The sequence below is a fragment of the Watersipora subatra genome, chromosome 2, assembly GCF_963576615.1.
Source record: "Watersipora subatra chromosome 2, tzWatSuba1.1, whole genome shotgun sequence".
NCBI lineage: Eukaryota > Metazoa > Bryozoa > Gymnolaemata > Cheilostomatida > Watersiporidae > Watersipora > Watersipora subatra.
The window spans coordinates 55,139,485-55,273,739 of record NC_088709.1 but is presented as its reverse complement, the minus strand read 5'-3'; the positions used below and the strand labels follow the sequence as shown (position 1 = coordinate 55,273,739).

Here is a 134,255-nt window from a genome sequence, read left to right as displayed (position 1 = left end):
TTTCTAATGGTGACCACTATGACAACGCAGGAATTTCTACCAAGCATTTTAACGGCGACCAAACTTTGTAGATTTTAATCTCGAAACATCCTGGCAGTCCAATCGCCTCAAACATCAACAACAATCACCAATAGTAGAAAAATGTCGATACTTTCTGATAAAAATCTACTAAAATATTGCGTAAGTTCATTATTGCCACATACATACAGTTGCTGAGATGTAACCATGAAGCTTCATTAATTTGTGCATGCATATTTCTGCAAAAGTTAACAGCTTGATAATCTTAGTTTATACATAAATGTATTAATCTAGATATCTATTGAAGAAGGTAACTAGAGATGTTTGCAATGTCGAAGGAGTGACAACTCCTCGACATACCAAAAATAGAGTACATAGTTATCAAAGCTGCATGTAAAGTAATACGTACAATAAATTAATAGAATCAGACTGTTTTATTTTTCTAGATTAGGTTAAAAATGAACATAAACAAAATTTTTGTATAATTTATTAAACAGTACCAGTATTTATTTGTCATTTGCAATTGTTTTTGACGTTTGAGATGATCTGACTGCCAGGATGTTTCAAAATGAAAATCGAAAAAACTTGATCACAGTTGAAATGCTCAAAAGAAAAAAAGATGTTGCCACTAGTTATCGGTTGCGATAGCTGATAGAGTGTTTTTGATTTTAATCTTAAAACATTCTGGCAACCAGATCATCTCAAACATCAAAAACAATAACAAATGATAGACAAATATCGATGCTTTCTGGTAAAATCTACTAAAATGCTGTGCAAGTTCATCTTTAAGTGGGAATTACAAAGTATCTTGGTGTTTAAATGCACTTTATTAAAAAATAAAAATTGACCAGATCTTTTTCTTTCTTGCAAAAAATATCATTTTAGAAACAGAACACACTTATCAATAAACAGGAAAAAAAATCACATCTACATATTCTATTTCTCAAAGTATGTGTGTGGATCTGTCTGTCATTCCAGCTATAGCGCACGCTGATTATTTTATCAATGCGGCCACGCGTTACAATGCCCCTGTTAAGAAATATTTTTCGTAAGGTTCAATTACTATATCTGGGGTCAAGGGCAATTTTTCTAACGTGAACAATTATATCGTCTCCATGGAAAGAGCCGCGACGTTATCTCTCCGTAAGGTCAGACAAAAACAGTACAATATCTCATTTTTACATCTGTACCGGTATCGAGAGGTACAAGTACCGTCATATTCAAAACTGATGAATAGCTTATGGTGGAACAGTAAACTTTTTAGACACACACACTTCTATGAAAGAATTCTTATTAATTCCAAATATTCAGGATTTTTATTTTGTTTTCTCAGGTCCTATTAATTGTATCATTACCAAACCATCTTTTATTGTAATCGTAGCAAAGTCGACTGAATTTAGCTATTACTTGCTAATTATTTCATATTTACATCCAAACCTTTTTATAGTCGTTGTACTTTTTAATATTTGACCTGCACGAAACATTGTTCTCATGATATGTTGTTTAAAAGTTGTTTGAAAACTTTTAAAACCTTTTTAAGTTGTTTTTATTTTCTCTCTTGATTCATTTCAATTACACAAAACACTTTTCTCATAATACGTAGTTAGAAAGTTAGAATGGTAAGCATTGTTATATATGTTAAATACAAATCAATTTTTTGACCGAAGACTTTTTTATTACCAGGGCAATGCGGGGTAGCATAGCTAGTTGATAACAAAATTCAAACTGGTAACATAACAATCACACTAAAACTATATCAACAGCTTCTCCTTCAACTAGACACTAGTCAAGAGAGATACATGCTGAATGAATGATTACAACATTGTTCAAAGAGCAGATAACTCCAGCCTGTCTTGACAAACTTGTTTTTGCGGAGTTGTCCCCTGTCGAGCGGGCGAGCAACACAACAGCTTGTCACAAGATGCACTGCACCTGCCGCATCAGCTGCACTTATAGGGAGTTGTTTTCTTCCGTCTATGCGGCTTAGTTGTGATGTTATATCGGTCGCTCCATTGGTAATCATGGGTAACTGATTACGCGCAAAGATTTATGTAGAAAAAATAAGATTACAACGTTTAACCAAAGACTGTTGGTTGTTTACAACTCATTGGAAAACTTTAGTAAAACTCAAGAATAAAATAAACTGAAAATAAAATCCATAAGAACAAATAAAACTGACTGATACAAAAATAGAAATTAAACTGACAGAGCGCACAAATAACGACATGTTTAGTCGCTGTTGTTGCCTAAGTTTTCAACTTCTACTAAAGTTTACCGCGGAGATTGGTCATTGGTTAAACGTTGCAATCTTTTTTTTTTCTACATAAATTTTTGCGCGAAATCCGTTATGATTGCCAATGGAACGACCGACATAACATCGCAACCAAGCCGCATAGATGGAAGAGAACAACTCCCTATAAGTGCAGCTGATACATAAGGTGCAGTACGTCTTGTGACAAGCTGTTGTTGCTCGCCCGCTCGACGGGGGGAAAACTCCGCAAAAACAACAGTTTGTCAAGACAGGCTAAGATAACTCCTGTTTGTAATTAAGTTGTAGGCATAAAATTTTGGGATGTGCGCAGTTATTGCTGCTGTCATACTGCATTTAAACCATAGTGGCCGCATAAAACTTTTATCGTATTTTCTAGGAAAATCAGACACACTGATTCCGATTTTGTACTCAAAATAAAGATTGATCCGCTAACTTTCAAAGTAAAAACGGCTTTTTAATGCGTATTAATATCGGTCTCAAAAACAACACAATAGGCACAACAAGCTCCACCCATAAATATTTGACGTAACTTAGCTTTTTAGGAATGGAAGTTATTGAAGGTTAATCCAATTTAGAATGATACAGATGGGTGTCTTGAAACTCATTATTATCTAAATGCAGCTTTCAAAATAATCCCAGTCTTTTCTGAAAGGTAAATAAGCTATTTAAAAGTGAGCTCAAAAAAGCGCGATAACAACGCTAGCTTGTGATAAAATAGCGCTTTTTTGAGCTCCTTTTTCTCGGCGTTCAGCTAATATACATCCTGTAACAAGCTACCAGCAATTTTAAATAGTTTATTTACCTTTCATAACAGACTAAGATTATTTTACAGGCTGAATTTAGATAATAATGGGTTTTACGACACCTATCTCTATCATTCTAAATCGGACTAAACATCCCTAACTTCCGTTTCTGAAAAGCTAGGCTACGTCAAATATTTATGGGCGGAGTTTGTTATGCCGATTGTGTTGTTTTCAAGACGCAAATTGAAACGCTTTAAAAACCCTTCATGACTTTGAAAGTTAGTGAACCAATCTTTATTTTGAGTACAAAATCGGAATCCGCGTGTCTGATTTACCTGGACAATACGATAAAAGTTATATGTGGCAGTTATGGTTTAAAGGTGAAAGGCATCATCTGAATGTAGTCAAGTGATACAATACATGAATAGCAAAAACCAAGTATCTTTAATTCTTGTTTGTTCCACTTGCTTATCAGAAAGAAATTTTAGAAAATGACTGATTTTTAATTGTTTGCTTTTTATGTGTACATATACAGAGCCATTAAAGCTAGCTCAATCTTCTTGATCGGTCTTATGCTCCCAAAGCACAATATTGCAGTAGGATGCACTTGTGTGAGCCATTAGCAAATACTTCAGCCGTACCGATTCTAAATAATTAATTACCAGTGTGTTGACCCCAGTATGTTTAACATTATTTTCGGTTCTTACGGCATTGGTAAATTACTACTATGTGCACGCATGAGTCTTTATAGGCCTATTCATTTTGTTAATGTAACATACTGTTGTACAATGTTATTATACTAGCGCTATATCTCGTTCTGTTATCGTCTGTTTGTAATTCTACAAGCAGACCATATAAATGTACAGTAATACTTCAACTTACGAGTGCTCCAACGTACGAGAAACTTGAGATACGAGCCAGCTTTTAAGCAAGTTTTAGCACTAACATACGAGCCATGTTTGAGATACGAGCACGTGAGTCAGTTGCCAAGTATGCCAGAGGTGTTTTATGAGAACAGCATAACTCTGTATTTTTTAACTGCTCAGGTTATACTTTTGTACCGTGTTTTTTTGTGCGATTTTCAGTGCAGAATTAAAAGTACTCTGCGTTGACCGAAAGTTTGCCGGTAAAATGAAAGATAATGCAAAGCAAAAGCGAACAATAACAGTTGATATTAAACGGAAAATTATTGAAAAATATGCAAAATGTGTATGCGTGATTGAGCTAGCTCAGCAATATCACAGAAATACATCCACAATTATCAAACCGAAGGATTATATTCAGGGCATGTAGTTCGCAAAAGGACTGGCCATAGTTTCTAAACGGCGCAGCGATCTTCACGACTGCTGATGGAGAGACTGCTCAGGCATTGGATAAACAATTGGCCGATTACAGTGTAACTGAAACGATGCTATATGGAAAAGGCCGGTGCTATCTAGCAAAACTATAAAAATAGACATTCGGACAAGTTGGCTAGTGGTCGTGCATTAACCTTTTGTGACGACACCCGCGTTCGCCCTAATCGCAACATGTTGAAAGGGAGACAAAAGCAAACGTCTTTATATGGGATTATCTTAAAATGGCCGGCTAGTCGTGAAAGCGAAACAAAGGAGAAATTAGCTCACCAGCGAGAAACTTCAAACTACGAACGCCGAAGAACTTTTAATTACGTTAAGTTAAAAATGAAAGTTTGCTTTTAGGTTTGATTCTACGTTTGTCTTTTAAGACATTGATAAAATCCAAATTTATCAAAGTCAACTGTTGTAATGAAGGTTAATTTATATCTCCCTCTCTGGCAAATGCTAGCGTTAGCTGCTATTGCATGTATTTAATTTTACATTTTAATTAATCACATTTCTTTGCATTATTTTTTAATTGTTGCTTTTTGAAAGCATTTGGTAAATTAGGACAATAACCAACATTTTTTTCTGTTACAATATCTTGTTTTGAGGGTTTCATTTGGATTTTTAGAGTATGGGAACCAATCAATATATATTTAATGGTTCTACATATAAATAAATTGCACCAACATGCGAGTAAATTGACATACGAGCTCAGTCTCGGAACGCATTAAGCTCGTAAATCGAAGTATGACTGTACATTGAAAAGCAGTTACAATGCACAAAAGATGTAGTTGAAAATTTGTTCATGTACATATATATATATACATTTACCACTAAAAAAGCAAAATTAAAACATTGTGCAGAATTCTTTGCAAAGAGTTCCCACGCTGTTGCACCATTTTGAGGATTTTAGAGGGAAAATTTTTGATCTGATCTTATCTACAATTGATAGTCAACCCACTCTAGAGTTTGGCAGCTTTGGCTAGCCTTGAGTAAGTAATGACGGAGTTTACAAGGATCTAATGAGGAAGAAATATGGCAAAATTCAATTTGGATCGTTTTAAGAAAAGTGAAACCAGTAAAAGAAAAAAAGATAACACCGCGCCTGTGAAAACAACAATCAAGATGTTGCGCACAAACTTTCAAGATATTAATTTAGGCGATAAACTGGTACTCGTATTGTTTGGTGTTAAATGGATAAAGGTTACTTGTTTGCTAGTAAGACGCACCCACCGTACCATATAACCGATTGTCACGAGTAGAAGTCTTACTAGTAAGAAGTTAAGAACTAAATAACCACCCACTATAGCAGCAATAAAAATCCGTAGCTCAATCGAAAAGCTAAGTTTACCTTGATATTCGTAAGCAAATAAGGCATTACCATAGCTTACCAATTTTTGGCTATCTCGAGATGTCTGGCACCTAATCCATATCTTATTACTGGATTCAGTCTTTGCAAAAACTCGGCAATCATATTTGCCCAACACGTTTGCGTCTCTACGATGGAATTCGTTATATGGCCGTGTACTAGCAACAAATCCTTACATAGTGTACCGGAAACACCCGGTATGATAGAATACTAGCCCAGATGTCGAACATGCCTTCTTCAGCTTCGGCTGGTTTGGCGAAGCCTTTCACAGACCCTAGAAAGTGAGGTCGAACACTGATCCTACAGCGAGTCGGCGTCAGAGTTTTTGTGAATTTTGTGAATACCCAGTCAAACTTCGTTCTGGTCAGATAAACGATTAAACTGTATCGCAACTATGACAAAAACCTATGCGGTTATACGTCATACATTTCGGCCGTAGATTAGTTTTATGGCATCCTTGTTTTAAAAGCTGTTTTCAGTCTGTCTGATTGCGTAATACCGTGTTATGAGTGGTTATGGAGAAATTATGTTATGCATTTCTAATCCGTATTGGCGCACACAACATTGATGTTGAATTTGCTTTTGGCAGTTTATTATATTTTGCCCATGTTCAGTTTGTGCATTTTTGCTTGGCCTGTGAAAACTGAATTGATTATTACTGTTTCTGGTTGACGTTGATATTGGTTAGCAGGCTAACGGAGGTTGTCTGATCCCTGATCTTCCCAACTCCATAGAATCCCAACTCCAAACGTTCTGCTGTTTTTTGGAGGAAAAATACCACTTTCTCTGCGTCCTGACAAGTGGAAATGACCAGGGAGATAAAACTGTCTTGTTAGTGCACTATGACACTAAGTCAATTTAGAAAATTGCAGCATGGTTACCTATTAAAGATTATGCTTGCTGGTGCATTGTGTTGCTAGTGTAATCTAGAAGATTGCCAACCTAGTCACTTGCTGGCAATGATATTTGCTGGGGCACTGTGAAGCTGATGCAATGCAGACAACTTCTAGTTAGTCGATGTGATGCTTATAGAAAAATCTAGTGAAGGTTGTAGTCTGTTTTGTATTGTGCACAATAATGAATATAGCTATACATGCAGCGGTATTTATGTCTTAGAGAGTGGGCTTTAGAAGGTTCAAGAGGGTAAAGAAGATGGCTAATTATGAGTTACAATGATCTGTAGTTAGCAGCAATCAGGCGCTACCCTCAACACATGATTAGGTATATAATGGCTAGTCCTATTATACATATGTGCCCACAAAAAGAATAATTAAGGGTATGTACAGTTTATTGTTTAAACCAGTCTACATCAAGGTACTAATAGAAACGTTAAGCTGCCGTAAGAAATACTGATATTTACCAGTCAAAGATACTTCTTTATTCTATAAGTCCAACAATGGAAATACACAACTACCAAAACTAATCAACAATATTCATGACAAAAAGTTAAAATAGCTAATTAATGTTACACCTGTACTCGAACGTTCGTTCATGTTTTTTGCTCAGTTCTGTATGGCTGTGAGTCTCAACAGCCCACTGAAAGTTGTGACAGTCCATAGGTAGAGAGGCTCAGCAGTTGAGATGGTGAGGTAGAAAGGGCTCAGTTGATGGAAAATGTGGCTCCATCGACAGGGAAGAGATAGAGGCTCCTCAACAAGCAGAGGGTAGAACATCTAAGCAAGCCCTCAGGAAAGAGAGATACGGAGTCATCGGAGCTGTTCTTTTTCATATTTGTCTAGCATGTGGGAAGTGTAGCCTGTGGGGAGTAAGTTGAATGTTAAAGTTCAATGCTTTCTGTCAGATGGGCAAAGGTATCTTGTTTGTGTAAGTCTCTAACTGATGAACATGTTGACATGAAATGTGGAGCTCGTGACTTAGTACTGGTATGTAGGTCGTGCCTGGCAGAGAACGGCAGTCTTTTATATGTGTAATTATCTGATTCATTCCCTATGTCCCTTTGGTGGTTTTCTGGCAGTGCAATTTGTCTCATTTTCTGTTATGGATTCCTTCCATTTTGGAGTATTTAGTTTGCTTGTTGTGGCATTTTTAGTTATTGTATCTTTTGATATATTGGATGTTACATTGTCTCTGTGTATTGTCTGTATATCTTGCGAGCTAGTTTCACTCCCTGTTTGTTTCTTGTGTTGGTGATAGTTCCATACAACAACCACACACCGACGTCTTCACAGCTAGATGAACTATATGATCTATTCGAGCACCGTTCCAGCCTTAACTTTTTTGGCTGAATGACTTTAATTTTCTAGAATTACTGGAACAATAAGATGAAGCACATAAGATTAAAGCACATAAATTACATAATGTTTTTATTATATATTTCAATACATCCGAGTCTTGGCTTTCGAATGAGCCTATATTCAATACACAAAGAATAATGGAACTATGAAAAACGGGGTGTCAAAAGTACGTCCTGCAAAAAAAACAACACTTGGTTCAGGTACTCAAAATGTGACGTCTTAATTCTCATTTAGCCTTAGGTCGTCGATTCCTTTCGCTGCCATTGAGGCTGTGTTTTTCTGTGACAATCGGTGCTGTTAAACTCGGAGAGCACTAATAATAAACTAAGATTCTAGATAATCAACAATGCCCGCGATCGTGCTAACGCCCGACCAATACAAACACATGTTCTGGGTTAATTAATTAGGCTTCAATAAATGTACTGCCGTTGATAAAGGTAATGAAATCACATCGATTAAATTATGACCTGCGGTTGGTGGCCCTAGGACTAAATGTCAATCGTACTTTCGCGAGATCACGCAGTGCTTGAAATTAATTAGTCTCAGTCAGGCGCCTCAACATCACATTAAAAATAAAGAGCTAGTGCATAATATCATCTGGAAAATATAGTATGGTTCTTGGAGTCTGAGGTACTTATCATAGAAATAATATGTACATGGAGCACTAATGACACTGATTCCTTTGTCATCTTCATTCGTTCTCTGGAGTTGTCCTACCTTTGCCTGCTATTAGCGTCATTATTGTAGTTGATAAATAGGCGGTAAGAGCACACAACAACGAATATGCGAATTGTGACATCACAATTTTCGAGATTATGCCAGTAAACTTTTTCGCGATAAAGCTCTGGAGAAATTCTATAAACATCAACCAATGTCTGTCTCACCATGGCAAACAATAGCTCATTCGAAAGCCAAGACTCTGATGTATTGAAATATACAATAAAAAAATTATGTAATTTATGTGCTTTAAATAGAGATAACAAAAGTTTTTTTTATTTTCATCCCAAGCCTACAACCTATTTCAGCTCGGCGAATACAGCACCTGTGAAAGGAGATATCCTTAATCTCATTCTCTTTAATTTTGACCTGGTACCTATTTTCAAATATGAAGAGTTTGATTTCCCTGGCCATACAGCTCTTGTTTTCAAACTAAAAAATCTTACACATTTGAGTATTGCTAATGTTTTACGCTCTCCAAGATGTATGTATAAATTTAGCGAGGCTAAATAGCCAAAGATAGCAGTATCTACAAAAGAACTACATATAAACCTAGTAAATCTAGTATGTCATCAGACCAATTGTGGAATTCTTTTAAAGGAAACATACTCCAGATAATATTAAACAATGTAATAGTGATCAAATTACGAACCAAAAACTTCTGGCTCTCCTGAAGCGCTAAATCCATTATAGCTGAAACACATGATATTTTTAGATATACAAGCTTTATTCAATAGTGTACAACCAATACTCACTGAAATTCGTTTCAGGTTTAGCTAGGAAGTTGATCAAGAGAGACTATAGAAGGTCTATGTACACTTAAATATTTGGCTCAATTCAATCTTGCGATTCCTACAACTTCTCAAGCTAATTTTTTGTGCTAGGTGAGATTCTACTAATGGTGTTTCTCAACTGTATAAATTTATAACAAACGCAAACATAGCCCAATCATTTGCTCCAATTTTTAAATCAGTTTTTACTATAGATAAAAACCGCATCCTTATTGCTGTTACTTGCTTGACTAGTAATAATGCTCATACTGACATTACTATATTAAATGATAGAGTTAGAAAACTTGTGCGGGAATTGGACCACAGAAAAAAGTCCGGTTCTGACCAGCTCAGTGCGGCCTTTTTAAAGTCACTGACACAGTACATTGTATCAACCTTTCTCTGATTTTTCATATTCGTTGAACACTGGCTGAGTCATGTTAAACTGGAGACAAGCCAATGTGGTCTCTCTAAGTACCTTGCTGTATGAGGATGTGGATGATCATGGTTCTCTGCCACTTTTTATCCCTTGTTCTTTTCAACAATGTTTCTTCTAATACCTGTGCTCTCTCTTACTGGTAGTTGATTGCCATTCATTTGCTTAGTTGTCTTAAGCAGGTCACCCGCTGTCTGCTCCTGCTTTGTTTACTTCCAGTTCTTCCTGTTACCGTCAAGTTCTCTGGATCCTCCTTTCACATTATTTGGCCTAAAACTCCAACTGTCTTTTCCTGATGTTTTTATTAAGTTTCTATCCCTCTCAGTTCTTCTAGATTCTGTAGCCCAATGGGTACCTACCTTATATGGTACCTATTTTGACAAAGGTGACTGTAAGTATCTCTTGTATTACATCTAAAGTAATCGAGCATATATTTGCTCATTTGTTGACGATAATGCTGACTGAGTGCCAGCATTGGTTCTGGAAAAATCATAGCTGTGAGTCACAGTTGATACACATTCTGGTGGACCTGGCACATTTTAACAACTGCGGAAAATAAGTTGGCTTTATTGTACACAATTTTAGTAAAAACTTTGATACAGTTCCTCATGGGGAATCGGTAAATAAATTGCAAACACTAGCTCTCTAATAGAACGCTTCAGAAGTATCTATAAATGACTTTTACTCCTTGCCCACTCTGGTAATGTCAGGCATTTCAGAGGGTTTTGAGCTGAAGCCTTTGCTGTTTCAATTGTATAGTCATGCGCAAAGTTTGGAGCCACCGGCTATAATGTAGCTTTTTAAAAATATATATAACAAGTTGTAATTTGTCTTAAAAGAAAAGAAAATATAAAAACTTGGTACTTTAACGCTCAGAATCTCCTCTATCTATTTTCTTATTTACTGGTCTTTAAAAACAAAACTCTTTCTGTTAAGTTGTTAAGCAGTGTTAAATGTAAATGTTTTTCCATTGAATGATATGGTTTGAGGTTTGAATAAAATCTCAAAGCAATTCATTCTTTTAAGAATGAAATACTTTAAATATAAAAAATGACTGGATTTATTTTAAATTGAAAGAATTTAGCATAATGACTTGAAAGAAAAAATTAACACCAATTAACTTTTGCTGATGTTTCATTATTAAAGAGCAGATCTCAGTAAGCGAGAGTAGTATGCAATTAGGAGGATGAACGCTTTAATTCGCAAACTCACACACCATAACAAAAGGAGTACTTTATAAGATTAAAATGATATGAAAGTTTATTATATTTTAGTTGATTACATTGGGCTTATTAAGTCCTAAAGTTCAAACCTATAAACGATATGGAAATTACCCGGCAGCTCCTTACTTTTATGCATAACTAAAAATTAATTACCTCTCACTGTATATTAGTTGTAAAAATACCAGCATAAAACTTTTTACAGATGATGCAATTGTTCATCCACCAATCACTTGTCAGTCCAACAGCATTACTCTGCAAGATCAATTAAACAATAGAATAGTGTGCCAGTGACTGGCTACCGAACTTCAATATAAGTAAATACACACATTCAAGAACACACACCCACAAACACACTTCGATGCTACCCATAACCCATAATGGTTGCCATGGTTTTAGTGACATATACCTAAGAAGATTGATAGTCACAATCATTAGAACTACATTTTGATTCGAAGTCACCAAGGTCTAACTTCGATCCATTGTTTTCAGATTCGTCCCTAATGTAGTTTACAATCTCACCTAAAGATTTTAAAAGGTTTTGGTGAATGATGAAAATACTCTTTAGGAACACCATATGAAGAATATGCAGCCATTGTTATGGCATATCAAAGTCTGTTTTCCAACCCCTAAGTTTTAAACTTAAAAAGTGGCCCCATCAAAATAATTAATAACAGTAACTTGTTTAACTCTTGTTTAACTCGGTTTCATGCTTCAGTATATCTGAAAAGCAGTCTATTAGAAATGTTGAGGCTAATAGCATTAATGTCGCTTACGCTAATGTTTCAAAGAGAATCTCCGGACAGAGTTCCTTGCCATGTAAAATAAATATTGATTTCAGAATTGCCTTCTAGCATTTTGTTTCAGAATATCTGACAAAACGTCCGTGAGCATGATGAACTACATATTAACCAGTGTGAGGCTGCTGACTATTTTTAATTGCTGCTGCAGTTTAACCACCATTAAAGAGCTTTTCTTAGGATGGATGGGTGCCAAGTATGGACTTAACTAGTATTAGCGTACAGCTCATAGCTGGATATCAGTTTTTTTAGTGTAGCTGTTTATTAGTTTACATTTATTAAATTCCAAAGTATGTGTGATTGTCAGCGTGGTCCTTGTAATGAGGTTTTCAAAATTAGTCAAAAAATGACAACATCATGAATTTTATCATGATAAATGAAGAATTATGGAAATTTTTCTTATTGTTATCATTTCTGGTTGATATCCTTGACACCCTAAAACCTCTTGGCTTTCCAAATAGTCATGAAATAGTCAAGTGGAATTTATCACAGCTTATGGTTTGTGGCAAGGTCAGTTTAGTGCAACGATTAAAATGCCCCACTTACTGGAATTTACAGCTATAGTATACTTACAAAAAGAGATACTTAATTCCTGTAAGCTAGAGATACCTCACTAGTTGAAGGATACATTTATAAGTATTTTCCCTACAAAGATGAACACGTCGTGTAAGCAGAAATGCCACACTTACTGAGGGATACAGTTAGAAGCATGCCTTATACAAAGATGAATATTTCCTATTAGCACAGTAGACTTATGCCACATAGTGAAGTATAGAGTTATAAGTATTCTCCCTACAAAGGGGGAGACGTCCTGTAAGTGCAACCTACAAGGTTTTAAGTCCACACCTAGCAAGATAAACAGCTATATGTACTCCTACCACAAATTGACGTATGTTTTGTGCACATATCTGGCACTCACAGAAGTATACAGTAACAAGATAAGCAATCCTCTAAGCCCTATACAACCATAGAGATGTAACATCTATAAAAAGCAACGTGTTTACCAATTTATTTAAAGGGTTAATTGAGTAGATGCAAAACACAGTTTTTGTGACTATGTCAGATGGTCCATAGCTAATCTCACTCCTACTGTGCTATATTATCACTGTATATTTTTACAACTAGATCTCCTTCCTGTACATTTCATAATTTTAGTATTGTTGTAACCTAATTTGTAGAATGACATGCCTAAACAGCTGGAATGATGAAGTCAGGGAGCACATTTAGCCTACTAAACATGCAAAGTACTATCCTTAAAGTTAGATTGCAATTTCGAAATTGGTCCATGAGTAGCCGTACTTTGACTGTTCTCTCTCTCTTCGCTGCTGGGTTTTTCTTCTACAGAATATCAGTGTATTTTCTGGTAACAGATCTCAGCTATCACACAGGTATCCGAAGATTATAGCTTTCCTTTAGTAAAATGTGGTTCCTTTGGCGTAATCTTTGTTGGATTTTACCCGCACAGGTTATATCAGAATATTTGCTGGCTTTACTATGTCTTTTCAGTATAGTATTAATACTTGATCGCTTAATATTTTGTAATTATAACAAGATATGTGTTAGTTAATTTGTATAGCATATGCTTGTATCCTCTTGTTTTAAAACAAAGTGAATCAGCTTCATAAATGAATAAATTTAGAGAAATACCATTTCAGTTTTGAAACATTTGAGATTTGTTATTCTTTATAGAAATGGTTTAAAATATTGTACATATCGGTTTAATGGCATAATAATAAAGCTGGTGGTGTCATGTAATTCATGACTCAACTAATAATAAGAGTCTAGTTGCTTTACAAAACTGTAGCATTCATTGGCTATAACATGATTTGCCACATTGTTTTTACAGTACGGCTTCTGCAGGCTAGTAGTTTCAAGTTGACTAGGTCATTTGCAATTTGCTGTGTTAGTAATTGTGCAGCCATGTCAGTGATAGTCTGGTATTTGCCAGCAATATAATAGTATGTGTCTGCCCTTAGAGTGGCATGTGTCAACTATAGGGTAGTATGTGTCAGCTATAGATTGGCTTGTGTCAGCTATAGATTGGCAGGTGTCAGCGGTAGAGTGGCATGAGTCAACTAGAGAGTTGAAAGTATCACCTGATAGTGTGACATGTGTCACCTGATAGTGTGACATGTGTCGCCTATCAGTGTGACATGTTTCATCTGCATGTATAGTATGGGCTATACTAGAGACAGCATGGTAATTGTTAATTGCTAAATAGTATGTGTCAGCTCATGTTTAGCAGCCCCTTCAATCACATATATTATACTGTATATGTTACATTGACCAACTCTCGTGCATTAGATGGTAGGCTATGTCGCTCATTACGTCGCCATAGAGTTTGAAGTTAACTGGTTACTCTTTTTGTTGTAATTCCTTATTTAATTATTTAATAACAGTTAAATCAATCAAATTGTCTTAATATTATTTACTGTTTTTCATCTTTTCTCAAGTTCTGTTAAAATTTCCTATTTCACAGAGTGGAGGTCTTGCCCAGCCTGCTATGGCAGTCGTATGTGTTGGAGGATACACGAAAGCTCTGTTCATGGGTGGGTATAGGGTACAAGATTACACATTATTAAGTAGTTTACTATTTACAGTATATAGTATACAGTGTCAATGTACAAGGTTGGATGGGTTAGTTGGTATATAAAAGTAGACAAAATTTGTGAATGTATATAGTGTGTGCAATTAGTAAGTATATAAGAAGATACAATGAGTATGGTAGATAGAATAGAGATAGTGAGTATATCAGAGTACATGACTAGTGAGTGTATCCGAATGTACAGGATTAGTGAGTATGTAAGATTGTACAAGATTAGTGATATATGAAAGTGTACATGATTATTGAGTTTATAAGAGTGTACAAGGTTATTGAGTGTATCAGAGTGTACAAGATTAGTGAGTAGATAAGATTGTATAAAGATTAGTGAGTATATAAGATTGTACAAGATGGGGGAGTGTATAAAAGTGTACGTGATTAGTGACTGTATCAGAATGTACAAGATTATTGAGTGTATCAGAGTGTACAACATCAACGAGTATATAAAAGTGTACAAGATTAGTGAGTGTATCAGAGAGTACAAGATCGATAAGTCTATCATAGTGTACAAGATTAGTGAGTGTATCAGAGAGTCCTTTCCATGTGTTTCTATTTCCAGGAAGGAAGGCTGGCACCATATAAATCACATGACTAACGTAAAGAATGTATACTTCGCCAGACTTGCGGGCGAAGAACTCGTCTTTAAAAAGCTCGCTCATAATGACGAGCTTGCAACCATTGACAGCTACATATGTGGAGGAGGCCTTAGCTTGTGTTCCACGCATTCAGCAAACAATCATAGGTTTTGTCTGTCTGAAGCTCCCTCATTAAACCAACAGTGAGTAAACGCTTTTTCAGGTTCGGCTGTTTGTTTAGATTTGTTAACGCCTTATATTACTTCACAGGATCTTACTTATGGTTTTTCTTTATTGGTTCTCATTTCCAATTCTCATGGTCTGTGTAAGGCGGCGACCTTTGGCTGTGTCAACACTTTTCTAGTTGTTAGGCATTCTTCATGGGAGGTATGACATCAGCAATGCATTTCATGAGGCTCATTACGCAGCTGACAACATTATTTGTTAGCGTGAAATGATGTCATTAGTAGCAATCATTGCTATAGTTGATATCGGCTATTGCGTTCAAGTTAGATCCTTATGAGTCTTTATTCCGTCTGTCTCTTTGCAACTAAAGACGGCATCATCGCACTTTTCCGTCGATCTGAGCGTTTTAACCGCGATCAAGTTGTTTTTATTTTAGTCTTGAAACATCCTGCCAGTCAGATGACCTCAAACATCAAAAACAATCACAAATGATAAAAAATGCCAATACTTTCTGATGAAATATTCTAAAATTCTGTCTAAGTTCATTTGTTAGTTTTGCATCTCAGGCTAAATTTATCCGATAACAAAATAAACATGGTAGTTGTTCCTTGATTGTATCTACTCTCAGTGTTTGTTCAATATCTATAACATTTGAATGTTTTTGCACATTATTCTATTTGTTTAAGGGTCAACTACCAGCATTTTAAAATTTTGTATGTTATACTATTTATAATCATGATATTTCCTTTCTAGCAGAAGAGCAAAAAATCTTTTTTGGCAACAAAAATTCTCTCGATCCAAGCTCCAAGGTGTGACATGTTTTTGACAAAACACAGGCTTATGATACGCTATGTCAATGCCGACGATTAGCCAATTGATGTGTGAATGTGAGACAAAACTGCTTATGGTGGTCGTCATTCTAATACATTTGCCCCAGCTAGTCCATCATGCTACAGGCTTTGTTTGTCCAACATAGCAGATGGTCATAATGCAAAGTTGAAGCTTGGATTTCGCAAATACCACAAAGTCTTTTCCCTATTTATATATCAGCGGCTATAGAATTACACCAATTAGCTTGTTCGTATATCTTGTAGAGTGCGCTAGCAAAATAATCCTCCCTACGTAATATATCAAAAATTAAAAATATTGTCCATAAGAGTTAGATATTCTCGGCAGACATCTGATTTAAACCTATCAACTTAGGCTCTGCTTTCATGTATCAGGATTTGAACAGACAGTTTTTAAATAATATAGTTAAAAAGAATTAGCGATTTTAATATAATTACTTAGCGTAGTAGCTGTTGCTAGTCAAAATTTTGCAAAGATCACGAGTCTTTCCATCCATTTTTATGACTTGAAAATCTTTACTGTAATAAATGCCGTGTCCGGCTGTCTAAAGCCACGCTGAGAGCATTAGGTGAAAAAAGATTGCGCCGCAGGGGTGTTGAACTCAGGTATCCAAGTTCTGCAGCCAAGCGGGACTTCCAGCGTACTAGTGTTGATAAAACCTGCCCTTCGGTCATTGTTGCGTTGTAATATTATTCAAACTCCAATTTTTTTAATGTTATCTGTACTGTTAATTTAAGAAGGCTTTAAATTCTGACTTTAAAGTCTTTAAAACTTTAAAACAGACTTTAAAGTCTGTTAACTTTTGATCGCTGCTACAGCTTTTCTTCTGTATAAACACCAGCTGAAACTACCATGGTTGTGACCATTACGAAAAAATCATAATTGCACATTGATAGTACTAACTGATGCCCAGATGTAAAATGCAATGTATTTGCAGTAAATTTTGTTGCCTTGATGGCTATGCAGTTGCATTAGCAGTGCAGTAACAGTAGTAAGCATGTCACATCCACACAGTATGATTGCATTACATACTTTCACTACAGCACGTAACGTAACGCATGTATACTGTGGTACAACTATATGGTCCAATGCCCATTAATTAGTATGCATGCCGGTGTTGGTATCACCTACTGCACATTTTGCAGTGCTACATGCAGTAGGAGCTTTCGCATTACATTATTCATACGCACAACACATTTCCATGAAAAATCATCGCAAAATCGAGTATTCAGCTGACTTTGACGCAGTCACAACACAATTGCAAGATATTTATGCTGTTCAAACTTGAGTATGAGTCGGCCAACGATATATGTTGAATATGGTTGGCATGAAGATCTATTTTGGTTTTCATATATAATTTTAATGAGAATGCAATGCAAGGATTCAAATTTCATCAGAATGGTGATAATACCGGACTCCATATCTTGAAATGATATGGAAGTTTGAGTGCAAGTTCATGAGCTTGCTAAACATAGCATCTCACAATTGTATATAATGCAGTACAGACGCTTTGGAAGCCATTCGGGCCAGTATTAGTCAACTCTATACTAATGCCTAATTGCAGTACAAATGCAGTTTGAAATTTTGAAGAATGCGCATCCTCAGCATGCATGTAATGCCGTGTTTCAGGTTATGCATTATGAAAGTGAAGGCGCAGTAACTCACAGTTAGCAATTTGCAGTAGGAACGCAGTTGCTGTAGCTGTAAATTGTAACTAAGCATTAGAAAATTGTAATGTAATGCAAAGTTACTGCGTACTGTGCTGCATTGGCGCGGTACATCAACCCCTGGAAACCAAAATACTACCAGAATATCACCACAATTCCAGGGTTGTAACACACCACAACCCTAAAACATACCTGCCTTTCTACGCACACAATCATGTTTTTCAATATTTTGCAGTAGAAGGTTGTTTTGTTGCGGTTAGTTTAGTTATTAGAAATGTGTTGAAGGATATTGTTGTTAGAATCCTTCTACAATCCATTACAAGTACCCACTACTCAGCATCTCGACACTCATGACATCACATCTCCACAGTATTCATTGCATCTCATTTGCATGATGTAATCACATAAGCGTAATCATGACATCACCACTGTGTAATACTGTAGCACATCACTGCAGCGATGGTATCACTTCAGCATTGAAGTTTGAATTGCAGATGCGATGTTCAGAAAGCAGTTCACAAGATAGCTGCTAAACTGACTGGCCCTCTAGTTGTTGAAGACGTGAAAGGATTAGGAGATGCTATGTACTGCCCTTCATCAAGATTGGTTCAGCGCATGATTTTTAGGTGGGGCCTATTTCTCTGCTCGGCTTGATATGTTGGATTCAAGCCATGCCTTATCAATATAATTGATCTGTACCATGTCCACCGTATATGGTAAATCTGTACCTTGTCTATTATATATGTTAAGTATACCTAGTTGTAAAGAGGTGATCAGATTTAAAAATGATGAAACAAAATTATCTAACTCCATTTTTTACCAGAAATTTTATGAATTTTTTTCTATTTTTTTTTGTATCAATAGATCCAATCTTGTTAATCCGTAACAAGCCGTTTACTTTTTACAATAACTTTAACACTCTAAAAGTTTCTTCGAACTGTTGAGTTTACTTGCGCTTATTCCATCTGTTGCTGTACCCTCTAGTGTGCTGTACCTTCCAGTGTGCTGTACCCTCTAGTGTGCTGTACCCTCCAGTGTGCTGTACCCTCCCGTGTGCTGTACCCTCCAGTGTGCTGTACCCTCCAGTGTGCTGTACCCTCCAGTGTGCTGTACCCTCCAGTGCGCTGTCCCCTCTAGTGTGCTGTACCATCCAGTGCGCTGTACCCTCCAGTGCGCTGTACCCTCTAGTGTGCTGTACCCTCCAGTGTGCTGTACCCTCTAGTGTGCTGTACCTTCCAGTGTGCTGTACCCTCTAGTGTGCTGTACCCTCCAGTGTGCTGTACCCTCCAGTGTGCTGTACCCTCCAGTGTGCTGTACCCTCCAGTGCGCTGTCCCCTCTAGTGTGCTGTACCCTCCAGTGCGCTGTACCCTCCAGTGCGCTGTACCCTCTAGTGTGCTGTACCCTCCATTGTGTTTTACGCTCCAGTGTGCTGTACCCTCCAGTGTGCTGTACCCTCCAGTGTGCTGTACCCTCCAGTGTGTTGTACCCTCCAGTGTGCTGTACCCTCCAGTGTGCTGTACCCTCCAGTGTGCTGTACTCTCCAGTGTGCTGTACCCTCCAGTGTGCTGTTAGGTGAAGCCGCAAGTATTGGCCAGTCTCTGACAACACTATGGTGTATGATATTAGATATCAAGAGTTTGGAAAGGAGGTGGCTGATGGTGGTCTATCTAAGGAGGAAAAGATGATGATGCTCTACACTCTGTCAGTGAATCCAGAGCCAATTATACAGCAAGTGAGTGTCATTTACTGCTATGCTGGTTGTACAGTAATACCATTAAAATTGAACATAATGTGTTCTGGAACCGAGTTCGTATGTCAATCCGTTCATATCTCAAATAGAGTTTTTCTGTATAAAGTAAACTATATACAAATTAATTCGTTCTCACTCTGGGAAAAAACAACGCATAAAAATCGGATATTACAATGAAAAACAGGTTTTAATTGTTCTAATTTACTACATACGCTCACAAAGTAACAAGTACTTATCTATCGGTTATGATATATAATAAGATGTGGCAGTATTATGTACAGTACTGAATGGAGTTCATACCGTCGAGACAGACGGTAGCGGCCAATGGCGGTTTGAGAAAGACTTGACTGCAACACTTCAGTACGCTTAACCTTTATAACACAACATAACATAAACCTTAAGTTTAACTTGAATGAGTTTAGCTTATCATTCACCCTCTTAAAATTATATTTTAATCTCACACTAAACTCAATTCTAATTTTTTTTCTCTTGATTTGTTTTCCTCCAGTTTAACTCTTTTTGCCTCGCTTTCACCTTCACTTCAAATTATTTTTGATTCGACGAGAAAGACTGAGTGATGTTGCTCTCATAAGCGGCCTCTTATATACTCCTCCTAGCGACTGCAACGGCAACTGTCTCACATGCTCGCATCTTTAAATTTTACCCTCGATGTTCCTCGTATCTCAAATTTCTCACATGTCGCTACACTTGTATGTCATGGTATTACTGTTTCTAGTTTTGTCAAACCCGCTCCGTATTCCCCATAGCCAAAAGTGTTCCTGAAAGCAACTGGTTCATGTGTTGCAGTTATTTCCATATGATGAAGGATGGCCATTCATCAAATATATTGGAGCCTGTGGGAGGATGATAGCTGAACAAAATGGAGGACTTCCTCTTAGAAATTATTTTGCTGCTGACTGGAAAGTGAGGGTACGTGGAAGCACCAGCTGTCCCAGTTAAACCTTTAATTGGGTATCTATTGTTTTATTAACTTGTAACTAGTACTTGTGACTAGTACTTGTCACTAATACTTGTCACTAGTACTTGCCACTAGCCACTAGTACTTGTCAGGTTATAGGTTTGAACAGCGTAGTATTTTTAAACATATTTCATCCTGTACTCTATTCGAATGCAGTTCACATCAAGGACATCAGGTCTAGTTTTAGCACAGCTGTTTAATTTAGCAATAGTCTAGACTTTCCCTATAACTTGTAGCCAAATTTCGGTGTTTCAAGGTCACTACAATGCACCGTTTTGCTTGCTCAATTTTCATGGTCTAAACTTGCAGCTACATTTCGTAGATCAGTGTGTGGTCTTTGCTAAGGGGAGGGGAGTCCGTTATTGGAATTTAACCATTATATGGATGTGGCCATTATGGCAAAAAGACAAATTTACATGTATATATATATGTATGTAGCTGTTGTATTATTTTTGTAGGTGTAGTTGTAACATCTTCTGGAATATTAGTTGGTAAGACACACTCCTTTTTGTTTTTAAAACCTGTTTAGATTCATTTACGGTGAAATACAAGAAGTTTGAAATTACTAAAATGTTCGTGACTTTATAGAGTTTTTAATAATTTCCTTGCTTAAATTTGTTTTAAATAATTAAATTTGATGTCAGTGTGGTTGAAAGCTTCAGAAAATTTTAACTGGACCATATTCACTATATTAACATGTATCAAGTCTATTAGTTTATTAAGTTAGTTTACTTTTAGTATCAGGTTTGGTGAGCATGCAGTGCAGTGTGAGCCCGGTCTAACACCAACAATCTAAATATAAATAGAAAAATAAATACAAATTACAAAACGTCTAAATACAAAACGTAGATTGTGAGAACTTCTCTAGACATTTAATAAGTTGAGTAGAGTCATATAATTTTGATAAGTATATAAGGTTTGTCTCTGAGGAGTATCCGTGCTTGAGCAGGTGGGGCACTGATCTACGATTAGTTGGTCAGTGGTGCGAATCACACAAGGATTATTGGTGGCATTAGGAAGACCATACAATCACAATTGCTCCTGTATTACTTCAGTTTAAAGTCTGTTGATGAAGCTCAAAAAATTGTCAGGTCGCTTTTTCACACTGGCATCAGACTCTAATCATTCTGTGAGATATGTTATATATGTGGGAGTTGTGTTCCACCAGCTGTGTGCTGTTCACCATATACATGTAGATATGAGCTATTTCATCAAGCACCTCCATTTTCTGTTGTACCCTAAACAAGCAGCTTTACATTTCTCTCCGGTGCTCAAGTTGGATATGTAAGCATTTGTTTTTAGTGTAACACTAAACCTGTAAGATGTTGGTATGTCATATGGCTGCCAGCTCTTATCGTGTAAAGCTATTGTCTCTAGTCGATCCTCTCAACTACATTATATTGAAGGTGAAGGTGAGTATGATATGGTAGGCTAATTAGCAGTATTCCGCTGCATAATGCTACTACTACCTTTTAGGGTCTATGAGGTATATTCTATGGGGGGGGGGTGTGTGTGTGTGTGCGTGCGCGTGTGATGGTTTGTATTGCAGTCACCAAATCAAAGATTGTCAACACTCAATGCTTTTAAGTGTCGTCTTCTCGCACTATCTTTGAGTTTTTCAACCACTTTGAAAATGCCTATGTCATGATTATCTTCAGAATTCATTTACACCACGCTAGGCTTATATATCGGTGCATATATTCTTTTCCCATGTCTTCTCTTTCCGCTTAATTATTTGCAGTTGGCCAGGCAGATATGTAGGTCCTATAGTCTAACATCGCCAACGAGATAGTTCATCGCCATAGTATTCTTTCACTACTAGTTTTACTCTGCAGGTCAAGCTGAGCCTGCAGCTGCTGCATATTGCTGACCTGCTGACGGATAACACGATAGGCTTTAAGATATACTTCAGTGACATCAGTCTTGACAACTATGTGGTTGATGAGAACTTGAAGGTCTCCATAGCTGATGCAGAAAATGTACTTGTTGTAGATGAAATGGAGTTAGAGCGAGGTTGGTGTCTCAGTTGTTGATGTCGTTGATTTTATATGCGTAATTATCTTTTTTTGATAATTTTGTTCTATGTTTTCTTGGCCATAATTAACGTGAAATCATGTGGTCAGCGTGCCAAAGGAGAGTTTTTATCGGCACGTTTACTAGTAAAGTAATAGCTCATACTGTCTGTAGTAAGTGTAAGTGAAATACCTGCTGACTCATCAAATGGAGGTAGGATACTTACCGGCTCATGAAATTTAAGTGAAATACTTATCTGCCCATGAAATGTGGGTGAAATACTTACTTGCTCACAAAATGTGAGTGAAATACTTACCTGCCCATGAAATGTGGGTGAAATACTTGCTCATAAAATGTAAGGGAAATACTTATCTGCCCATGAATTGTGGGTGAAATACTTACTTGCTCATAAAATGTAAGTGAAATACTTACCTGCCCATGAAATGTCGGTGAAATGTATACTTGCTCATAAAATGTAAGTGAAATACTTATCTGCCCATTAATTGTGGGTGAAATACTTACTTGCTCATAAAATGTAAGTGAAATACTTACCTGCTCATGAAATGTAGGTGAAATACTTGCCAGCTCATAAAATGTAAGTGGAATACTTACCTGCCCATGAAATGTATAGAAGTTACTGGTTCATGAAATGCAGGTGAAATACTCACTAATGTGAAATAGGGTAAATTACGTTCTAAATACTTGATATGTTTAACACGAGGATCAGCTTGTATTTAAGAAATTAATTTACAGACTACCACCGACTAAATACAAACCGGTCTGCAGTCATGTTTCTGTAGGAATAATAACTCGTTCAACGGATTTTTTTGAACCGTAGTGATTGTCTGCATAGTTGTTAAGGTATGGATAGCGTTTGGACTTTTCTTGTTACTGCACTTTGTTCTTCTATCATGTAGCTGCCGCACCAGGATTTGACAAACCTCATGTCAGCGAGTTTGATACGTGTGAACCCGGCGCCAACTGCCTGTCCGTAGACATGGATGGGCTCTGCAGCGCCACCACTGCTGACTTCAATTTTTATGCTGTGTGTCGAAGCCTTCTTTCCAGCTATGCTCAGGATGAGGAAGGTAGGGGAGACTACCCTTTCTATTTGTTTAAGTTGTTCAGACCGGCTGGTTCTCGCTCTTACAACTAGCACATTTTTTGTCGGTTGCTTATTAATGCCATTAGAACATCTGTCTGTCTGAAGGTATCAGCGCAGGTAGTAGCAATTTTACTAGATTTGATCAGAAAGTATATGTATTTTTCTATCAGTTGAAATTGTTTATTATGTTTGAAGTGGTCTGACTGCCAAGATGTTTCAAGATTAAAATCCACAAATCTTTAACATGGTTAAAAGGCTCAGATTAAGCAACAATGTGGTTATGACATCTGTGGCTGCAAAGAGGTCGACAAAATAAAGGCCTGTTACTCTTCCTCTTGAACACAATAGCCGATATCACCTATAACGATGATACCAACTAGTGACGCCATTTCACACATATTTTCTTCTGTGCGTTTTAACCGCGATCAAGTTTTGTGATTCCATCATTAAACATACCCACCTATTAAACCTCTGTTGCATGCATATTGGCTATTTAAACTATACTGTACTTCTTTACCTTTTTTCTTTCTCGTCTTTCTATCGGCATTTTCTGATAAGTATAAACAAGTACATTAAAATTTAACTTTTCATCTTGTGTGTGTACACGAGCATGTAAATAAATGTTTGGCTACCACAGAGTACATGGTGGTAGATGTTACATATTTCAATTATTCTTTGTTCACTTACTTGGTACTTCTCTTTTCATTTAATAGTTTTATGTACCATAGGTCTTTTTATAATGCTTCAATTGTGGCAGATATTAGCCTAACATCTGGTACCATTTGTGTCTAAATGGAAGATATCAACCTAACACCGTATACCATTTTTGCATAAAAACAGCGTCGTAGCTAGCGTACTTGTGCAATGTCTATCCATTCACAATTTCTTTAATGGTTTTAAGAAGTATGTTTTTCTTTGTATTTTCATTTAGCTTGTTTAAGCATATTTCTGACAATTTTCATAATTTTTGATGTGCCTTTCTAACTGGTGGTCGTTAAGTGAGAACTATTTGTTATGCGTGAACATATGAGACAGTCTGTCAAAGTTGTAGCGGCATTTCTATTTTAGGAATGAATGGTGGATTACTGCACTCTCTTCCAAGCAGCTATCCTTTGAGCCAGTCTATAAGTTCCTTAGCAGACGAGTGCGCTAAGCCGTCTAAAGGTCGCAGCAGGTATACTATAAAAGATCAATTGATTACAGATCTGGAAAAATTTATTTCATCATTTTAAATGTCCGCTCTATGAACCATAGAGTTATTTGTCTACGAACCTCTTCTCTATTTGTTGGTTTTTATCTATCTGTTGCTCTATGAACCATAGAGTTATTTGTCTACGAACCTCTTCTCTATCTGTTGGTTTTTATCTATCTGCTGCTCTATGAACCATAGAGTTATTTGTCTACGAGCCTCTTCTCTATCTGTTGTTTGTTAAAAATCATCTTTCTTTACAGACGAGTTTTCCATTACAAACTTATAGATTATAAATGTAAGTTTCTTTGTCTCGTACCAAGTAGAATTAAATTTATTTTATTGTTTTTACTAATCTCTCAACATTCCAATTTTGATACATTATTATGTTTATGTTGATATTTAAATAAACATGTAAAATGAGCTGATTATCTCCTCTGTATTTTGATGTAATTTAGAGAAGCGCACTGATCTGATCTCTAGTGATCTAATACTAGGCTACTTCATCAAACACACTTGAAGAAGTCATTGTCATAAAAATAGGTATATTCAAAGGCTTTTACCAAGGCTCAGCTTTACCACAGCAGCCGAAAAAGCAAATCCCTACGTGCTGTTTGGCTCTTACCTTGTGAACTCACTTGCATGGCAGGTACAGTTTACCTTCCTAACAGATGTTGAAGGTGCCGGTTAATATAATATGAACACCATCTAAACAAAATAGATCAATACTCGGTGTTTTATAGCTTATTTAAATATGAGATTTCTTGTCATCACCATTTGTATGAACCTGTGAGGAAGAACACGTTCAGTAACACTTGACTAGTACAGGCTGCTTTCCAAAGAGATATGGGAGAGAAGTTAGTCCGTCTGTCTGGGTTTGAATGTCATTCCAGTCGATTATTCTATTCCATTTACTTTGCTCGTACACAAAACAGGGTGTTATGAGGTTCACTAACGCTTCTTGTTAGAAAAACTGCGTCTGTTGCAGAAAACTTTGTGTGCACTCTGGGGTTTCTTTATAGATTCCAAAATCGAGAGCATTCTTGTCTGTAGATGTCGCATGAAAACAACATGGCTAGCTGCTTAGAGGTGGTGTGAGTTAGATAATAGGGAGAATATGAAATCGAGAGGAATAGTCTGAAATTCTTATTTTGGAGTTGAAAGCGCTGACTGGCCTTTAACTGAGCAAAGATTTCAAAGGACCTTGCAGAGGATTGGAAGTTGCTAAGGAGTCGGACAGAAAATAGACAGATTTAACTAATTTCAGCTAGCTCAGACTTTGCTAAGTTTGAGCAGATGGTGTTGTTGTGTATGCAGGCGCTTCTCACATGTCTTACTCTCGTGTAAGAACTTGGGCTTAGGACACCAGATAGGGTTTGGGAGGCCACACCTGTAATATGGATCTAAAGGATGCCGCTGTCTACTCTGCTTTGGGTGACCAGGGCACATGTACCAAGGCATATGGAGTAGATTTAATCTCCATTCATTGGAGAAACTGATGAGTAGTGACATAACCAGGTAATTACAAACTAATGAATGAAACCATTTTAGAATTACAATTTTACGAAGTTTTGAGAGAAATACCCTTGGTTTCTTTCACAACCTCGCAAGAGTACTATCATCGAACCTAAATTGATTCCATCAACAGGCAGCCGAAAGAGTAATGATGTGTCTAGCAATCAATTTTATTTTATAACTGTATCAGTGCATTTATTAGCCAGGTCACATTGAGTAACAGACTTGGTGCTGGCACCAACTATCAACAGACGCTACCATAAATTTTTAAAAGACACACACTCCCCACTCTCACCCAACCACTCAAGCCAAGCACCTACAAGTTTTTAGGGAAAATAATGCATCTTCTCGCCGTACTCAGCGGTGACAACTTTTGAGTCGCATCAAAAGAAACTTTGTCAACTAGATGTTTATGTATCCTCTACCCCTAGCACTAGAGGTTAAATTAGATGTCTATGTATGCTACACTCCTGGCACTAAAGGTTTAGATGCTTAGGTATTCTATATCTCTGATACTAGCGGTTTACATGTCTATGTATACTATCTCCTTAGTACTAGAGATTTAGATGCCTACATATATATGCTATACCCCTGACATACGTAAGAGGGTTAGATGTTTATGTATACTATCTCCCTAGTACTAGAGGTCTAGATGCCTATGTATGCTATACTCCTGACATTAAAGGTTTAGATGTCCGTGTATGCTATACCCCTGACACTAAAGGTTTAGATGTCCGTGTATGCTATACCCCTGACATTAAAGGTTTAGATGTCCGTGTATGCTATACCCCTGACAGTATAGGTCTAGATGCCTATGTATGCTATACCCCTGACAATATAGGTTTAGACGCTGATGTATGCTATACCCCTGACATTAAAGGTCTAGATGACTATGTATGCTATACCCCTGACAATATAGGTTTAGATGTCTATGAATGCTATACCCCTGACAGTAAAGGTTTAGATGCTGATGTATGCTATACCCCTGACACTAAACTATAGCTTTTCCAGTAATCGATAAATGAAACCTTTACTCAATTCATGCTCCTAAGACATTGTCTTTTAGTGATATTTAAAAGTCAGTAAGTAGCATCAAGCAGCCTTCAAAGGAGCATTGGTGTGATAATCTGCGGATTCGACCACGCATGTAAGAACGTCAGTCACACTCAATCTGGTAGATAAGCAGTTGCTGCTCCCAGTAGGTTGGTACAAACAACATTGAGTCTGATACATCTAGAGAAAAGACAGCGGCGGGTAGGGCAGCGTCAGATAGAGTACTTTCTAGTTTCCCTGGATAAAAGAAAAAAATATGAGTACAGATGTATACTGAACGTTATAAATACCATACTCTAAGTTGAATGATGTATATAATAGTAATCATAGATAGAGTATTATACCATACCTTAGATGATATATATACTAGTAATCATAGGTAGAGTATCATACTGTAACTTAGATGATATACATACTAGTAATCATAGGTAGAGTATCATACTATAACTTAGATGATATACATACTAGTAATCATAGGTACAGTATCATATTATAACTTAGACTATGTACATACTGGTAATCATATGTATAGTATCATACTGTAGCTTACATGGAGATGACATACATACTAGTAATCAAATTTATAATATCATACTATAACTTAGATGACATACATACTAGTTATCATAAGTAGAGAATCATGCTAAGGTCACAACATAGCATTTATAGTATTTATGTCAAAATTAGAATTCACAAGCACATAATGCTATGGATTCTTTCATGAATTCTTTTCATGAATTCTTTCATGGATTCAGTAACTAAAATGGCCTTTACGCGGCCCCAACTGAAGAACAAACTAAAAACTGACAACTAACCTGCTGCAGCGCTGATGACAGAGACACTGTTAGGATTATGTGTCATCTGAAGGATGCATTCTCTCCAGCGGGCAAAGCCTTGAGAAAGTTGACACATTTTGGCTGCCAAATGATCTCACCAGTGGCGACATCCAGTCGGAAGACGTCGTTTGAACTACTGTTAGACACAATAACAGATGAGTTTCCAAATGAGCGTAACACTGTGTGTCCCTGCCCAAGAAGAGGACAGGAGAGCTGACGAAGGATTTGACCATCAAGGGAATATACAATAATCGTTTGATTCCGCGGATTTGAGACAAGAACTTGGTTGGCTACCACAATCAGCATATCGCAATAAGCAGCATGATGGGGATGCTTCCATGTTGTTAGCAGGTCACCCAACAAATTGTAGACAGAAACTGTTAGTGTGTCAGCAAGTGACAAAGTGTAAATCTTGCTTTTACAAGCAGCCAGCGATTGCACCGGACCTGGACAAGTGATGAAAGAATTGTGCAGCTCGTAGTCATCGTCGATTTTAGTGACTGTTTGGTTCTCTAAGCCGACGTATGTATTTCCTTCATAATTACTAATAGAGAGAGGGCAGGATGGTAGCTGGAAAGAGTTGAGAAGTTTGAGGGAAGTAGGGAGAACAGGAAGTGACAGAGTAAGTAGCTCAACAGTCAGGTTTGTTGATGGAACCATCTCCAATATAACTCCTTTATTTGATTCTGTCAAGGACAAATCATGATTAGTAAGCACCCACATAAAATGTACAGTAGTTACCACCTCATCTGAGTCATTTGTGTGATGGACATTGAAGCATTCAAAGAATATTTTATGCTAATAAAGCTAGATTGTGAGAACAATAGACTGACTTCTGTTAAATTATTCACAAGAAGCAGAACCCTTTTCTTAACTTGACAAATTGTTTAGCCCTGCTTTCCCAAAGTTGATTTGAACAGATCTTCCCGGTAGATCCCACCAACAAATGCCAATTGTACGGCACTCAGTAGACTACATTAATTGGCCACACATGTAGATCTTATATTTAGATCTCAACCAGAAGCCACAGTGGGAGGCCACGTGGTAGACTACCCCGGTAGGCCATCCTGGCAGGCTACACCTGTAGATCTTACTTACGAGTCTCACCTGTTGGACATTCCCAGAGGTCTCAGGTGTTGGTCTAGATTTTTGTCTGGTCGGTATAGATTGGCTTTCGGTTACTGTTTCAAAATTGTAACCAGTTACTGTTTTATAACCATAACAACTTACTATTTCGTAATCATAACCAGTAACTGTTTCACAACCATAACCAATAATTGTTTCGTTACTAGTTAGTTTTTGGTTAAGGCTTTTTTAGATGCACATAAATTATCTTCATTGCCAGGACTATTAATGGTCCACGAGATTGCCCCTTGTTTGCGTTATCTAAGCAAAACCTTACACTTTATAAACCTTTGCAAATGCAACGTAACAAGCTGTTTTTCTGTTAGACTATAACATATCAGCATTGGTGTATGACTTAAAAATAAGATTGTTATTAATATACCTCTTTCTTCAAGAGAGAATTCATCAGTGAGACGCAGCCTAGGCAATTCATCTTCAACATGTTTGTCCATCTCTTGCTTGAGACTCTTGAAGTCATTCACTATATCTGCCTGGGCATACAACAGAGTATGCCTGATAACCAAAGAACTGATATTCAGAGAAGTAGCTTAACAAAAACACAGACGTTGCTGTAAACAATCGCTCAAAAACTGAGTATAATATCTGCTTTGATTTGACACACGATCATCGGCAGAAAGATGGCGGTTAGGCGTGTCTGAGCCCATTGAAAATACAACCTCAACAATCAGTGATGTTCCAAGTTGTCTAGAGCACTTCAAGGTGCCCTAAATTTAATACCAACCCTCTTTGCCCATGTGCGGTGTTCAAGTCAATAGATCACTACGGCCCTGAAGCGAATAGAGCTGTGCAGATTAAGTATAAAAGTGGCTAGACAGAGAGTTGTCTCAATACGCATATTATAAAGTGGCTAAGCATACCTCTACATCATTCCATTAAAAAAGACAGTTTTTAAGTAACAAACTAGCATTTAGTATAGTAGTTTTTTTCTCCATTTTAAGTTAGAATCAGCATCTACTCATGGTTAAATAGTGCAAAATAAAATCTGTTGACAATATTTTTTTTCAGTATTAAAAAAATTGCTGTTACTTTTTTTTGTTTCAAAATGGTTGAGATTTTTACAAGTGGCTCAGATTCGATTGTGTTTTAGATTACGAATAGTTAAATCAGAGTACATAAAACCTGGTAATCGAATTTGTGTAGTTTTAGAAAAAACTATTGGAAGTAGCAAAGAGAATAAGTCACAAAAGAACAATGCAGAATTAATAAATATGCCTGATAAAGTTTGTCGTAGGGACAACCTCTGATGAGAAAACGAAAGGCGGAAGAACGTGGCAGTTGATCAAGAAGATATAATATACACCTTTCAGCTACCAAAAATGAAGGGGATCTTTGCTCAATTTTGGAGCATGTGTCTATGTCAGCCATTTTGAAAAACCTCAACAAAAAGATCACATAACCACATGATCTCTAAGTGAATTTATATGAGTTTACTGTAGCAGATATAATAATAATAACAATTTATAGCAGTGTAATATACATTTTTAAAAAATCAGACTTTACTTATAATTTATATCTTTTTTAGAAAAAACCAGTTGAATGCTCAGCATTGCATGGGTATTAAAACAGCTTATAAACAGTTGCAGGTAATGTAGTTACCTACCACTTGCCATTCATCTGGCACATTGCCAATGGCTAATTTGATTAAGCTCGTATCCCTGTTGTTAAACGTACTAATAAGAGCTGTGATAGCAAGCTTTACTGACATGGTGTTGTAATGTAATGCAGGTTTCCTATGCATACTCTTATTGACCTAACGACTCATATTATGCAATAAATCAATCTAGCGAATCTCAATGTGTTAGCATGCCTGAGAAATGGGAGGTTCAGAGAGAAAATCTTCTGCAATACGGATTTTTTATTCCAAGATTTTAATAGCTATAGCTAAACACACGAAATCACAGAAACAAAAACTTTAAGATTTATATATATAACTGCGCCGTATTGATTGGCCTTGTAAATCATTAAATAGGAAAGTGCGTGTTGTCTGGACCTACCCAATTCAGTCTTACTAACGTAGTTAAAAGTTTGGTACTGATAATCAGTAGAAAACTTACAGGTGGTGATCTCTTGAACTTGGACTCAAAGACATGCCTTAGGTTTCTGAACTGAACCCACTGTTTGAGGAGTCTGTCTATAAAGTCCTGTATCTCTATTAAAGAAGCGTGTCTTCTCTTCAAAGTGGTCTTCTCCAGGTCTCCGTAAGTGTTGTTTAGTGAGGAATTCTAAAATACAAAATGTAGACTAAGGGTTTACTTTAGTAACTCAAGTAGATGGCTTGTAACAGCTCCCTCAACTTGTAGATAATAACTCCTACACGCAACTATGTCTAAACTTTGAGTCGTTGACCTGATTTTTTTTTGAATGAATCATAGCGACCATTGCTTCAGTCTCGAGCTCATAGTCGGCGTGGAGCTTTGAGCACTGTTTGAACAACTCTTCATACTCCATCTCTTTTCTCATCATAGTTGTATTGATGTCACAAGCCCACAAATAGTCCACAACAGTTTTAGGCATGAGAACTGAGTGGTTGGAACCTGTAACAATACCAGCCAACAGTGTTGGATGGATAAGATAACCATTTGAACTTAATATTTACAAGAAGAGCTGCGAGTAAAGGTTGGGTCTTACAGTTATCATGACTGATTATAATAAAATAAATTGGTACAGTCGTTAGGGTATTGCTCCGCCAGGCCAAAAGCCGTGAGATCAAATCCCATGCAAGGGAATTTTTTGTCGAACTTACAACTGTGGCTACAGACGGACAGACGGACATGGCTCTTTTTATAGTAAAGACTAACTGAATGCCCGGCATTGCACGAGTAATAGAACAATTACCTAACAAATTTGAGTAACTTACCTAAAAAGGTAGATCTTTACTAAAACAATACCTGCGTTTTGGGCCAGCTTAACGATCGTTACGCGTAACGGTCAGCAGTGCGAGTTATTAACCCTAAGTAACTCTTTAGGTGAGAGTATTTTAACCAATTTAATGACTATTTCTTCATGAATTTATCGTATTCCGTGTACCTTAATGATTAAGTTCGCTGTCTCTAGATCTGGAGATCCCGTGATGAAATCAAGGGCAGTGCAGACTTTTAATTTCTAGATTTTAATTGCTATAACTAAACAGAGGGCTTAACAAAATGACAAACACTGAGATTCATATACATAGATTAGACAAGCTGAGACAATTCTTACAAAGATTTTTAGGTTAGGAAATTCATGACACGTTCATTGAAGACTGGCAAATGAGCATTCAGTGAACTACAGTAGTAGCTTGGTGATCATGAACATATGACAAAAACGAGAGAATTATTGGCTGCAAAACACAAATCAATAAGTATATCTCTCCTACCAAGTTAACTAATGCTATAAAAATCTATATACTAAAAAATATACTCTATTGATGTTTGCAGAGCTTTCATAAAAAGTAGATACGTTACAGATAGATACAGTAGATATGTGATAGGGTAGCGAAATGTACGTTGTACAAAGTGTAAAATACGAGACATGTAAAGAGCCTATTTTTGCCTGTAGCAAATTGCATTATGCTATCTGGTATATGTTGCGAATTTACGAGGATGCAAATCGAAGTCACTGCTGGTAGTGATGAATGCAATGTATTTGTTAGTCACCAATACCACCGTGAAATCTAAAATAAGATTTCACAAGATTACAATATTATAACTAATATAGTATAATAAATAATATAATCACATAATAAATGATGACATCACATGTAAAATATAATACATGATAAATAAAGAAAAGAAATATACAGAGCGTACATATGAAGTGAGAATAATGTATGCAAAGATAATTGCTAAATAAAGGTGCAAAATATTTACCTTTGCTGCTCCAGTAAATTGCATGAACAATATCATGTTGTAGGTAGGTATATAAAGTGAAATATTAAAGCCTACTTAGAAAAATGTAAAATGCGAAGTACAGCTATATGTGGCTTAAAACCTACTGACAGCCAAGACCGAACAAACCGCTGCCAAGAGAGAATATTGAGTCACTTTGGACCCCATTGGTGGACACAGGATTGCCCTATTTCCGCTGACCAATCACTAGCGACAGCACCAACATGACCCCCCAGCAGGCCCGCGAAACGGTTACATAATAATGCACAATTTTCACGCTGAGCGTGCTGACTTTTAATTACTTAAGTAAACAAATGAAGCTAGCTAGTGTAAGAAGGCTAGTGGGAGAATGTTACATTGTCCAAAAACCTTTCTAAACTCACTCCTTTGGCCATTCAAACAAAAACAAAAACTAAACTTAATTTAACTTTCTATTTTAATTATTGTACAGTAACAATCGTATTTTAGGTTTATGTCAACAACTTTTCTCTTTTTTCCTTATCACTTACACTTGGTTCAAGGCCCATGATAACAAAAATTTTATGTTAAGTTAAAAGGAGCACACACTTTCAAGGTCAATTTAAATCTATTTTTAGCACTTTTTCTCAACAGTAAGGATTATGCAGCAAAGAAATAAAGAAAGATATTATAAATGTCAAAAATTAATTAAAAAATATAATAAACACTTTAAATGACTTTTATAAAACAAATGACTTGTAGCATTTAAAATACCTTAGTGTTCTTAACAGGCCATTTGTATGACAGACAACATAATATATTTTACAATTATATGCGTAACTTGTTCTCCATAAACAAGTGAGAGCTAGCAAGTCTTTTCATATTTCTAGGTCAACCATAATAAAAGGTTCACGGCTTGCTCTGCCTACTAATCACACATGTACTTTGAAAAATAGTTAACGGTCCAAGCTTTCCAGACCTACAGTATTCAGTACATACTAGCAATACATGATAACTTTAAGTGATCTTGACTAACATAGTCCGCATTTCTTAGCAATAAGCGGATGATGGTGTCAGGCTTGGTAGCAAAGCTGTGAGTAGTTTGGCCTTTGACTAACTTAATATTTATGAAAACTGAAATAATTCATGAGGACATTACTCCAAATTAAAAATAATTTTTCTGTGTAAATTATGTGCTCAGTATTTACAATAAAAAGCCTTTTAGAATTTTATAATATTATCGTAACATGAATGCCTGCAGTAATTAGTTGTGCTAAATTTAAAGAAAAAAGATATGAGTGAGTAAATTAAGTGAACAGTAGCCTGAGAACTATATGCTCTGATCATGTGACAAACTGCAACATTTACGGCTTACTCTAGCCTTCACTTGGTGTGAAAAATTTCATAAGCTTTAAAAGATTTTTGGCATCGCCTAAAAATTAAATTCTCGATACGCTGCCTTATAACTTTAAAGCCTGGGTCCGAGATTATTTGAGAAACTGTTCTTCCACCTGAATCGACGCCGAGTAAACTTGGCTGTGTAGTTTCATTTTGTTTTTGTCTAAACTTTCATTTTAAGTAAGATTAAAAATTTAGTCAATTCATGCAGAATAGGTTTTCATTATAATTTATAAGTTTTATTTTATTTAAAGTTCTTGAGATCTCTATAAACTACTAAGAGCACTTCTAACCAACCGAAAAGGAAAAAAATGGCTGCTGACAGAACAATAAATTCCAGTGGCACACCAATTGAAACTTTTAACAATAAAGGATCAAGCATAGAAAAAGCTAAAAAGGATTGTCTCAGCAACAAAAGCTTTACACTAAGCCTATCAGCTTTTTAACCCTTTCGTAAGTGAAGCGGCATTAATGTCCTCCGGAGTTTTGAGCAAACAGACATTTATGTCGTTTGGGAAATCCCAAAAGCCGTTATTCGTCAGCCGTTTTGTTATTGGCTATTTTTGTTTAGTTCATCAAATATTCTTTTAACTTTATATTATTAAACATAATCTTATTGTGTTCGCTGCCATAGTCAGTCAAACCTAACAAAAGAACAAAGCTACTATGGTTACTACTACGGCGATCCACTACCACCGAAACATCTTCTATCGCGAACTACTACTACGCCTAAAACTACTATCAAAACGAAAAATGGCAAGTCAAACGAAACGACCGCGTCGAAAAATTGTTTCTAGAACCATCTACGAGGAAGATATTGCTGATTATGTGATTGAAACTGATGAATCTTGTTGAAAAAATGTGAAGTATGTGCTAGCAACCAAGGTGATGGAAACTACAAAGGCACCTGAATTACGACATGGTGCAAGGACTGTGGGGTGGGGTTATGCAGAGGTGACTGCTTCAAGAAATATTACATGTAGTGACTTCTATATGTGTTAGTCACATGTATTTTAAATTTCGTGTAGTTATTCCTGTAAATAAAAAAGTTATGACGTTTTATGTATACCTATGTACAAATTGTTAGTCGTTTTGCAAATAAATTCACTCTGTACACAAAGGTTTAATAAATTAATATACTTGCGAAAGGGTTAAGGCAATATTTCCTGATTTGATATCTGCTTTTTTAGTTCTACAAGCTAGAGGTTTCAAAATGGTATTCAATTCAACAGGAATTGTGCTATTATAAATGCTTTCACAGTCTACGGAATGTTGTTACTACGGTCTAAGATTAGGGGACCTGCTTGTGTATATGAGGTTAACTTTAAAGTGATAAATGAGGTTATAGACTTCAAAGTATTAAATGTGAGAACAGACATCCTCAAACTGCTCTATATAACTTCAAAACTTGCAATAAAGAAACTTATGACAAACTCTATACATTTCAGCGCCTACCATCATTGCAGTCACCTCTTCCAATCATGCATTTATAACAGAAGAGGCGGAGACATTTCAGACATCCCAGGTCAATGGTCTGATCAGCATGCTTATTGCAGTATCTTGTTTCCAGTTCTTTTTGCAATCTGCTTGTATCTTTTACTTTAACAGTTTTGTGAAGATCAGGTGAGCTGGTGTGAGACTGTAGAAAATACAATATTTGATAGATATATCAGCTGCCTTATTGATCTACAGTAAGGTCACATAATGAGCATGGCATCTTTATATTCCACAGCTGAAGAAAACATGAACGAACCAAAGATGCAAACCTTTTATAATATTTAGAAACAAGTTTCAGTAGATTTGATCGGAGACAATAATTGTTATCATGACCTTATGATTATGGGTAAGTACATATTCAGAATGTTTTACTTAGAGGAATTTCCTTGGTCAAAGCATTACATCTGCTATTCAAAAAATGAACGGGTTCAGAAAGATACATTCAAAAGAAGGCATTGTAAAATACGATATATACCATAAAACCTGTATTTGAATGCCAGGTTTATTTGAACGCCATCACTATTTGAGTGTCACTGGAAGAACAATTGGAAATAGAGCGCCACCCTTTAATTGAACGCCTCTTCTATTTGAATATCACTTCTATTTGACCGATACTACTTGACATTTTTAATCTTTCCGAACCCATAATAGCAAGTAATCAGTAGAAAAGTGTCCACAAAACCTTACCAATGATGACTCGATCACATCAATAACTATTCACTCGTTTGTTGTTTTGTTCGCATCGAAGTCCATTTTTTAACTTCAAGTCTTTAGGTTTTTCGGTTCAAAACTTTGGTTGCAACACAATAGAAATAATCAGTAACTGTTAGTACTAGTACTGTTAGCGACGAACAAATAGTAGTTCATTTTCAACGCAGTCCTATTACCTTGACGCATATGGAAAAAAGTTTTTTGCATTTATACTAGAAAAGAGACTGCTACGTATTTTGAGGCTCTTTTGATTACGCTTTGTTTCTCTTTGTTTGTGCTAGAAGCTTCTATTTAAAATGACATCGTGTAAAAGTTTTGTTCTGATACAAAATTGTTTGGATGCTAGTATCAACTAGCTCGGCTGTGCAGATGATGGGTTGAGATCAAAAGACACTGTGGAGGGTATTGAACTGGCAGAAAAACATGAACTGGTCTTAAACAGAAGCAACAATCGAAACTCGACTGGTCGAGCAAATGATGACAGTACTTTTGTTTTAAATGTTAATATTTGTTGTACAATGTTATTTTGTGTTGCTGTATGTATTATAGTTATAGTTTGTTTATGTCCCTTTTTTTTGGATATATATATTAGTAGCATTTGATAAATTATTATTATTATAAAACTTATAAAATTTGCAGGTTTATAGCATATTATTTAATAAAATGATTGCAGTAATCTGAACTCAGCTTACAATAGATTCACTCTTATAACTCCACTTCTATTGTACATAAAAAGCCAGTTTTGGCTGCAAATTAGCAAACATATCAATGAGTACATTGGGTTTTTATGCAACCTTGTTAAATATAGTTATACAATAAAAATATACCTTCAATTTTAAAATGAAATAAAAAGCTTTAAAGCTCCTACAAATTGTAATGCAGGCTATATATAAGATCATCGTAGGTTAAATGTAAGCAGTAGACATCAACTGGTAGAGACATGTGTCAGCTTCTTAGTGTGTATTTATATAAAGGTCTACAACAAGTTGGAAGTAAGTCAGCAAATTTCTTGAGCCCAAAAAAGTTAACATCACACCGCCTCAAGAAGAGCACAAAATATAAGTGACATTCGGTTTGCTCGTGAAAAGGTTAAATTTATCTTCTCAGCATTCTGACGAGGTGTTTGAAAAATACAACGCCATCCATTATTGGAATTTCACTTAGAATAAAGCATCATTTTTAAAAAGGTAAAAAAAATGGAGCGCAATGGTGTTCAAGTAAAGGTTTTATGACAAATCCTTACAAAAGCGGAGTGAATACTTTAGTGGTCATTAGTGCAACATATCAGAGTGCCCCATAGCAATCTCAGACAGGGAACATTTTCTGACAAGGGTTTGATTGGGTTACCTAACTTTTATTTTACTAATTTTAATTCAAGTATTTTGCAGAATGTTAATGCAATAGGTGAAATATCTTTACATTGAGTGAAAAGATTTTTATAAATAGAGCAACTTATGCATGACCATTTATTGCAAATAATAAATGGAACAAAATATTTGCATTAGACGGGTGTTTTCTAGTCATTTAATCTTTATATGAAATATAAAATTGAAAGCTCTTCGCTCTCTTCAAATGATGTTAGAAAGTCTGTCTCATTGTTGTGAATATCCTGACACTTTGCTAACCAGCTAGAAGAATTTAAAATGGTAAGCTAAAACTATTTTCATGTTGTCGCCTATCATTTGCGAATTTTGAAACTATTGTGTGTAGAATTACCTGCTTAACTTCCAATTACACTGACTACATGCACAGCAACACTTCTAAAATAAAAGCCAAGTCTGTAACCACAATAAGAGCATTAGGAGGAAAGATTGCTTTGCTTGTCAATTTAATTTTGGTTTACAGCAAGGCATACTACCAACTGTGCCACTCAATCACCTTGATGAAGTGAGGAATAACTGTGTACATAGTTATTACATATGTCGGTCTTCCACGACACACGCGATTTCTACCGTACTAATACTCCATAATAGTGCAAGAGTGGCCTACCTTCAGGTGCGTTGTGCAAAATGCTCTTGCACACTCCACACAGTAGTCAGACACCTCTTCCTCAGCAATGTCTTTTTCCACGCAGACATAGCACGTTGCGTTTAATGAAGGAAGAGCATCAGGTGGCTGTTCAACTACCTGCCTGAGCCATAGAAAACTTCATGAATTATTTTAATTAGTAAGGAGATGAAGGCTAATATATATGAACAAAAGTTGACAAGCTTACGAATCAAAGTGTGTGATGCTACATGAGGTCTAGTGAAAGGCAGGTGATTTTTTCATTTTCCCATTGAAAGATATATTCATGCATATTTAACTGTGCCGTACGATAAAGAACCTGCTATGAGCAATCGGTTGTCACTGATAGATCAATAAAAACAGGATTCCATAGCCTATATTAATAAACCACACTTTGTCAGTAGGTAGGTGCATGTGCCTTTGTGCGTATGGTACTTGTGAAGTTTTCCAGCTAATGCTATAGTTGTTTTGCATTTACCTTCTCAATGGTAATGTAGTACGCCAGGTAAACATTATAGACCAAAATGAAATTGTTTCCAAACCTTTTTGCAAAACTCTAACACAAGATGTACAAATCTATATTTCTACTCTGATATAAATGAATATGAAATAATATTTAGGCATTGAAACGTGGTTTACAAACCTTTTCCCTAAAACCCCAGTGAAAAAATATATATGAAAACATAATTATATTTACAATTTTTTTTATCAAAAAGTTTTAATACAGCTATTTAATTTTATCTGTTTTTGTAGCCATTTTTAGTCAATCTTTGTAGTATATTTCTAGTTTCAGTTTCTAGTTTATTCTAATGCTAAATATAACACTACTCATTCAGCCCCAACAGCCTTTACAACAGAACAAAGGAGTTTATGAGTTACCTAGGCTAAAAAAAGTATATTTGAGAAAAACCTGTGCCGATCCAACAACTTGCCATCAATAAGCTTCGTATCTGACAACGCTGCCTAACCACGTGACGTACAATAACCTGACAATAACCCAGCATCAGATGTTCATTAGAAAGCCAATATAGTCAATAACATAACATCAGATGTCCGTTAGAAGGCCAATAGTCAATAACATAACATTAGATGTCCGTTAGAGGGCCAATAGTCAATAACATAACATTAGATGTCCGGTAGAGGGCCAATAGTCAATAACATAACATTAGATGTCCGGTAGAGGGCCAATAGTCAATAACATAACATTAGATGTCCGTTAGAGGGCCAATAGTCAATAACATAACATTAGATGTCCGGTAGAGGGCCAATAGTCAATAAAATAACATCATATGTCCGGTAGAGGGCCAATAGTCAATAACCTAACATTAGATGTCCGGTAGAGGGCCAATAGTCAATAAAATAACATTATATTGTGGAGGACCGGGACATGCCTGTGTACTAATTACTGCACTCACATATATATCCGCACTATCATTTAACCGAACCTCTCGAACTTCCCTTATTGCATGCTTGAACTGCCTTTTTATTATTATATAACTGTATCACTGAACTGCCCTTGTATTACTGAACTGCCCTTTTATTATATAACTGAACTGCCCTTGTATTACTGAACTGCCTTTTTATTATATAACTGAACTGCCCTTGTATTACTGAACTGCCTTTTTGTTACATAACCATCATGTTGTATCTGGCAATTCCTTTGTGCTATAAATAGATCAGTAGGCGGAGTTAAACGATAGGCGCTGGCTATATAAGCCAGCGCGGTAGGCAGGCAGAGGTGTGCTTGATTCCACTCATACTTGTGCATACTTGTATTAAAGATATCGATAATAAACTGCTATATACTCATACGAACTGCTTCTATTGACGCCTGCCTGGTTGGCTCACCGATTGTATAAGCAGACTCAGTGCAACCAACAGACGGAACTGCCAGGGTGACTCTAAGAAGGCTAGGAGGCGATCCACGGCCTTGTCTAGACTCGATCAGGTGTGCCATGGCACTAGAGATCAAGTCTTAAGACCAGCCATTAGTGGATCCAGACTAGCCTGGGATAGAGATCCAGAGGCAGGCCGGGGGTTTGGTTTCAGAGCAAGCCTGACTACTAGATTCTTGTCTTGGACTGACTTGACCGCCACAGGCAGGTCAATCAGGCCTCGGACAAGGTCAGCCAGTAGCCCAGGTTGCGACTCCCTTGTTAGGACGTAAAGCTGACTCAGCTACCGGAGTCAGATCCTTTACAATATGTTCATTAGAGGGTCAGTAGTCAATAACATAACATCAGATGTCCGTAAGAGGGCCAATAGTTTGTGCTTACCTGCATGTCAACTGACCACACACCAACATGTAGTTGAGTTCATAGTAAGATGTGAGACACTCCATGCAGTGAACGTGCTCACACGGCAGCACTTTCCCATCTACTATCACATCATTTCTTCGTAAGCAAAATCCACATCCGATATCTTTAACAGGTACTTCCATTGAAAATTTTATCTGCAATAAGACCACTTGTCTTCCATCTCCCTTACCAGTAAAGGACAGTGTGACACAGCGCTATTACTCTTTATTTATAATATGCTATTGTTATTATTTATGTCATATCATAAATATTATTCTTGTTCTGTCATAGCCCTTATTTACATCATCTCACAATAATTTTTTACATTGTTGTGATCATTATTCATGTTATGTGATAGTTATTATTTATATTATTTCATAATCATTGTTCGAGTAATGTTTTAATCATTTTTCATGATAATTATGTCATAATTCATAACCATTGTTAAAATTTGACTTGAAACAAGATTTATATCATGAAAACGGCTGTATGTTAGAATTCCTTATTTTGATAACATATTCGACTATTTGTGTTCAGCTATGTCAGATTTGAACCGTTTTAAGAGAGATTCCAACCTATGGCCGTTTTCGTGATGGTTGCGATTAACTGTTCATTTTTGGCTTTAAAAGTTTGCAAACACATTTCTTCATATTTTGAACCTGCAAACCAGCAGAGTGAAGCGCGGTGAACCTTTTGATACTATAAAGCAGTTTTTGTTCTAAGTCAACCTTTAAAGTCATGTCCGAGTCATTATTTAAATGATGTAGTGGGCTTGCATAGCATTTTAGCAGTGTCATGAATTGGCTGCTGTATATCATGCCCATGTTTGCAAAAGTTCATTTAACCGCAAGTTTGTGAGACAGGCCACATTACGAACATTGTTTTCCTCCATAGAAAAATAGAAAGTAGAGAAGTTTCCTACTCGGAAAGGAGATTGAAAAGTGTTCGCATATAAAACTGTAATTACAGTAGTTATTGAAACATTGAGGGCAGTAACACCGCATGTAAACTGTGGTTTAGCTGGATGTAGGCAACAATCAACAAAAGTGAGCAGCAGAAAAGCATGCTATTGGAAACGGCTGGGATCTTGAGGTGAGTGCTCAAATTCTCAGGTCTCTGGAAGGAGATTCAAACTTGAGTAGACATTACCACTCACCTAGGTAAACAGGAGCAAGAAAACAATCATCTATGTGTATATAAGACCATTCATTAATGATTCAGACCTCACTGCCGGCATGCGCAATGCTGCCGTTCTTCTCAACTAATCTAGGTTATAAAGAGATAACCAGTGAGGTAGAATTAGTGCAACTTCAAAATACATAGCCAAGTCATGTAAATCCTGTAGTCAGTGCCCATGAGTGTAAGACTGACCCACTCTACTCTTATCTTTACACAAATCAGTCTTCCCTAAGCGAGTGCAAGCATGGAATATTTGGCAAACAAACTACTGGTATATCAAACAAACGCGACCAGATCAAAACACTTACAACAGACAGACAATAAAACTACACTTCAGTTATAATTTCTACCATATGATTACATAAAAAAGCAGTTAGATTCACATGCTTCACAACTAGTGATAGATGATAAAATATCTTACCTATCACATATCCAAGTTCACTCAGATTTCACTCTCCTACTTGTGGGCAGCTTTTATCCGCGTTAGTACTCACAGCATGCTAGTCTTGACACACTTCCAGCATAGAAATCATGTTACGCTCAATGAACGTGAGGCATTTGAATGAATCAATCAAACCTTGCTCAACAGCTACTGCTCCTTCTTAATGCGATGAACAGAGTTTGTGATCTTTCATAACTTGGACATACATGTGAGACTGACGCAATAGTAATTCTGACAAATTTTTAAATGAAACTGTCATTTGTCTTTAAAAGCTCATATCCTGTAATCCTGGCTGTAAAAGTTTATTAGCAGAACTGCATGTAGCTTATTTAAAGATGAACTTTCACAAAATTGATTTTTAGTACAGTTTATTTGAAAGTGTCAGAAATTTTCTATTAGTTGTGTTTGCTTTTTATGTTTGGGGGATCTGACTGCCGGAATGTTTCAAGATTAAAATTGATGAAAATTGAGAAAAGTACGCCAGAATAGCTTGGCATGCTTTGACAGGTGCATTAGGCCATCTAATCTAAGCATGTTTTTAGCGAAATGTATAGGCCTACATATTCTAAGCAAAAGGTCTGTATCTCTATCACCATTTTTACTTACAGACTGTTTGTCTCTTTTATTGCTAAGGTTACACCTCAACTGCCTCTTTAATAAAAGGATGCGCCAATAAGAACATTGTTTGATATTTCATTACTTTAGTTAGTTCCTTAAATGTATTCATGTTGAGAGTTTTATATAACGCATTCACTTTAATGTTATATGCAACTAGTACGCATGCCAGTCGTGTGCATTGTGAGAGATCGTCATGAGTAATCGATATATGGAGAATTATTCAGTAAACTGCATAGGCGCATGAGTAGTGTAATGGTAGCACACTTGCTCATTGAAGTGTGTGCTCTAGCTTCAATTACTGTGTGAGGTAGTCTTTTTCCTTAATGCTCTTAGAGTGGCTTTGGACAGAATTAGAGTGGCTTTGGACAGTATTTTTACTCTTATTTTAGTAAAAATTATGGGATTTATTAATCACCAAGTTTTTAACAGTTAGCAGAAAATCCTATTGATATTAGAACAGGGTACATTATAATCATACAAAAATACTTATTTGAAGATCTGACAATTTTGATATAATAAGCAAATGTTAGAGCAGATTTACTTTGTATGTCAGAGTTTGACTGGACAGAGCATCAATTCCTGAAATCTGACGAAACTTATCACATTGCTGGTTTAAAAAGGCGTTCCTGTAGATACGAGAACTGAATAGTCTGAGCCTCTCTCCTGCTGCCCTCTAGTTTTGCTAACAAAATACAGGCTCATAATAGTTTTCCATAACTAACATGTGTTTGGGTGCTGCCACTTTATATTATACCGGATTACAACAATAGCTTTCAGTTTGGTACTTTTTAAGCCAGGTTGTTCAGTCACGCATGGTCCTTTCTGGTGTAGACATTGTTTATCATAGCACTGACTTGAATGTGTTTTTTAATCCTTTTGTTTTACGTGAAGATATTTTCTGAGAGGGTAACACTGTGAGAGTTTTAGGCTGCAAACACTTTAAAGAGACACAGATGGTGGTGTAATTGCACACTGATTATTTTGTAGAAGAACGATGACAGTCGATGTGAGGATTTGAATCCACTCTGGCACACAATAGCTGAGTCATAGAAACCTTGTGAACGGTTTGTTGATTAACACCTCTATGCTTCATTATTGAAAAACATATTTTGTCATTTCAATTGTGGTTTATAGGTTTATTGACTACTCATCACCTAGCAGAAATGTTCAGTGAAACCTATAAATGTTGTAATTGAATTTATTGACAAATTTTATTATCATCTCAAAGGTAACTATTATGTGGACCATTTGTCTCTGTAAGCCAGCAGGTAGAAAATACCTTACAGTTTAAGGGAACAATAGCTTTCTTTGTAGCATGTTTTAAAACTAACTCACTGGTTGTTGTAAAATTTTAAGCTAGCAAGCTTTCAATTTTTTGTATGGCTGAGGGGGTGACAGAACCAATACATCAGTTATAACAGTCTCAAAGGGCAGAACAGGCAGACCAAAGCAATAGCTGTAAAGTCTCACAGGGTATAGACAGAAGCATATACAGCTGGAACAAGTCATAATCTGGCTTGCTCCGAGTTAAAACACCACTGAGGTGTGACGCCGTGCAAGAAAAAATGTCTGCGCATTGTTTTTCAGTTTGTAAGGCAGTTCTTGTCAAAGACATTGTCCCATCGTTATTCATAATCATGACCAAATAGGAATTCCTACTAGCCAGGAGAAATGGGGTAAAGATTGGCGCTGTCTTATTACAAAATAACACAAGTTAAGGTTATCAACACACACCACTTGACATTTACAATCAGAACAACTTCATGCCCTTAACATATCCTTGACCCTTTTAGAATTATACTTGTGGTTCGCCTACAGCAAAATGCCTATTACGAGAGGTTATGCATACAGATCTGATAGCTGAAAACATGAACTCAATATCTATCACCTTTCACACATTTTATTGAGATATCTTCTTTAGACCAAAATGAACATTTAATGACAGAGGGCATATTCTATATATTAGTTGTCATATAGGAGGCGTTACATGGAAGGGAGTCTCGGGGTAGCCATACAAGTACAGCTCATACCTGTAGAAAAACCTGACTCTATCAATCAGTCTCTCTGGCAGTCCTTTCCAGTAACTGGTATATGAGAAGCTACTTTTATGCTTTTCAACTCCTCTGATTGTCTTGTTTCTCACGGTTTCCATTACAACTTGAGGCTGCCTTACTCCATGTTGTTTCAATAGAAAACTTGTTTCATCTATCATGTTCTCCATCAATACTACAGAACATAATGAATATCCAATTGGATTAGAGGGAGAGTTTCCACCATACCCACCCTTGAACAGATTATCATAAGCTAGGTTGGACACTCAATGACTCGAAAAGTTCATTTTATGCTTAGATTGAAAATTCTCAAAGCTTGTATGCAGAGCCTCTTAAAAAGGCAAGATGGTGCTTCCGCACCAAAAAAGTTTCAGTACATTCAGTCTTCCAACCTTCAAAACAGTGTGAAAAAAGAATTTTGCAACAATCAACTTATTTTTTGGTTCAGACAGAAACCAAAAATGAATTTGTTCTCCTCGACTTATTGACGCATTCAAGTGTCAATTAAACATCTCTCGGCTACGTATAAGGCTGAATGAATTAGTCTTTAGAAATCGCGCTGTTCTCATACTTTATCCTATCTAAAAATAAAATTCCATGTTTTTTACAAATAGTTTTATCAATATTAATAGGTTCGATCAGCTAGAAGCAGTTTATTTTTTTATTTAAAAAACTATAATCGCAGTCAAAGCTCTGCAGAGCAATAGACCATTGACTACAACCTACTAAAGAATTTAAATTCAGCCCTAGTGCATCCGGCATTGGTCAGAATTAACAGTTAGTCCTTTGGCTAATAGTTAGTCATCATAAACATATGAAAATAAATGATTGAGTAAAATGTATTTTTCTGTTCCACATTCCTTTTCACAAATGCATAAACTTAGCATCAGAGACACCAATTTTCAGATCACCTCCATTACTGCACCAACTACTGTGTAGTGGTTCACAGTGTTATAGTTGACAAGCAGGTTGACAAGCAATGTTTAAACATCAGTTTTACTTACATTATTATATACTGCTCACTATTATTTGTAACTCACAAGGTCGGTTCACACTATATCGCCCTACGTCGGTGTTTTCTTTTCAGCGTACATCTTGGATTATGTGAACGGTAAACTGATGGCTTTGACGACGCAGCTTTATTACATCGGAAAAGTTTGCAGCTGTCAAGTTTTCTTGATATCTCGTCGAGTATCAATGACCATCTTTTGAATGTGAATCACTTCGGCGATAGTAATTTGCGGTCACGGATAGCGAGATTTATTTATTTTCGTTTATAATAGTTGCCACGGGATTAGTATTTGATTTGAGCAAGCACAAATGAAGAGGATTTTTAGCGAAAAATTAAAAAGAAAGATGAAAACATTACGTCACAGAGTATATTTGCTGGTGCAAATATTTATATATAAATATATAAATTATATTATATATTAAATATTATATATATAAATTATATATATTATATATAAATAAATATAATTTGCTATATACAAACAGGTTTGTGATAGTGTGAACATTATTATTATCAAAAAGTACTGAAGTATTGTGGCACCAATGCCGAGATACAACAATATAGTGTGAGCCAGCCTATACAGAACCGAACAAACAAGAGCTATTTTAGATTAAAAGTAACATCTGTGCCTGGCAATCTGTTCAAGAAGCTATCGATATGATATCTACTGTACTTTCTCCAAAACCCATTTTTATCTAACTTCATAGCCAACAGCTGGCTAGTGCATCCGACAGCTTATAAAACCCTAGAATTTTACACACTAGTGATGCCGCCTGATTTCACTATCATCACAATGCCCATATCTATTGTCAGCAGATCTTCAGCCATTTTCCTGCTATCAGACTGGGTGCAGCCTAGTTCATGTGAGGATGAACTTTTTAGAAACTTAAAATAAAACCTTGTAACAGAATTTGTGTTAGCAGGTTTCGTGGTTATTGAGCAATGTAAGATCTCATAAGGTTCTGAGAGGAGATTATCAATATGATTGGGTAGTTGAAGATATTTTACCACCTGATTTGATGAAATGAGATGTATCTATGTTCATTAGATAGTAATAATGTCCAGTCTCAGTCAGAATATAGCTAGTATTATGATTTGATGAATTGGTCAGTTGAACAAAGCTGCTAGAAAAATTGTTGTTCAGATAAAACAAGTGTTTCATGTCATTTTATGTTTCACTGAATTTGTTTTTCCATGAATTAAGTAAAATACAATAGGAATAAATACGCAAATAAATACCTATGTATCTATAGGGAAAGTCACAGACTCCGCATCTGTTATAGGTCGTGTCTACATGACCATAAAACTCTGTCCATTCCCGTTCCATTGAGCTCACAATGCAGAGCACAAATTTTTTGAAGGTAGGACAGACATGACAACGCTTTCCAAACTTGAGTTGACACTTCCTGCCTGTAACCACAATGAAAAAGTTACAATATGCGTGTCACAATTTTGTGTAAGTTTTCTATAAGTCAAATGTTGATAGATACCGGTCTTCTGTCTCTTTTGGCAAGAAAGGTTACATCTATTCATTGCTAATATAAAGTTTGGCATATCTGTAGCTAACAGCCACAGTTTGGCATGTCTGTAGGTAGTTTTAGTTTAATAGGTGTGTTTCTACTTGTACATGTTAGGGACAATTTGCTCAATTTGTCAATAATAGAGGTAGTTTAACCTGTGTGCTTTTAACAAAAACAAAACAGTTTGGCATGTCAGTAGTTGATTGCATGTGGGCAGGTCTGTAGATTGCTTAGTTTGTAGTTTAGCCTGTAAGCATCTAATGAGAACAGTTTGACATGTCTGTAGCTAACTGCAGGTTGGCTTGTCTGTTACTAAGAAAACTTATAATTTGTGTGTTTAGAGGGAACAGTTTACCACTTTGAAGCCTAACCTTGTAAGAGTTTTTTTCAATCTTTTAAAGATGTCATGTTTTAGATTTGACTGAAGAAACATAATGATTGATGTAAACTAAGGCTGATAGTGTAGACTTCTATGAACAGAAAAACAAATCGTGTTAGTGGAAATCTCTTAATGTTGAAGAAAAGGAAATTTTTAGTTTTGCGTATTTTTTATTTTCATCACAATAAATTTAATCAGTATATATATTAGAAAATGATTTTCTGACGGTACCCATCTATCATTTATTTGTCAGTTAGGAGTGCCATCTATAATATCTGTCGATATCTCCAGAACTAATACTCTAACCAACTTAAAATCTTTGAACTATGCTGAAAACACATAGAACTCAAAGCAATCAAAGTTTGGTAACCTCACATGAATCCGAAGTACAACAAAAACCAATGCTATGTCGGCAACCATTTATCTTTTCTCGGTCGGAAGAGGCCTCCATATTATCACAATATCTCTAAACTAATGGCTCAAAAAACCTAAAACTTTTAAATTATGCTAAAAATATATATTTTGCACAAATCAATCAAGGTTTCATAAATCTAAGTAAACTTAAAGTGCAATAGTGCAAAAAGAACTAGTGTTTTGTCGGTAGCCATTTTAATTTCACATTTGGATAGAAGTGTAATCGGTTATTTTGCTATATCTCAAAAACTGAGAGTTCGGTTGACTTAAAACATTTGAATTACTCTGAAACCTTCTACTACATAAAGCCACCAAATTTTGTGATTTTTTGTTAGCCATAAGTACTGCATGTAAAATCAAAGCAAAACTACGAATTCGAGCTTACTCGTGTGAAGGGTCAGGTGGAAAAACTTATTTCAGAGGTATCTTGGGCCGAAGCTTCGAAGTGTTAATCTGTCGTAAACTGAATTCACACCAGCTGATTTGCAAACAGGGTTTTTTGTGGCCATTATCTGAATAATTTTGTGGAAATTATCAGCCTATTTTTCCCATTCACACCAGAACAAGTTTGGACCAAGAGTGGGCAAATTTGCCATTTTATATTTGCAGGATCAGATAACTTTTGCTGATATATTTTAAGCTTGTCAAGATTTAAATTTTGTTTGAGGTTTTGTCGGAGTTTCTTGTGGCGGTTTTTAGCTAGTTTATCAATTAATTTGACACTGCCCAGCTCATCATTAATAATGAATAACTATAGGGATCTTTTGCTAACATGATCTGCCTCAATTATTATAGCAACAGTATAATAATTGAAGCAGATGCTTCAATTATCATGCCACTGCTGTAGTAATTGAACCAGAGCAATAATTTTGTTTATAGAACCTTTTTGAGATGCTATCAACGGAGTTATTACTTGTCCTTGAAGCTATGACAAAAACTTGCACAAATGTGAAAACAAGGTTTAAATGAAAATGTGTGATTTGCTGTGACAATGATTTCATTGGTTACACAAATTGAAAATTTATCTAGAATCGTCGACTGATTGAGCAACAGTCACATCAAAGCAAAGACTTTTCCAAGTCAACCATAAAGTCATCACCCACCCCTATTCTTTTCACATTTCTCTCTGTAGACACTGACAAGTCTGTCCCATGGACTCCTGGCTATACTGTAGACTGTGTACCCAGGATTCTGCAGATAAACAAAGATGGCTGTTATCTCTTCAGTTATAGCTCTGCTTTTATTGTTTTTGCTTCCAGATAGTAAAGCATGTGTGGCACTCCCAACGACTAAATTTTTACTTATGGGCCAATTAAGCGATTGTGTCTAAGATTTAGTCACAATTGAACTAAAAAATTTTTCTAATAGAATTGTGTACAGAAATTGATCAATTGAGCCATTGAAAGAAAAAAAATTTCTATCTTCTTTAGAATGGCAATGGTAGCATGTAAAATATATGTAACATTGAACTTTAGAGATCAGATTTCCCGTTATGATCAACACATAGTCATTGATACCAGGATGTAATACTTGTTATTTGAGATCACAACTTTTAATTTTTACATGCATGAGGCTGCAGTACAAAAAAAATAGTTCTTTGTTGTCACCTATTTTACCTGTACTAAAGTAAGTCACAACAGGTGTATCAAGTTTTTCTTCAATATATTTTACATATTAAAGAGAAACTTGATTCAAACCGCTATTAAAATTTATGCATTTTCTATGTAATTGGCTGTCTGGTAGGAGTTTACAATATGCAGTAAACTACAAAAATGGTGAGTTCGAACCATGGTGGGGTCGGTAGTATCAAAACAAGCTCAAATCAGTTCATAGTAACAGCTAATAATAGTTAAACCATTTATCCTAAATGCCTTCTAAAATTACTTTTTTGAATAAAAAATGGATGTTATCAATTTTAAAGCATTCAACAATTTCGTTAGGATGCTTTCTAACATTAACATTAAATATAAGCAATAACAATATCATATTAATATATACATACACAGACATATATACGTTTATACATTTACACACATACAGTCATACGGTGTGTAAGGACTACTGTAATTCCAACAGTCTTTGAATATTGTGTACAATAACACCTGCACATCAAATGTGGCTTGCCCGAATTCCGGCAACAGTAAACATGAGCAAGTTGCAAAAAGTGTGTTGTTTGGAATGACTAAAATTTTGAAGCAAGTGCATAAACTTTCAGGTCTCTGGTAGAAAACCCGATCTTGAGTAGACGTTACCACCCATTTGGCTTAACCGGGATGAGCAAGTACGTTTTCATATATGGTATATGGGTCGTGCGAACCGTGAGACATTGAGTTCTAGAGATAACCTTTCCAGTATAGCTGATATATAAACGGTAACAGTGTGTTTGGGTGTTCTTTGGTAAATGCACACTAATTTTCTGTATGAGGCTACATTGCACTTTCATGCACTTTCCATATTCCTAGAAAAGAATTCATGGTTTCTCACATAACGACTTATTTCTACTCACAGCATGGCTAAAATAAACTGGCACTCCCTGAAAGCTTGCTCCAGGCTTGCCCTTTGTACTCGCAGCTTTGGTTAGTGGGCCCCATGCCTTCTTCCAAAAGGTTGAACCCATTTTTGGCATCCAACAGAATGCAAGATGTAGTTTTCCACTTTTTAGCAGCCGCTAAAATGTAATAAGTGAAGAAACTGTGTGTTAGTGTCTTGTTAGTTCTCCTGCGCATCTTATTCTGCCATTGATAAGAGTATACGTATTGAACAGTAGCAAAGAGTCTAGGAATAGAAAATCTCTTTCTAAGATAATCTTAAAAAATAATTAAGATCATTGAAAAATTTCTAATTGAATGCCATTTCCAAGTGACCGACTTTATCGAGGAAGTGTTGAAAAATAGAGCGCCATGGCGTTCGATTAAAGGTTTTACGGTATGTGTCGACTCAAACATAGCATCTCGACATGTCACAATCAGCCAATCTGCAGTAATAAACCGTGCCAATATACCAGTAAATAGAGTGATATGTAGACTATTATAGATGTCAGATATATAGATTGATAGATTCTTATGGTTTGAGTACATACACTTGGGTACAGTGAGGTGTTAGCATTTCCATAAATTTTGGATAAGTGGACAGGCGATTTTAGGGTCGGTGTGGCCTTTGATAAGAACATGCACGGCGATATGTCACTGTAAACCATAGCCCATGATCTTTATACACGGACATACTAGTACTTTGTCACTCTCGAGTGTCGTAGGAGATCATCAGATATGTAGACAAAGCACAAAAATCAAAATACGCACAACTCTTTTGAGATACTGGAAGACAGAGGATTGGCTCAGGTGTAAGAGTCTTGGATTATTATACTTAACAATGTCGTGAAGTAAAATCTAGTATGATGCAATAATTTTTCCAACCTCTATCTGTAGCTACTGATGAACACAGTTTTAGCAGAGATTATGATATTTCAGACAACAATTATAACTGAACGCTTGCTTTATAACAAACACCTTCATTGAAGATTGAAATTTCTTTCATTGTTGATAATTAGCGTGTTGGTCACACAATTATCTGACAGCGGTTTAAAGAAAATAATTCCAAATTTGATATAGACAGGACTAAGTGAATCCTTATCACAGAACTCAGTCTATCACCTACACTTCTTCAAAACGTTGTCACGTGTATCCTTGTGCAACGCATAAGAGAAATCTGAATGAACACTTGCTAATAGCTGTAGGAAGGCTTTTGACCCTTTTACTTTAGGAGTTATTCAACTACCCTGTAATCATATAAGTTGGCACTAAATGCCTCCTTATTACAGCCAAGGTTGTCTCAATGATTGTTTTACAGTTGTCATTTCTTCCTTTTTCACTAATGGCCATTGCTATTTTAACCAAGAGTAGTTTATTAGTGGAATATTTACGTTAAAATTCTTATGGTTCTTTTACCATATAGTCAACTAAAAATTTTCATTAATGTACAAATAGAAAAATCATGGTTGTTCATGTTTCTATTGTAGTCAAGATAGGTATATATGCATGATCAAAACAAGTAAATGAAAAATATGAACTATTATCGTTAGAGCTAAGCAACTAAATATTCATTCAGCTAACTACAACACTTAACGCTATGCGCAAAACATTGTTACAATATCATTTTTATCGGCAGGTATCAAGAAACTGATACAAGTAACTAATATTTGTAATATTTGTACTAACATAATTATAAGCACATTTTTTGTCTGTTTTCTTCTAAGAATTTTAGCTGCATTCAAGTTTTTTCGATTTCAATATTAAAGCATTTTGGCAGTCAGATCAACAAAAGTAGCAAGCAAAACCTAAAATGATAAAAGAATACCTACATGTTTGGGTAAAAAGATTTAAGATTTTACGTGATTAAACCTATGAATGTGTGAGCATCTATACGCTAGCAAATTATGTAAGAGTTCTACATGGACCGGACTACCGAGCAAGTACTAGTATAGACCACCCTGGCAAGTACTAGTATGGACCACCCTAGCAAGTACTATAGTATAGACCACCCTTGCAAGTACTAGTATAGACCACCCTGGCAAGTACTAGTATGGACCACCCTGACAAGTACTAGTATGGACCCCCTAGCAATTGCTAATATGGACCACCCTAGCAAGTACTAGTATGAACCCATCTAGCATTTACTATTATGGACCACCCTAGCATGTACTGGTATGGACCACTCTAGCAATTACTAGTATGGACCACCCTGACAAGTACTAGTATGGACCACCCTAGCAATTACTAGTATGGACCGCCCTAGCAAGTACTAGTATGGATCCCCTTACAAATACTAGTATGAACCACTCTAGCAATTACTAGTATGAACCACCCTAGCAAGAGCAAGTACTAGTATGGACCACCCTAGCAAGCACTAGCAAGGACCACCCTGGCAAGTACTAGTATGGACCTCCCTGGAAAGCACTAGCATATCGTATTACCTTGTGTGTCAGAAGCTTTTTGTTACTCGTATTTTTGCCGTATCTTGAAAGGGAAGCATTAAACATATCAGAATAGAACTCACGGCACCGCTCTCTAAAATGCACAACAAAATGTATATTTAGCAAAATTTGATTAATTATTTTACGAAGAAAAGTTTGGAAGACTAGTCAACTTAATTTGGGAACTAGCAGAAAATAGCTTCTGTGTAGTCCCAATTTAAAATTAACCCACTTGCTATTGTAAAATAATTAAGCTGTCAAGCTTCCAATTTGGGGTGCGGCAGAGGAAGCGATGGAATCAATACATCAGCTATGACACTCTCATGGGGTATAGACAGAGGCATATATACAGCTAGTCTGCCCCTGACAAGAGAAAAGCTAAATAAAGTTCTATAAAAAACCTAGTCCGAGTTAGAATAATTTACAGCACCTAACTCTATCACCACCTCGAACTCTGATTAGCAACATCACTGTGTCTACATTTGAGTTCAAGTGTCTGTAGGCTATAGTAAACCCTTTTTATTTTTGTTAATTTTTTATTTTTGTATGTGATTTTTATACTCCATCTTCTGTTATACAGCGGTATATTATGGTATATAAGAAGTTATCATAGAACTTTTAAACTGTGATAAAAATTAAACTTCAGTAAATTAGCACACTGGCAGTTCTGTGCGGCGTGAGAGATCATCATGTGTAATAACTATCTGAACAATTATTCTTTGATTTAGAAATGTGATTGAGTGGAACTGTGAAAATCTTTGAATCTGAGTACTCGGGTTCGATTCCTAAGCGGTGCAATCCTTTGCTCCAACGCTCTTAGCGTGTCTTCGGGCAGACCGACAGACAAACGAACCGACACAACTCTTATTCTAATAAATATTAGAATATATTCTTATATGAATATTTGCCCCAACATGTGAAGGTTTCAGCATATGAAGTCAATCTTGAAACAAATTAACATAGTATATACATGTAGTAGCTTGACTATATTATATAGTAGTATGTTTACACTAGGGCATGTTGTAAGAGACCTTGCAGTTAAAGTATAGAAAATTTAATCATGTATCTCCATCTACAACCAACTCTAGTCATTAATTAGAGCTGGGTCAAGGAAATTTGATGTAGCCAATAGTTAATATAGGTAATAGCTAATATCACACATTCCTGATACTGGTTGACCATTTTATTTGCATACGATTTGACGAATTAGCTATTAGTTGTTAGCCAAGAACAGATATGCTGAGGATGATATTGCTACAGCCATTGGTTCTTCTGAAATGAATACAACTGATGGTTCTAGCTAGAATTATTATTGTTTGTGATGCTCAAATGAATACCATTGGTGGTTCAAACAGTAATATAATTACCTGGTAAGAAATGGTTGTTGTAAAACGAACACAGTTGGTTGTTTTGAAATGAATGCAATTGGTTATTCCAAAATGAATGTTATTAGTTGTTCTAAAATGAACACAGTTTGTTGCTCTAAAATGAATGCTACTGGTTGGTCTAAACTGAATGCTATTGGTTGTTCTACAATCAATGTTATTGGCTACTTCAGAAATGCTACCACTGCTAATCAACATTATTTTATGCAACAGGCAATAATAATCGACGTACTTACGTGCATTTACACCAGTCATAAGTATTGATAGAATAAATAGGTGAATCATGTGATGATAACTTGAGCTGCCATTTGCTTAAAGATGTAGTTGCGTCAAAAATGAAATTAGGACCCATAAAAGGCTAAAACATCAGCTACAATTTGATGCCATTTTTGTCTTTGTAGACCAACCCTGTTCAGAGATATATGCGTTTGAATGAGGCCCTCTTTTAAAAAGCTCACGTTCCAGCGGGTGGCAATTTCGTGACGTCACAAGCTTGTTATCTGAAACGAAACCACAAGCGATAAATATGAGGTCGATTCGTTAGCCAATCATGCGTGCGAAATTTTTATATAGGCCGTAATAAATGTTATCACTCGTAAAACGCGTTGTCTGTGATCTCGAAGGATCTCCTAAATAGATCTCATTACTCGTAACTGATTCATCGCGTTTCAACAATTACTAAGTTATACATAGTTTTAAAATGGCTTCAAGTTCGAGCGACCGCTACTCAGAGTTATCTGAGCAACTTTTAGTAAAATATTAGAGTAGACAGCCTGTGGCCAAAGCTGACAGGCGTCAGCAGCGTTTTGCTGCAGAAGAAGACAGAATGGAGGTAAATTAATTTAGAGTCTTCTATACTTTAGTAAATGTAATATTTTTTATAGTCATAAATACATATACTAATTAATAAAATGATAATTCTTTGCTATCTCCAATCATCGTTTCATAGCTTATCTGCCGTTTTACCTAGCTGTAATATTTTTTTCGAATTTTCTTTGGTAAATTAGTGTCATGATTACAAATTATTTTCACTCGTAGGAAGTGGGTAAAATCGATTGATCATTGCAAATCTTTAATTTCCAGAACCAAAGCTTCGAATCGTTGGCTTGGCGTACTTGTGCCTTTATTAAATGTTTATTCGTTTTTAAAATTACACTCGCAATCTATTTAACTCCCAATTTGGAAGCTGTCAATAGATACGCTTTAGAATGACATATATTTATTGCATTTTTTTACTGATTACAGAATGTTTATGTCGTCCCACCAGCCGAAGAAGCTTTGTCAGTGTGGAAACTGCCATAAAGTGGAAAGAGAGACTTGAATGCGTGCTGCATAAGCCATGATGTTTTGTTTGAGTTTGTTGCAGTAGATGAATTTGTCTTATTGTATCAGCTAATACTATTTGAGTGGCCACGACTTGATGAATATTTTTAATAAAAGTTTTATGCCGAGATGAAAATATTTTTGCTTGTAAAAATTATATAATAAAATAATATTGTTGAAGATAATGCAAAACATGATTTGCAGAATATTGTAGTGTAGCAAGAAACGAGTACGTAGGTAATAGGCGACATAATGTGGGCGGGGCTTATGGGAGGCTGTATATCGTTTGTATGGGTAGATGCAGAACTGTGCTGATACAAAGACCGCGTTCTACAAAAGTGACTTGACAGAATTACCGTAGACCGGTAGAATTGGTAGTCGGTACCCAAATGTTTACACAACATTTGGAGAAAGTGAGTAGAACAAATTTTCAATTTTCGTTATTTGAAGCCTTTTAAACATTCATAATAATGCATCTGTAGCAGGATTTAAAATTTTATTCTAGCCAACATGAGCAAATACAAAATAAGATATATGCCAATAGAGCCGCGTAAGACTAGACTTTTATCGCAAATAGCCGATGTGAATACGAGAGATAGAGACAGGTTGCCAAACGCGTGACATCATTTTTGGCGAGGCTGGGCACGTTTTTGTGGCCTGAGCGTTTTTACGGCGATCAGATTTTTTCGGTTTTAATCTTCAAATATCTTGACAATGCGATCGCGTAACACAACAAACAACATATCAACTGATAGAGAGAAAAAAATGCTTTCTTTTAAGATCAACTTAAATTTTGACGCAACTACATCTTTAAGAGAGTTACCTATCAAAATTTCCTTCCAGAAGCTTCTGTTAAGCGCATGCCTTTAAACATTAATCAACCAAGTAAAGCACATATTTCACTATTAGTAATAAATAGGGTTATCTTAAACATGGTGCCACAAAAACACTAGACTTACGAATCACACTGTTATACTTTACTAGTATGCTGGCAGCACTGCATATCGGGAGAGATTGGCATGTGTACTACTGTATATATGTGCACAACCTCTCTTGGATAGGGAAAGGAAGACAAGTGATGTAGATAGTAGCATACTAGGTTGGAGATCCAAATATCTCAGTTCGACTTCTGTGCAATGCAATCTTTTTGTCTAACGCTCGCTGCCTGATCTCGGATAGACAGACACGGCTCTTATTATAGTAAAAATCAAATATCACACAAAGCTCTTACTTAATCATATTGAAAATCAACTTGCAGAGCAAAAATTTTGCTAACCCATGACCGCCATCGACAAAGTTTAAGGTTGTCTGCTCATAGGCTGTTTTTCCAAAGAGCATAGATTTCACTGGTTTCTAAGTCATTTTAATTCTGCAGTATTTAAATATTTTATTAGTGTTGTTAAACTAATTTTAAAAAAAAGCTCACCTCACTTTACCAATTCTGTCTTTTAGTAACTGTTCAGTGTCAGACCTCCCCACCCAATCAGGCTGGTAATACTGACACCGGTGTTGTGGTCCAAGAGGCGCTGGACATGCAAACATTTCAGCTAATGGTGCACCTTTAATGAGCTTATCTTGTTCATTTAGCAGGGCTTGCCCAGTATCTACCAAAATGTCAACCAGTGGGTTTAAATCAGCAACATGGCTGCTGATAGTGTCGGGTAAGGTAGTATTCCATACCTGAATTGTTCTCAGAAATGACGGACCTGCAAGTACATGTTTTATCATATTGAAAGCCTACTGAGCATCTGCATTAAGGACATTGAATTATAAAGTGAGTTCAGAAATTTCAATGCTCAATTTATGAAAAATTGATACCATAGAAACTAGGATATAGATGCACGTGTAAGGTAGAGTAGAGGTGACATTGTTCTCAGTGTCTACCACTTCTGGAACTGTCAGATTAACCTGAAGGGATGCATTTCACAACACACCCAGTCTGACAGAGCCAGGCAGCTACTTCACTTGCTCAATGTATGAAGGACAAAGGTGGATCTTTAACGTGCTCACATTGTCAGTGTGGAACACAAGGCCTCTAAGTTATGGCCTAGAACGAAATGACCGAGCAATTTAGTATTGAAAGCTTGCTGAGAGTTTTTTTGTCAGATCAGCATTAGGCAGGACTCGAACCACAAACTCTATGGTTGACAGTTTAGGATGCTACCACTAGGCCACCCTGACACTCTGTTATCTTTACTACTACTAGTGAAGAGGTATGGCATATGAATCATTAGAAACTTGTAGCATATTTTCAAATTCTGACTCATGCCGACACTCACTTTGCGCTCTCCCTACCCTGCAATGTGTGAGAAGGGCTGTTCACCATTACTTCTACATTGTTACACATTCTTACCGTTGCCCCGAAACCATCCCTACAAGTTCATATAGCTCAAATTTTAATATTGTAGTGTTTCCATGCTACCAGTGCAAATAAAAATAGATTTTGTATGCTTTGTCTTCGTAAAATTTCAGCGAGTTTCAACAAAAAACAAATTACTGATTTCAGAAATATTGTAACAGACAGGCAGCGGTGTATTTAAAATGCTTCAACTCCTTTGCAATGTGAACTTCAAAAAATAGAGTCGAAAACAAAGTATATATCCACTTTAATTGCGGTAATAGACGTACTGTAGTTTCGTGTATAAGAATTTGGTTATTCTCTTATACTCTTATTCAAAGCTCTACAAATCAATAATGTGGGCAAGCATGAAATCACACAAAGCGGTGCTGTAATGATCAAACTTCTAGCTAGTTTGCTTGAACGAATAGCTATAATCGTAGCGGCAAACATTTGCCATTGAACTCAAAAGCAGCTTGCCCAACAAATATATGTTATGTCACAAGTTTAAATCCTTTAAAATCCTTTGAATCCTTTAACTTTAAAAGTTAAAGGATGAAGTTAAAGGATTCACTTTAAAAGTTAAAGTGAATCCTTTCACTTTAACTTTAAAAATTAAAGTGAAAGAAGTCAAAGAATTTTAACTTTAACTTTAAAAGTTAAAATGAACCGACCTGTTTCTATGAAATACCTTTGTTATGTACAATCTCTACTACTTGAAAGTAATCAGCGAGACCAATGGATTTGGAGATTATACCAAGTGTTGCACGGCATGTCTTCAGCACGCAACTCTATGAAATCAAAATGAGAATTATAGTTATGTCACAACGGAATGACTGACTTACTCACCAAATGTCGAAGCCTGTGTAGTTTGAGTGAAGGCATCAGGTGTGTGGTTAGAGTATTTCATCCATGTCTCTATCAAGAAAACTTTGCGATGCCATTTTGGGTCTTGTAAAAGCCAAGAGGGAAGAATAACGATTAGGAGTATGGCCAGCGAAAAAAAGACGAAAATCAGCTTGTTCTTCATTGGTCACTCGATCTGAGGCTTGCTTTTAATTGGTCACACAAATTGAAGACTGTTCTTTATTGGTTCGCTTTCACCCCAAAAGGCCACAAAATTTCTGACGAATTAATCATGACCTTTCAACAAGAGGGTGACTGTAAAATATGTTTGTCAGTTGAACATTTCAACATTTTGAGAGACATTTACCAACAATTTGTGGCACAGTTTTATTACGCATTAAATTAAGGGCCTCCTATTTTTACTTATATCTCGTTATTGGCAGCCATTAAAATAAAAGATTGGGAAAGAAAAGAGTCAGCATACACTGAAAAAGGCAGACATTTTTTAGAATAAGTTGAGGCAAGGCGGGTAAGATATTTTGCTATAGAAACTGCAAAGATGGATTTTGCCTTTCTAAATTATCAAAATGCATATATAAGAAGGACAAGCTTAAAAAACAGAGCAAGTGCTCCATTCGCAGCGACTACTTAAAGACTGAATACTCATTTTATACATATATCAAGCTACCTGCAGCTATTGGTAGACTCAAGATGGTACTAACTCATCAAATACTTACTCAAACTCCCAAAGTTTCATGAAAACGGTCGACAATTACAATTGTCACACAGAATGCTTACTTTGGCATAAACCATGTAAAACTAGAGCTACATGTCATGTGCAACCGGAAGAGCAGCACAATCATATGCTTCATATTAGGTTGTTTTTTAAATAATAATAATTATGATAGAATACAAGATAAGTTGTACCAGATATTAGTCCTCATTTTAACCACATGCAACCCAACAATATATTTATCACCTTATATTCAAGTTTGAGCAGCTTTCACATCTTGCAATCATGTTGTAGTTGCTTTAAAGTCAACTGGAGGTTTGGTTCTACGAGGAGCTTTTGCGAAAATGTGCTGTACATGTATGCGCAGTGTAATCCAAAATTTCCTACTACATCTAGCACTGTGAATTGTGCACTAGCAACACTCCCGCTGCATACAGCACTGAACACTGTGCATAGGGTAATACTTCCGCCGCGTCAATATTCTTACTGTTCTTTCGAAAATAGCTGTACTGTATGTATACTGAGTACTGGGCAGCAGTAAAAGTACATAATGCAATCATACTGCATGGCTGTGAGATGCTTACTACTTTTACTGTACTGCTAATGCAACTACACAAATATTCAAACAAAAATTCACTGCTACTGTAATGCATTCTACATTTGAGCTTCAGTGAGCACTTATCAATGAACAGTCAGGGTTTTTCTGCATTGTCTCAATATCCACAATATTAAGCCATTTCTATATCTATCTTAAACGTTATGAGTGACTCTTGCCATAGAATGTTACCCTGATTACTTCATCGGCTAAAGGTCTACTACCTTAGTCATGTCCTAATTGTTATTATATCAATGTTAAACATATTAGTCTGTTTTAGCCAACCAAAGTGGAATGAGCCAACAGAGATGAAGATATCGATAGAGAAGTCACTCTGTCATGACATGTTGACAACAACATATGAACACATAGCATGGCTACATAAGATCTCGTTGAAGTAGCCATAGCACTAATATGAATGCCTATATCACTACTGATAATGTAATATGGAGGTATACTTGCGTGAATCTCTGTTTTCTAGTGGCGTGGCTACACCCACTGTTATGCCAGGAATAATGAATTAGGAACAATGCAGACAATCATATCGATTTATGCCTGTATTTATCTAAGCTTCAATTTGCTGAGATGCGTCGATGAATAAACACTGGTCATATACAGCATCTGACAAAAGGCTTTTCAATAATCATATACATACAAACAGTTTAAGCATTACACTGCCCATAGTTTTACAGCAGATAGCATTACACCCAAATGAAATTTCATGATTTTCTCAAGAGTTGTCATTTGATGACTTTTTAAACATCAACCTTTCACTTTGCCGCTTCATATCATTACCTCCTTCACTATATGCCTGTTGATTATTTGACCCCATGAATAGCTCCTCAAAAACTGGCTTTAACTAAGACTGGGCTATGAAACTAGATTGTTGGTCATGGTAATCAATAATATGCTCACAAAGACAATCATACATAATTGTAAGAAGTCACTACAAGAGATGATAACTCTTTGCAGCTGTGCAGACCATTTTAAAATAAAATTACTACTTTATACGATGTAATACAGTGAATTATCAGTTTTTTTTTTTCTGCCGGCTAATTGATGGCTCTGATATCTGCAAGAATCTAATATATGGCACAAACATCTGTAATAATGTAATGTATGGCAAACATATCAACAATTATCTAATGTATGGCATAGATATCTACAATCATCTGATGTATGGCATACATATCTACAATAATCTAATATATGGCACAGATATCTGCAGAATTGGAGTGATTGATGAAACTAAATACTCAAGAGCGGCTAAAGGTGACTAAAACTTGAATAAAAATTAAAGTAAAGGTGTCGAAATAATTAAATAGCTAGCATGTTATTAATTTTCTACTGCATTAGATAACATCATCCTTACCTTGCATGTTTGGCCAAGTCGTGCCTTGTAGAAGTGTGCCTTTGTCTCTTTGCCCAATTAGTTATATTGCCGGTGACATTATAGCAGGAGCTTTAGCAGCAGCATCAAATATAAGATAAAAGCAGACGTTCCCATGCATAGAGTCTTAACATATGCAGCTCCTGCTAGATTTGCTGATTTTTCAAACATTGCACAGAGCAATGCAGTAAGATAATGCTGAACTTTAAAAGCTGTAAGCTAAGCAATTTTCATAAACCTTTTTGTCAAACTGGGCTAGGGTCAAAGCTCAACATACGACACCTCATTTTACAAACTTTGTGACATTTGGTGTAAGATTTAAACAAATATGGGTTGGCCAACAATGATGTAATTTTAACATATCACATCTAAAACAGCTAACGTCATTACGGTTTTGTAAATAGATATGAAAGCGAAATATAAAAACGTCAACGTAATAACATTAAAAAATACAAAAATTAATGTAATTTAAATCATATCTAGCATGATTAAAGTTAGTTGCACTTGCACCATTGAGCTTTACCATTGACAAGCCTACACTTATGGTATCATTTCTTTTAGGTAGAGTAATGTATAACTATGTTTAATCAGCATTGTTACTTTTTATTGCTTAGTTTTTACATAATATGTAATTAAATTATATTATAATTTAATTAATATTTAATAAATTTAATTCAACATAATTAGAGTCAATAATAATAAGAGCTATATTATAGCTCTTTACATAGTTTTATATGGTGTATTTAATTTGTTGCTATATGTCATGACTACATAAATCTACAATACATTCAGACACTGAAACAAATTGATCAAATCACAATGTATTTTTATAATACTACTTGTGTGAATATAAGATGATATTTAAGTACAGAGCAGACAATATATAGAATAATTTTATATGTGAAAGGTTCACTGTACCCGAAAAGAGTTGCAGTAAATAGTGAGTGAAGTGCAGTAGATCTTTTTTGAGTGATACCATAACAAATTCTTGCGATTTTTTAAGCATTTTTTTAACTTTTTGTCCCACCATAATGTGGTCATTACTTGTGTATAGCCTACTGATACATTAGCAAATCAAATACAGCAGTGGCATATGAATCATATCAAAAATTCCAAACAAGAGTGTCTGAAACTTGAAGTTTAACAGATAAGATATCATAAAAGATAAGAATGATCTACAGATAAAGGGAAAGATGGAGGCAGAGAGTGTTGTACAATATCAGCAGAGTCACTTGGCAGGTCACTGTCAGCAAAACAATTACACCATAGACATTATTCTCAAATGAGCCAGTACATACAGTCTATGATCTCCTTGTATGGGCACTTCAACCTTATTTATACTTTGGTCTAAAAAACATCTTTCCTTAATACCATCTTTACCCACAAGATACACCAAATAAGTAAAATACTAACATAACATCCATGGTCAAGATAGAACATCGTATAGCATACAGGAATTATTTACCGCTAGCAGAACAAAGTATGAATAAATATTCACGATTCGTTGTTTCGATTCTCTGAGTCTTTACTTGATTTTCTTTTACTCCTTTTCTGGCTCAGGCCTAAATTCTCCAGCCTGGCTAACATTATCCTCTTTTTTTGAGCATGTGGTCTCACATCCTGATAAATTTGGAGCACACGTTTTATATTACAATTTAGATGCCAGAAAATTGTAAATATTACATTTTTAAAATTTTTTTGTTTTTTTGATAAATATTTTGATAAATATAAAATATAAATAAATTATATTTTATTTTTATCAGGTAAATGTAAAATATAATGTATTGACATAACGAAGACTATGAGGAAAAGAGCATCATGCAATCAAATAACATGGACTCTTTGGTGATAACAATTCAGCAGTTTACTGAGCAGCAATCCCATTAAAGTTTTGGTGCATAAACTAATGGGTGAGCAGATAAAATTCACTAAGACAGAACTGATGATCATTTATAATGGACTTCATTAAATAATCAGCATCCAGATTTTGATAAAACTCACAAAAATACTAATTCTAATAATTACAAAAGAACTGCTTAATAGTTGATGTCCCTGAAATGGCCTAGAATCATGAGGAATCACATGCTGAACTGATTGTTGATAAGATAATATTTTCTGTGATGACTCACATGTTTCTTTTGCATCATCAAATATTAATCTATTCCCCACTAGAGTAACATACACATAAGAAATAAATATTTTTTAATGGTCTAACTAAACTATTTTATGAAGATGACAAGCATTCAAACAAACTCTAAACAAATTCAGTAATGCCCATTCAACATTTTGAGAACAACCAGGCTGTGTTCGCCTGTTTGTACAGACGTATTTAAAGTCAGCTGCTTTTCTAGATCGGTAATTACGTTGGCACATACTGAAAGATTAGCTAACCACTCTGTAAGGCGCAAAAGTATTATATTGTATGTTGAGTGTTTTATTTAGTTTTGTTATAAGATCACTCTGAAAAATCTTTGTGGTAATACAACAAAGAGATGTAGTAGTGGGAGGAGTTCAAACTCAGCATTACATATAATGTTGCGCTGGGATAAAATGAGCACATATTGTTACATTTTTTCTATATTAATGAGTTTTGAGTCTTGATGAAATTTTGGATTGCTTGAATGATGAGAACGATGCCTGCGATGTATACATCAAACCTCCTGACCATCAAGATGTGACAGATAAAAAATTTGCAGATGAAGAAACGAATTCTTTACCTGAGGTTCATCAGTTATCTGGCCATCAACTTTTGGTGCTAGCAGAAGTCCGATCTCGACAGCATGACAGAAAACATCCATTTACAAACTAAGCTATTGATGACCATATTCAACTGAACATTGATGACAATCCTCCAACTGAACGTGTCCCAAAATAAGGAAATCAAATTAAATGCGCCTTCTTAAAGAATGGTAGAACAAATAAAGACTTCATGCACCCTCATCACTTTTTCTTGAACGCTACAGCAACAAATACTCAATTTTCATTGTAGAACTACTTAAGCCTTTTTTGATGAAACATTTTCCACTGACACAAAAGAACAAATAACTATTTCCTGCCTGGAAAATAGTTGGGCAGATATCAATATATTTGCCAAAAAACTAAGGGTGTTCTTTGCTTGTTTGATTATCTCCTTTGCCCGCCATAGTCTGAAAAACAGCTGTTTTGGTGAAAACAAATTGAAATACAGAATATTGCTGTCAGTAATGCAATGCGTCTTACCAGGTTTGATTCAATTATGAAGCGCTTACACTTCAATGCTGAAAAAAATTTGATAAGAGTGATAAATTTGCCTTTTACCTCTTATTCCACAGCTTAGGGTACAATTCATGGAATACTTTGTCACCAGTTGAAGTATGCCACATGATGACGCTAAGATACAGTACTGTGAGGCTATCAGAAACAAACCAATTCGAGTCGGATACAAGGTTTGGTGTCAGAATGATGCATTTATATTCCCTATCACTTTTAGGGCACACCAAGATACAATTTATCAGGGAAAACTAAAACTGAAAAAAAGACTTGAAAAGTATGCTCAAGCACTACTATATTTGGTTAAAATGTACAGAGTTTGTTTACCACACTTCCACTGCCTAAAGAAATCAACAAAAACTTGTTATAATGTCGCAGAAATTGTGCAAATGGAATCAGATCCAGCTTTCCATAGCCTTATGTTTCCCCGGTGATAGATAAAGAGATAGCGATTATTGGGCCTTACCTACTGCGCAAATGGAATTTTCCAATATAATAACCACAAGATGGGAGGGTAGTAAGCAACATTTGGGTTCTGTCAAACAAGGTCATTGAAGGACATAAAACATATAAAAATCATCATAAAAAATCAATACAGAATATAATAAGTATATTGGTGATACCGACCAGATGGCTCAAATGTCAATATATATCGTATTGGCATTCTATGGAGGAACTGTTAATGGTGCTTGTTTAGTTGATTGCTAAACATTGTGGTTAAAAGTTCCTAGGAATGATATCATCTTAATGGAACTAATGTCATTTAACTAAGCTTCATAGAAGAGGTGAACTATGTCTCATTCGCCTCAATTTCAAGAACTCGCAAGTGTACCTGGCAAGAAAAAACTCGACTCAATTATTTGCGCAAAGAATGCATGATATGACAAAACAGGCCACATGGTGAGATATGTAATCGATAAGAAGCGAGGGACATGCCAAGGATCTCAGCGTTCATATCATACACATACTGACTGTATGAAATGTGACTTTGGACTATGCCTTGACTGTTTTGCTTTGTTTTGTAAAATATAAGCTCACTCATTAAACAACATATTTCCTTTTTGTAAACTATTTTACATCTTCTCTGACTCCTGTGGTCTTTCAAACCAAAGGTTTGATAGACCACAGAAGTCAGAGAAGATGTTCAAGTATTTGAGTCAAAACTATGAGTTTTACAGATCAAGATTTGGATCAAAAAATGTACTTATAAACTTTTAGTCATATCGATATTGTAATTGAACAACCAATTAATCTCATAATAATTACTCAGTGTTTGATAGAGTTAGTTATGTATACATGCTCAATTAGCAAACATGCATCTGGAACGGGAATGTGCTACAACCTGAAAGTTGTTTTAATGATATAGTTTTGTTTAAACTTGCTTTTAACAAGAGACTGTTATCCTTAAAGGAAGGGTCATTCATTTCTGGTTTCCAATTAATGGTGACTTTTAAAATAGGTTTCCCTGTTTTAGATTCTTTTACATCAGCTGAATAACACACTATTACCTGCAAAGCCAGTATATGTTAATGCATCTACAATTGAATGTTACACCTAACACAAACGTTCAAGATGTATCCGCTATTATTTTATATTGCCAATATTTTATACATGCATAAATATATATATATATATAAATATATATATACTCATGCTACAGACAGTACTGTTTCGGCTATTGAAGCCTCATCAGTGCAGCTCAGAGCTTAGGCAAGGGACACAATTCCCATTACCAATGAGAGTTGACTTCCTGCCATGAAACAACTAGGTTGCCTCACAGACTAAGAAATTCAATGTGCTGACACCAGAGTGCTCAAATCACAAAAGTGATGAGCTTTGCACAAAGGCTAATAGTGCCGCACCTCTCACAGAGTGCTCAACCAAACCGAAGTGAAGGAGCATATACTCATTCTACAGACAGTACTGTTTCGGCTATTGAAGCCTCATCCGTGCAGCTCAGAGCTTAGGCAAGGGACACAAATCCCATTACCAATGGGAGTTGACTATAGTAAATGTATATATATATATACATATATATATATATATATATATATATATTTACTTTATTGTATATATATATATTTACTCCTTCAAATGTATATATATACATATATATATATCATACTTAGAACTAAAATCAGAGCGCTCAACATAGTATAGAGCAGTATAAATTAGAAAATTAAATTGTTCACTTGTCTTTTTTTCAGCTACTGACAGTTTCCCGCTAGTGCATTCTTCAGGCTGTAGGCTTCAACTGTTGAAGTCTACAGCCTAAAGAATGCACTAGCAGGAAACTGTCAGTAGCTGAAAAAAAGATAAGTGAACTATTTAATTTTCTAATTTATATATATATACATTTATATTATATACAAGGATTACCAGCGAGGTTGAAGGTGGCAAGTGGTAACTTTAAAATAAAAGCCAGCTAAAGATTCTCCTTCAGTTGTAATTCACGTGCACGCACAACAAATGATGAACATCTGTAAAAAGTGTGTAAAACTCCTAAGAAGACTTTCAACCACTAATGCAAAAGAAAAATTCTTTATTATATGTTGGTGGCCCTGAAAATGGCCGAGGAAGGATTGGAGCAATGGCTAAAACTATGTTAGCAAATTAATCTGGGTTTATGTACACAACCAGGTAATTCAAATTATAACGGAATTTAACTGCTACCAGGGACCAAGGTGCTCACTGAAATAAAATAGGTCAGAATGTGCGCGTCAAAAGAATTGTAAGGCAGTTGCTGCTCTAGGCTTGCAAGCAAAAAAATCCCAAAAAAAGTATAAAATGAAAATTGGTTCGATTGCTTGTTTGTGAGTGGTGTGCTTTCCTTGTTAAATAATGTATTACAAAAATGTAGCCATTTTTTTATACCGTTTATTGAACTGTGCGTAATGCTTGTTCTGTTAACAAATAACTGCCATGTTGACCTAAAAGTTTCAAATACTCATAACTACCAACTATATGTTGAGTTTGCTTCTGCTCACTTAAATAAACAGTTGTTTTTGCATTTGAGGGACTGTCAGAGTTTTGTTTTCATAGTGAGACATACTACGGGACTATAATAAATTTATTCAAATATAACATATCTTGTTTAGTAACTTGGATCAAAAGATTGTGCTAGTATATGCCCAGTCAGCCTATCAGCTGTGATATAGAAAGTATGTATCATTGGCTCTGGCTTGATTTGCCCTGCTTCATGCATAGTCTGTTATCTGCTGTACTATAGAGAGTCAGTAGTGCCGGTTGTTGCAGGAGTGGTGCTCGTATATACAGTTTTCTATAGGCTTTTGTTACATGTTGTAGCTGTATGTTCACGTGCGTAGTCACAGACTTCATGGTATTGCTTTTACCGATGCTATGCACATGCTATTGTTTTGCTTTTGGCCACACCAAATACAAATATAAGAGTCACACAGGCACGGCTTTTGGTTTCCTGCTTGGTGACAAAACATGGCCTCCAAAATACTCTCCGAAAGGTAATGTTGGAAATCCTGTTGGTCAGCCTTTAGATAGTAAGCAGCCATTAACCCAAACACGTTTTATGGTGCCTCGAATTACTTTAATTGATTTTATGTTAACGAAATTGGGTTGCGTTTAAAATAAAGTGATTTAATAAGTTTACGTTGGGGAGTCACTCGGCAAGCAGCCTAAAACCCATTCCCACAAGAATTTTGTTTAGTACTGTGTTGTGTAATGTGTTATTGTGTTTTAGTATTAATTAGATTGTGTATTGTATTTTATTATTGAGTGAGTTGACATTTTTAACTACTACAATAGTGGTATTTGACGCTGGCAGTGAGAATATTATGTTAACAAATTTTAAAACTGGAGTTGGCATAATAGTTTTACTAGTCATATTGGTAGTTTTCTTGTCGAAATTTTAACACTGTCAGTCAGAATGGAAAAGTTTTTATGCCCCGAACCACTGAAGGAAGGTGGTAATTTGCCAGAACAATGGAAGAGGTTCAAGAGAAACTTCGAGTTATTTCTGGTTGCAACAGAGAAGAGTGACTGTGCTGATGCTGTAAAGGTAGCACTGCTTCTCCGAACCATTGGTCCTAGGGGTTTAAACATATATGATTCTTTTTCATGGTCTAGTGAGGCCAGTAAAATGGTCTATAAGCAAGTATGTAAGAAATTCGCAGAGTTTTGTGCTTCCAGGGTTAATACAGTTGCAATGACTCATCAGCTTCTGGCAACCAAACAGGGCAGCATGACTATAGACGAGTTCATTACAGAGCTGCATAGGATTGCTTGAAACTGTGACTTTGGCGCTATATACGATCGCATGGTTCTGCAAGCTTTGATACTTGGTGTAGAAAGTGACAAAATGAAGCGTAGAATGTTCGAGGCACCAAACATCAAACTGAAAGAAGCTCTAGGATTGTGTCGGTCAATTGAAGTGGCAGCAAGAGATCTTAAGGCAATAGAGGTACGGTGGCGGAAGATGTTAATGCATTGAGCTTGTATAAAAGAAATGAGCCAAAGCCCAGGAAAAGCCAGCCAAAACCCTCTGCTTCTGCAGCCAATTGCAATAGGTGTAGTGGAGTACACCCGCCTCGTTCATGTCCAGCCTATGGTCAGAAGTGCCACAAATGTTTGAAGATGAATCACTATGCACGGTGTTGTACGGTTCGCAGTCAGAACTTTCAGGATGGAACTAAGAAGAAGGAATTGGTACATCAAGCGGAACTGATGAATTATTCTACAGATGAAGAATATAGCAACAGTATATCCATCACCATGAAAGATAGGAAACTGTTGTCAACACTGACATTATCATCTCTGCTGTCACCCGGCAAATTGAGTTTCAACTTGATACAGGTGCGACCTGTAACATTCTCACAGTCAATGATTACTGTGCACTAGGCAGTCCTAAGCTACAAAAGACTGATACTACACTCAACATGTATGATCAAACATCTTGCACACCACGTGGATGGTGCCACCTGAAAGTGAATAACCAAGGGGGTAAAGAGATAAAGTTACGTTTTCTCATGGTGGAAAGTCGCCAACATAGTTTACTATCAGGTGTTGCATGCTTGGAAATGGAGCTCTTAAATTTGTCTGAGACAGTGAACTTTGTGTCCGATACAGATATTCAAGGTATGCTGCTTGAGTATGAGGATGTATTCGGTGGTTCGGGTGAGCTGCCAGGAGAATATCGCATTGAGTTGGAGTCGTCAGTAAGGCCAGTGCAGGTTTGCTCACGAAAGGTGCCATTGACAATGAAAGCAGAAGTAAAGAAGGAGATCAGGTCACTTGAGAAACAAGGAATTATTGAAAAAGTTGACAAGCCAACAGCTTAGATTAGTCATATGATTCCTATCAGGAAACCAACAGAGACATTAGGATATGTATTGACCCCAGAATCTAAACCGAGCAATTCTACGCAATCATATTAAAATGCCAACTTTAGAAGACGTACTACTACAGCTGAATGCTGCGACATGTTTTTCTCTCTGTGATGCGAAGAGTGGTTTTCAGCAAGTCAAGTTAGCAGAAGAGTCAACAGATCTCCCCACGTTTTGGACTCCAGAATCACGCTACAAGTATGTTAGAATGCCATTCAGAATTTCTTCGGTCCCTGAAGAGTTCCAAAGAAGGCTAGCAAATGCATTAGAGAGATTAGAAAGAATAGCTGTGGTTGCAGACGACATACTAGTATTTGGAAAAGATCGGCAGGATCATAACATAAATTTCAGGAAGTTACTTGAAAAGGCTAGGATGTCTGGCCTTAAGCTAAACAAAGACAAATGCAAATTTCTTCACTCAGATCTTCCATATATAGGTCATATCCTGACATCCAAGTCTAAAACCGGATCCATGAAAGATAAAGGCTATTCAGAAAATGCAACCACCAATTTCGGCTGAGGCAGTAAAGAGGTTTTTAGGTCATGTGACATATATGGCCAAGTTTATTCTAAACTTATCAGCTGAGGCAGAACCTCTTTGTAGGTTGTTACAGTCAAAGAAAGGTACAAAGTTTGTTTGGGAGTACAGTCAACAAGATGTGTTCACGATGATTAAGAGAAGTTTGACTAATGCTGAGACACTCCAGTTTTTTGACAAAAATGCCCCGATAGTTGTTCAGACTGATGCTTCTACAGCAGGCTTGAGAGCTACGCTACTTCAGGGAGGAAACCCAGTTACTTATATTTCTAGATCTCTGACGGATAGTGAGACAAACTATGCCCCTATCGAGTTGGAAATGTTAGCAGTGGTTTATGCTCTGTCAAGATTGGACCAGTATGCTTTTGGCCACTCGGATGTCACCATTCACACAGATCATAAGCCCTTAGTCCCCATCTTCAAAAAACCAGTATTTAAGGCTCCTCGTCGTATGGAGTCAATGTTACTCTCTCTCTCTAGAGATATGCGGGAGTTAAGCTGGTTGGGAAACCTGGTAAGGAGCAGCTCTCAGCAGACTTCCTTTCTCGAGATAGCTACATGGAGAAGCCTTCCGGGACACCAGAGAGGTTGCATGTCTTTGCTGTGTGTGAGGTTCCCTGTGATATGGCATTGCCAGACCAGATCTATGAAGATCTACAAGTTGCTACAGAACAAGATCAAGAGTTGCAGATGTTGATGAGATGGGTGTTGGAAGGCTGGCCTAATGATCCAAGTGCTGTTCAGGAACCAATGAAAAAGTACTGGTCATTTCGAGACAAGCTAGCAGCAGAAAGAAGACTCATGTTTAAAGGACTGCGTGTATTGGTGCCTAGAGTTCTTTAAAGAAATATGTTAGACAAACTGGTTGCCAGTCACCAGGGAGTGCAGGCCACACTCCGCCGTGCAAGACGGTCTGTGTATTAGAAAGGAATGGCTGAGGAACTTACCAAACATTGTCAAGCATGTTTGGTCTGCTTGAAGATGCACCAAAACAACCCAGAGAAGAATACCACGCCCATAATGTCCCACTCAAGGTATGGAACAAAGTAGGGGTAGATCTGTTTGAACAGCAAGAGAAACATTATGTTATGGCTGTAGACTACATCTCTGATTATTGGGAGCATGAACGTATAAGCAGTCAGGACACTTGTGATGTGATCACAGCACTGAAGAAAATCTTTGTCAGATGGGGTATTCCAGTGCAAGTCCAGAGTGATAACGGTCCTCAGTTTACATCTAAACAGTCTGTTCATTCTGCCAAAGAATGGTGCTTCACTCACACTACAAGCAGCCCGCACCACCCTCAATCTAATGGCAAAATAGAGTCTGCTGTGAAAATAGCCCAAAGAATTCTGAGGAGATGTGCTGACCCAGAGTTAGCATTGCTAGAATACCGTAACACAACAACAGAAAACTTGACCACCAGTCCCATAGAGCGTCTTCACAGCAGGTCAACTCGTTCCACACTTCCTTCTGATGCCAAGATGAGGTTGTCAAGAGCAGAGCAGCTCAGTTTTAAAGAGAAGAGAGCTAAGAGGCAACGAACCAGAACACGGTACAACAAGTCGTCTAAAAATTTGTCACCTTTAAAAATTGGTGAACCAGTGATGTTGCGAGATTGTCGAGCAAACCAGAAAAGCTGGAAAGAGGCTCAAGTGCACAAAACACTTTCATATAGGTCGTATGCAGTAGTGTGTGATGGTGAAATGTTTAGGAGAAATCGACGTGATCTTCGGCCAAGATTACAAGTTCCAGACAACAACCAGCCTGATCCGGTTAGGCAGCCATGGGAGGTTGCAGAGAACATGGCTCTGCAGAACCGCCCTCTCCGAGTTTGTCGAGAACCAGCTTGGCTGAATGACTACGATCAAAGTTAGTCATTAGGATACTGAGATAGTGTTTATCTCTTATAGACTCTATTTTGAGTTATATTACCATGGTTTATTAGGTTTAGTCACTTTAGTTTGGTGCTTTAGCTTTAATGTGATTGGGACATCCTGTATGTTTTTTTTGATTAAGAAAAGAGGGAATGTTACATGTTGTAGCTGTATGTTCATGTGCGTAGTCACAAACTTCATGGTATTGCTTTTACCGGTGCTACGCACGTGCTATTGTTTTGCTTTTGGCCACACCAAATACAAATATAAGAGTCACGCAGGCGCGGCTTTTGGTTTCCTGCTTGGTGACAAAACATGGCCCCAAAATACTGTCCGAAAGGGTAATGTTCGAAATCCTCTTGGTCAGCCTTTAGATAGTAAGCAGCCATTAACCCAAACACGTTTTAGCTTTTATATAGAGATGCTGCATTAACGGCTCCTATACTGGATGAGCAACTGTTGTGGTGGATTTGCCACCACGTAAATAACGTTCTTTTTATAGGGAGTTGTGCCCTATTTTATTTTTATCTTTTTCCAAGTAGCTACGCCCTCGTGGGCTGGCCTTATGTTCCACTAATTTGCATATCTTATAGTATATAAAGGAAGGCATCAGCCTTATTATTTCGTTCTGAAATACATGTTGTTCCATGAACCATCTCTCTCTTCAGTTTTTCTGATAAGGAGAATTACTTGCTTTATCGTAAGTATCTCGGCATTTTGCCTTGTTATATCTGATATCAGCCATGTACAGATAGACGTAAAGAAATTGGCAAGTTATACCACCATACGGCTTACATAACAAACTCCCAGAGTTACGACATCTACAAATCTCATCTTTGGGATTAGTGCCATCACATGACAACCCACTCATTCCACTGTCTGAACACTAAAAACATTACATTGGAAGACTCAAGATTATTGCAAAAAACAGTAATGGAAACCCAGATTAAAATCCTAAAAACGGCATCACAGCCCCAGTCAACGACAACACCCAGACGATAACAACTTTCGTCATGCGGTACGAAGATCCGCGTCTGGTGTCAAGCTACACCAGACAAGGATTAAAACTGAAGATTAAAAGTGATGAAACCCTTGCTGACGGAAATACAACAGGACGTAGCTAGGAAACCCCAAAATTACAAAACCCAGAATTGAAGAATAGAAACTTATAGTTCCACCATTGGGCACTAAGGCTAACTCTCAACCCATATATAAGAACGCGTATTTACCCATATACTTCACTCTTCAATACAAGCTTCTTTACAGCGGTCAGACGTGTCAGCAGAAGAAATGGAAGAGTCAACTTTAGGAGAACAAAAGGGGGTGACTATATTCTAAGTCTCTAGAAATTACTTATATACTTTTATAAGTTTAGTCTAGGGTGCAACTTATTATATATCTTTCTTGTTCTTAAATAAACATAAGGTATTGCGGAACCCTCTTCGCATAACTTAGTGATTCCCATCTCAGAGCATAGTCTTAGATTCTCACATCTAGGAAGGTCCTTTATAAGATCCTGAATACTTAATCAACGAAACATTGGTTAACAGTCATTAATCAGGATTAGGCCTATCTGAGTTTATTATAATAATTTTGCAGTGCATCTGCTCGTGACAATAAAACTGAGCTTACTCCCTAACCGTTGTAAGATTACTTGGTAGGATAATCCAATACTATCAATAATCATCACAACAGCCTCTAAGCGCTGCTCGGTATATTAGGACAAGTCGACATGGCGACCTATACTGGCTGTCGACCTTGCTGTAGATTGTCGATTTGTCGACCGGGGGTCGACCCCTGTCTAGAGACGAGCAATTGTGTTGCCTATAGCGTAAGACGTCTCGTACGCCGCTGTGTGTTGGTGACGCAATCTAACGCAAGGTTGCCCGAGTTGGTGACTTGTTACCTGTAGCATAAGACATTCCATATGCCACTGCGTGTTGGTAACTCGGCCCAACGCAGTGCTACCCGAAGTTAGTGATTGGTTGTCACCTGTAGCGTAAGACGTTTCGTACGCCGCTGCGTGTTGGTGATTCAGTCCAACGCAGTGCTCCCTGAGTTAGGGATTGTTGTAACCTGTAGTGTAAGACGTTTTGTACGCCGCTACGTGTTGGTGGCTCAATCCAACACACTGTGTGGTTAATCATCAAGGGTGAATGGCAACTGTGGCAGATTTGTTACTCCTCATATTATCCAGCTCATTTCAAGTGCATGCTTACTTATATTATCAGTCAACCCCGCGTCATTAACCTTTATATGGTCATTATGCCCTTATATGGGCGAGCTGCAACCTATATAAAGGAAGGCGTAGCCCGCAGTGGGGGCAGTTGTTTTGTAGTCTAGTCAATACAATTATACACACACACTCTCTCTTCATTTCTCGCTTGAGCGGTCAGCAAGAATTAATGCAGGATAGTTGACCAGTATAGGCATCATCGGTCAGCTGGTTGACTACGGGGGTCAGCAGCTAAAGGTGCCCTGACTGGGTCGACCTAATTAGTAGCAGAGAGGTCGACCTAAGCTAATCAGATGACGGACCTTAGGGTTGACGTAGTCTTCTATAATCACATACAGTTATAGGCACGGCAAGCTAATGTAAGCCGACCTGTCGGGTCGCCATTAGGTACACTGGTAGACCAAGACAAAAACCAGTACACAACTATAACAAACCATCAGTTTTTGCTTGAACTGATATGAGGGTTGCCATGATTTTACTTCATATTTTATTGTTTACCCTTTGTGAAATAAATAGTTGTTGGGCATACTAAAAATATCCACTTGACACACTTTAGAGCTGTTTTTTAAAGCTTACGGCTTGCAGTTTTGTAGTTCGTACATAAAATTATAGATTATCGATTGAGACTAAAGAAATTTTCTTCATGCTATCAAGATCATTAAAAAGCAAATAGCCCTACAATGTAGCCTGTACATACGAAAGTTATTCGTTCAAGAAGCAGGATCGTAAGTAGATAGCTTCGGAAATGAAAACGGATGTTACCATATGAATTCCGTAATCCGTTCCAAGCTTTCACAAAACTTGGATAACATTTCTTACATGCATGAATTATAAATACATGCGATTGTTAAAATCTTGAACAAATATGTGTTAAAATAACATCACTAAATAACAAATATAAACAAATCAAAAAAGGAAAAATAATAAAACAACGAATAAAAACTATGAACGAGTTTGTTTACTTTTGGCCGTCTAAACGAAGCTAAAAGAATGAGAAATTGGAAGATCGTAGTAAATAGAAGTACATGTTGTGTTGTTGTCTTGATTTTGTTTGGCTTTACTCTGAGTTTCTAAAATCGTAAAAGATATATTTACCTTGCGATAAACTGAAAAATGTGTTACAGAAAGCACAGAGCTAGAATTGCTAGAAACTCAAGTTGTCCAACCTGACTACTAGATGTGACATGATAACTCCAAATACCACAACGAATACTACGACGAAACACCACGCGTAAAGTGCTAGCAAATGCGAACTACGAAAAGTGCAAAGCGATTAGAACCTAATTGCGGTACGTTACATTATTACCTCAGCGATGGCAAGAGCGAATATCCTTGACACTTTTTGTCTCGGATAAGCTTATTTTTAATGATCAAAAGGGGTGATATCTCAAACGTTCCCGGTTTCTGGTCAGAAAGCAAGGAAAACGTCAATGGTAGGTTAGTCCAATAAGATAATTCTGAAAGATGTATAATTTCTCAATAAAATTATACATATCTTTTATTTTACAAATCAGTATCTGAAGGCTCATCTCACGTCAATAAATGTTCGCTAATCTGAAAAACTTTATTCAGTAAACGTGGCCGAAAAGTGTATTAATGCCTTTCCCGGAGTATGCCCGAATGCAGCAGTAATAAATGCTTTGTATTTATTGGTTCGCCTTTGGCATGTAGACAATAAAAAACAACAGTCTTTTTATTTCAATATCATATTGCTTAGCTCACATGTATTCAGGTACAAATGAGTGTAAGTTTTGTTTCTGTTGCTCCACAGTGCCTGAAAAAAGCAAATTCTTCTTCGATCTCTCGATGTTCGGAAATGATGCTTGAAATTCGAAAGATTATATATTTCGTGCTGGTCTGGTTTCTTCTTTTTGTGTTTCAGCTTATGCTTGATTATCAATATGCCGCAATCTGCTGCTCTCATTGCTCTAGTTTTCATCACTTTCTTTGCGTCTTTCCTTCTGACAACAACTTAATCCAAAAATTTTCAAGGCTTCTTTTCTGGGTTCAACCATGCTTTTTAATGCTGCTTTGTGCCTGAAAATGGATCAGTGATCACAAATTTGTACTCACACTGAGTCAGGCGCATCTCCTCATTTGTGTCACACCTTCCTACCACAATGGCCTGGTACGCTTTCCAATTATCAACATCTGAGCCCATTCTGGCCTGCAGGTCAATGATAAGTCAATTCATTTCTAGCTGTTACTATTTTGAAAGTATCTTTTAGATCATTGTAAACCTTTACTGCTTCAGAGATGGTTAAAATTTGCGATGATTCTTTTGGAGAGGAAGTCATAATGTCATGAAAGTGCCATTGGCAGGTGTAGGTTTATCATCCAAGATAGCTGCTGTTTTGTATGCAATCTTTACCCCAGTTAAGGTGCTAACACACAAAGGAAATTTTGTCGCAGATGTCATGAGGAGCGCAGAGATGTCGCTGCACTTTCCGGCGTATGCCCAAACACATTTGGGCGATGCACCATACATCATCCAATAAAATTCTGTATAACCAGCTTGGCCAGAGTTGTTAATAAAGAACTAGAAATAAATATCGAGCTTTCTAGACAATGATGTAAACAAATTCTGCTTTTGTTTAACCTATCTCGCCTTCACGAATTGCACACTACAAGAAAACAAAAACTATTCTGGGTTCGATAAATACTAATATTTTACCATTCTCAATATGGTCAACCTGTGCAACGATTGACTTCCAAATTTTGGTTTTTAACTGGGTATCTGTGTAATTCTTTTGTGTTGTGTCATACAGGACTGGGTGTGCTTTTATTAAATCTATGAACAGTACAGTGTTCATTTTGATGATGTTTTAATCGTAACAAAATAGCAAAATGTTGTTGTTGTTAGTTGGTCATGAGAAAGTTAGCAGCTAGAGCAGTGCATTCTTGGAAAAAGCAATCAATCAAAATGCAATTTGCATGCAATAAAGCTTTGAATGTGCAAGCCTAGTGTTATCACTCAACATCAACTCGCTGAGTCCAGATTGGCACCACATAGCTCGTTATCGCACCACATAACGCCTAGTGTGTTTGCGCCTTTACTCTTTCCATTGAACTAATAATCTTCTACGCTGTCATTACTCAAACATCTAGTTTTAATAAGTGCTGCTCCATGTGTCATATCTGTTCATTTTACGGGCAGCAGGTGCAGTTTTTCTTTCTGTATGGTTCAAAGCCAACCTACATGTATATATCCACATCAGCGATTTCCATTCTGCAACACAATGCTAGTGCTCTGTCAATCTTTTACCCCTAGTTATTGTATGATCAAATGTGGTGACCAAGGTTTTTCATATTATGTCTAAGCCGAAGTGAGATATTTTCTGTTTGGGATGAATACTGTTTGCTACTCATTTTAAGGTCTTGTTGGATCACGTTGAAGTGAAGAGATCTGTTTACACCTTCTTGCTACACAAAGTTTTTAATAAATAATCCTCAAACTACAAGTAATTTCAAGCATCAGTTTTTTTGCAACTTGCTCAAAAAACCACCACACTTTCAACCAGTCACTTGCTGACATACAGAAAAGTCACTTTGTTTACAAAATGTGAGACTGAGTTCCTTAATGTTCAAACAATGTACATGTATCTATTTTTTGGAGTAGAGGACGTTTTTATACAGTAAGTGAAAGACATTTTAGAGGTGCTGGCACAGGTGGCATTTAGTAGAACTAGCGCAAGGTCTTATCTTTAGCGACAAACTTTGCTCACACATGAAAGTGTTTTACTTTTTTAAATCTACAAATTTTTGAAAGAAATTTATTATTAGAAATTGATAAAAAAGGTGCTAGGGAAAATTGACTTTTATTTGTTTCGGCCACGATTTAGTTTTATTCAATACAAATTGGTGATTCTACATGGAAAACTGCTTAAGCAACGTAGTGTTAACAGATAGTTTTTCTGAATCTTTCAAGTAGCAGCCACAGTCAAAATTTGGTTTTCAACACTTAACTAATTTGTTCCAAAAGGCTTCTCGAATGGATTGTTTAAATTCAGATTTAGTTTCTTCTATTACAAATAATGTAAATTATTAAAATTTGTTCCAAGTCTAAAAAACAATCTTTAAGCATTTATACATTACGCTATAAATTCCATATTAAGAGGACAGGGAATACTCTGAATTTTTTATAAACACTAATTATTAGAGAAGGTTGTATTATTAGAGAAGGCTCTATTATTAGAGAAGGCTCTATTATTAGAGAAGGCTGTATTATTAGAGAAGGCTCTATTATTAGAGAAGGCTCTATTATTAGAGAAGGCTGTATTATTAGAGAAGGCTGTATTATTAGAGAAGGCTGTATTATTAGAGAAGGTTCTATTATTAGAGAAGGCTCTATTATTAGAGAAGGCTCTATTATTGGAGAAGGCTCTATTATTAGAGAAGGCTGTGTTATTAGAGAAGGTTAGGCTAAGGAATGTTATGCCATTTGATAGCAGCTTATACCCAGCGTATTTCATCAGATTTTTGTGTAAAATAAAAACTATAGTAGAAATATATTGTCTTATATTCCAAAAATCAAAAAAGTTAGATAATACACTACAAAAAGTAAAATAGAGTAGGTATTTCATAAAGCATATCAAACATACCTGTATACAACAATTAAACATAGCAAAAAGAGAGCACCAGTGGGCATGTTGTCAGTTTGATGGATTTCGCAGTTCGAAGGAGAGCCCAAGTGCAACTAGCAGCACCATCTTGTTTCCTGTAGTCAGTGCTAGTAATTCGCTTCCATTACCAATAAGTATAAGCCATAGGCGTGTCAATCATACTAATATTACACAGTGATTATGTTCACAGATAAAACAATGAAGTTATTGAATGAAGCCAACCTCGTCTATTTTTCCACCTCTACTTCTCAAACCACAAAAGAAGGCTGGCTTTCAAAACGAGGAGAAATGAATAAAAACTTTCAAAAACGATGGTTTGTGCTCAAGGGAAATCTATTGTTTTACTTTGACAAACCTGGTGACCGTGAACCCAATGGCGTAATAATCCTAGAGGGCTACACGGTGGAGCTAGCTGACATGGCCGTTGAGGGCTACACATTCAAGATACTGTTCAAGGGTGCAAGTAACAGCCGCAAGTACCTTCTTCAAGCTGAGAGTCAAGACGTTATGGTGGAATGGATGAAAGCAATCACATGTGCAAGTTATGACTATATGAAACTGATGGTGGCCGAGCTTAAGTCCCAGCTCGATGACTTGTCCTCCGAGGAACTTGCTAATGAACTGGCCGATTGTAAAGAGCAGGACCCTTCCGTCGATGTTTTCGGACATAAGCCATTCACTGTTCCAGACACGCCAATGATTCAAACACTTGAAATAGGTGGAGCCGACCAAATTCCTCTGCCAACTGAACAGAAGCCCAAGGCTAGGCTGAACCCCTTTGGTTCCAGCGTGTCGAATCCTTTAGACCCTTTTGATCTGGTAAGTTCTTAGCTTTCCATATAAGCTACTTATAAACCTTGTAATTTTTTAAAACGATGCTTGCTGAATTCGTTTAAAAAGTTTCAGGAAATATAAGGATCACCATGTCCATAATCTCAACAATAAGAAAATACCTGTTTTATGCAAGTCATTTGTTAAAGTGTGTAAAACTGTAACGCGTCCACATGTTTATTCTGGTGATTGTTATCGATGACTTTTTAAGCTCATTTTATATCACAAAATACAATAAAATTATTATTATTTATAATTATCATTTATAATATACGTACTAACAATTTGCAACTAAACTAGCAAAAGTAAATAATTTTAGTGTTAGTTGGTTTTTTTAAATGTGTTGCTACAAAAGATTAAATTTTAAATGCAACAAAACTATGTTAAAGCTCCCATTTCTTGTTTCGCTTTGAATGAAATTATTTCTCCCCAAAAGGAGTCACTAGGGCATCTCATAATTATGTTACGAAGGAAAATTTGTTAACCGATAGCCTACATTGTAGTGTTTGAGTATCTGAGTTAATAGTGTCTGTACCTCAGTTTAATTGAATGAATGCTCCAAAATCTCTTCACCTGGGTTTGAGTGATAAAGCCACCACGTTATGAATTTAAAATATCTAAATTTTCTTAAGATTACTATATTATTTTGTCGGCTCATAAAGAATCAGAACGCAGAGTTGTTTGCCAAGGTAATGCTGTTTTTGATGAAGGCTCTTCTCAGATTAGTCTTTTGGCAATTTGTTTTGCTAGCATCCTTGCCTGATAAGGGTTTGTGCCACCTAGAATCAGCAGTGGGAGTTGTTAGCACAATAAAAGTACACAGTATTTATGCACGTTGTGTAGATGTTGGTAACAATTTTTGATGAATAGTGTAGTGAATTGTGGGTAGCAGAAACTAATTTATGTTGGTTTTTATGAAAAGCTGATGCTTAGCAGACTCGTGTCCTCATCTTATCAACTGAAAATCACAGCTTGTAGATCAAGGATTAAGATTCATTAAAAATAATTAATAGGCTTCAGCCAAAAGGAAGTGAAGTTAGTTGAGTTTGTAGAGAGCTGAACAGAAGCAGGGCTTAGCTGACATGTACATTAACCAAAAACCCTGCAAAAGCGAACATTACGGGGGCGCTGTCATTCTCAAACTCCTAATTATTTATGTTTCATTCAGGTGCTATCCCAAGCTGAGCCAGTAGGTGTACACAACTCCGAACAGGCATCTCTAGAAGTGCCTAAAGCTCGGAAAAAGAAGTCTTCTCCGAAACTGTCACGCAAGATGGTTCCTTCACCAAAAAATATCAGAAGAGCTGCAGAATGTCTCGGTAATCAGTTAATATCTATTCAGTTTTTTCAATTCTTCATGTTGGTCCAGTCATTGGACTGCAAATGCCCAGGAGTTTTTTGTGGAAAATATTTTGTGTTGTCTTTCTATTAGAGAGGGTGTTCTGTATCTGTCATTAGGGGTATTCGGTGTCTATCACTGAAGGTGTTCTGTGTCTATCACTGGGGGTGTTTTATGTCTATTACTTGGATGTTCAGTGTCTGTCACTTGGGGTGCTTTGTGTCTATCACTGGGATGTTCAGTGTCTATCACTGGGGTGCTTTGTGTCTATCACTAGGGGTGCTTTGTGTCTATCACTGGGGGTGTTCTGTGTCTATCACTGGGATGTTCAGTGTCTATCACTAGGGGTGTTTTGTATCCATCACCGAGGGTGTTCTGTCTCTATCACTGAGGTTGTTTTCTCTCTTCATCAGTGGAGGCGTTCTGTGTTCGCTAGAAAGAGCGTTTGTTGCCTATCACCATTAATGTTCTGAGTCTATCACTTGGGGTGTGCTATGTTTATTAGTGAGATGTTCTGTGCCTGTCAATGTTGTGTTGTCTCTCTTTATCAGTGGGTAGTTCTGTGTCTATTAGAGGGAGCATTTCGTGTCTAGCACTGGTGTTTTGTTTCTGCAGTATCACTGAGGCTGTTTGGTGGCTATTAAAGTGGCTGATTGATATCTATCGCAGACAGTGTTTTTTGTGTATTAATGATTGTGCGTTGCATTTATTAGGGGCAATGCTCCGGGTCTACTTATTTTGTTCTAGTTATTAACACCTCCAATGGCCTCTTCGGCAGGGACAATTTTTGCTATTGTCACGGGAGTTGTCTGACTTCTTTTATTTAGCCCAAAATTGTTTAAGCAATAAGGGTGTGAACGAGTTGCTCAAGTGGGTGAGGAAACTTGCATGCAATACATTATGGATGTCAGTAGATGAGTCGTACAAATGTTGTCCTAAAATTTATCTCTGCAAGCATGGTTGCTTAAAGGTTGACTCGCAACAAAATTCACATTACAGTTATTTGGTATCGAAAGATTCACTCACCATGTCTTACTCTGTTGTGTTGTAGGAACAAAATATGTGGAAATGTGACTACAAGCTCTCACAAACGAACAGGTAATCGCCGCCATCATGAAACCGCCGTAGATTGGAATCAGTTTATTTCTCTGACGTTGTCAATCCATTTGGTTATTGTTTTGACACGTGATGCTCTCAATTGAATTGAAAGACCTATAAAAGGCTCAATATAAAACTTTTCATAGCACTAGTTTATGACAAACACTTCGGGTTTCACCGAAGAGCCCGTATCAAATGTAGATGCTCTCTACTTTACAGTTTTGTTCCGGTTTGGTCTAATCGTCTAATCGTAATCTGATCATGTGACCCATACTTCCTGCCAAACAGCGCGGATAATTTCTGCAGAATTTTTCGATTATTACAGGTGACCAACAGGCTCGTCATGTTTATCAGACAATGATATATACTACTTCGAGCGAAGGTTAAAAAATTAAATGAATTTTCACGGTAGGTTATAAGATATCAGTGCTGAAAGTTACAGCATTACAATGACGATGAAATTGACGCATTTGGACAATAGACATGGTTTTATTGAATGCGTGAAGTATATTTGTGAAGATATTTCGACGAATGAGATTGCATGAAAGTGTAAACAGAAGCCATCTCATTCAATTATGTCCCATTTGAGCCATTTGGGAAAGAGATTCTAATCTACAGCAGTTTTGTGATGGCGGCGATTAACTGTTCGTTTTTGAGCTTTTAAGAACTTGTAGTCACATTTCCACATATTTTGCACCTACAACACCGCAGAGTAAGACATGGTGAATCTTTTGATACCAAACAACTGTAATGTGAATTCCGTTGCAAGTCAACCTTTAAAAATAGTACTTGATAATCACCTTTGATTTTTACTTTTAAATATGGCTGCTTTTAGAACAACACGCAATGGAGTAATACAAATTTGTTCTACACAAGGTACTGCAATATCACTAAACATATGAACCACACAAGAGACTTTAACCAACTGCTGGATTAGTTAATAATTAATTAATTTTAATTAATTATTTTAATGCTTGTAAAAGCAACTGCCAACCTTCTAATACAACTGGCCTCTCCAAATTTCAAATGCATGTATCGAATCGTGGGTTAAATCAAAATCCCTTTCTACATCAAAACAAAGCCTGCCCCCTCCTACCAACCCATCCATCATTCTTGTAATTTTCTCCTGTATAATATGATTGCAAATGACTAGCAGTAAGCCTGCATTGCTCGAGATATTTTTGGTTTCTAATCTTATAGCCAGCAGGTGGGTGTTTAACAGGCTTGGTCTTAGAAAACAGACATAGCTTTGCAACCAAATATATTTTGGGTGGTCTGGTGGAAGGCACGGAGCGTATGCTTTTGAAGTTTGGACAAAATTGGCCAAAAAATGTGGAAACGCTAAGTATTCACGCAGACACACAGACAGACACACACGCATACACACAATGACTAATTGGGCTTTATTAATATAGATTATTATTTTAGTTATTAACATAGCAGTAATGTTGTGATGACACAACGCAAACATGGAGTTGCTATCAAGTTGCGACTTTAAACGTTTCTTGGTGTTACTCACATGCTATTATGTATCGCAGTCAAGCCTCGACTTGCGATTACCTCTGCATATCAGTTTTTGAAGATAATTTGAACAAGTAGTGGACTCTACCCTCGTAGTATGCTCACTTTATATTTATATGTATTTCATATATATAAATCTCAGCGTTTGTCTATCTGTTATTCGTCTGTCCAGTTACGGCGATAAAGTTTTGGTAAAGGAAAATTTGCTTTACCGAGAATTCGAACTCATGACATTCAAATCACAAGTTCAGCAACAAGCGTGTGTTACCGCCAGGCTAAGTTATTCTTGACATTTTCAACTCTATCCATCCTCATGGTAAATGCAGGTTACAAGCTAAATGGGTATATATACTTGTTGTTGGGAAATATCACTTTTTTGCGTCTTTTTGTTTTGAAATTTTTTTAAAAGCTATTTTAAAATCTATTATTAATTTTTTGTATTTTTTCAATGTGCCGTTTCAATTTCAAATTTACCATTATGCGGTGCCTTCAATTGCCTGCTCTTCATTCTGTGATGTCATTCTATAAGAGCTAAAACTTTTCGTGTGGCCGGTTTTACATTGTGTTATCGTGTGAGTGAATGGTCGTTCTCTATCCGTTCAGTCAGACAAAGTACCCATCCGCTCTACTGATCATTACTTCATTCATTCCATTACTTGCCGATTATTTCACATTTAAACACCTTCACAGTAGCTTTATTTGGTATCTTAATTTATTTGACTTGCACAGAACGTTTTTCTCATGATGAGAAGTTTAAAAGTTAGAATGGTAAATGTTGTATATGTATGTTAAACGAAAATAAATTTTCTGTACAATGACTTTCTCATTACCTCTTTCTCACCTCTTTAGTACTCGAGCAACGCCATGCAATCAACTAATATATATATATATATATTATATAATATTTTAATATAATGTTTAATATATTAAATTTTTGTGAAAATATTTCATAAGTTAAAGTGAAGAAGTTGCGAAAGATTAAATCTAAAACATACCAACATATAAAAATAACCAGGATCTGCTAGCCAAGTTAGTTAAGTTTATGCTAGAGTAAGTTATGTCATGTATCGATGTCATCACTCTAATTTCTGAACCTGTTCTTTAGTCCCCATGTCTCTAGGGTGAGTTATATAAAAGGCTACTTTTTATTGATTATTACTTTGTTAATTTTAATAATTCAGTTTTTTGCGGTTCGTAATTGTGACTCGTCCGTCACGTCCCTCTCTGTGATAATTGAATATATGTGAAATAGAAACTGATAACCTCATATCTTATAAAGTCGTAAGCATTTTCCTCTTTTTCTTAATTTCGTGACATGAATTTGAGGGTCGTGACTGTATAGAAGACATGCAGGGCATCACAAGCACATTGCCCACATTGAAAATTTCACAAAACGTAACAGGAAAACGGCAAACTGCGACAGCTAAATGATGATCTCACTAGGCCAGAGTATGAGATTTATCTATTTAGTGTTTTTTATTTTTGGATTTTTATTCATTTTCATTAATTAAAAAATATATATTTCACCCTGCGTACTGAAGCCATGAAGGGTGAACCACGAAGTAGCAAGGGACCACTACTATGTATAGTATGTTTGTTTAGTGATATATGTAGTTACCAGCAGTATTTGTATTTTAGTGATATGTGTAGTTACCTGCAGTATTTGTATTTTAGTGATATGTGTAGTTACCTGCAGTATTTGTATTTTAGTGATATGTGTAGTTACCTGCAGTTGTTATATTTTAGTGATATATGTAGTTATCTGCAGTATTTGTATTTTAGTGATATGTGTAGTTACCTGCAGTATTTGTATTTTAGTGATATGTGTAGTTACCTGCAGTAGTTATATTTCAGTGCTATGCGTAATTACCTGCAGTATTTATATTTTAAGGAGTTGCACCCATACATTTTTGAGATTTGGTACGAATCAGAGTATTTTTAAATTTTGATATATAAATTTAATGTTTGAACAGATGAACTTTGTATATCAAGGTTTGGCTGTCCAGAGCTGGTTTTGAGCATAATTGGCACCAGGTAATTTGGTGTGAACCATTTTAGCTGTATAACAAGTTTCCTGTCTTCTTTAGGCATAACAACGTTGTCTTATTTTCCATAGCAAAAGGCAAGACGCCATTACACAGCGCTGAAGCTGACACAAGATGCCGGGAGCCAGCACCACCCCTCCGCGTACAGGTATCCAGATTTCTTGAGCTTCACTCTCTCTACGGAGACATAATCCGAGCTATGCTGCCACAGAAACTAGTTGAGGAATCGAGTCCAGCTCTCATAGAATTTTAGTATGCAATGTGACCGAGTATCTCTTTTGGCGTAAGATGTGCTTCTTTTATGTCGAGATTTTCTATTTTTATATTTTTTACCTCTGATCTCTCGGTATCAGGTAATGAATGCTGACTTACTTATTCATTGGAAACTTTTGTGATTGCTCAGCGGAGGAAGCTTGAGCCTTATTTAGATAAAGGACACCGATTTAGACTTGAAATTTTCTAAACTTGAAGGCTAGAGCGCAAGACTAACAAAAAGTACAATGAACAATGTTTGGTACTCTTCAGCAAATTTATATATGAATCCAAAGGTGAACCTGATATGAGTTTTTTCCTATTATTTATTTGATGAAATATTCTCATGACACAAATAAAGTGGATGATTATATTTAGATATGGACACTGATTTATTTTGAAAGCGTGGAAGGTCACTGGTATTGCCATAAAAAGCATGTTCCTTGTTTGGAATACATGGACGTGGCAAAAGACTCATAGACTCACAATGTTATATGAACCGGAAGGTAGGTTGGAGAGATGACCTTTCAGCCATGCAGGTCAGAGATCATCAGTCAACACGGGTTTTCTCCATAAGCCATATCTGATGAGGATTCTCCCAGATAAATGTTTCTTTCCTTAGATTAGATTTTGTAATTTGCGATTCATTTTTCAACTTTGAACTGGATTTCCTGCAATCATCAAGTTTTCCAAAGCCTATAGTGCTATCCTACAGTGTATCTATTGCTTAACTGGGAATTTGAAGTAGATGGCATAGCTACCGATAGCATCTTGCGGTATAGCAAAAACTATACATGTAATTTATTGTTTTGAGCACAATGCATAGGCTACAACAATCGGGAAGTTGAATGCTCATGACAAAAACAAGCTCAAGTACCTAATTTCAACAGATGCCTTTACCATTATATTGTAGCAGCGAAAGTTGGATTCATATTTACTCTTTAAGATTGATGCTCACAATAGTTTAAGTTCAAGAACTATCACTGCCCTCCAAACTTTAACATGAAAAATCACTTCAGCTTGGCAAGCACATGATAGACCAGCTCTAAATGCCAATGACTACTGTGCCAAGCCACCCTTACCCACCGCCACTGTTTTGTTAGATTAGGCTTACCAATATCTACCTAACGCTATTCTGATAGACCAATCCTACCCGCTAAAGGCTGTCATGACACCCCACTTGCCGCTTGGTGCTATGACTGACTACCCCAATGTGCCAATCACTGTTATGACATACCGAACCTACAATGTATCTATCAATCCTTGTTCTGATAGAGTACCTCTACTTGTAAACAGTAATCTAACAAACCACCTGCCACTACTGTTTTGTTAGATTACCAATGCCTGCCAACCCATTCCGGAAGACCAATCCTACCAGTTACAGACTGTCATGATATGCCAACTGCCACTGTTGCTATGATAGACTACACTGACATGTCAAACATTGTTATGATATACCACTCGACCTGCCAAGAACTATTACTATAGATATAGAACTACCCTTGTTTGAAAACTCAAATACTAGGTCAATATTTCTATGTCATTTGTACTTTCTCAAAGCGTGCTATAGTTGTTAATTTGTTAGATGATTTGCGCTCTAAGTTGTTAGGTAAATAAGTTGAAATAGCCTAACACCACTAGGATACAAGAATGACCAGCCATCATCAGCTATAGTCAGACAGACTGAATGTTACTCTAGCGAACTATATGAAGGTTGGCAAATTACCTCAGCTCGAAATGGTTGCCATGTTTGTAATTATGAGTGAATCTTCGGGGTTTCATTTCTAGCCAGCTCTCCTTTGGCAGATACTTCTCATAGTGGATCTCTGCGTGGCCTTTGAAAATATTTAACAGAATTAAACTATGCTTTCATTATGGCGGAATGCTGACCACTACATATTACTTACAGCGACATAATGCTGACAGCAACATCATACTGACAGTGACATCATACTGACAGCGACATCATGCTGATGCCGACATCATACTGACAGCGATATCGTAGTGACAGCTACATCATACTGACAGCAACATTGTAATGACAGTGACATCATACTGACAGTGACATAATACTAACAGCAACATCATACTGACAGTGACATCGTACTGACAGCGACATCATGCTGATGCCGACATCATACTGACAGCGATATCGTACTGACAGTGTCATCATACTGACAGCGACATCATACTGAAAGCAACATCGTACTGACAGCGACATCGTACTGACAGCGACATCGTACTGACAGCGACATCTAAATAGCAACTTTATAATGCTCTGGGTCATATGTAGACATTAATTTGCTGAACTATTTAGGTCGTATAGTTGCTATCTTTTTACTTATCGACTAAATTAAGATAGAATAATAATTCTTTTTAGGTGACTGTTCATTCAGCACAAATATTTCATGCATTTGTACATGTATGCTAGATAGGGTTGAGGCTTTATAGGCCTTTAGATAGTTTTACTAGTAAAAGCAGCAATTACAATGACTTGCATGTATGTATGTTAAATCGGTTCTGATGATGGATACATATTCTCAACTTATCAGTGTCTGATGATAAAGATATATTCTCAACTTACCAACACACTTGGTGTCTGGTGAAGTAAATCTATAAACTTACCAGCACTCTCAGTGTCTGATGCTGAAGAGGTATTCTGTCTTCTCATTAGACGATGTGACTGCCTCCATGATCGTTCATTTCTTGAAGAATCTGGTTTTAGTACACTATCTAAACCCTTATCAGAATCTAATATTCCAATTTTGGGTGGCGCTATAGTTGCACGTACGATCTTTGTAGGTTTTTGGCGTGGAGCGTAGGGCACTTCAAAGGGCTTTCTCCATTCATTTGTTATCTGCAGTACAATTAAGTGTAAACCAGTTAGTTTGCAACGTTGCTCAACAAATAATTGGTACATTGCAAACTAGAGAAGGAGCTTAAGTGTTGTAAAACCTTCAGTTTCAAAGAATATAATGAGAACCTTACACAGATTTGTAGAAGTGCAGGCTGAAATGCCATATGTATAGTTAACAAATACCATTATAACATCATATACTCCTTTCTATACTAAGTACACTTTTGCCCCTTCATGCTAGTTTTTGATGATATCAGATACAACTGCAACAATAATAATATAGTTTTTATAGCAATAGTATAATAAAAATAATGTGTTTTATTATATCTGCAGCATATAATATAACAAGAGATAAAAATGATTGTATTTGTTTTGATTCAACTTTGAATACAAAAATGACTAGTTTTAGTTCTGACCTATGCTAGTAGCTGCACCTGACTATCTATATAAGGTAACAACAGTTATTTTTACCGGAAGCTTCTGGACCTGACTACTGGCTATAGACATTGCAGACTTTTTGCGGGCATTCCCTTTATCCCCCCTAAGCTGAACACCATCATTGTTTCTATTCCTTGCCTTCATCCTATCCTCCATCTCAGTGGTGCCTGCAAAAAGAGTTTTATATTCTTAAACTTTGGTCTCTTAAACAAGACTTGTAACAGTAGTCTTTATGTCTCTATATTTTCAGACAACAACTGCTCAAAATCTTAGACCACAGGCTATAGGACATGCATTTAGACAAAAAAAAGAGTAAGAAGTAACACAAACTTTTTTGAAGTAAAATATTGGCAAATCTCCAAAAAGACCACAAAGTTACTTTTGGTTTTCCGTGGCAATTTTATAAAAAGGGGACCATATCCGTTATTTTGTTACCGATGTCTTCTGCAGCTGGAAAATCAGAGAGATTTCTGCTCGGTGCATAGCTTGATGCTCGGCGGTTGATAGCAGGGTTCCTAAGGCTAGCCTCTTTAAAGGAAGCCGCATCCAGCTGGAGACTGTGACTTCTGCTGTGACTACAAATAAGTGCAGTAGGTACAAGTCATGTTTTACTTTTCCATGACATAACCTTGACATAACCTTATTGAGTAACGTATTTCTTGCTCTTCTCTTCCCGCTCCTTAAAGAATGCTATTAAATTCTGTATGTGGATCTTAGCCAGGTACCAGGATGAAAAATCCAAAGAAATAGCAATCATAGGAAAGTATGTGTAATAATAATTAATAATCCATCGTTCTATGCCCATCTTTAAACTTCAAAGTTGTTCCCTCATGCCATTTTCAGCTACATCTCACAGACATGGTAATCACTCTACCTATAATCTTCGAACAAATCAGTAAAATATTTTCAGCATTGAAACCTAATGCATTGACTATAAAGTAAGCGTTCAAATACCGTAGCCTAAAAACATTAAAAAGAGATAAGGATCTTCAGCTATAGTTTTTACGGATGCGTCGTCGAGAATTTGCTTCCGCACTGTCCGGGCACTCTGTTCACCCACCCTATTTGGCTATTTTGGGTTTGAATGTACCCTAAACCAGGCAAAGTACATTGTAGCTTTTCTGAAACATGAAAGGCATGAGATTGTAATCGAAAGACCTATGCATACTCTGATTGCATACCCCTTACTAGTAGGGTTTCCCAAGGGACGTTCAGTACACCCCCTCAATATCGCTCTATTGTGCTCCACATTTCTAACTGTTTTGTCACTTTAAACTTTCCTGCTTCATTGCTTATTATTTCATTAATGATTTATGCTTGATAGCTCATATTTTCTACCATTGGCGTCAGCGCTGAATATCTGAAAGGCAGGGATATTTTAAATGATTGAATAGTTTTTAATCCAGGGTATTTGCTCGGTGTGTGGTTAAGAGGGCAAACAATTAAAACCTGCCTTTAGCCGTGACAGCCACAACTATTCATGCCATATCAAAGATTAAAGATAAGTACAAGTGAGTGGGAAGTACTGCTGACAAGACCTCACATCAAATACATAAGTAACAACAAGGGAAACTCAGATAGAATTGTAAGACCTTAGAGCATTGAATTAGTAACATTTTTATGTTTTGGTTGCTTTGGGCATTCATATATGCCCAGAAACAAGACACAATATATCACATCTTTCATTGGCTCGCTGCGCAAATATGAACGATACCCTTTTTCATGCCCTTCTAATATTGAGTACACACCTAGAACTTGACCTTGCTGGCTTTCCAGATTGCCAACTCAGGTCATTGATTTTTTCCACTGACTCTTCTTTTATCTGAGATTCTGTGGTTGGCAACTTTCTCTTTTCTTCAGTCTCTGATTGGCTGTTCCTCTCTATTGCTGAGCTTGGTCTGACATAGCTGTAACCTGTTTGATTGGCTGATGGCGACGAATCACTGTCTCCGTATAAAAGATCAAAATGTTTTCTGTAAAGAAGACAGCACTATGTGTAAGAAGTGAATAGCTGGTCTTCACGATTGGCTCAGCATTCAGTCACACTTTCTCATGATGTCAAAGTTTGCCACCTCTCGCAAGTTTAGATCCTCCCAGTGGGCATATTCAGTTATTAATAACCATTTGTTGATTGTGAGATTATTCCATGTGTTGGCAAGGTGAGACAGGCATATAAATATAGGTTAAAAGTCACCCTAGTGTTACGACACAGTTTACACAAAACGCCAACTAATTTTGAATACTCGTAATACGCAAGATGCTTGTAAAATAGCGTATCCATCACAATGATTCATAATACACCGATTAACATTATGTAACACCGCTTATTGCATCTGCTTTATAAAAAATTTGTTGCTGCTCTAGCAAGGAACATGAACGTGACTACATGCTCAAGGCTTTCATTCCATGCAAATGTATTTATTTTTTATTTTTCATTCCGTGCTAAATTTCAAACAAAGAGTATGGATGACCGAAATATTTTTGCTGTCAAGTTTTGATTGTTAATAAAACTGCTGCTTTACAATCTAAAATGCAACAAGACACAACGCATATCTTTTCTTGTATACTTGTTGTAGAACGAATCAGCCGTCTGCTAGTTGGCGAGAGTAACAGAGTAACAGCGAGCGAGTAACAGCTGTCTGCTAGTTAACCAAGAATGTGGTAGAAAAATTATCTGTCAATTGGTATTCTCAGTATAGTTCCCCCACAGGAACGGTTGAGCATGTCATGGTAGCAGCGCTAAGACCTACTAATATGCAGAACCAATGAGCAGACGATAACTGTGTTTTCTTGCTTCAAATGGGTTTGGAGTTGTTGGCTGCTGACAAATTCACACTCTACCATTGCATCATTTCAAAATTTCAAAAATCTGCCCAAGATTTTTTATGTATCATAGCGAATTTGTTCGCACAAATCTATCAAATTGCAATGGCATTGAATGCGTTCGGATTTCACAGTTTTTAAGAGTCGGAGTGGAAGCTACTCCAAAAGCATTCGAAACTCCAAATTCACTCTGTACAGCTCTTATACAGCCGCATTTAAGCATGTGGCATGATTTCTGATGTTACCTTTCACAACCGTGTGTACTACCGTTGTAGCTGATAGGCACTGAAATAGTCCTATGGCCAATGATACAGCGTGACAACTAATCTAATAAAGACATCGGAGTTCATTTTCCAATTATACTAGCAATAAGCCCGGCAGTGCTGGGTTTTATTAATTCTCAAGCAAATCGTATGCAGGCAGATTTTAACAAAAAACTTGTTCTCTCTCAGGAACCTAACGAACCTTTGCAAACAAATATTTTTAGTCGACCTGACGGGCGGCAAGGAGAATATACGTGCGAAGTTTGGACAAAAATCAGCCAAAAATGTGAAAACACAATGTTCATGCAGACTAACAGACAGATGCGCTTACACGTGATTACAAAGTGGGAATTAATAATATAGACAGTCATTGCCTTGCAGCACTGCTCTAAATATTGCAATTTGCACATACAACATTCCATAATATTGGACAATGAAAGCGCGAGTGGAGAGGGGCACAACTAGATGAACATGGTTGAAAGGTAGCACCAGTCTATGACAAAATTCATGCCGGATTGATGCTGGCAGAGAGTCTACCAGATATACTGATACACTGCTAGGGCAAACAGGAGTATGAGCTCATTCAAAAGATACGTTTCGCCGGTGCATCAAGTCTTAAATAAAAATATATACACATATAATAAACTAAAAAACAGCTTATAAACAGTGACAGGTAATGTAGTTGCCTGCTACACGCCATTAGCCTGGCACAGTGTCAATGGCTAATTTGAGTAACCTACTATCTGTATTGCTAAACTTACTAATAAGAGCCGTGAGAGCAAGCTTTAGTGATGTTTCGCAGGCCTGTATTCCCTGGTTGCAAGTTGGGGCGGCTAATGTTAGGCGACTAGTTATGAGCATCTGGGGGTTTGGAGGGGCGATGGTCAGCCCCCCTCAACAGTTTCTTTTATGTAGGGCCTCAACCGGGCATCTCATGTAAAGTTTTAAAAAATTTTATCGGAAAGTATAAACATTTTTTCTATTATTTGAGATTTGTTTGTTTTAGGTGATGTGACTGCCAGGTTGTTTTCAGATTAAAATAGCTAAACTTGACCGCAGTTGAAACGCTAAGAAAAATACATCTTTTTCTTTTGAGCGTTTCAACAAAGATCAATTTTGCCGATTTTATTTTAAGTTCATCCTAAGGTTTCTACGCTTTCGTGGGGCAATTGCCAAGCGAATGTTTGTTAAAACTTGACCTTTTGCAAACCTTTATAAAAGTCGTTAACAAGAATAATTTGCCGATGATGATGATAATAATGACACCCAAGAACTATTAAAGGTTGATGTTTATCTATATGGCTTGGAATAAAGTGATACTCTACAGCGATAAAAACGGTACCCGTAGCCGTTGGACAAATAACTGTTTGAGTTAATGCTGTTGAGGTCGAGTTATCTAAAGCAATTTATCATTGCGTGGGAACGTACCAAACAAATCCGTTCGAGTTAACCGAGTGTTCGTGATAAAATTTTACATTTTATCCGAGGGCGAGTTATCCTAGTTTGAATGTACTTAGCCGCCAAAAATTCCCAACAAGTTGGGGCGGCTCAGCCGGCCAGCCGCCCCAGGGAATACGGGCCTGATGTTTCGTAACGCAGAGTCGCTATGCAAATTTTAACCCACGTAATGACTCATATCGCCTAATGAAGTCATTGCATCTCGTGTAGCTTAATTGGTGAGGTTATTGCCTAGTGAATTGGGAGGTTCCGAGATCAAATTCAACACAAAGTGAATTTTTTAATTCCGAGATTTTAATAGCTATAGCTGGACTCATCGAACAATGGACTTTGAGATTTATATACAAAACAGCCTGAAATTATTAACACATTTATTAGTTTTGAGAGCGCTTTTGTTAGAATCGAGCTTTCGAGGCGACAAAACACTCATTTAGACGAGTGTTGGAGAGAAGGGGTGAACTGTATTAACGGGTAACCAATCAACCAGTTGTTGATCTAGTTCAACTGATCCATGCACGCGAAGAAATCTACTAAAGTTTATTTTCCTCTTAACCTTTGAGTAAGAGCGGAAGATGTATAAAAAGCATGAATACAAACTTGAATGAGCGGTTAAAAAACTCACTATTGTAAACGTGTCAAACTTACTTGGGGCTAGATAGTCTTGCTATCTCTATCCCAAGGCCAGTGTCTGGAGTCTCCATGCTGCATTCAGTTCCTCTGCGACTGTCATCACTGAAGTCTGTGATGAGTCCACTATCCCCACTCATCCTGCTGCTATAGCAATGAGTAAAGCGTACACACCTTGCATTAGCTATTCATACATGCATTAATAAACTATAATCAAAGCCTCATATATTCATCACAAAAGCGAATAGATCAATAGTCTAATGGTGATTCAGTGATTGAATTCTTTTGCTGTTCACCTCTGGTCACATTGATAAGTACCTCATAAAGTTCAGTAAGAGACAAATAGACAGGATCAGTTTTTCCCTTGGAATACAAGATATAATATAAAGACAGGTTAACACCATTTTCTCAAAAAATAAAAAAACAAGAAACAACTTCCCCTAGCCTTCCTACTTTTCAGCTCAGCGCTTTGGGTTTTGCATTGCTGAGTATATATAATGATATGGCTGTCTGTCGTGAGTTGACAATGACTTGCCTCTTAGGCGATGCATGCTTGGGTCGAGCAGCATGTTAGAGAAGAGGTGACCCAGTTTACAGTATCTACCACTTCCGGAACTGTCAGATTAACCTGAAGGGGTGCCTTTGCAACACATCCAGTCTGACAGAGACTGATGGCCATTTCACTCGCCCAATGTGCGAAAAACAGAGGTGGATTTTTAACGTTCCCACATTGTCAGTGTGGTACACGGGGCCTCCAAGTTATGGTCTGTATCTGAAAGACCCAGCAATTTAGGGTTGAAAGCTTGCCGAGAGGTTTTTGTCAGATCGGCATTAAGCAGAGCACATTAAGCAGGACTCGAACCACCAACCCCGTGGTTGATAGTCAAAGGCGCTACCACAAGGCCAGCCTAGTATATATTCCACAGATATATTGAATATTCATTGTATCTATATTTCTCAAAGTTGGTCGTCGTATGTTTATTCGTAGGTTTGATTGTCCAGCTATGGATCTTAAAATAACGATTCCATATCGAAAAAGATTCGATTTCGGACCCTGCCTTTCGCCAGTTCGAAGCCCTACCCACTAAACTACAAAGATTGAATTGCTAGCTTGCCAATATTTCATTATATTAGAGCAAATACCTAACGGCTTTGCGTACGACACGGGTCACAGCTAAATGCAAATAAATACTTTCCAATAGTGCCCCTTACCATAGTATTGCTAATGATAATGATGGAACAACAAAAGGTTTGCCTTCTCATTTTTTGTCTCCTCCCATCAATCGTACTAGTACTGGGAGATATAGAAGGAGCATGGATGTCTAACTAGATGTGGTGTAGATTATACTAACAGATTAACCATAACTGATATGTTAGTCAATGAGCAATTCGACAGGTCCTATCTATGCAGCAGACTTCTGATACTGTTTGACAATACCATACCTTATCATTCTTGAAGGAGTTTCTGCCTGGATTGGCAGCGGAGAACTCAGAGGAAACGGTTATCCACAAAGAGCTGACGACTCTTACTGAAGTATTGATGAGTACAATGCAAACAGTATATCATTGACGGTGTACCTTCAATAAGCATTCTATTGTCATTGATTGTCATTATTGTTAATTAGGGCCAAACTACGGAAGGTTAGCTGGCAGTTCAGTGAGCACCTCTTTATAAGGCACGCATTTGATTTTATTAATGCAAATAAAATATGCGGATGCACAACCACTTGAGCACCTGCAACTACAACAAACCATCTGCTGCAGACCCTTTACTGTTTGCTACTGGCACATGGAATCTCTATATATTTAACCATTTAGACACAAAATAAACTAGAAGAGAAATGGTTGGCCTGCTGTTTCCCCAGACGAAAGCGGCTACACTTTCACGAATGTGCTTTTTTAATAATATTATGTGAAGGGTGTCGAATGACAAAAGCTTACAAATTATTGATTAAGCTGTTACGATGTCGTTGTGGCACAATGAGAGACTAGATAAAATGTATTATTCATGCTCTGCATACAAATGATAATAGATAAGAGACTAAAGCTACATACAGTGTATGGAGAAACCAATAACAACACAGGACTTTGCAGATGCAACAGAGTGACTCGCCTTTATGAGAATGAAAATCATATTCTGGATGTAATGTACCATTTGACTAGCAGTTCTTGGTAACTGCACAGTCTTTCTCTTGACTGAACATCTGCTGACAAAGTGAAGAAACTCGCAACCATATGTTCTGCGGTCATACAATGTTAACACATACTTTGTCTTCAACGCAATGTACAACATGTAAGCAACTTGTAATGGCAACAGCTGTTGAGGAAGTTCCAGCTTTACATGAGACAGCTTGACACGCGTCACTGAGACTGCCATGCAACAAGATAGAAATTTTAGACGATTCTTGGGCACGCAAGTATGGCTCTATCATGAACGGCCATACTAAACAAGGCCTCAAGTAAGCACGTCATTGCTATTTAGATAAAATGGTATTACCAAGACTGTACTCTTTTTTATTCCTGTTCACAGTTGTATGAGTGAATTTTCAAGTGCTGAACGAATGCGATGTAAGAAGTGATGTGGCATTATTATGATAGAAAGAACGATAAATATGACTTGTACATTTCATTAAAATGACTCAAACAAAAGTTAAAAGTGGATCAGTTCATGTAAAATGTGTCCAAAGAGCCATTTAAAAGTTTTGCAGGCTACTCGTTTAACAATGGTACGTGAACTGTCCTCTCATACCTGTCAACTTATTCATAGATATTTGTGCACGGGCCAAAGATTCGCTGAACCAGTCCAGTGCTCCAGCATGGAAATCACAATATGCCTTTTGCATCGATATACTCTCTTTGAAAAAAAACAACTTTAATAATCAACAAAATCACGAAACCAACAAAATTTACTGAATGAAAAATTTTCGTAGAATATTTCAGATTTAATGGACCCTAAACAAATTTTCAGATTTTTCAAAAAATCTGTGAAGATTTTGAAAAATCTACACGGACTTTTCAAAAATTCAAGGGTTTTTTTTTTCGAAAAAAGAAAACAAGTCAGAGGAGAGCATGCCACTCTTCCGAGAATGAGTCTTACATATTTTCGCGGCACCAGTGCTGGGTGCTGTCACCAAAACTCATAAAAGAGCATAAATCGAATTCATCAGCACTGCAAATTAAGGGTGATGTACTGTAAGATATAAAGTATACAGGTCAAACACAGATTTATGAAGTCTATACATTGTATTTACATGTAAATTAGCTGAGGTCTCTTTAGTAAGCATCTGATGACTGTATCTCATGACTGAGTTGTGTTTGCAAATCAGAGAGTTTTTTCTTGAAAACGGAAAGAGCAGAGGCTACGATATTGTCAGGTTTGAGAGAACCACAGGACTCCACATTTATGTAGAACTTGTTTGCCCTGCCAGTCGGGTCGTAAGGCGCCTCGTGCACATCATCTTCAAGCTCTGTAAACTCGCTCTTCGGCCTGAAATGACCCGATAGAGTAGACATCATACAGAGGTCCTCAATAGCGTGTAAACCAACAACTCATAACTATAAGTCAAGGTTATTAGCAACAATTAACAGTGTTTGCAAAAGAAACTAAAAAAACAGATATTAGTACATCACAGAAAATTATCCCACGACCAAACACGAGCGAAGCGATTGGTTTGGGAGATTTATGATAAATGCACATGTGCACACAACTCCCAAAAAATTATCCATTGACGGCCGTCACCAAACCCTTGTAACGAAATCCTATCAACAAATTGAACTATTTTTCAGTAAAGTCGTTGAAGTATAATAATGAGACAAAACGCATATAAACCTGTTTAAATATGTTACCAAGCCTTTGAAAAGTTACTGCAAATTCCTAAAACTAACCCATCTGATCGGATTATACATAAATAGACAGATTTATTTGGCCGAAAATCGTTATTAAAACTTGCTAAGCCTCACTTTTATCAAAGTTAAGACCGAAAATTAAAACGCCGAGCGACAGAGAATAGAACGATTAAGTCGTGCGCATTTCACGAAAAAAATAACGTGCACGTTTCACCAGTCTATAGCATTGTCGAATTGCCGAAGGTTTCTGTATTTAAGTTAGGAGTACTGAAATCGTTCCATTTTTGCCGATTTAAAAGTAACTGACATTTTAAACAATTTGGAGTACTTTGGTATTCTAACTGATGTCCAACGCAGTGTAAGTAAAGAAAATGTTGATGATATTTTTTCTAACGGTTCTTATGAGATTATTACAATAACTAATTATAAGTTTGGAAGACTACAGAACAATGACTACGTAATACAGAATTTCTAAAAATCTATATAAATATCACAACTTCGTGATATTGTTAGCTGTTACGTTTTGAAATGTAAACAAAATTGTGCATTGGTTTTATATTATTACTATGTTAATAATATTGGTTATTCTAATAATATCAGTGCATTTTACTTCTAATATTGGCCAATATTGCATTTCTCCTATTGCAGGGGAGAGATATAAACATATAATCTTTTCCTTTCATTATTGCTATTTGTTGTATATAATAACGCCCACACCCAGTACATTACAGCTACCATTACAGTTATCCTTTTGCACTGCAGTGCCATTTGACTGCTAATATTGCATTTCTCAACCATCAGCACCCTTTCATTTCTTTTCAATATCACTTTGGTCGTGGGCTGTATGACAGTGGAATTTCTAGTGTAAAATTATAGCAATTAGAGTATTCGAATAAAAAACCTGTATTGGCTAGCATTTGCGTTGAGAATTTTCCCATATCATTCACACAACTCGCATAAAATTTACGAACGGCCCACACTATATGGGAGTTTTTCCCAATTCATGGCACAGTCAGGCAACTCTTAATTGGCATGCTAAAGGGGTTGGGGGTCAAAAGTTAAAGCTATACGTAACAACTTAAAGGCTGGTTCAAACTATACTGCCGTACGTCGGTGTCGTCCTTCCGGCGTTGGTCGTCGATTATGTGAACCGTAAATGGATGGTATCGATGAAGCAACGCGGACATGCCAGGAGAGTTTACAGCTGTCAAACTTTCTCGATAGTTTGCCGAGCATCGATGACCGCCTTTCAAATGTGAACCACTTCAGCGATGGTAATCCGCGGTCGCGGATAGCATGATTTATTCATATACGTTTATGATAGTCGCTGCGAGACTAGTTTTTGATTCCCGCATGTGAAAAAAAGAGGTTCCTTCGCGAAAATTAAAAAGATAAATGTCACAGAGTATTTCCTGATGCAAACGCGGATAAGTTTGTGATAGTGCGAACACTGTTATCATCGACGACCACCGAAGTATTGTGACATTAACGCCGATATACGATGATATAGAGTGAACCAGCCTTAACTCTTTTCGCTGCCAAATTAATTTTTTTACCGGAACATAACTACAGTCCACCGGACACGGCTTTGATCGGTTCCAGGGTTAGCATCGCATGGTGAAAAAATCATTATTGGGTATAGAAGCCATAGTAATCATATAATGCAAACGCTCCCTAGTAAAAATCGTCTAAATCTAATATAATTGCTGAACATATTAAAAATTAATAATAAAATAGTATGTTAACCGTTAGTAACTATAACTACCTACAGTAACTTTATTATATTTAGTGATTTTATCGGTAATAATCTGCATTAAAATGTAACGTTACAATGTGCTATGAGTAGTACTGCGTACTGTAGCTTGAACTTACTGTAACTTTGAATTCACTTCAAACAAGTTTAGCTTACTAAACACACACACTTGAAGCTAAGTTTCAGTATGTATATTTTTAACTATTTTACTGAATTTCAATTTTTTGTCACTAAAATTTTTTTACTTATTAGTTTCTATCTTCACTTTCACTATTTAACTTTCAGCAGACCTGCTGAAAACATTTTTTAACTTAATTCAACAAGATAACGTGAACAATTCTGTTTTTACAATCAAGTGGACTTTTGTTAGCAGGTTAAGGGAAGTTGTCTGACCACTGGAGCTTCCGTATGAAAAGATTGCAACTTCAACTTGGCTACCGGTTTTGAAGGGAAAATATTACTGTTTTACACACAAGAATGACTGAACTGAGACAAATCGGTCATCGTGTCTCTTTCAGGCCTTGTGAAAATATTTTTGGCAAACAGCATTTCGGTGTTTTAATTATTTTGATGTACGTAATACGCATACCGACTGCCAAACTTGAAATTGAGAGACAATTTTGTTGAACTCGTAATGTGAAATAAGGTTTGTATGGTAAGGTGAAAAAACATCATGCTTCCCTTTGTAAGGTAAAAAAATCGTATCTCAGAGTTATCGTAACCTGAGGGTAAACAGTACTAACATGTGACAAGGGCGCATATAATTGTCATAACTTATGAACCACAGTCTATAAAATATGTTTTAATACCAACTTACTCAGCACAAATTTTTACATCAACTGATGCCATAAAAGACCACAAATGCATTGCAGAATTAGCGGGGACTATTTTTCGGTCAATTTTGCTAATACTGTGAGAATGTTTTGAGTCAGACGATTTGTCAATATTATTACAACTTACGGCATGATTATTATTGCTAAAATAAAACAATCACTCATTAGTAGAACAATTGTTCAATAAAAAATTATCCGAGGTGCATTGTTTTACAATTAGTGAAACCTCCATAGCTGCAATGCGCCTGAAATGACTGGTCATAGCTAAGAATTGCGAGAAAAATAAAGCTTTTGCAAAATAAAACTGCGCTCAGGATGGTTTGTAATGTAACCAAGTCTGAGTGTAGATACGACAGGCTAATCAATTATCTACCCATTCAGAAACTTTTGTACGAAGCCTCCTAAACCTGCACCATGCAGCTATTGGCCATATTCAAACGCTGTGCCGAGCTGAATGACATGAATCGTGGTAGCGTAAGAGTTAGAAAGCGTTTGTCGGAAATAGTAAATGATGCAGAGAATTTCAAAGCAAAAAGCAAAAGACGACTAGATAGAAAACTGAGCCAATAAAAATTCAAATATCAACGCACGGTGTCTAGAGCAGACAATTGTCCCATACACCTAACAATACAAGGTGGATTACACAAACAAGAGACTTACCATTCAGCAGGAATAGGAAGAGTCGTATGCCGCAGGGCATTGTCGGGGTCATACTCAAATGCAACGCTAGCAGTCGGGTTCCACTTTGCATGCTCCTTGGCAAAACCTTTTCGAGCAAAGGCTCTTAGCTTAACCTCTTGACCTTTACGTAGCTTCACTATGAGTATATCTGTAGGAGACCCGGAGAGAAATGGTCAAGAGCAAACACCAGAGTAGCGAGTAAAGAAAACCTGATCGGCATGTTACGACAACTACAGCAGATGAGAAAGATGATGAGAGTAGAATGCAGAGAAGTACAGTTGTAACTCAGGAGGCACCCACAGAGCAGGACCACGAGAGGAGAATAGTTTTTGGAGAGAGCCCTCTGGCTCACCCTCGAGTTAATGGCTGCTCCATGTTAGAATGAAAAGTGATACACCAACGCTCTGAAATGTGTAAAGAGGTTATGCTGACAGCCGCATGCCATTTTCCTTTGCAAATTGAGTCGACATTATCGACTTAATAACACACCAAAGATTTGGCCCGAGATAATTCCGAGAATAATTTTCTCACCTGATCCTATTCCGAGCAAACTCGGCAGCAAAGTTTCGCTTTATTATTCCATACTTATGGTTTACGTAGAATTACCGATTTTTATTCTCTACGTGAATAATATGTTTAGTATAATAATATGTTTAGTATAATAATATGTTTAGCATAATAATACATTTAGTATAATAATACGTTTAGTATTATAACATGTTTATTATAATAATACGTTTAGTATAATAATACGTTTAGTATAATACGTTTAGTATAATACGTTTAGTATAATAATATGTTTATTATAATAATACGTTTAGTATAATAATACGTTTAGTATAATAATACGTTTAGTATAATAATACGTTTAGTATAATAATACGTTTAGTATAATAATATGTTTAGTATAATAATATGTTTATTATAATAATACGTTTAGTATAATAATATGTTTAGTATAATAATACGTTTAGTATAAAAATACATTTAGTATAATAATACGTTTAGTATTATAACATGTTTATTATAATAATACGTTTAGTATAATAATACGTTTAGTATAATAATACGTTTAGTATAATACGTTTAGTATAATAATATGTTTATTATAATAATACGTTTAGTATAAAAATACGTTTAGTATAATAATACGTTTAGTATAATAACATGTTTAGTATAATAATATGTATAGTATAATAATATGTTTAGTATAATAATATGTTTATTATAATAATACGTTTAGTATAATAATACGTTTAGTATAATAATACGTTTAGTATAATAATACGTTTAGTATAATAATACGTTTAGTATAATAACATGTTTAGTATAATAATATGTATAGTATAATAATATGTTTAGTATAATAATACGTTTATTATAATAATACGTTTAGTATAATAATACGTTTAGTATAATAATACGTTTAGTATAATAATACGTTTAGTATAATAATACGTTTAGTATAATAATACGTTTAGTATAATAATACGTTTAGTATAATAATACGTTTAGTATAATAATATGTTTAGTATAATAATATGTTTAGTATAATAATATGTTTAGTATATTAATATGTTTAGTATAATAATGTTTTCAGAAGAATTCTGAAGTTTCATTGTTAAAGTCAATTGGACCTTCAGTTCTTGAGATAAAGCCAAAATATCGAGGGCACTTCTCAGCGACCATGCTGATAGGACAGTACTATCTAAAGATACACTGATTGAAATTCTTGATAGTGAAGGATATGAAATAAACAAAGCTAGAAACTTCTCAGCAACAAAATATATACGCTAAAACAGTTTGTTTTCTTATTCATAACAAATATACACACTCTATCATACTCGACATACGGCAACCATGGTTTCTTCAGTTACCTCTAAAACATTACTTCTTTGAAAATGTGTGCAAAAAACTATTTACTCTATTTGATTTCTGTTTATTTCATTTCAAATTCAGAGTTTTGAAAATTATTTTCATTTTAAAAGATTTGGACTATTTTGAGTGCTTTCACAGTCAGTGTAAATTGTTAATACTATCTAGGATCAGGGGCACTAGCTTGTATATACACAATGTTAGGCTTCAATGTGTGAAAGATGACGTTACACAACATTTTAGGAGATTTTATCATAAAGTATTAGGACTTTTCTATCATTTGCGATTATTTTTGATGTTTGAGGTGAACTGACTGCCTGAATGTTTCAAGATTAAAATTGCCAATACTTGATCATGGTAAAAACGCAATCACATGAATTACAGCCGGTAAGATTCTGTCAAATAGCGACTCAATCAGGAATTGATTAGTTGGTGCGGCTCTGGGCTTGTCTGTAGTAACACTAGTAATTGGAATAGGTAAAAGGCACTGAGGTAGCGAGTACAAAATGGAGAGAAATACACTCCATTTTCATGACACAGCTCATGCAAGTTTGGAGTTGTGCGACCATTGAGTTACCGTGCAAGAAGTGTTTCACTGATCATTTGCATGTTACATATTAATGAGGGCGTTTTGTACAAAGATAAGGATTTCTATGCCATAAGTTATAACGGCGTAATTGGAACTGCTCAAGCTGAAATAGGAGCGACTGAAATGTGGAAATGCTTAAAATGGAATTTAGCATGCGTAGCATTCTCTTGCTCATCATATGCAAGTGCCATTTCCAACTTTCGAACAAGTGAAACATCCATTAAAATCTGGTGAGTAAGAAAGCCCGCTTGACTTGCAGATTTTTGCAAGTTTCATCATGCAGATGAAACTAACTTCTGGATTATCCGCGCCATAGGAACATAGAGATAAACAAACCTTCTCCATCCTGAAGCCCATCATCCTCCTGTTTGGAGGTGATAGGCATAATTTTGGGGTTGCTTGAGACCAAGTCAGCCGTGGTAACTGCCCGGTTGTCCTGGTCTCCACAGGTCACATCAAGGTTAAATTCTACCGAGCAGTCGGGACAGAACTCATCGCAGTTGCAGTCCTGCATAGACAACACAATGTTCCAACTAAAGGCAGGATGAGAACACATGTATGGCCAGCAATGCTTTAGTATCCCAAGTTAAAGGTGAATTTGTGCCAAAGTTTTAGAATATTTCATCAAAAAATATCGGTATCTTTCCATCATTTGCGATTGTTTTTGATGTCTGAGGTGGTTTGAATTCCGGGATGCTTCAAGATGAAAATCAACAAAACTTGATCACTTGTTGAAATGCTCAGAAGAAAAATGCGTGCAAAATGATGTCACTTGTTGCTATCGCTGCTATGGGCTATCCCGTTCCCGTTGCAACGTTACATGTCTCTATTCTGTCGGTCTCTTTGCAGTCTGCAACTATAGTTGTTGCAATCACACTTTTGCTTAATCAGAGAGGTTTAACCATGATCAAAAAATTTGGTTTTATTCATAGCAAATCATAGCAACTAACAAAAACAATCGCAAATGATAGAGAAATACTGACACTTTCTGATAAAATCTACTGAAATTTTGTGCAAAATCAACTGACTCTTTACTAAAACTATTTCATTATTTTTGGTTTCGAGAGATCTAGCCTCAGGGTCTTCGATCTAGATGCATGAGCAGATAACAGAAACTTGTTAACTAATAGTGGCCTCGTTGAATTTTTCTCTGTGGAATACTGCACAGAGACAGGAAGTTCAATTTCTAAGCCGGATCTATGTACACTACATAGATTTTCCATCATGTGGTATGCATGACAGGGCTCTTGCGGATGACTTGCCCGCATAGGGTGCTGAGATACAGGCATGCCGTTTGAATCTAGTGACCATTATGAAACACTTATAAAATAACTAGCGGAATGCCCGGCGTTGCACGGGTATTACAGAACAGCTTAAAACAATAGCAGGTAATGTAGTTGCCTGCCACTTGCCATTAGCCTGGCGCAATGCCAATGGCTAATTTGAGCAAGCTAGTGACTAATTAGAGCTGTGAGAGCAAGCTTTAGTAATGTTGCGCGTTAATGTAATATTATGCCTATTTTAATCTAGATAACCAATTATATCGCCCAATGAATCCCATGATTCTCGCGTAGCTCAACGGTTTACCATATCGTCTGGGGAATGGGAGGTTCCGAGATCAAATCCAGCATGAAATGGATATTTCATTACTAAATTTTAATAGCTGTAGCTGGACAAACCGAACAACACGCAGACAAAGATTTATATATACGGATTACGGTAACTTTTGAGATATTTAAAGGACATGAGGACAGCGAGTTTCGTGTTACACATATTAACTGGACAGTAGATATATGAATGGCCATATGCATCATGAATGTTAACTATTCATAATCTAACCTTCTGTGAACAACAGAGATAAGGTCAGACCTGAACTTACACTCACCTAAACATAAGAATTTTTTGACAACGAAATAAATTTTAACAAATGTTTGGCTTGACATATGTAGGAACTTCCAACGCACAATTTTTCACACACTACAATTTGCTATGTCAGTATACATTTAAGCAGTTCTCCTTCACATAGTGGTGAAAATACAAAAAAAAAACAATGCATTCAATACCAACAATTCGATGAGATCAAATACCTAACCACAATGTAACAATCTGACCACAATGTAATAACCTAACCACAACGTAACAACCTGACCACAATGCAACAACCTAACCACAATGCCACAAACTAACCCCTATGTTGTAACCTGACAGGCATGTGGCGACATAACACCAAAGTATGAACCTAATCATAATGTAACATTCTCTGACATTCCTTTTTGCATACGTGGCTCACTTTCAAAATGTGCTTGAAATCGCTAGCGTTAGTTAGAATTTATTGGGTACTATGAAGGCCTGTCAGCCAAGATGATGTGACTAGGAAATGTAGAACCCAGTTACTCTGGAAGACATACTATAAACAAATTATTTAAATAAAAATTAATATTGTAAAACATTTGTGGGAAGTTCATAGCTAAGAACGATTACTTGCAGTGGCTGTGAATAAATACATACGGATTTGATATTACTAGTATCTCCAAATATTTTTACTTCAGGTAAAATGATAAACTCACAACATTTGATTCCTAATTTCAGGTCATTGTATAAGATTACAACATATAACCATAAAAAGCCACATGGTATAGCAAAGGTAACAATGGATAGCGTACTATATTTCCAATCACTGCGTGTGCTTAGCTGAATTCAACCAATTTGGACGAATGAATATCGGCTAAAGCCAAGAGCAGTTCACTATAGTGTCATTCCAACCAAGTTACCTACCCTGAAAATATATTCTAGAAACACAAATGTGTATCGATTCCACTTACCCTAAAGTATGCCATCTTGTCGACAACCTCATCACAAGTCAAAGGAATTAGTCCGACTCTGTGTGCAAGAAAGTCATCTTGTAGAACAGAGGAATTGGCTGATATCTGCACCCAATCAATCGCTAAAACCATCAAATATAATTTTTACTGCTGCCTTCACGATATACTACACTTGAATCTTTTGCTACCAAATCAGTTCTCTTAGTGCAGTGGTTCCCAACTGGCGGTCCATGGACCCCTAGGGGTCCACAGGAGGTTTTAAAGGGGTCCACAGGCTGGTGCCAGTATTGGTTTTTTTAGCTAGTTATTTACAGCTATTTCTGTTTTATAGTAGTTGGATCAATGATATAAAACCCTAAAAGGATAGGCAACGGCTATCATATGGGCGGGGTTTAATGATTGAGCACTGTCGGAATTGTGCTATCCTGGGTTTTGAGGCTAATGCAATTCCCGCGGTGGGGTTGCGTTGTCTTGTTAGGTTTTTGGGTCCAGACTTTTATCACCTATGTGCATCAATCACTGGATAATACCTGATTTCCCGCTAGTAGTATAAAACAGCAAAACCTGTAACCGGCCAACACATAATTCTCTCTCTCCCTCTTCAATTTCAGCGATATCCATGGCAAATAAAACATTTCAATTTACAATGCATTGTTATAAACACCATATATTATGATGTTTATAAAGGGGTCCGTGACTTTTAGATAAGGAGCTCAGAGGTACATGGCTCCAAAATAGTTGGGAACCACTGTCTTAGTGTGACAATTACAAAGTCGGTAAAACCTAATATTTGAAAAGGGCGCGCATAAATAGTCATAACCTTTGAAACACACTGTCTATAAAAATGTTTTAATTATCAAATTAATCAGCATAAAATCTTACATCTTCTGACGCCATAAAAAGCCACAATTGTGTTGCTGAATGAGCTCAGACACTTTTTGGGTCATTTTCGCTGCAGCCATGAGCACATCCCTGATCGGATGATTTATCAATATTATTACAGCTTATGGCATTATTATTCCTGCTAAAAATAAAAAATTATCACTCTCAGTAGTACTATTATTCAATAAAAATCAGCAAAAGTCCATTGATCTACAATTAGTAGAACATTCATGGTTGTAATGAGTCTGACACGACTGGTCATCGCTAAAAATAAATTGTGATAATAAACAAAGTATTTGCAAAGCGAAGCTATACTCACAAGGAGTTGCAAACATACTTTCTATTGGATCGATGCACACAGAAACAATCTTCCTTTCGTTATGTACAGATACGATAGGCGAATTATTAACTAAAGACTAATCAGAAAAACTGTGTCAAGCCTATAATAGGCCATACCCAAACACTTTGCCGTTCGCAACACTGCTAATTAGGTTGTCGTGACGAAAGAGTTGAGTTAACCAATATTTTATTTTGGTCAAGTATATATCTTTAGGCTATAACTCAATGATTCTCTCTATATAGAATTGAACGTTTTGGCATAAGCCTGCTCTATACGATGTGACTGCTTTCATCACGCAACTTGTGTTCATCGAGGAAAAGCTGAGAAAATCCTCATGAGAACACAACTGCATAACTATGTGCACTGTGTCATGACCAGTACAAGACAATTGGTCTAGTGACGCATGGTCTAATACTGATTAGTACAAAACCAACTCGTCTAAAACCAACTCGTTTAATGGTGCGGTTGACAAACGACAACTTTGGCCTAATGCTAATTGGTATAAATATAGATTTGTCCAATTCTCGTGCCAATTTTTTTAATCTAGCCACCACTATTTTCCCTATTATCACCTAAATCCGAAAAACTTTGGGCATGGCACCGGCAATTGGAGATACTGGTAGGCTTTGAACATGCTCAAATTTTTCAGCTAATTATTAAATTACATAAACAACAAAAAAGTGAATTGTATTTTGATAATTCAAAGTGTTTTTTTTGTAAACAAAAGTTACCTGAATTTACATTTAATCTAATAAAACTTCTGTTATTTTAACTTGTGTGTACTAAATACAAGTCTCTGATTGAGTTTTCGTACACCCATTACCATCAATGTCTTTACATCAACTTTGACTAATCGTCATTCAACCAAATAGTATATTGCATGAATCGGTTTTAAGCTACATGTATTTGGACAAATTGGTCTATCAAACCAATTGGATGTATACCAATCGTACTAAATCCGTCCCGGCAGATAGCTAATATTGATAGATGACAAAGCATTTTTGAAGAAATGATATAAAAGTTTAACAGCCACACACCTTACCTAGTGTGATGTGTAACGGTATGTTTGCTTGTTACAAAGTTTCTCAGAGAATGTCACATAATACTCCCAGATGACAATGAAAATACTTTTTATTCAATAGTAAAATAAAATCTATTTAAAAAATGGTTTTGACACTGAAACCAGAATCACCATTGCCTTACCTACTGTAGGCACTTCAGCAATACACACTCTCCTGATCCCATTTGCGACACTGCAACAGAAACAGATACATAATTTTTACTATGAGAGCCGTGTCTATTTCTAGTCACAGCTTGTTGTTGTGAAAAAAGATTGCATCACACAGGATTTGAACTCCGACATTCAGCTTAGTAGCTATCCACACCACCATTTTGCTAATAAATATAGTTACTTCATACATCAGTCAGGAGGTCTACAGAAACAGTAGTAATAGCAGTGTGGATCAATGATCTTACTGTGTGCTTCTATATAAAGTATGGTTTTTTCATATTGAATTTTTTTATGTTTGTTTGTACTACGTTTTGTAATTAGTTGGCCAGTACTTCAAGCATTCCATTGTGATACTGCTAGAGTTGAAAAAAATCATGATTTTTTTGAAAAAAATCGGAGGTTTTTTTTATTTAAATCGAATTTTTTTTTGAAAACATCAACTACCAGCTTTCTTTCATAACCGCTAACATAATATTATTTTATTTTGTTGAAGTGTGCAACATGAAAACATTGGCATCATAACAAAACAATTTTGCATCCCTTTAATTTATTAAAAATTGTTTTTATTTTAACTTTGACCAAGTTATGCAGCTCATATTCACAGTAGACCCTCTATAAGTCCCATTTTTTGAGGGTCAGCCTTTGAGATGGGAAAGTTCTGAAGAAAATAAATAAAACATGATATTTTAGGATGATTTAAATGAATAATGTAATAATAATAAAACATAAAAAATAAAAAAAATTATCAAACCTTTTTAGGATGATTTAAAGCATCCTGAAAAAATGTTTGATAATTTTTTTGATTTTATAAAGATGTGTTAAAATGAAGATGATTTAAATCAAATGATTTAAATCAAATGATTTAAATCAATGATTTAAATCATTTGAGTTTAATCGGCTAACCCTGGCCCCCTGTACTGCACTAGTGATTCATCAATAGACAGTTTGTATTAAAACTGAATCTCTGAACTGGTGTGACTGGATCTTGGAGAGAGATTTGATCAGCATCAGCGCAATGTTAGATACTATATACAGTAATCCCTCTAATGCACCTGAGTTAGTCACTAGTTAGTTATCTATTCAACTACTAGATGAATGCCCAACATTGCACGGATGTAAAAAAGTTTTTGCAAAGAAAATTTAATTTTAATTTAACATATACAACACATACCATTCTAACTTTTGAATGAAGGTGTTTGTATATTTCTATGTGTGCTATAAGTTTAATTAGGCTTATGCTATATATACGTAATATGTATATTATAGTTTAGCGATATATCGAAATGTCGATTCGCGCGGATGTTAATGTCATATCGACATGGCCATGTAATACTAAGCTTATATCGATATAAAGCATAATATTTTTAGCCAATTTCTTTATATTGCCCACTATTATATAATAAACCACTATTTATAATTAAATAATACATTTCATAATTGACTACAGTTTATGCACGATTTAATGCTTGTGGTGTCAAAACTAATTAGATGGACATTTAGAAGTGCTATTACCACTACACATTAATCGTAGAACAAGAAAGTCGTCGAATGTGACAAAGTTTTTCATCGAGGTTCGAATTTTCATCACAAATTTTTTTCGTAATGATTGAAAGTTGTAGTTGGATTTCTAGTTTGTTGTAGTCATTTGTGTTTAGCCGCAGTTTGTTTTTGTGTTTTTAGTTTAGAGTAGTTTTTTTCATTTCAAAAAAGTTTTTTCTAACATTTGGTTTCACTACAACACAGTCTTCATTTATTTCACTGCAAAACCTAACATCGTTTATCAGTTTTTAGTAATTAGAAATCCAAATATTGTATCAAATATCGATATTTATTGCGTATCGTATTGAAATGCAGAAAATTCATATTGCACAGCTATAATGTGTATAGCATAAACTTTATTAAATATAAATATGTTTTCTGCGACTAGTTCACGCGTGCTCGCTGAATGCTGTTTATTTTAACCAATAAAGATTGGCAGGTATAATGATATGCCATAGTTTGGCCAATAAGCCGTGTGGCATAGTGGATAGAACGCCTGTCTGCAGAATCAAGGTTCCTAAATTCAATTCCGGTGCAAAGCGGTTTGTTCATTCCTAAAAGTTTATCGCTATAACTGGGAATACGAATGACAAAAACTTAGATTTATATGGATTAAAGATTAATTAACTAGTTAATAGTCTGCTAACTATAAACTAGTTTTTCGCTTTGAGTAAATGAATGAAGAGAGGCTATATGAGACTAAACGATCTTAGCAAAAGTGAGCGTGCTGAAACAAAATCTTAGGCTACACATCGATAAACAGGGTTTCCTATGCTATGCATTTCTTTTAACTAAAACCAGTCTAATAAACTCTGTCTAATAGCATTCACCAAACAAACTGTCATTGAGATTTGCTTACTCATTTTAAATTCAATGAAGATATGAATAAGTTAAATCCATACACAGGTCTGTGCTAAGCTATACAATAAACAACTTATGCAAATTACTTTAGTAATCGCTTGCTATGAACCTACAACTAGCACGACTTGAGAAAATTTATAGGCCTATAGGCTATTCCACTAAGTTACTAAAGTTGGTAAACTGTAGGCCCAATAAACAGAGAAAGAGAAAAAAATTGATGGGTGCAAAAGACATGGAAAACATCTATTATCGGTTTGAAACATCACCAAGGTTATCCATAGTGACTTGGAAAAAATCTATCCAACTTCAAATACCTAACTGTAGCGAAGTAGCACTAGAGTGTTACTGAGGTGAATCAAAAACAGGCTAGTAAATGAGAAACTTTGAAGGCATAACCTTACACAGTTGATTGTATAATTGGGCATATAACATGGTGGATTCATGTTTATACCAAAAGAATAGTCGACATTAAAGACAAAGCATTGTTTTATGAACCAATCCTATAGTCTTTATACAATGAATTATGTCCACGTTGCCGCCTGGTTAATACTCACCATACGCTGGCATGCTGCCACATAGGCCTACATGTAACTGATAAACTCAGAGATAATGACTGAGAGTTAATGATAAAGTTTGACCCATCGTTTTTAGACAACGGTAAATCTAATAGTACCATTAAACGATAGCGTTTAATTTGAGTTGACACATTTTGAACTTAACTTCAAGCATTTGTAGTGACAGTTACCTTAAGTCAGTGTCTTCCAAAATCATTTTAATATTTTCTTCTGTAAGTTCTGTAATGGAAACCGTAGATTGATTTGCGTAAGGCATATTTGGTTGAAAACTTAGAAAAAAAACTAATTCGATAACGCATGAACTTTAAAACTGTTGCGACCTTTTGTCGCCAAAAGATAATACGAAATGGCGAAATATGCTACGCACAAGTTCGTCGTTGTACGCATAAGTTCGTCCCAATAATTCGGACGAGTAATACATGAGTACATCTATTAATACATCGGCTAAATGCAGTCCAAGTGTGGGTGAGAGTCACTGACCTATACGACCTACACAACAATGGAGGTCAGTGGTGGTAGTTGTTTTGTGAAGGTAATCGGACTGCTGGGCGACAACCATTAGGGCGACAAACGCTTTGGTATGGTCTGTCGCCCTTTTCAGTTTAGAAAGTGACAGCTTCAGACCGAAGAGTGGTACTGCTGATAGAGAGGCAACAATTCCAAGTTGTAAGGCAACAAATTGGTTTGCTTTTATGGTTGAAGATAAGTATTCACTGCGAAGTTATGAGATTTGGTTGGCCGTATGTAGTGCTTACACATATTTTGAAGCATAGCCTTGAAAGTATTATTGGTTTTTAACTGATGTTTTTCAAAAAACCTAAAGTAGTGGTGACATAATTTTTTAAAAGCCAAAGGTGGCATTATCTGCTAGCCCTGATATTTAAAAAAATGTTAGGACTCGGTTTTTAAAACAAATCTAGTTTATTGATTTATAAACACAAAACTTGTTTCTGCATCAACAAGTTTGATGCGGTTCGTTAAACCACAATTTCGATTGAATAATCAACAACGTTTTCTCAGATTATTGAAATTTCAGTAGTTATCTCTTCTGAAAGAAATAAAGAAGTTATCTCTTCTGAAGAAACAATTTAATGACTTTGACCATTCCACTTTACACTAGCTTTCGAAAAATATAAATTTGCTTTTTTGTGGTAGCGAAAAATACTAAATTTGCAATTCAGCTGATGTTAATTGAAGTTGTAATTGAAGAATTAGAGTTGGAATAAAACACGTGTCTAGCGAGAAATTTGAAACTTAAATAAAAATAAAATGTATTGTTTTTGTGTGTTTCGTCTGAGTGTAATAATATTATGGTTCTATGGTTCTGTGGTTGTATGTGTAATGGTTAACCTCTGGACCTTGAGTTCAATTTCTCCCAAGACAAATTTTGACCGCAGACAAAGTGGCACTTCTGCCTAACAAAAATCAGACTGCTGCTATAAGGTCAAATTGAAATAACAACTCAATCAATGGAGATGGGTACTCCTATAGTTCTCCTTGCAATTTGTTTTGACAGTAACGCGCTATTGCAATGATAAGCCCAAGTATCAAAGTTCCACTACTAGTAGTATTGAGATTGCTAGGCTTACTACTGCTTGTAGGCAATTATTTAAAGCCTATTTTCCATATGACAGCACAATGATCGCGCATGGCCCAGTGATCATGCGCAATGCATTGCTTGGGCTGCGATGTAGTGTTTCCATAGCATGCGTAGGCGCCATGCTTGCATTGGACAGGGTGGGTAATTTTCTTAATTTTGTGTACGGGAGACCGATTTCTTTGAAAAACAGCCCTCCGTTGCGACCTTGCGCTGTCATTTGAAATCCAGGTTTACTCTTTTGTACGTGAGACCGATTTCTTCGGAAAACAGCCCTCCATTGGAATTGTGGAATAGGTTGAAAAGTTCGAGCGGTGTATTGTGGGAGACATCATCGCGCGCACCCATCGCAAGGATCCATTCTGCTGGATCCTTGCGATCAGCTATAAAATATAAATTATCTAATAAACAACAAGAATGTGCCAGTAGTTTGTTTCCAAGTGTTTGTGAACTCCATTTCCTTTAGAAGATCAAAAATAACAGTAATTCTGTCAATACTAACTAGCCAAAGCAAAAATAACAATACGCTTGTATAATTAGCCCTATTAGTTATGGCCTTTTCTAGGTTCAATAATTACGTGCCTGCAAGGCTGCGAGGCATGTAGTGACACGGCGTGTAGTGATGGCTCCTTCTGCTGGCAGAGGGGCTGAACAAATTCTATTTTATCAGGGCTTTGTAGTCTCCTTGCTTCCCACTCCTTTGGGTACATTGTATCTGCTGTATGTTTCCTCCTCAATGGGTCGATCTTCTGCAGGTTGTCTGCGGCAGCCTCCTATGGCTTATATTAGCCTCACTCTATGCGCCCTCTTTTGCTGCCTGGCTCACTGCCAAGTTGCTGTCTCTGGCTTGCTGCCAGATCCTGTCTGTTTTGGCTTGCTGCCAGCTTCTCCTTAGATATGCTTATTCTCGGATTAGTGTCAAATGTCACTGGATTCTTACAACATTTTTGTAATGTCTATTTCTAGTGTCTTCGATGTCAGCCAGCGGTCCTTTCTGACATTTGATATCTGAAGCCTTGACAGTTGACATCTTACGGGATTCCTCGATGATGTGGTATGCTTGTGAATTAAACTAAGTCAATAATTTGTACATGATTGGCCACAACCTGAAAACCGTCATTAGCTGATTTATATAAAATGAGTTTTGCTATAATATTCATCCTGAGACAGTTATAATAATCTATCTTTTATAAGGCAAAAATGATATTCATATTTCATGCTATTCTATATTCATTACATCAATTCTGTTTTTGTCAAAATCTTTAAAATCGTGCATATTTACATCATGATTCCACATAATCATACTATCTATAATCAATGATGTTATAAGCTATATCTATAAAAGTGTTGTAAGTCTTCGACTCATACATGACTGGTCGGCGGTTTGATTTATGTACATATGTTCTGGCTTGTGCTTGTCCCCCTGCAAAGTTGTTTGCTCTGTAGAATAACCTTTGGTACTTCTTGTGATGTATTATTCTCCTTCATATGTAGTGGGGACATCATATATGGTCATACATCCACCAAGCTTGTTAATGTCTTTTATCAGCTGTAATTGTTAGATGGCTGCTATGCTTGATGTATGGGAGCATAGGGGTAATTCATCATTTACTACGGTGTTTTTAGCAGCAGGAAAAGATTGCCATTTCTCTCAGTTTTTCCATGTTTCTTATGCTGGCATTACCTGTCAAACAATTTACTTATAAAATGTTTTGACAAGTAACACGCTGTTGTAGCAGCATTTCCAATAAGGATGCAGTCCTTTATCGGCAGTCTGACACGCTGACCTGTCAGAGCTCTCAATGCTGATGCATTCCTAGATTGGCAGTTTATCACGCTTTTGTTTTAGCATTACAGTATTCGCGAAGCCAATGTTAGCGTGATTGTTGCTTTCTGCAAACTTTCAAACTTTCGAACCCTGACACACGACAGAACTGTTGGTTGAGAATCTATACCTCATGTTGTAAACACTTCCTGTCAAAGGGAAATCTAAGGTTAGTGTTTACAAAAGAATTTAGTTAGTCGAACAATATTTTTGTATGATTGACAACCATGATGAAGGGCAAAACTTGAAAATGAACGCTTTATGTAATAACAGAAAGAGCAACTTTAGCAATAATTTGTAGCTAAAATCATCTACTCAAGTTATTATGTCACATATTGTAGAGCTTTGTTTAAAAGTTTTTTAAAATATATTTTGATGCCCTGATTGTTTAATTGGCGAAATCCACAAAAATTCCACGGTTGTGTATTTTTTGTTTAGTTACTACTCTTCAACACAGACAATTGACAGCTCATGTTAGTCTTCTGTTAACTATTAACAAAATCAAAGGAAACCTTGCTGGTTTCTAACATTTCATTGTTTGTTATGTTCACTTCAGCACCTTGTTCAATTTTAACAGAGTTACTTTTCCTCATGTTTACTTTCCCTCATGTTTTTTACAATTATAAATTACATGACATAATATTTTTAATACAAACTATTTTGTTCCTCATCTATGCATTTGAAAGGAGAGCGGATTAGGTTAGATTTTCAATAATAAATTTAAATTAAGATACCATATTTTTTGAAACAATTTTTTTGGAAAATTTTATTATAATTTTTTGAAAACACATATTTTTATTTTTTATTTTGGGCTCGTTAAAATTTTCTCTTTGTGTATTTCTTGTCTAGTTACCACTATTCAACACAAAAAATTGACACTCATGTTAGAATCATACTTGAGAGTTACATAGTTCTTTTTCCCCCTTTATTCATTGCCTCTCTTTTTGCTTATGTTCACTCTCTTATTATGTAATTCTCTTTTTTCTTCATTCATTTGATTAAATCTTGCCTGCCTTAGTTCTCTTCTCTATGTACGATCATTATGCGCCACTATATCCTATTTGCTCATTTGATTTCTATTTCTTTGGCATTTGATGTTTGTTTCTATTAATAAAGAGCTGTCTTTTATCTACTCTGAGCTGTTGTCTTCTCTTACTTTGTCATTCGCTGCAGTCCCTTTTTTTGCTTGCTGTATTCGTCCATATCGAAAGTAAACAATCAAGAATATACGTGTATACTCGCAATGGTGTATACATATTTAAATCAAGAATTCTATAAGAACTTTTGGAGGGCGTTTCAGAACAGTAAAACAATTGGAAGGTTATTGTTTGCAAATAAAGTTAGTTAAAGTTGGGCAAAACTATATTACGTTATTATAACATTGATACTATAATTTGTTTATCTAATTACTGAAACACAGTGAACTGATGCACACGCTAGTGCTCTGGCAGTCCAGCATGCCATGCGAGATCATCAGGTGCTGATGAACAACACATAATAACTATCTGCACAATTTTTCTGAAACCTCATAAGACCATTGGACCAGCATGAACTGATAAATTGCGAGTTTATAAATTTTTAAATCAAAAAATTTATAAATAGGCTTTAAATTGCTGGTGACTTTGAGTGAATACTGCTTATAGCAATTTTTTATCTCATTTTATTTGAAAAGTGGGACGCACAGCAAACAAATAGACACATGCTATTGCAACAATATTTAGATTATGTTGAAAACTTCACCGATACCGCATTTACATGATTCTGGTAAAAGTAAAATGATTAAACACTTAAGGCCTTCTTGTTTTACCAGTGGTTTAAATGTTTCTCAAAAGAGCGTAGTAGTTGTCACACAACAATACATTTCAGCTATATTTCAATATGTACACGTTTGATGACAACAGTTCATTTTTAAGGTACAGCATTTGCCGCCTATCATGTATCTTTGATTAATTGAGAGACTGTCATTAACCTGATTCCATAAACATAGATTAGCTGCTGAGAATGTTGTAAGTTTTATGTATTTTAACAGGGCCAGTTTAAAACCAGCAACTTTTAGTTCTCAATATAGAGTAACTACTTTGTTAAATTCCTTTTTCTATTCTCTCATAACATCTGAGAATTTTTTTGGAAAACAAAGAATAAACTCGGTTGGTCATTAACAAAGTAAGCAGCAAAGTGGATGCTTTCACTTATGTTTAGGGGGCCATATGCGTACCTCCCAAACTCGTGGTTGCATATTTGACAGTTCTTGTTTCTGTACTAGGAAGAATGGCATGCTGGTGAAATCATCCTGGATCGCAAATTTAGCAACATCGGAATCTAAAATAAAATTGGTAGTGCTTAATGAGTTATCATCTCTTATCAAAGTTACATAATCTTATTAATCTCTTTATACAAAGGTCAAGAGTCTTCTGTTTGAAATGTTCCCAGCAACTAAATCAAACAAAAATTAAATAGCGAAATAACTAATAAACATTAAAGTAATGAAATTAAACTGTCACCATTTTACAATACTTGATAAGGCAGCAATCAGAGGTAGGTGACTAATAAGGCAAAGCTGGAAACAGGAAAGGAGAAGTCCGATATTTTAAGAAATGCAGTCAGAAATGTTGAGGTTCGTAAATGAGCTATTTCAACATGACCTTTGATATCATGAATTTGTGCAGAAGTAATGATCTATAACTCATGTACTCTTATTGCCTTATTGTATGACTTGAGGCTTTTCCTAAGATTTGTCTTCTCCTGCATTTTGTCAAACGTAGTTTAAAGATTACCTAGCAAACGATTGTTTCGTATAAAATCACATAAAATTCTAAAGCAAAATATTTAATGTCTGTTTGCCGCAACTTCATTTTGTTAAACAGTTTGTTAAGCGTAATTCATGCTATAAATAGAACTGTCAATAGAACTATCAATAGAACTATCTGTATCATTTAAATGACAGGCTATTTATGATTTAATTTAGGGACATCAAATAAGAGTTTCAATAACCAAGGAAAGTTTTAATCAGGAAAAAACAATTCTGAAAATTTTCATTCTGAACTATGCCAAAAAAGTGATAGGTAACAAATGCTAGTAGGCCTACAGGCTATTTGCAAATAAACTAAAAATGCTGAAAAGAGTTTTCATTCAACACATTAAATGTTACTGTTTAACAAACATTTTGATGATCTGAGATGGGTAAAATATTTTAAATATTTATTTAGAATATAAATCCTATCACGCAATGATAGCAAGGTTTTGGTAGATAAAAATACTTCAAAAAATAGAAACATGAAAACATAGAGTAACCAATCTTATGAAATAAAGAGTTGTGCTTTCAATATAAAAGGCAAATCTTTACCAAATCTGCTAAAACTTACAATAGAGATATGTGCCAAATTGTTAAAATATATCATATTAATAATAAGACAATGTAAAAACCTAGTGGAATAAAACCTTGCAATTAAGGAGTTGCGCTTTCAACGGAACAACAATTTTTACAAAATAATTTGGTATTAAGCTTATAAAATAATAGTTGATGTGTTTCTACCGCTGATTATAAAAAATGTAAATGTCTGACGCTCAAGGTTGTTGAATGCAGTAGGATGAGTAAAATATTTTAAATAATTATTTGGTATATAAATCATAATTTTTAATGATAGTAAGCTTCTTGTAGATAAAAATACTTCCAAAGACAGGAGAGATCAGACTTGTGTATTATACCTGACACAATATACTATTATCTGTAAATCCTTTGTTGTAAACCAGTATGAAAGGTCAAGTTGGCAATAATAAAGCAGATAATCACTGGTATCTCAACTGGTAACATTTCACTTCACATACAAGCCTTAGGTATTGAAACAGATACCAGTGAGTATACATAGCACATACCAAATACTGGATGCTGGGGAGACACATCTAGGGCATCTTCAATTAATCAAGCTATTTAAGGCCTGAAGTCTTGCATTGGAACCACGAGTTTAATCAATCATTAGAGAGTACTCTAAGCTGAATCTCTATTGGCTTTTTTGGTTGCTATCCATTGATTAGTCCTAGCCATATTGTATCACATTCATAGGTGCTAAACACGCCTGGAACATTTACTAAACTTGTTAAAATTTGCGTTAGAAATTTGTGCCAATTGTTAAAAAGTCTCACAATAGCAATATGAATACACAGACCCTACTAGAATTTAGCATTTCTCTACAGACTTGGTGAGAATCCAACGTTAGTCATTCTACAGGAAATGGTCACAGAAATGACAGCCTTTGACATTTGATGCAGATTAAAGATCACAATGCTCTGTTATTTCTGAGGTCTAATAGATGCTGAGTCGTATGAGCTGTTCTCTTTAATAGATGTCTCTGTTAGCCTGTGAGAAGGTATTTAGGTGGTCAGATTCTGTTCTGTATGTTGTAGAGGGTTAGCAATCGAGGGAATTTGTCTTAAGTACGTCATTGGAGTGCAATGGTTGGAAACGATGACTAGATCCAATTGTCTTGGTCATGTCTGGTACAGGTCTGACGTTTTTAATGGTTTTCTGGCATGTAAATTGATGTTTCTTTTTTTATGGGCTACTTCCACAAAAGGTTTTTAATCCGCTTGTAGATGAGTATGTGATGACTATCTTTATTGCCGGTCCTCCAATGTATGAGGTGTCATGTTCGTTGTAATATTGCGTATGTCTCCGGTGTTTTGGCATTTCTCCATTACGCTATCTGCTTTCACTAATACTTCTATACAACAGCTTGCTGACGAACTCATCCTGATTGCAGGTTTTGTACAACCAAAATCTAAAATAAAAATGGTAGTGCTTCATGAGTAATCATCTCTTGTCAAAGAGATGATAACTCATCAGGATAACTATGCACCTAATTATTCTGTAATGTGGCAAGGTGGTCGAGTGTCTAATTATTAGTTTAATATAGCCATACTTTATGTGTAATTAGTAGTTTAATATAGTCATACTTCATGTGTAATTAGTAATTTAATATAGTCATACTTCATGTGTAATTAGTAGTTTGATATAGACATACTTTATGTGTAATTAGTAGTTTAATATAGCCATACTTGATGTGTAATTAGTAGTTTAATATAGCCATACTTCATGTGTAATTAGTAGTTTAATATAGCCATACTTTATGTGTAATTAGTAGTTTAATATAGTCATACTTCATGTGTAATTAGTAGTTAAATATAGTAATACTTCCTGTGTAATTAGAAGTTTAATATAGTCGATCTTCATGTGTAAATAGTAGTTTATTATAGCCATACTTTATGTGTAATTAGTAGTTTAATATAGTCATACTTTATGTGTAATTAGTAGTTTAATATAGTCATACTTTATGTGTAATTAGTAGTTTAATATAGTCATACTTTATGTGTAATTAGTAGTTGGCAACATAAGCCAAGAATATAGTTTAGAGTGATATAGAAACCCATGGTAATTATTTAATGCAAACAGCTCCTGGTAAAAATCCTCAAAATCATCATCATTCAAAATTAGTAACGAAACAATATGTTAACTTTAGTAACTATAGTTACCTACATTAACTTTACTGTATTTATTGGTTGTGATCTTCAAGCAAATTTAAAATTACAATATATTACAGGCAGTACGTTATGTAGGGAGTTAATACCTTTGATACAGACATGCAATATAAACACCAATTATTGTTAGTTTAATATTAGGCATTTAAGTCAGGCAATCAAAGTGAAGCTAAACCAAAGTGGGCAGTTTCGAGTAAATTGCATGCAATTCTGTATTGCTTTGCAATTGATAAAATAGCGTAGCAGGGGGAGATTTTTAGTTCCTTCTAATATGAAGACAATAATTGATACGTGAAACATCTTTTTAACATCTGGCAGCTCTGTCAATGAAACTCTTTTGTAACACTTTGCTCCACAACCAATGAGTTTGAGGTGCTTCTCATAATATTTGGTTGTACTGCATTCTAATGCTTTTTCCTGTTCGTATGTAGGCAAGTACTCCAAATAGACAGAGGCTGTTTTAATAAGGCTTTCTAGTATTATCCATCTCAGCTGATACTATTGCCTTCTTGTGCTTGTTGTAGCTAGGTAAAGTTGTTGAACATCTAATGGATGAAATGATTTGGTTTCAGATATACGTAGAATGTAATGATGGTAATAAAATGCAGCTGCCAAACTGTTGATGAACTCTCTTTCAATAAAAGAGTTGCGCATTCAATAAATTCTTTTTTGGAAAGTTCGCTCAAAAGTTTATAGTGGTCAATGTGGTTTTCGATCAGCATTTGAGTATAAAACTTGATTTGGACAGCTTGTTGATATAATATGTTAATCACATTCAGTCTCATATACGGTAAGTTTGAGTATGTGTGTGTGCATGCGTGTGTGTGCGTGCCTGTGTGTGCGTGCATGCGCGAGTGTGTGTGTGTGTGAGTGTGTGTGCCTGTGTGTGCATGTGTGTCAGCATGCGTGCACGTGTGCGCGTGTGAGTAGTTACAATACCACCTCGATGCTTAGATAATTCTTAATTTTGTACACTTTGCTTTCAGTGTGTGGTTTTGTTCTCATAAGGCGGCGAGTGCAATATTTTCGCACATCGTTGATAGACCAATTCTCTTCTACGCTTCGGTAGCTTTTGCTCTAATTTTTGTAATATGCTGCACTCGTTATTTTTTATAAATAAAGTCGGTTTTTTTCAAACTTAGTCTGGTCTCTGCAGAAACATCAAATTTAGAAATTCAGGCTACAGCCTAATGGAGAGTGCAAGCAAATAGTATGATAAATTGGCAGGCAATTCGCATGCCTCAACAGAATAATAGCTGATGGCGCCAAATGAAATGGATGGTGTCGTCCTGTCATGTTCATTTGAATAGCTTGGAGACTAGGTTCTTGAGAGTTTGTAACATTTATATGGGTGCGCATATCATTTTCTGCTCATTTGAATAGCTCCGGAAAACACTCTCAAGACCTTGCAACAATAACATGGCTGCCATGACGCTATTAATTACCGAGACAGTTTGTGTAGCTACTGTGGCATTCAAACAATAGCACAGCGCTAGTGTGGTGTTTGCACTTTTCTTAAGGCGTGTTCACACGAGCACCGAACCGACGTAGGACCAGTTCGGAGGCTGGTTCGGTTTGTGGCACATGTAACACGGCATCCGAAGTCACTTCCCTTCCTAGATACCATACGTATAGAAACAGGACACGATTTCATTAGTAGTTTTTATGTATTTGAGTTAAATATTTTTATTGTAAACAAAAAACTTTGAGGAGCAATTATAAATTATAATTACACAGCAGATTTATCAGAAGTTCGTTCAGCTGCTCAAAATAAATCACTCGGTACAAAGACTTTGTCAACCCTTCCGATCAACATAATTGTATTTTTTTTATTAACATATGAATGTTTTTCTATGCTGAGTACATAACAAACAAAAACAGTCTTTATCGTAGTACTGTGGTTTTGCATAAATAAATCTGTCAACGATACTTCATCAGGATGAATATGACACATTACTTATATTCTACACAAAAGAAAATCACAACCATTCTCTTGCATTTATGCAACACAATCACAAGTCCGGTGAACCTTGTCGTAAATTGCTTTATGTTGTTTATTTATCGAAATAGAAGTATCGTCCCATTTATTTTTTAACTTTACTAACACGCACTCTAAGGAAAAATGGGATGTGTACTCGCTAGAATTCTAGAATTTTAACCAGCCAATAAGAGTAAGGGTTTGGCCACGAAATTTTGAGCAGGACCGAAATGGTTCGTTTCGGCCAAAAATGTTTTTGGCTAAACTTTTTACAGCTGAGAGCGACATCAATTTGCATCATTTAGTTCGGTTCGGCGCTCGTGTGACCACCCCTTTACATGTATATGGAAGTGTGAAGTTATTGTCATCGAATTGGTAGATCATCAACTCGCTCGCCATAAAATGCAACATAGTTTTAATGGATGCACCTCTTGCTAATTCCTCGCCTACCTCATCTGAGCTTTCATCCGAGGATTAGCTCAATTCCGGCTTGTCATCTTCATCAATGATTCTAAAATATATACCATCTTTTTATTACTTCATCAAGTAGTACAATATGGCTGTTATTAATTCAAATTTGTAAAAATAAAGCTCAAAGTTTGTTAACAGGCTTCATTCAAAATTAAATGAAACTTTATTGACTTAAAATCATTTTTTTGCACTAGAATTTTCAATCATGTGAACTTCTTTGAAACTACCAACATAAAAAACCTTGTGCATATAGCACCGTGAACAATTCTGTGCCCATAGCGCAGTATACATGTAAATATTGTGCACATGACATGGTGTACAATTTTGTGTACATGACACGGTGTATAATTTTGTGCAAATGGCACGCTGTACAATTTTCTGCATTCATTTTGTAAGTAGCATTGTGCAGTAAGCACTGCATAGAAACTTAACACTTATCCCCCATCAATATAATACATACCATTAACTTAATCATTGGAACAATTCATTAAGCACCAACCGATAGAGGGACTGTACAAAAAGTATTATACGCCCCATAACAATTGGACAGCAATACATCCTAATAATATACATGTAAATATAATGTACTTACTCCATCTTATCTCTCACAGGTTTTTCAGTATCAACAGACACACTGGTTTCACTGGCTCTAGCAACACTTTCTTGATCGCTTCAATTTTTGATTTCAACATACCATTTAGTTACGTAATAAAGTGAATTAAAACTTTACCTTTATTAGCTTACATTTTATGCACAAAAAATAAACACGTTACAATAATATAAACTTTAAAATGTAGAACTTTTGAAAGTCTACGCACTTACCATATCTTTTGTAATCTTTTGTTTTTTTACTAATGATTGAGACATCATTTCTTTTTAATATCCTACAATGGAAAATATCAAAATAAACTAGCTTTTTTCTACCTGTCTATACATTGCACAGCATAAATGATATTGCAAGTGTTGAAAATGAGATAGCTTTAAAATTTAAAAAGGTAAAAAGATAACTGAAGCATTCATAAATGATACATCTTCTGTTGATTCATTTCCTTCTGATAGAGTTTTCATTTCTCAGAAAACTCCTGCGATGATGCTATCAATTCCTTGGTAAGGTCTATGGCGTAGCAGGTATGAGAAGGGTTCTTGCTGCAGCTCTCATATGGGTTATAGCTTGCTGACTTGATATACATGTAAGTGCCTATCCGTTTGGCATTGGCCTTGCTGATTTACACAGTTTTATTCATCAATTAGCATAATCATTATTCAGTTCAGTATGACAAATATTTGGAATAGAATGTTTATTAGGTAGTATCCACCGTATTCACTGAGCCGCACATTCAACGTATTGGACTTTACACCATTGACTCAATTTCTAAATTTTAGGTTGTACATGGGCAGAGGATAATTATGTATACAATATATTCAAAAACTTGTGCATTAGACCATTGGAGCAAATTCGTAATTATAAAATTAATCACAGATGTATGTTGAATGTATCCGGTCAAATACTGTCTGTAATACATGAATGTAAATACTGCACTTTTTTAGGATAGACCTATTTTTAGAAACCCCTTTAGACTTATTTCGACCAACTTATTTATTGTTAAATATTACTTGTTAATAATTCACCAAAGCATGTATACTTTTTTATTCAATTTTATTGCTTTTTACCAAATAAAAAATATAGTATATTGACACAATCTTCAAGTATAATTATAATCATAAAGCACGATTATAAATATCTTACATCTAAAGCCAGTTTCTTTCTTTCGCTGTTACAAAGAGATACTCTTTCATTGTTTCCAAAATCATATTGTACGAAGCAATTACTATATGTATGGTTAACTCATGAATTGTTGACTGTCAAGCTTTCTTCATCACATAAGTATGATTATAATCTGTACTACTTGTAAGCAATGTAATTCTATGGTGACTACTGAAGCAAATTTCAAAGCCAGCAGCAAAACAAATACATGAGAGAAACAAGCTGATTCTGCGTTTGGTAGCATAAAATTGTTTGACTTGATCGAAAAGTTTAAGCTTAGATTTTCATCGAACTAAAATTGCTGGATGCGATGCATAAGCTAGTTCATTTGCTGATGGTGGAGAAACTGCATGAACTCAAATCATCAGGTTTATGGACTAGTAGCTGATATTTCAGAGCAGGCGGTATAAAAACAGCACACTAGCCCTGCGCTATTGTTTGGATGATAGCTACACAAACGTTTCTGTCGTAATAGTATCATGGTAGCCGTGTTATCGTTTCAAGGTATTAATAGTGTTGTCCCAAGCAATTCAAATGAGTAGAAAATGATATGCGTACCGCCATTAATGTTACAAACTCTCAAGAACCTAGTCTCCAATCTATTCAAATGAACATGACAGAAAGACACTGTGCATTTCATTAGGCGCTATCAGCTATGATTCTGTTTACGCATGCGAATTGCCTGCCAATTTAACAAACTATTTGCTTGCACTCTCCATTATGCCATAGCCTCGATTTACAAATTGAATGTTTTTGCAAAGACCAGACTAGTTTTGAAAAAAACCACCTTAGTTATTAAATTAACAAATCACAAAAACTAGACAAGAAACTACCGGAGTGTAGAGGAGTAATAGCCTACCAACGATGTGCACAAAAATTGCACACACAGCGTTGTGAGAATAAAACCACACACTTAAAGAAAAGGGTAAAAAAATTGAAAATTCTTTAGGCGTAGAGGTGGTATTATAACTACTCACACACAACTGCGCACACACGCACAATACATGCAAATACATGCACACACTCACCCACTCACGCAATGACACACACTCACTTGTCAATATGAACGCATACACAAATCTATACACATATGCAAACACATGCTCATAATCATAGAAATATATATGCATGCACACGTGCATACGCATATGCATGCACACGCAAAACATACCCTGACTTACTACTGCGTACCCACTTCTGTTGTATTAAGCTAGTAGTCATTAGCTGAAGATTAATACAATATCCAGGTTGCTTTGCTTGTGTTAAAATGATGGTATCTGGCTTCACTGTTGTGGAATAAAGTTGAATAGATATTTAACTTGTTGTAGAAACAGTCTACACGCTTTTAGGCCATTTGTCTATAGCTACTGCTCAGCAGTTCATTATAGCAGTTGAACTAAAATATTGGTGTCAGTATCTAAAGTGGCAATTACTTCAGTAATTGTACATGTAAATCCTAGGAAATAATTTCTGTTTGTTGAAAAGTTTGCAAATTTATAGGAACATCGACAGGCTAAGATATGCTAGTTTATAATTGTTCTTATATCAACACATTCTCCATTAACACTTTTACTAGTTTATTGATAGACCATTACGAGACTTGAATATTTGATCTGAACACAGTTATTTCTTACGTCACATTTCTTGAGCTTTATGTAGATAGAGCCATCTGATCAGATGACCTTGTGTCACATTCTCTTCTAACTTCACCGATGCTAATAGTAAAAGCTGCTGACTGTATATACATGATTAGAGTTTTACGTTAGACTTGAATTCACTGCCTAGGTTTGTAAGTATACTAATTAAATGCTTTTTCAGATTTTTAAGGGATACGTGTGCATTATAATTTGTGAAAGTTGATTTAAAAGTGACGTCTATAAGAGATTCTATGAACTAATTTGACCAAAATTGAATAAATGACCGAAAGGCAAACGAGAGTATTTGATTTGAGACTTTTAACATGGCTCTCACTGAACTTGTAAAATTTTAAATTATAATCAAATAAATGTACATATGATTAGACATAAGTAATCTTCAAAAATTGATAAACTAGTTGTTCAATTTAAATACATTGTGCTTTATGCATACAAGTTTGATAGCAATACATTATGCCATGAGAGACTACCAGATGTAATAAGTATGTACATAATATTATGTAATGTGGCAAGGTGAGTGAATGGTGCATTGGTCAGCAAAACGGCATGAACATTGGAACAGGTGATTTAAGTTCCTGTGCTATGAAAATTTTTTTGTTGATGCTTTCACCATGGATTTGGACAGAAAGATAGACTTCACTTTTATTATAGTAAATTATACCACCAGTGTTTTTTGTATCATTGTTTAAGACATTCACAGTATTTTTTTGATTGTTTCCATAGATTTGATATAGCATACATCATGAGTGATTGGTCGTTTACTATAGTTGTACTACATGTGTAATTAGTAGTTTAATATAGCCATACTTCGTGTGTAATTAGTAGTTTATTGTGGTCATACTTTATGTGTAATCAGTAGCTTAATATAGCCATACTTCATGTGTAATTATAGTTTAATATAGTCATACTTCATGTGTAATTAGTAGTTTAATATAGTCATACTCCATGTGTAATTAGCAGTTTAATATAGTCATACTTCATGCGTAATTGGTAGTTTAATGTAGTCATACTTTATGTATAATTAGTAATTTAATATAGTCATACTTCAGGTGTAATTAGTAGTTTAATATAGTCATACTTCATGCGTAATTGGTAGTTTAATGTAGTCATACTTTATGTATAATTAGTAGTTTAATATATCCATACTTCATGTGTAATTAATACTGTAATATAGCCATACTTCATGTGTAATTAATAGTTTAATATAGCACTATTTCATGTGTAAATAGTAGTTTAACATAGTCATACTCCATGCGTAATTAGTATTTTAATATAGTCATACTTCATGTATAATTAGTAGTTTAATATAGCCATACTTTATGTGTAATTGGGAGTTTAATATAGCCATATATCATGTGTAATTAGTAGTTTAATATATCCATACTTCATGTGTAATCAGTAGTTTAATATAGTCATACTTCATGTGTAATTAGTAGTTTAATATAGTCATACTTCATGCGTAATTAGTAGTTTAATATAGTCTTACTTCATGTGTAATTAATAGTTTAATATAGTCATACTTCATGCGTAATTAGTAGTTTAATATAGTCTTACTTCATGTGTTATTAGTAGTTTAATATAGCCATATATCATGTGTAATTAGTAGTTTAACATAGTCATACTCCATGTGTAATTAGTAGTTTAATATAGTCATACTTCATGCGTAATTGGTAGTTTAATGTAGTCATACTTTATGTATAATTAGTAATTTAATATAGTCATACTTCAGGTGTAATTAGTAGTTTAATATAGTCATACTTCATGCGTAATTGGTAGTTTAATGTAGTCATACTTAATGTATAATTAGTAGTTTAATATATCCATACTTCATGTGTAATTAGTAGTTTAATATAACCATACCTAATGTGTAATTAGTAGTTTAATATAGTCATACTTCATGCGTAATTGGTAGTTTAATGTAGTCATACTTCATGTATAATTAGTAGTTTAATATAGTCATGCTTTATGTGTAATTAATAGTTTAATATAGTCATACTTCATGCGTAATTAGTAGCTTAATATAGCCATACTTCATGTGTAATTAGTAGTTTAATATATCCATACTTCATGTGTAATTAGTAGTTTAATATAGTCATACTTCATGTGTAATTAGTAGTTTAATATAATCATACTTTATGTGTAATTAGTAGTTTAATATAGCCATACCTAATGTGCAATTAGTAGTTTAATATAGTCATGCTTTATGTGTAATTAATAGTTTAATATAGTCATACTTCATGCGTAATTAGTAGCTTAATATAGCCATACTTCATGTGTAATTTGTAGCTGGATGTAACCATACTTCCTGCATAATTTTTAGTTAAATATAGTCCTACTACATATGTGCCTAATAGTTTTCAGCAATATCCGATGAAGATTATCGTAGCCCAGATTTAAGAGTTTTTGAAAATGAAATACCATTTAAAGTCAGTTGCCTTTTTTGTTTACCATCGAAGACTTTTTCTTAGAATTCATCTTCAAAATAGTTTTTTGAGAACAGATTTTCTAGTTATGTTGCATATGTTGTTGGTATTCAGGATATCTACACTTGATTAAAGTTCCTCTTGTTTCATCGGTAATCTCTTCAGGAAACTTCATTTATCAGTTTTATTTGGACTCAATGCAAAAAACCTTTAGTGTTTAAACCGACATGTACACCACAAGACAGTGATGCCATATCATCACTTTCTCATGTACTTCAGGACAACATGATACATCTTCTCACATTTCAACGAACTTGTTTTTATTAGTCATTTTACATTCAACTTCCTGAGTATAACTTTATATATTGTGCAATAACCATTTCGACAAGAAAAGTAAATACCCATAACACATGTCTTATCTCTGGGTGTATGCAAATATTGTGCTCTATGTGTTGTTTTATGAGTTCCGTGTACTCTTCTCATAACTTTGTCTCACACTGTTTTGTATAAATAGCTTTTCTTTGCTACATCTCTTGTGTTTTCTTTCTGTTTCTCCCATACATATTAGGTTGATGTATATCCTTGCAATGTATTTAACGATCTTTCATTTAATGAGTGTAGCACAGAATTTTATTTTACAATTACACTCAATTATATGATTAAGTAGCAACGACAATCTAACCTAATGCTTAGTGTTTCGCCATAACATATTATTACGGTTTTTATAATTCTCATAACTACAACAGGGACAGACGGAAGTTGAGTTTCTTGAAAATGCTGACACAACTGCTGTTGATACTTCTCATAACTTTGAGAAGAAATTGCTTTGGTGAGTATTGTAAAATAATTTGACGGTCTTTACTTGGCACGATCTAGAATATTTCATAAAGAAATAAAATGCATGTGATTTCGTTCCAGTTTTTATTATAGACGGATGTCACATTAGACGAGGAGCGTACGACCATTTGCTCTGCTCAACTAAGTGAGCGCGCTCCTTTATATATAACAATATCACCTGTTCTGGCTAACGGAAAGAATACTGGCTAACAAGGTGAATAAATGCGATCGCTAGTGCGTTGGTATGACAACAATATAAGTGACGATAAGTGATAGCATAACAAGTAAAACAACGATATAATAAAAAAGACATACAACAAAATAAGACAACAACATGAGTGACGATAAGTGATAGCATAACGAGTAAAACAACAATATAATAAAAAGAATAACACAGCATGCAAGATATAACATATAAAAATATCTACAAGAATTAAAATGTCATTGCCCGGCGGCCCGGCCTCTACCACAGTATTTTATTACTCAACATAACTACAGGTATCCTTTTCTCTTGACAAAATTTAAAAAAAATTACAAATTGTTGCTTTAAGAAATACATGTAAGTAGTTCTTGATTATCAGCAATTATCATTATTATATCAGCGATTATCATTATTTTCTGTTTTTTCCTTTAATCAACAGTTTAATAGTATAATAATCAATTAATAGTGTTAGGGTTAAAAAGTTTGAAAGTTTGTAGAAAGCAGCACTCATGATAAACTTGGCATCATTATTATTGTAATGCTTAAACAAAAGTGTGATAAACTGCCAAGCTAGGAATGCATCAGCATTGGAAGTTCTGACAGGTTAGCATGTCAGACTGCCGAGACAGGACTGCATCCGTGTTGGAAACACTGCTACAACAGCGCGTTACTTGTCAAAACATTTTATAAGTAAATTGTTTGACAGGTAACGCCAGCATAGGAAACATAGAAAAAACTGAGAAAAATGGCAATCTCTTCCCGCTGCTACAAACAGCGTAGTTAATGATGAATTACCTTATGCTCCCATATATCAAGCATAGCAACCATCTAACCATTACAGCTGATGACAGACATTAACAAACTTGGTGGGTGTATGACCATATATGATGTCACCACTACATATGAAGAACAATACATCACAAGAAGTACCAAAGGTTATTCTACAGAGCAAACAACATTGCAGAGGGTCAAGCACAGGCTAGGACATATATACATCAAACCGTCAACCATTCATGTACGAATCGAATATTTACAACACTTTTATAGATATAGCTTATAACAACATTTATTGTAGATAGTATGACTTTGTGGAATCATAATATAAATGTGGATGATATTAAAAGTTTTTGAAAAACAGAATTGGTGTAATGAATATAGAATAGCATGAAATATGAATATTCTTTTTTGCCTTATGTAAGATAGATTGTTATAACTGTCTCAGGATGAATATTATAGCCAAACTCATTTTATATAAATCAGCTAATGACGGTTTTCAGGTTGTGGCCAATCTTGAACAAATTATTGATTTGGTTGAATTCACGGACGTATGGCATCATCATGGAATCCCAAAATATGTCAACTGTCAAGGCGTCAGATATCAAATGTCAGAAAGGAACGCTGGCTGACATCGAAGACACGAGAAATAGACATTACAAAAACGTTGTAAGAATCCAGAGACATTTGACACTAATCCGAGAATAAATATATAAGGAAAAGCTGGCAGCAAGTCAAAACAGACAGGATCTGGCAGCAAGCCATAGCTCATTTGGCAGCGAGCCAAAGAGACCAATTTGGCAGCGAGCCAAGCAGCAAAAGAGGGCGAATAGAGAGAGGCTAATATAAGCTATAGGAGCCTGCAGCAGACAGCCTGCAGAGGATCAACCCATTGAGGAGGAAACATACAGCGAATACAATTTATCTAAAGAGGCGAGAAGCCAAGAAACTACAAACCCTGAGAAAATAGAATTTGCTCAGCCCCCATGCCAGCAGAAGGAGCCATCACTACACGCTGCGCCACGACACGCCTCGCAGCCTCGCAGACACGTAATTATTGAACCTAGAAAAGGCCATAACTAATAGGGCTAATTATACAAGCGTATTGTTATTTTTGCTTTGGCTCGTTAGTATTGACAGAGTTACTGTTAGTTTTGATCTTCTAAAGGAAATAGAGTTCACAGACACTCTAAAACAAAACATTGGCACATTCGTGTTGTTTATTAGATGTTTGCCTACAAGCAGTAGTAGGCCTAGCAATCTCAGTACTACCTGTTGTGAACTTTGATACTTGGGCTCATCATCGCAATAGCGCGTTACTTTCAAAACAAATTGCAAGAAGAACTATTATAGGAGTACCCATCTCCGTTGATTGAGTGGTTATTTCAATTTGACCTTATAGCAGTCTGATTTTTGTTGGGCAGAAGTGCCACTTTGTCTGCGGTCAAAATTTGTCTTGGGAGAAATTGAACTCAAGGTTTAGAAGCTAAACATTACACATATAACCATAGAACCATAATATTATTACACTCTGAAGAACCACACAAAAACAATGGTTTAAATATTATTATTTAAATATCAAATTATTATTTTTATTACAT

General features: G+C 36.0%; 6 protein-coding genes and 1 long non-coding RNA gene across 11 annotated transcripts; 2 read left to right on the top strand and 5 right to left on the bottom strand.

The window, feature by feature from the left end:
- The first annotated feature begins 13,121 nt into the window (after positions 1-13,121).
- Positions 13,122-25,282, top strand: LOC137387644 (divergent protein kinase domain 2A-like). Of its 3 annotated transcripts, XR_010977930.1 has the most exons (10): positions 13,122-13,331; positions 14,423-14,492; positions 15,105-15,323; positions 18,305-18,448; positions 19,450-19,555; positions 20,381-20,503; positions 22,388-22,565; positions 23,483-23,653; positions 24,739-24,959; positions 25,078-25,282. XR_010977930.1 is itself a non-coding variant. In XM_068074125.1 (9 exons), exons 1-9 carry the CDS (start codon positions 13,145-13,147, stop codon positions 24,900-24,902), a joined length of 1,350 nt encoding a protein of 449 aa, XP_067930226.1. In that variant the 5' UTR covers positions 13,122-13,144; the 3' UTR covers positions 24,903-25,282. The 3 variants fall into 3 exon arrangements, 2 of the variants coding, with proteins under 2 accessions (XP_067930226.1, XP_067930225.1); XM_068074125.1 differs by having other exon boundaries at positions 18,317-18,448; positions 24,739-25,282; XM_068074124.1 differs by having other exon boundaries at positions 24,739-25,282.
- Positions 25,283-26,547: 1,265 nt separating this feature from the next.
- LOC137387519 (uncharacterized) lies at positions 26,548-42,854 on the bottom strand. The gene is made up of 9 exons (XM_068073965.1): positions 42,744-42,854; positions 41,123-41,298; positions 38,829-38,970; positions 36,087-36,270; positions 31,756-31,943; positions 31,464-31,631; positions 29,771-29,879; positions 28,243-28,949; positions 26,548-27,664 (listed from the first exon to the last, which is right to left on the bottom strand). Exons 2-8 carry the CDS (start codon positions 41,284-41,286, stop codon positions 28,285-28,287), a joined length of 1,620 nt encoding a protein of 539 aa, XP_067930066.1. The 5' UTR covers positions 41,287-41,298; positions 42,744-42,854; the 3' UTR covers positions 26,548-27,664; positions 28,243-28,284.
- A 2,497-nt stretch (positions 42,855-45,351) lies between these two features.
- Positions 45,352-59,910, bottom strand: LOC137388348 (carbohydrate sulfotransferase 13-like). Its single transcript, XM_068074835.1, has 7 exons — positions 59,623-59,910; positions 57,862-58,141; positions 53,728-53,821; positions 51,265-51,426; positions 49,862-49,949; positions 47,685-47,855; positions 45,352-45,608 (listed from the first exon to the last, which is right to left on the bottom strand). Exons 1-7 carry the CDS (start codon positions 59,801-59,803, stop codon positions 45,352-45,354), a joined length of 1,233 nt encoding a protein of 410 aa, XP_067930936.1. The 5' UTR covers positions 59,804-59,910.
- A 3,240-nt stretch (positions 59,911-63,150) lies between these two features.
- Positions 63,151-76,793, bottom strand: LOC137388509 (uncharacterized). The gene is made up of 3 exons (XR_010977965.1): positions 76,690-76,793; positions 67,966-68,066; positions 63,151-63,957 (listed from the first exon to the last, which is right to left on the bottom strand). It is a non-coding gene; the product is annotated as an uncharacterized lncRNA (long non-coding RNA).
- A 150-nt stretch (positions 76,794-76,943) lies between these two features.
- Positions 76,944-87,307, top strand: LOC137386995 (sesquipedalian-1-like). Of its 3 annotated transcripts, none has more exons than XM_068073264.1 (4): positions 76,944-77,031; positions 80,407-81,035; positions 82,216-82,366; positions 87,122-87,307. In XM_068073264.1, the coding sequence occupies exons 1-4, from the start codon at positions 77,025-77,027 to the stop codon at positions 87,301-87,303; spliced, it is 969 nt and encodes a 322-aa protein (XP_067929365.1). In that variant the 5' UTR covers positions 76,944-77,024; the 3' UTR covers positions 87,304-87,307. The 3 variants fall into 3 exon arrangements, with proteins under 3 accessions (XP_067929365.1, XP_067929366.1, XP_067929367.1); XM_068073265.1 differs by having other exon boundaries at positions 76,972-77,027; XM_068073266.1 differs by lacking the exon at positions 76,944-77,031 and adding an exon at positions 77,656-77,767.
- Positions 87,308-87,836: 529 nt separating this feature from the next.
- On the bottom strand, positions 87,837-96,587 carry LOC137386994 (uncharacterized). Its single transcript, XM_068073263.1, has 7 exons — positions 95,787-96,587; positions 92,346-92,570; positions 91,033-91,172; positions 90,631-90,764; positions 89,928-90,159; positions 89,029-89,137; positions 87,837-87,973 (listed from the first exon to the last, which is right to left on the bottom strand). The coding sequence occupies exons 1-7, from the start codon at positions 95,906-95,908 to the stop codon at positions 87,853-87,855; spliced, it is 1,083 nt and encodes a 360-aa protein (XP_067929364.1). The 5' UTR covers positions 95,909-96,587; the 3' UTR covers positions 87,837-87,852.
- Positions 96,588-98,239: 1,652 nt separating this feature from the next.
- Positions 98,240-113,913, bottom strand: LOC137386989 (DNA-directed RNA polymerase II subunit RPB3-like). Its single transcript, XM_068073251.1, has 6 exons — positions 113,766-113,913; positions 110,593-110,642; positions 108,168-108,289; positions 105,682-105,853; positions 102,861-103,029; positions 98,240-99,255 (listed from the first exon to the last, which is right to left on the bottom strand). The coding sequence occupies exons 1-6, from the start codon at positions 113,849-113,851 to the stop codon at positions 99,042-99,044; spliced, it is 813 nt and encodes a 270-aa protein (XP_067929352.1). The 5' UTR covers positions 113,852-113,913; the 3' UTR covers positions 98,240-99,041.
- Between the last annotated feature and the right edge of the window lie 20,342 nt (positions 113,914-134,255).

Coding starts and splice junctions, on each gene's coding strand:
- LOC137386995 (XM_068073264.1), top strand. Junction 81,036..82,215: donor CTTTAGACCCTTTTGATCTG/GTAAGTTCTTAG, acceptor TGTTTCATTCAG/GTGCTATCCCAAGCTGAGCC. Junction 82,367..87,121: donor AAGAGCTGCAGAATGTCTCG/GTAATCAGTTAA, acceptor TATTTTCCATAG/CAAAAGGCAAGACGCCATTA.
- LOC137387519 (XM_068073965.1), bottom strand. CDS start 41,286: ATGGAAGTACCTGTTAAAGATATCGGATGTGGATTTTGCTTACGAAGA. Junction 38,971..41,122: donor TGTGGTCAGTTGACATGCAG/GTAAGCACAAAC, acceptor TCTATGGCTCAG/GCAGGTAGTTGAACAGCCAC. Junction 31,632..31,755: donor TTCATTCAAAAAAAAATCAG/GTCAACGACTCA, acceptor TTTGTATTTTAG/AATTCCTCACTAAACAACAC.
- LOC137386989 (XM_068073251.1), bottom strand. CDS start 113,851: ATGCCTTACGCAAATCAATCTACGGTTTCCATTACAGAACTTACAGAA. Junction 110,643..113,765: donor TTGGAAGACACTGACTTAAG/GTAACTGTCACT, acceptor TTTCTGTTGCAG/TGTCGCAAATGGGATCAGGA. Junction 99,256..102,860: donor CTTCCTATTCCTGCTGAATG/GTAAGTCTCTTG, acceptor GGGTCATTTCAG/GCCGAAGAGCGAGTTTACAG.
- LOC137387644 (XM_068074124.1), top strand. CDS start 13,145: ATGATGAAGTCAGGGAGCACATTTAGCCTACTAAACATGCAAAGTACT. Junction 13,332..14,422: donor AGATCTCAGCTATCACACAG/GTATCCGAAGAT, acceptor CCTATTTCACAG/AGTGGAGGTCTTGCCCAGCC. Junction 20,504..22,387: donor CTGCTGACTGGAAAGTGAGG/GTACGTGGAAGC, acceptor TTTACTCTGCAG/GTCAAGCTGAGCCTGCAGCT.
- LOC137388348 (XM_068074835.1), bottom strand. CDS start 59,803: ATGAAGAACAAGCTGATTTTCGTCTTTTTTTCGCTGGCCATACTCCTA. Junction 47,856..49,861: donor GAAATGTGAAAAGAATAGGG/GTGGGTGATGAC, acceptor TTGTGGTTACAG/GCAGGAAGTGTCAACTCAAG. Junction 45,609..47,684: donor CTTTCCCTATAGATACATAG/GTATTTATTTGC, acceptor TATGTTCTGTAG/TATTGATGGAGAACATGATA.
- LOC137386994 (XM_068073263.1), bottom strand. CDS start 95,908: ATGAGTGGGGATAGTGGACTCATCACAGACTTCAGTGATGACAGTCGC. Junction 92,571..95,786: donor GCAAGACTATCTAGCCCCAA/GTAAGTTTGACA, acceptor TCTTCTTTACAG/AAAACATTTTGATCTTTTAT. Junction 90,160..90,630: donor GTCAGGTCCAGAAGCTTCCG/GTAAAAATAACT, acceptor ATTGTACTGCAG/ATAACAAATGAATGGAGAAA.